This window comes from Erinaceus europaeus, chromosome 1, assembly GCF_950295315.1.
Source record: "Erinaceus europaeus chromosome 1, mEriEur2.1, whole genome shotgun sequence".
NCBI classification, from domain to species: Eukaryota; Metazoa; Chordata; class Mammalia; order Eulipotyphla; family Erinaceidae; genus Erinaceus; species Erinaceus europaeus.
In genome coordinates this window covers 172964242-173108420 of record NC_080162.1, presented here as the reverse complement: position 1 = coordinate 173108420, position 144179 = coordinate 172964242, and the positions used below count along the sequence as shown (strand labels likewise).

Genomic DNA, 144179 nt, shown 5'->3' with positions numbered 1-144179 from the left:
ATAGTTTTCACCTGTCTATACATATAAAACTATTCATCACACCCGTCACTAAAGTTCCAGTGTCTATACCCTAAGGAGACCCCTTTACCTGTCTACTCTATTTTCCCTTGCTGTCCCCTCCATTAACTACCAGACGTTTCATAGAATCTAAGAATTGGTTGGGCTTTGTTTTTTTCTTGATTATGATTCTGTTATTATGTTGGCAAGTTTGCTTGTCCTAGTTATTTGTATCTCATATATGAGTGAAAACATCTGGTAATTCACTCCTTATTTCACTTAGTATACTCATCTGCAGTGCTCTCTGTTTAATCCCACATAACATCACCTTTTTAATGACAGAGTAGTATTTCATTGAATAGCTCTTCCATTGTTTCTTTGATTGGTAGGCATTTAGGATTTAGGTTTATTTCTTTTTTTATTTTCTTTTATTGTACAGAAATGAACAAAAGAGTACATATATCCTTTTAAATTCATGTTTTCATATCCTTCAGATATATATGTAGGGGTGTTATTGCAGGATTGTAAGATATTTGCAGTTTTATATGCTTTAGAACTCTCCATCCCACTATTCAGAGGAGCTGCACTAGTGTCTATTCCCATCAATAGTGTATCAAAATTGCTTTTTCTCTACATCTTTATCAACACCTGTTATTTCCCGTCTTTTTGGTTCAGACCATTCTCAGTAGTGTAAAGTAATATATTATGTGGGGGCTGGTCCTCCTCTGTGTGTCAACCAGCGATCGCGGAGGAGGGGGAGATGGGCCATCCTGGGGGTCCTGGGGAGACAGCTGGCAAGGGTGAGTGTGCAGAGAGAAAGCACAACCTGGCCTCCGGGAGAGCTTTGGGAAGACATCTTGTTTATTGGGGGTACAAGCAAGCAGATATACTCAAGCGGTTAGGGAAGAGAAGAGGTCATTTACTAATCATTTAGCCATACACAATACAGGGTTAAGTCTTTGATTTGACCATCACAGGGAAGTGACCTTACTAATCATTAAACCACACACAATACAGGGCTAAGACCATCACTGGGAAGTTTCTGTAGAAGGTCTGGTCTAAGGTAAATCACCAGCACTTCAGGGCAGGGGGAAGAGGGGCAGTCAAGCAAAACCAGGATGTTTGTGGTGGGTTTTAGTTGGCCGTAACTTATGGCCTTAGTTCAAAAGGAACAAGGAAGTCTGTGCAAGAAAGTTCCTGGTCTGGAAAATTCCATCCATCTTAAGGTCATGGGGTCAAGTGGAGACCTGTCTACCTCCCCTCCTGTGAGGAGGGGGCTCAGGGTTGACCCTCTCAGACTCTCATGGAGATAATGGCCTGGATTTCCCAGACAGTGGGCCTTTCCCCATAAGATTATTATGATTTTTTTGTACATATGTCTGTGGACCATCTGTATTTCTTCTTTGGAGAAGTATCTGTTCAGAGCTTTTGTGCACTCTTAAAATTCGGCTACTTGTTTGGTTGTTCTTGTTGAGCTGTATAATTTCTTTATATTTGACATCAACTCCTTGTCAAATGTGTAATGGGCAAATATGTTCTCTCAATTGCTAGCTTACTCCTTATTTCCATGGCCTTTTCTTTTAAAAAGGTGTAAAACCTTTTTAATTTGACATAGTCTCATTTGTCTATTTTGGCTTCTGTTTCTTTTGCCAATGGGGCTGAATCTTTAAATTTATCTTTCAGTCTATGGAGATAGCACAGTGATTATGCAAAAGACTTCCGTGTCTGAAGTTCCTACACCCAAAATTCAATCCCCAGCACCACTACAAGTCAGAACTGAGCAGTGCTCTGTCTCTCTTCCTCTGTATATTTCTCTTTCTCATTAAAATAAAATATATTATCTTTAATGTGTAGGTCCCAGAATATATTGCTTATATTTTCTACAGTTGGTTCTCACTGCTGGTAAAGTAGATAAACCCTTGTTTCTGCCAGAATTCTCCTTGTCAGGGTTGCAGGATGATTTCCATGTAGGTGTATCCAAATTCTGCAGTGTATCTGTCTTGATCTCTAGAAGCAAACACTATTCCTTCCGGTTTGGCCACCTTGGCCTCTCCCCGCCCCCCAACCACTTTCCTCACTGGTTGCTCTTATCAGAGAGTTTTCTATTGGGGTTGGGAGGACATGATCATACTGGCGACCTGGATTCATTCTCCAGTTTGAAGAGAATTCTCCTATCTACCACAGAGCTGAATCCTTGTGAGCATTCAGCATAATGGCCCTCTGGGAAATTTCCTTAGGCTGAGGTTTGAGAAACAGCAGTCTCTGTCCCATCCCCACTGTCCACGGAGCTTGCTACCAACAGTGACAGCTATGAGTGCCATCATATTGGACCTGTTATGTCTCTCTCTTCACCACACGCCCTCTCTGCCTACTCCAGAAGGACATGTGTGTCTTTCAGGTAAACTTGGCTATGCACTGGTGGGATTTTTATGTGGTTTTTATTGTTCTGTATGTTGTTGCTTGGTGGTGGTAGTGGTGGAGGGGTGGGTGTGGGGGGTTCAGTTTGGGTGTGACTATGCCTCTAGAAGTCTGATTTTAAAAAAATGGCACGTGGAGCGGAGCCAAGATGGCAACTGAGAAGGGGCTACTGACCTGAGTACCGACAACAACTGCTGGAAACGCCACCAGGTTCCAGATGCCATCAGGATGCCGGCCAGGTTTCCCTGGACTGAAGACCCCACCAATGTGTCCTGGACCTCCACTTCCCCAGAGACTCACCCTACTAGGGAAAGAGAGAGGCAGACTGGGAGAATGGGTCGACCAGTCAATGCCCATGTTCAATGGGGAAGTAATTATAGAAGCCAGACCTTCCACCTTCTGCAACCCACAAAGACCCTGGGTCCATGCTCCCAGAGGGACAGAGAATGGGAAAGCTATTGGGCAGGGGATGGGATATGGAGATTGGGTGGAGGGAATTGTGTGGTGTTGTAACCCCCCCCCCCCATCCTATGATTTTGTTAATGTCTCCTTTCTTAAATTAAAAAAAAAATGGCACAAAGGTGAGAGAAAACAAGCTTAGTAATATTCAACAAAATCATGAGTCAGATGCCATAATGCCCATAGTTTTGTTTCTGTTTAGCTCCAAATCACTTACAAAGCTTGCCTTTTGCTTTTGTTTCTTTCTTTCCTTCTTTCTCTCTTTTTTTCTTTCCCCAGTTCTGGCTTATGGCATTGGGGGTTGAACCTGGGGCCTTGGAGTCCCAAGCATGAAACTCTTTTTACATAGTCATTATGCTGTCTCCCCAGCCCTCATATTTTTTCTCTATAGTAAGAAAAAAATACATTAAAACATTAAGGTCTTAGAATAAAATAATTGTAAAATTTCAGACCCTGAAGATAAAGAAGTAAATGCTTTACAAGAGCATCTCAGAGAAAGAAAGAAGCAAGTAACCTTCTATCTGACAATGAAATTATTTTCTTCTTATATCTCTTTTCTTGCTTCCATAGAACACCAAAACTCTTTCCCCTTCTCTCCTCTTTAGAGCAGACTCAACATGCTTACATTTGTCTTAACCTTGCTTTTCCCAAAGCATTTAACATACATCACTATGTAGTACAGTTACTTGGATCCTGTTTAATGAGCTCAGTCAAAAAACTCAGTTAACTGAGTCTTGGGTTTTGGTGGCTCATTTTAAGGAATTAACAGAACATAGAATGCTGGATGGTAAGCTAACAAAAATAACCTTTAGGTACTGTTTTGCAGCCAAGTGTCAAAAGGTCCAGCTAAACACCCCTGTGGCAACACCATCTCCCACCTAGTCTTTGCCAGAATCTCTTTGTTGCTAATCTTATCCAAATAATAGATCATTTAAATAGCAGCTATATCTAGCTATACAAGCTCAGTTTGCAGGTCTCCTATCTTTACCACTCAAGAAAATACAGAAATCTGCAGAGCACTGTAGTAGTTACCAAAGGTCAACTTTGGATCCCCTAGCACTAATTCATGTATCACATTTATATAGCTGTATTCTTCCCAAGCTCCTTAATATGCTCAACAAGCAATATCCTCTGCTAGCACAGTAGACAGTGTCTTTGGCATTGTGCTATATGTTCACCTGCAGCCAAATGGACTCCTATCTTCCACTGCATTGTACATGCGAGTCATGCCCTGACAGGCAGATGATTGTAGCAAATCTGGAAGAAAAGACGGGAAAACCCATAGGAGCTATTAGATAAGCATGTCACTGATCTCATAGGCTGGGGAGGCTGAGTTAGCAACTGGGAATAGGAGTCTGTCCGCTGGCATCTGAGATGCCTGTCAGAACTGAGTTTGCATTCCCACTAGCAATGTAGAAGAGTTTCCTTTTGCTGTACAGTACCCAGTATCTTGTATATAGCTGTGCTATTGGTTGCTTCTGATCTACTTGGTCTAGGCTTTTGAGATAGTCTGCATATCAATTACACAGCCTATATATTGAAAAGATTCAGTTTCTGTTTTGAAAAACTTTGAAACATACAATTAATTTTCCCCCTTTTGTATTAATTAACTAGTGATTTATATGACTACATTTTACTAGGAGTGTACATAAACACCATTCCCACCACCAAAAGACTGTGACCCATCCCTCCCACCCACTCCCACCCCCCACTGTCCCAGGAATATACAAGATGCTGGGTACTGTACAGCAAACCCTAACAAAAGGACTTTTCAAAGTTAACCCAATTACCAAATAATGTGATGATAATATTAACTATCCATCGTCTTTTTGAACCCTAAGACAGCAGGAACCTCATATCTCCACTATAGAGCCTCTACTTCCCCCAGTCCTGGAACCATTGGATAGGGCCCACTTTCCCGTATGCGTCTCCCAATCCATATCAAATAATACTGCATCTGCCGATCACAACCTAACCAACACAACGATTGCCACCTCAACATGCTTCACTTCAGACTGTGTCCAGAGACTTCACGTGTGGAATGACAACCCTTCATCTTCATTACTTGGGTGAGACCTTTCCTTTCATAGTATTCTCTAATTTCATCTCAGGTGGTTCACTTTCTAACAAAGTCCCATAACCTAGATATACACCAGTTTCTGTGAGAGAGAGCATATGTTCACACATATCTGTAAACTACTGCAAAATATACCTGAAAGCAGAAGTACACTAGAGTTTGCAGTGAGTACCCCCCTAACACTTCCTCTCCACTATTCCAAGCTTTGGGTCCATGATTGCTCAACAATTTGTTTGGCTTCGTATGTTAACTCTCTTTTCAGTCACCAGGTTCCAGATGTCATCAGGATGCTGGCCAGGCTTCCCTAGACTGAAGACCCCACCAATGTGTCCTGGAGCTCTGCTTCCCCAGAGACACACCCTACTAGGGAAAGAGAGAGGCAGACTGGGAGTATGGACCGACCAGTCAATGCCCATGTTCAGCGGGGAAGCAATTACAGAAGCCAGACCTTCTACCTTCTGCAACCCACAATGACCCTGGGTCCATGCTCCCAGAGGGATAGAGAATGGGAAAACTATCAGGGGAGGGGGTGGGATGTGGAGAGTGGGTTGTGGGAATTGTGTGGAATTGTACCCCTCCTACCCTATGGTTTTGTTAATTAATCCTTTCTTAAATAAATAAAAAAGTAAAAAAAAAATTAAAAAAAAAAGAGAAGAGTTTCCTTTTGAGGGCCAAGCTGTAGTACAGTGGGTTAAGTGCACATGGTGCAAAGCGCCAGCACCGGTGCAAGGATCTGGTTTCCAGACCCTGACCCCCACCTTCAGGGGCGATGATTCACAGGCGGTACAGCAGATCTGTGTCTTTCTCCCTCTCTGTCTTCCCTCCTCCCTCGATTTCTCTCTGCCCTATCCAACAACAACAGCAGCAGCAATAACAATAATAGCAACAACAAGGACAACAAAAAAATGGGAAAAAATGGCCTCTAGGAGTAGTGGATTCATAGTGCAGGCACCAAGCCCCTAGAAATAACCCTTTAGGCAAAAAAAAATAAATTCACATCACCTGGTTATACACACACACACACACACACATGAGTTGAAGTTCCTGAGTTTCCTCTTCTCTCTCTCAAATTTGAGAGAGACAGAGAGAAATTGAGACATAAGGAAAAATGGCAAATATTGCAAACACATGCTTAATTTTTAAAATAAGCATGTCAACTGAAGAAAAAAATCACAACAGATTATATATTTATTTCATTTTTATTTTATTTTATTATTGTGGATCTGAGGCCTCATGCACTCACCATCTAGCCTTTTTTCATAGACAGAGAGCACTAGAGTTGCCCTATTTCCAGACACCTCTCATGTGATGGGAGTGTAGGGATATGCAAGGGGGCAGAGTTATGACAAGTACATATGCTTACAGAAAATTCCAAGTCAAGCATATCTTTAAAAATGCTCCAAATACAATATCAGAAAGAAAACAAAATAAAATAATGCAAACTTTAGAGAAGATAACAATTTCAGGTACTGCAGAGACAAATCCCCCTGCTACCAATAAGAGACTGAGCTGAGGGGCCGAGGGGTAGCTCAGTGGGTTAAGTGCACATGGCGCGAAGCCCAAGCACCCAGTAAGGATCTCAATTCTAGCCTCTGGCTCCCCACCTGCAGGGGTTTCTCTTCACAAGCAGTGAAGCAGGTCTGCAGGTGTCTATCTTTCTCTCCCCCTCTCTGTCTTCTCCTCTTCTCCATTTCTCTCTGTCCTATCCAACAACAACGATGTCAGTAACAATAATAAAACAGCAACAATGAACAACAAAGGCAATAAAAAGAGTTAAAAAAAAAAAAAAAAAAGGTCCCCAGGAGCAGTGGATTAGCAGTGCAGGCACAGACTCCCAGAGATAACCCTGGAGGCAAAAAAAAAAAAAAAAAAAGACTGAACTGCATTTTGTATACACTGAGCAACTTGTTATTTTCAGAACAATCTCACTCCCCTATTTTCACCATCGCAAGATGCTAAAGCCTGTACTGACCACTTTACATGTATTTCTACTTTTTATTTCCACAAAATAACAATAATATTTTAATTTTTTGCCCCCTGACCAGAGAGAGAGCCACTCTGTTTACTGGGGATGCTAGGGCTGAGTTTGAGCTCTCTCACATGCAAGACCTGTGTGCCAGGCATTTCCTCACTCCCCACTTTTAATTATGAATATAGTGACTATTGCTATTTAACTCTAGACAAAACAGGGAGGCGGATGAGCTAACCAAAAGTCATCCTCAGAAACTGATTCTAGAGTGAGGGTCGTTCCTATATGTTATAGCTATCTTTTAATGACATATTAGTTTAAGTGAAGAGATTCACACTGAGGAAAAGATTTACCCGGAGCTATCTGAAATATTTAAGTGGCCTTAGCCACTTAGTGTGTTTGGCAGGAAAACATCTGTAAAGCTGACAGAGTTCACATTTTCTTCTGCCACTTGTTGTAATGATGGATTGGGTTTTGCAAGTTATTTTCAGCTTCTGAGACCTGCAAAAGGTGTATACTTTAAATTCTGCTACGATTTTACTGGCTATTCTAGTAGGATATAGCCTACTAGAAAAACTACAGCATCTTGATCCAGCCCCCAATCTACTAGTTATGTTGCTAAACTTTATCACCTCTTTGTACCACAGATTCCTCATCAAAAAGAAGTCAGTGAGCTCCACTAATTGATCCGTGAGGTCTTTTCCAACCCTGGAAGTTGTGCATAATTCAGTGAAAGTACTGACTTATGGAGGAGCATGTGTGAGGACTTGAAAAGATTTATCAATATAATTAACTGCTTACCACATCAATCTTCCCCGGGGCCCATGTATATTCACATATAGCACAGGAGCCATATGATCTCCTCATCCCTGTCTGTCTAACCTTACAGTCTATAGTTATAGCTGGGAACATTCTAGGTTACCCAAATTAGAGGATCAGTTCTCCTTGAGTGATCCAGCTTCTCTTTGGAGAGTAGAACAGTCCTTGTCATTGCTAGTTTATAGTGAGGGTAAGGTCCTAAACAGACCCACAAAAGGGCGAATGAGGACATTCCTGATGAAAGTGACCAGTACTCTGAACTACTTTTTATAAAATAAACATCTTAGTCAGTTTGAGAATGAGAACAAAGTCCATTTCGTAGCTGTCTTTGCTTTCCCTTCCTTTCTCTGCTTGTTATGGAACTAGAAGACAGTAAATGCACACTCCTTTTCTGTTTTGTTTGCTTTAGTCATATTATAGTTCCCTGAAGAATGGGCCTAGAGCAGTTGGATTTGGGTTTGAAAAACAAATAGAGAAGCAATAAAGAAGAAGGATGAGTACTTCTCCTTGCTTCTAATTTTCTTCAGTAATGAGTTTCCTGCTTAAATGTGCACGCAGTTTATCCTCTTGCCTTCTGGGAAAATATGTACTGCAGCAATTCTTTTAGGAGCCAAATCTCCCTCTAGAGCTGCTTATTCTGTTGGGAGGATAAATACACACAAGTACTAGCAGCCTAACCCCAACACAGAACATGTTTGGGAGAATATTGAAGATGGTGTGTTGATAGAAGAATTTGGCTGAGATTTTCATTTTCTCCTTTATGAGCTACTTAAAAGACAAAAAAAAAATACATATATATATATATATATATATATATATGACTATCTGGCAAAATAATCAGATATTGCCAGAGAAAAATGAAAGTATTGCATTATAGTATATTTTATAAACCACCTGAATTAAAATGTCTTCAGATACTTATGAAAAATACAAATAGGAGGGCAGGGGTGATGCAAAGAGTCTCTCAGGCATAAGGCTCCGAAGTCCCAAGTTCAGTCCTCCACATCATCATAAGCCAGAGCTAATCAGTCCTCTGGTTAAAATAAAAAATAAAATAAAATAAATAAAATCAAACAAAAAATACCAGATTCTATCATGGAATATGAAATAAAAGTGGTAGGTGATGAGACCTTTTTTTATTATTTTTTTTTACATATACATAAGACTGAGATCAGTGGTGGCACACCTGCTTGAGCAAACATGTTATCATGCACAAGGACTCAGCTTCAAGCCCTAGATTTCCACCTTCAGGAGGAAACCCTCACATGTGGTAGAGCAGTACTGCAGGTGTTTTTCTCTTCCCCTTCTCGCCCTCTTCCACCTGTTTTCCTCTCTCTCCAACAAATGAATAAATTAAATGTTAGTAAAAACAATAAATACACATAGGGCTGGGGATATTACTCAGGGTAGTATATATATTACATATTACATATATATTACATATATTACTCAGGGTAGTATATATATTACATATTACTCAGGGTAGTGTATATATCACATATTACACATGTGTGAGGACCTGAGTTTTATTCCAAGCACCAAAAACCAAAAAATCAAACCCACATATGCACATATATTCTAAGCCAGAAATCAATGAGCTGTGGTAAAGATGAATATATAAATGTAAAATAGTCAAGTTCTGTTGACACACTCAGTCTGTGTCTGTTTCTCAGCAACAGTGACTGAGTTGAGTCATCATGGCAGAGACTGTAAGGCCCCAGAGTTTAAAATGTTTGCCATGGGGTAGCAATCACAATGGTTATGCAAAGAGACTCATGCCTGAGGCTCCAATGTTTCCGGTTCAATCTCCAGCACCACTAAAAAGTCAGAGTTCTCAGTGCTCTGGTAAAGAGTAACAACAACATGAATAACAACAACAATAATAACTACAACAATAAAACAACAAAGGCAACGAAAGGGAATAAATATTTTTAAAATAAACAAATAAATAAAATGTTTACCATCTAGACCTTTCAGAGAAGTTTGCTAGCCTTGCTCTAAGTCAGTGCCTCTAAGGCTTGAGTCACTCAGGAGTCATCTGAGAAAGCAGATTCTGATTCAGTACAACTGGGTGACCTGGGACACTGTGTTCCTAAAATTCCCCAGTCAATGCTGATGCTACTTGCCTTGTAGATCACATCTAGCAGCAACGCTATAGAGCAGAGGTTTTCAGACTAAGAGAAGTACACATTCTTGGCTCCAATCAGAGACCTATTGGACTAGAAGTTTTGTCATCAGAATCCAGCACCCTCCTGGTGATTCCTGATACATGCCCAAAATTTGGATGATAATTTGATCGTCCAAATGATCTTTATACAGCCTAAAACTCTATAACCGATATCCTCAAAGAACTTGAGACTACATATTTGTGTAAACTCATCTATCTTTGTTTGTTGATCAAACAGGGAAAGGCAGTGTATGGAATTGTCACTTCATACTGCATTTGTTTTTTTCCTCATATATTGAGAATGACAGTCACTAACAAATAAAATTTAGAATTCATATTCATTAGTCTATTATAGTTTAATTAATGTTTTTCTTTGAGGAGGAGGAATCTTTTATTTTTATGCCTTCTCAAGTTAGTATTACCATGTCATTTACAAAATGATCAACAGAGGGAGCTAGTGTTATAATATTAATTCCTAAAAATTAAGGAAGACTTCCTTCCTGTTGGATGAATCAGAAGAATGATTTCTTTTTTTTTTAAAGATTTTATTTATTTATTAATGAGAAAGATAGGAGGAGAAAGAACCAGACATCACTCTGGCACATGTGCTGCTGGGAATTGAACTCAGGACCTCATGCTTGAGAGTCCAAAGCTTTATCACTGTGCCACCTCCCAGACCACAGAAGAATGATTTCTTGACTCATCCTTGAAACAGTGGATAGGATATAGTATTCTAACTGTCCATTTTTATCTACATTTTTCTATGATCACAACTATATGGTATATTTGCGTTGTACGATACCTATAAATAATTCTATTTAAGTCCTTTCAACATTCACAGACTGCCTGAGATACTCAATGTTGAAGACAGAGAGATTATTCAAACATAGATCTTGTTCTCATTAAATATAAACTTTCTCTTTATTATTTTTCTTTTGTTTTTTCTTTTGCCAGAGCCCTGTTCATCTCTTGGTTATGGTAGTTCTGGGAATTGAACTTGGGACTTCAGAATCTCAAGCCTGACAGTCTTTCATATCTCCCTGGCCCTAAATATAAACTTATGGAAATAGGGAGTTAAGCAGAAGCATGCACATAAATCTCATAATGTAAAAATGCAGTCCTTTATCAAGATTAGAGAGGGTTTGAGAAAGTTCATTACTTTGATGCATTCCCTAAAAGTGACTATTTCAACTTAAGACATGAATGGTCACAGGAGAAGCTGAACCCTGGAGCTCTGACTGAATGACATTCTTTACTATAGCTCTAGATGTATAGACTGTTCAATATAATTGTCCACTTTGTTAGCAGGAGAGACAATGTTTAAGGCACACAGAGGGTAAGCCTACTCTATTAGTCAGCTGCCTTTAGCACCAGGAAGACTTCAGTAGCTTACCTCATGTCAATTTTTCTGATTAAAAAAAACATACAGACCTATTACCTGGTGAACAAAATACTCAGTAAATGTTTGCTGATGTACAGACAGATGGACAGCTAAATTCTGGTTGGACTGACAGAATAAAAGACAGAGCCAAATAAAGGCTCTATATACAGGGATAAATACAAGGATGCCAGAAGATGGTTTACCTAATAGGGTGTGTAACTTGCCGTAAGTATAGCCCAGGTTCAAGTTCTAAAACTGTACTAGGACATTCTCCAGAACTGTGCTGTAGGATTCCCCTCCCGCCCCCTTTATGCCAGGTCTTCACATCAATTGGACAAAGAGTTAACCCAGTGTAAAAATATCATGAGCTAAGTTACTTTTCTTCTCTTTCCTTTTCTTTTCTTTCCCTTTCTTTTCTTTTCTTTTTTCCTTTTTTGTTTTTATTTAAGAAAGGATAAATTAACAAAACCATAGGGTAGGAGGGGTACAACTCCACACAAGTCCCACCACCCAATCTCCATATCCCACCCCCTCCCCTGATAGCTTTCCCATTCTCTATCCCTCTGGGAGCATGGGCCCAGGGTCTTTGTGGGTTGCAGAAGGTGGAAGGTCTGGCTTCTGTAATTGCTTCCGCACTGAACATGGGCGTTGACTGGTCGGTCCATACTCCCAGTCTGCCTCTTTCTTTCACTAGTAGGGTGGGGCTCTGGGGAAGCTGAGCTCCAGGACACATTGGTGGGGTCTTCAGTCCAGGGAAGCCTGGCCGGCATCCTGATGACATCTGGAACCTGGTGACTGAAAAGAAAGTTAACATACGAAGCCAAACAAATTGTTGAGCAGTCATGGACCCAAAGCTTGGAATAGCGGAGAGTAAGTGTTAGGGGGATACTCACTGCAAACTCTAGTGTACTTCTGCAGTAGTTTATGGATACGTGTGAACATATGCTCTCTCTCACAGAAACTGGTGTATATCTAGGTTTTGGGACTTTGTTAGAAAGTGAACCACCTGAGATGGAATTAGAGTATACTATGAAAGGAAAGGTCTCACCCGAGTAATGAAGTTGAAGGGTTGTCATTCCACACGTGAAGTCTCTGGACACAGTCTGAAGTGAAGCATGTTGAGGTGGCAATCGTTGCGTTGATTAGGTTGTGATCGGCAGATGCAATATTATTTGACATGGATTGTGAGAGGCATACAGGGAAGTGGGCCCTATCCAAGGGTTCCAGGACTGGGGGAAGTAAAGGCTCTATAGTGGAGATGTGAGGTTCCTGCTGTCTTAGGCTTCCAAAAGACAATGGATAGTTAATGTTACCACATTATTTGGTAATTGGGTTAACTTTGAAAAATCCTTTTGTTAGGGTTTGCTGTACAGTACCCAGTATCTTGTATATAGCTGTGCTATTGGTTGCTTCTGATCTACTTGGTCTAGGCTTTTGAGAGAGTCTGCATATCAATTACACAGCCTATATATTAAAAAGATTCAGTCTGTGTTTTAAAAAACTTCAAGACATACAATTAATTTTCCTCCGCTCATATTAATTAACTAGTGATTTATATGACTACATTTTTACTAGGAGTGCACATAAACACCATTCCCACCACCAAAAGACTGTGACCCATCCCTCCCACCCACTCCCACCCCCCACTGGCCCAGGAAGCTGCATGTCTACCCCTCACCACAGGGCTTTTACTTTGGTGCGCTACTTTGGTCAGGTCCTGCTTTTAGTATCCCTTTCAGATCTTCTTAGTTCACTTCTGTTGATGAGTGGGATCATCCCATACTCATCTTTATCTTTCTGACTTAGCTCACTTAACGTAATTCCTTCTAGCTCTGTCCAAGATGGGTCAGAGAAGGTGGGTTCATTGTTCTTGATAGCTGCATAGTATTCCATTGTGTATATATACCACAGCTTTCTCAGCCACTCATCTGTTGTTGGGCACCTGGGTTGCTTCCAGGTTTTAGCTATTATGAATTGTGCTGCTATGAACATATGAGTACACACCTCTTTTTGGTTGGGTGTTATGGAGTCCTTGGGGTATAACCCCAGGAGAGGAATTACTGGATCATAAGGAAGGTCCATGTCTAGCCTTCTGAGAGTTTTCCACACTGCTCTCCACAGAGGTTGTACCAATTTACATTCCCACCAGCAATGTAAAAGGGTTCCTCTGTCCCCACAACCTCTCCAGCATTTGTTGCTGCTGTCCTTTTTGATGTATGCCATTCTTACAGGAGTGAGGTGGTATCTTAGTGATGCATTGGATCGACCTTCTTGTGGTGCATCCCGTGAGTACCCATTCATTGGGGAAACTGACGATCCTTCCTAGCCGACTGAATCCACATGGATCCCAGTCACTTTCAAAGCCAGCAACAAGCAGCTCTTGACACTGTTGACTGGCTACGGAAGAAGGGCAAATGATAGAAGAAGAAGAAGTGTTGTCTTAATTTGCATTTCTCTGACAATCAGTGACCTAGAGCAGTTTTTCATATGTTTGTTAGCCTTTTGGATCTCCTCTGTAGTGAATGTTTTGTTCATATCCTCTGCCCATTTTTGGATGGGGTCATTTGCTTTTTTGGTGCTAAGTTTGCTGAGCTCTTTATATATTTTGGTGATTAGTTTCTTGTCTGATGTATGCTTTTCTTTTTTCACCTCCTCCTCCTCCTCCTTCTCTCTCTTCTTCACTTGCCACCAGGGTTATCACTGAAGCTAAGTGTTTGTAAGACAAATCCACTGCTCCCAGTGGTCATTTCTTTTTTGCCCTTCCTTCTTTCCTTTCTTCCTTCCTTCCTTCCTTCCTTCCTTCCTTCCTTCCTTTTTTTCTTCTCCTATTTCTCCTACTTCTTCCTTTTCTTCTTATTCTCCTCCTCCTCCTTCAAATTGAGAGAAATGGGGGGTAGGTAGGGAGAAAGAAAGAGAGATACTAGTGAGGACTTGAACTCAGGTTCTTGCATAAGGTCACATGTATGCGATATTAGGTGTGCCACTGAGCCCCAATGGTTAGCTTATTGACCACAATTCAGATTCTTAGATCTCTTTTTGTCACCTATTAATTTTAAGTCTATAGAGACTATCTAGGGAATAAAACTACCAAAAACATATGGATAAAGGATAATGAAAGTTAAAATAATCAATTTTATTTTTAATGTTTACTAAAGAATTAAACTCTTAAAAAGATTGATAAATTCTCTGTTACAGTAAGCAATTTTCTTTTTATTGGATTTTTACAAATATTCTAAAATCAAACTGCATCTTTATATTTCCAGTTTAACGGTTTTAAAAAAGATTTGTTAGCTAACAAGAAATAGAAAAAAAAAAAGAAAGAAATCTAAAGCATCATTCAGGCATATGTAGTGCTGGCGACCATATTTAGGACATCATGCTTACAAGTCCTGCACCACCTCCTAGGATGGCTTTTTTTTTTTAATATTTGAGAGAACCAGAGTAGTACTCTAGCATGTATCATATCAGGATAGACCCTGCTGCTTATAATTTGTTTCTTAGATGAAATAGCTATAGTAAAATAAAACCATAAATTGTGGTTTAACAGCTAGAGACATCACCGAGTGAAAGTAATTTTTTTTCATTGTTGTTATAGTTATTACTGTTGTTGTTATTGATGTCGTTGTTGCTATATAGGACAGAGAGGCGGGGAAGACAGAGAGGAGGAGAGAAAGATAGACACCTGCAGACCTGCTTCACAGCCTGTGAAGGGACTCCCTTGCAGGTGGGGAGCTGGGCGCTTGAACCAGGGGCTTGAACTGGGATCCTTACTCCAGTCCTTGTGCTTTGTGCCATGTGTGCTTAACCCGCTGCAGTACTACCTGACTCCCTAGTGAAAGTAATTTTCTTGAGCTTGATTATTCTGGACCTTACTCATTGCTTCAGTAAGGAACTTTTTTTTTTGGTCAAATCTAGTTGCTCATAGGCCAATAATGAGGGACATGGAAAATGCAATTAACAGATGAAAAATATCTCTTGTGATACGATATTGGACACGTGATGGAGTATGACATTTAAAATGTTATCAGAGGTGCACACTGCATTTCACTTTAATCAGATAAATTTCAGATTCTAAAAAAACTGCAGTTTCACAGATACTAAATTAAATTATGCCAGTACCAATACTTTTAGGTCAAAGAATTTGGGGGGGGGAAGTTTTAGGGATAGATAAAGTGGAGTTGGTAACCTAACTATTGTACCAAAATAAATGTCTGAGTTCTCTTTACTTCTAAATTTCTGGTTGTAATAGGGGATACTTTGGAATTCAAAGTGCTGGTTCCAGTTCTGGGCGCCAGTTGCTGAGCTAGCTTCGCGGGAGAGAGAGGAGAGAGAGAGAGAGAGAGACGACCAGAGACTCATGGCTGAGCTGGGATGCAGTTCAGTCTTTATTGATGAGGAATGCAGTGTGATCTAGCTATCTCTAATCACAATCCTGTCCTTATATATCTCCTGAGGTGGAAGTGTCAGGAAGAGGAAGTAAGTAAGATAGGGGGTGGGGAGAAGGAAAAAGCAGTGAACCAGTGTGGATTAAAGCAATGAAAACAATGATTATGTAAATAGACCACAGCGGCAAGCAATGCAACGGAAGGGGTCTTAGAAGCAGACCAACACAAAGCCCTTAAGACAAAAACATTCTTTCTAGCCTATCTTGGACTAATTGCAAGTGACAGTGAGCTGTATCAATTCTATAACTCTCTACCTACACATAGTTTCATGCCGATGCTATTTCTTTCAGGATGTAAATCTTTTTTAGGAAATATATATCAATCCAATTCCTATATTTAAAGAAAAAAGTCTATGTCTGTTTTGCTTATCTATCATATGTCTGTCCGTATGCCTATCTACCTATCATCTTTCAAATAGAATATATCCAGATAGAAAACATTGGTAGGTTTCTTCAGTGTCTTCATCCCCTTCCTAGTGGCTCCTCCTTCTCTCCTCTCCTAAATAAAACATTATTCTGGCAGCTAACATCATGAATAATTTTATCTAATTTAATCTTTTGTATTTTATAACTATTCACATTTTTAATCTGTGTGAAAATTTCCACTCAGCATTATGTGTATGAAATTCATGCAAGCCCCTATAATTCTTTAATTTTCATTGAATTAGTCCATTGTGAATATATATATAGCATTAAACGCCATTCTACCATCAATGATAATTGAGTTCTCTCCACTTGGAATCTACCACAAATAACACAATCATGAACATTTCTGCATGCCTCTTAGTATAAATGTTTAATATATGTGAACAGATTTCCAAAGTTGCAGTTCTAATTTTCTTTCTTTCTTTCTTTCTTTCTTTCTTTCTTTCTTTCTTTCTTTCTTTCTTTCAATTTGATAATGATTAACAAGATTATGGGATGAAAGGAAGTCTGTTTTAGGTATATTCCCAGGGGCCTAATAAGCCCAACAGCTAACATGCAGGTAGGCTAAACGTATTGTCTGGGAAGATGGAAGACACCATAAGTACTTAATAAAATATTTTCTGCTTAGACCTAGATACCTTCCTTACCTAATTTCTATTTAATTTCCCTCAATCACTCTAAGTATAACCTTGTCAGATAAAGTAAGGACTACAAAAACTGGATAAGGTCAAGAGACTGGCAATGTAGTTTTCAGAGAAAACTTAAGAGAAGTACTAGATTTCACCACTAGGTGGAAACAGAGTGATTTTTGAGTCTTTATTTCAGGGCTGTGAACAATAGTACTGCAGAAACTGAAAAGGACCAGTTTCTGAAATTTCATTGATGAGAAAAGAAGTGATAGATACTGCATAGATTTGTGTCTCTCTTGTAAAAGGTAAGCTACAGGAAAAACAGTTGTTACTCACTGACTACTTGATACTGCAATCATTTTTGTATCACTTTTAGTCTTAAAAAGAATAACTGGTTAGTATTTTCCATCATAAAGGAAGAGATCTCCTTTGTGTCTGCTACTAAAACTTATGATGAGCTCAGTCACTAGAGCTTAGGATAGTGTGGGATAAACCACTAACCTTTGTTCCGTGCATTATAATGTTTCTACTCTCAATCAACTGGTCATTCTCCCACCTTCCTCTAAATACTGTCATTCCATATAAAGTTGTATAATAATCTAGTCATATTCATTTTTTTCTTTCTGTACCTTATATTGGATTCAAGTTAATGTAGTTAAAACAGTACTTTTGTCAGCAAGCTAAAATACTACATCTTTCTCAGAAAGTGCACTTCATCACCATGCTTAGGAGTGGAAGAGAATCTGAGTTTAGGGTTTGAGGTACATTAAAATTAATCTACTCTTTAACATTTTATGTATGTATTTTTTTTTTCAGAGCGCTGATAAGCTCTAACTTAGAGATTCAATCTGGAACCTCAGAGTGTCAGGCATGAAAGTCTTTTATATAACCATTTTGCTGTGTCTCCACCCCAGAATTCATTTACTTTAGTCATTAGATATCTGTATACATATATGCACATATGGCATATTTATATAGATGAGAAGCAACTGAGAACACAAGATTAAATGTATTGCTCACGACAGCAGAACAAGCAACACATTTCTTTTTCTTTTTTTTTTACTAGTGGGTCTAGTTTCTCATTTATTTTTATTTATAAAATGGAAATATTGACAAGACCATAGGATAAGATGGGTACAATTCCACACAGTACCCACCACCAAATCTCTGTATCCCATCCCCTCCCTTAAAAGGTTTCCTATTCTTTAGCCCCCTGGGAGTATGGACCCATGATCCTTATGGGGTACACAAGTTGGAAGGTCTGGCTTCTGTAATTGCTTCTCCACTGGACATGGTCATTGGGGGGGTCGATCCATATTCCCAGCCTGTCTCTCTTTCCCAGTGGGGTGGGGCTCTGGGGAAGTGGGGTTCAAGGACACATGTAGCACACTCTTCTTTGTCTCATGGGAGACACTAGTAAATAGTTTGGCCTATAATTTTTGTTTTATTTGTTGGCGCAAGAAAGGTCATTTCTCTTCATCACATCCAAAAAGTGTGTTCAAAGAAAGAGAAACGCAAAGCAGAACTTGGACTGGGTTTGGGGATATTGCACCAAAGTAAAAGACTCTGGGGAGTCCGGGGGTAGGGTAGATTTTCAAGTCCACTGTATGGGGATGGGGGTAGGGACACAGACCTTTGTTGGTGTTAAACTATCCTCCTATTAATCTTATAAGTCACTATTTATTCAATATGTCAGGGGAAAATAGATTGAATATCTTGAGTTCTTTAAATGCTGAGATTACAGTTCTGAGTATAAATTCCTTTATTCTAAGCACTTAATGTTTCAAGTTTCTAAACTGACTGAATTATGACACCAGGCTTAAATTGTTAAAGCATTTCTAAAAACAGCATTTTTTTTCAAATACTAAATTACTTACAATCTTAGACAAGGTAGATCAGAATCAACTGGTCCAGTCAGTAACTAAGATATAGTGATTGGTAAATAGCATTAAATGACATAAATCATGGTGATGTCATTATGGTACAGTAAATCCTAACCATGAGATTTTCAAAGTAAATCAAGCCCCCCAAATAACTTGGTTACAATAATAATTATTATTGCCTTCTAAAAGATCAAGACTGCAAGGAACCTTTCCCATTCTTTTTAAAATCCTTATTTCTCCAGTCCTGAAATCTCTGGGACTTTGCTTGTATTTCTTGATGCTTCTTCTCTTGACTCCCTACCTTGTGATGCTGCTTCTGCTGACCTCAACTAAGTCAATGCAGTCAGTGCCACCATGCCATGTTTCACTTTGGACTGTATCCAGATATTCCAACCTTCCAACTTCAATACACTGGTAAGACCTTTCCTAACACATGGGACTACCTAGTTCCATTTCAAATGGCACACTCCCTAGCAGAGTTCCAGACTCTACATATAGACCAGGGCCTAAGGGATAGGGTACACGTATGGATATAAGTTAGGGGAAACTATACACCTCAAAATAAAAGTGTTCAATAGTCTGCTGTGATTAGACTTAGATTTAATAAACTTAGCAAGCAAATAGAAAGATCTAAAGACACCACAAATTATCTAGTCAAATATTTACTACTTAGGCCTAGACACCCTCCTCTCCTACCCGCCCCCCACCCGCTTCACTTCTCTGAATCACTTTATCTACTCAATTAAGTACACAAAAGAAAGTAAAAGATATCCCCTAATCTCTTCTGACAACAATACCATTAATGTCACCCCCTTGATAATCTGAAATACTGTATACAACTGACCAAGAGATATACTGGTAGAGGTATAAATATCAAATAAAGGGCAATTATTGTCCCCTATAACAACCTCTATTATAATCACCAAACAAGTAACATGCAGTGAAATTTAAGGTTAACTTAGACTCCATTTAAACCCTAGGTCTATTCCCTTCCTAATTTGAGACCAGATCCTATAAACCTAATACCAGTTTAGATACAATAAATGACTCTCAATGCTTTAACAACTGGGAGAAAGTCTAACCTCATCAGATAAAGAAAGGACTACAAAAGCTGGATAAGGGCAAGAGACTGGTTCACTTAATGATGGCCTTTTAGGTTCAATATCATGCTAGTTTATCCTACTCTAGTCTGGGAATTTGTGGATTCCCATATAGATGTGATGGGTCTAAACCTCTAATAGACCTCTCTCCACCATCATTGGTCACTTCCATAAGGAATGTCATCATAAGACCTCTTATGGGACTCTCCAGGACCTTCCTCTCACTGTAAAGATGTAATGATAGGGACTGCCCCACTCCAAAGGGAGCTGGCTCAGCCTACTCTGTCATTCAAGGAAGACTAGTCCTGAAAGGAGAGCATAGAATGTTCCTAGCTGTGACCATGGACTGTGAACTCAGACTGATAGAGACTCAGAGGCTACACAGGCACCTTGCTAAATATGAATATATGTGGGCCCTGGGTCAGATCGATGGGGTAAATAGTTAATGGTATTTATATACTTTCCTCATATTTGGGAGCTACACTCTGTACTAATCCATCTTTCTAGCCTTATTCTCAACTCTGACACCACCTTCCCAGGTAGTATTTTTAGTCCACCTGCATGTTAGCTATCAGGAAAAAATTACTAAAGTCATGGGGCCCGTGGAACATACCTAAAATAGACTTCCTATCTTCTCCCCACATGAAGACTCCTAATTTCATCTGCTCTTCTCCTACCTTTGGGCTCCTGTTTATTAAACAATTTGTCCTGCTTTGTACCTTACTACTTTTTCACCTATCAAGTTGCAGATGCTACTATGATGCCATCCTGACTTTCCTGGGAAGAAAACCTCACCAGTGTGTCCTGAAGTCTCATCTTTCCAGAACCCTAGCCCACTAGGGAAAGATAGAAACAGGCTGAGGCCTAAGCTGAATATAGGCCCCAGATCACATCAAATTGATGGGATTTACAGTCAACAATATTTATACACCTTTCCATTATTTGGGAGCTACTCTCTTCCCTGATGCAGCTTTCTGGTCCTTCAGCCAGTCATGACACCACCTCCCCAGACAATAATTAGGATCTACCTGCATACAGATTTTAGGCTCAGGAAAACAACAACAACAAACAAACAAACAAACAAAATCTAGTATAGCCACAGGCCCTTTGGAATATAACTAAAATATGCTACTAGCTATCTACAAAATGGAGACCTCCCCTCCCCCCAACTCTTCATCTGCACTATTCCAGCCTTTAGGTCCATGATTGGTCAACAATTTGTTTGGCTTTGTATGTTAACTCTCTTTTCAGCCATCAGGTTCCAGTTGCTAGCATGATGCCGACCAGACTTCCCTGGACAGATGACCCCACCAATTTGTCCTGGAGTTCTGCTTCCCCAGAGCCCTTCCCCACTAGGGAAAGAGAGAGGCAGGCTGGGAGTATGGATCAACCTGTCAACGCCCATGTTCAGTGGTTTAGTCACTGTTTCCTTTTTACAAATAAAAAATTAAATAAAAAGAAAGGAAGGAAGAAAGAAAGAGGTTGAGGGTATGAATTGACCTGCCAATATTCAGGTCCAGCATAGAGGCAATTACAAAAGCCAGACCTTCTACTTTCTGCCCCCACCCCCCTAAAGAATTTTGGTCCATATTCTCAGAGGGATAAAGAATAGAGAAGTTTTAAATGGAGGAGGTGAGATTTAGACATCTGGTGGTGGGAACTGTATGGCATTATACCCCTATCATCTTACAATCTTGTTAATCATTATTAAATCACGAATAGAAAATTTAAAAAATGTGTTCAAAAGTCAGGCTTTCACCTCTTATTTTCACTAACATAATTATCTCCAGAAATAAAATGCCAAGCTTTAGGTAACAGCTGGTGCTTATTTCTTAACTGGATATTTAGTATTGAAGTGCCATTCCTCTGTTGATAGATCATGGTTGATTTTGCTAATCTAAAACTTGGTATTCCAGAACTCAGTTCTGGCCATGATCATAGTCAGTACAAAAGACAAATGGGATAAAACGTAAATTGAAGCAGCATATTAAGAACTGAAGTCCAAATCCAGGAGCTGCCTTTCTGGAAGGCACGGGTAGCAGGCTACCCTGTGCACCTGGAAGCCAGCATTGGGATCATTGAGCAAAGGATATAATCAGCTGCTCTCATAACACTAACATTTTCTGAACACTAAAGCCTGGAGTATGGGACATGGTGCACTTTAGTGACACAACTACATGACTCAATATTCAAATTGTCTTACAAGGAAAACAGGATGAGGGTAAGATATGGGACCCAAAAGTTAGGGCAGGGACTTCAAATGAAAATAATATGGACTAGGGGAGTAAATGTCCTGAGCCATGCTGGGGATAAGGAAGCAATCTCAGATTTCAGTTAAGGGTTAAACAAGAACTAGTTTCTTAGTGTGGTTTACAGACAAGTACTGAGATTTTGAGACAGTCAGGTGTGGTCCTATTTCACAAGGTCTGGAGTGAGAGAGACGTGGGTGATCGGATTCTGGTTTAGTCACTATGAAATATACCTACCGAATTTTTTCCCTTGATAGCTTTCCTATTCTTTATCCCTCTGGGAGTATGGACCCAGGGTCATTACGGGATGCAGAAAGTGGAAGGTCTGGCTTCTGTAATTGCTTCCCCGCTGAACATGGGCATTGACTGGTCGATCCATACTCCCAGCCTGCCTCTCTCTTTCCCTAGTGGGGAAGGTCTCTGGGGAAGCAGAGCTCCAGGACACATTGGTGGGGTCATCTGTCCAGGGAAGTCTGGTCAGCATCATGCTAGCATCTGGAACCTGATGGCTGAAAATTTTTTCTTCCAATAAATAAATAAATAAATAAAATAAAGTGGAATAAAATACTCTAGCAAAAAAACTGAATGGAGATTAATGAATATAAAATGCCTGGGAAGCACATCATCTAACACAAGTATAAATAGACATTATCTCTCTCAAAGTAACTCTGCTTGTGTGGCAACTTCCAGACTCACTCCCAGTAAATACCACCAGCACTAAGCAAGAACCTATGAAAAAGTATGCTTTGAGAGACATTAATATTCCACTTGTGAATATAGTGTATGATTAAAGAAGAGATATCCTGGATTTTAAAGATTATGGGCTTGGGAGGATAGGGGAGTGGTGGGGGTGGGGGTCTTGAAGAGATCAATCAGCTGGGGATAAGAACTAGTAGAAATTATTTGAATTGGAACTTGTACTAGCAACAGCAAGTCACTGAAGATACAACTTTCTAAAGTCTTCGTTTGTACTATGTGCACTTAACCAGCTGTGCCACCTGCCCACCAGTAAAGTCTTATTTTCGTTAGAAACAGAATTTACTGGAATTCTCTCCCCACCCCAGTCGTCTTTTGGTAAAATTCACTTAGGTACCTACCCTGAGACCCTACCTGGGCCAGTGTATGACTTGTGGTGGAGATGGGGCTCAGGAAGTTTCTCTCAAGAAGGTGTGACATGTGATTTGCCCACTAAATGCAGAAATTAGGAAGGCAGCCTCCAATCAATTCCTGTCTCTCAAGTCTGGAGAGGATTTTCTTGAACCGAAAATTGGTGATGGTTCTTATAACCAAATATTGGGGGACTCAGAGAGGCGGGACTAGGCCTCCTGATGGTGACCCTTCCCTCCACTCCCCCCCCACCCTGGCTTCCCGGGTGTGTGCCAAGGAGTTGGAACGTGCAAGGTGTTGGCGTCCAGGGCGGCGTCGGGCGAGTCCCCGCTTGCACCAGGTGTCTGAGAAGCCCGGGCGTCCAGGCTGGTGGAGCCGGCTAGCACTTCCCGACCCCAAGAGTCAGGGCCCCGGGGCCCGCGGGGGGCGGGGCGGGGGCCTGGCGCGCGGCGCTTCTCATTGGCTGCCGGGCGTCGCTCCGTACAGGCCGCCAGTATAAAGCAGCGGCGGTCGCCCGCCAGCTTGTCGCTAAGTTCCCGCCGCCTCACTTATTTCTGCTCATTCCGGACGCCGCCTGAGCCCACCATGTCCGCCATTGACCCTTTCGTAGGAAGATGGCGCTTGTCGGAGAGCAAAGGCTTTGAAGAATACATGAAGGAACTAGGTGAGGCCCTCCGCGCCAGCTGCGCGGCGTGTGTCCGTCCCAAGGTCCCCAGCAGCTCGCGGGGCTCCTGGGCGGGTGGCGCCCTGCAGCCCGCCGCGTCCACACCCCTCAGCTCAGCCACGAGGCGCCGGCTGCCGCGCTGCACCGCCCCGCCCCGGGCACGCGGCCGTGACAGCGCGGCGTGGGCGCCCCTCTTTTCCCGGGAGTCTCGAGATGCTCCACCTCGCGGGGCACCCAGCTCTCCGCCACTGCTTTCCCGTTACCCACGTGGCCGCCACCCCTCACTCTTCCTGCTCAGAAGGCGCTCACCTTCCCGCTTCTCCCCCTCCCTCAAGCTTTGCTCCTCGCAGCCCCTCTCCGCCCCCACAGTCTGACACCCCCTCCAGCTTTATTTCTGTCTCCCCACCGCGTCTCTCCTCTCGCTGCCTGCCTGCCTGCCACCATCTTCTCCCCTCGCCCCGCATCTTGGCCGCACCCACTCCCCCTATCCCCATCCTGTGCCTACAACTGCGACACCTTTTGTTCCTAGATGGCGCACCACCCCTTTCTCCACAGGGACCAGGCGTGAATGCTGGGGGGGGGGGGGGGGGGGAAGACTCTGTGGAGAGTTAAAAACCGAGGCTACACATGCTTCAGCTTTCTTTAGGGTCAGGCCACCACCCGCCCCACCCCCGTGTGCTCAGCCCACTCTGGATGGGCCCTTTGGATTGGTACAGCTCTGGGTGGGGAGTCTGGGCATCATCTCCCCTGGGATCCAGGGCAGCGCTTGGAGGCGGTGCTTAGAGCTGCTCGCATCTGCTGGCATTGCTTGGCCGGGTGTCCTGTGCAAACAGCTCGCTCACTGAATGTGCCAGGGCGTGGCCCGCTGCCCTGACCTCTGCATCTTGAAGATGTGGGGCCAGAAAGGCAGTGAGTCCCCTTGACTGGACACCCTCTTTCAGAAATTGCCTGAGTTTTTTCCCGAGATAGCTTTCTCACTGTCGACACTAACTACAAGGACGCTATGGAAACCTAGAAATACCCCTTCATTAACCTTTATTCAAGATAATAATGGCTTAGGCTTGTCCTCTTGTTAATCTTGTGTTTGTAATATTATGATTAAAGGAGAGTAGACTTTCACTTATCTCTACTCTAAACTTAGATCAAAATGACCAGGAAAAAAAACCACAAATACAACATTTATGTATGTCTTCCCGAGTCATCACCAAAACAGAGGATGCATATTCTCAGCCTGTTGAAAACAGGATGGCTTGTTTCCAGGATTCTTAGTCATGAAGGTTGTCAAGGTTCAATTCATTAGAGAGCAATCAAGGTATATAAGGAGCAGCGCCTTGTATTTGTCCAAAGTGAGCATAAAAAGAATAATTATTAAACCAAGACATCAACTCTTATCTGGCTGAAGAGAAGGCTCCCAAGAAACATTTCAAGCCTGGCTGAGTGATCATTGTTCTGTTTAGATAGTAGACTCCTATCTATTAATGAAAACTACATTTGGTTCACATCTGAGACTCCTTCCAAATTTTAGCACTAGAAATGCACAGATTATACATTTTATGTTCTATCACTGGACTAGGATTTTCTATTTTTTGAGGGTAAGACTTCCCACTGATTACCATCATGCTATGCTATCATCACTTAAAAGATTATGCTATTTCACTATTTTAGTTTTGATTTTGTATGGTCTGTTAATAACATATTATATCAAGGTGCCACACTAGAGTCATATAATAACAGTAGATGACAGAATTGAGTAAATTTTACTATTTATTTAATGAGAGAGATTTAGAGAGGAGAAACCAGAGCGCTGCTCAGCTCTGCCTTATGGTAGCGCTGGGGTTTGAATCTGGCACCTCAGAGCCTCAAACAGGAAAGTTTTGCCCTAACTATTATGCTATCTCCCCAGCCCAAGAAAATAAATTGTAGAGGTCTGCATTTCATCCCTCATTTTCTTATGACTAGCATAGCTTGGTGACTAAGAACTAAGTTTTGGAGTCAGATTACTTGCGCTATTGGTTTCCAATTCTATTACCTTCTTTCAGAATGAGTATAAGGAAGTCATTTTAGTGCTTCTCTTTCTTGTCTATCAAATGGAGGCAGTGGTAGCTGCCTGTCACTAGACTGATGTAAGGCTTTTGTGAATTCACAGAAATCAAATGGTGAGGGGCTGGGGTGGTGGCACACCTGGTAGAATGCAGATTACAATGCACAAGGACCAGGATTCAAACCCTCAGCCCTATCTGCATGTGGGAAGCTACACAAGTGGTGAAGCAGTGCTGCAGTTGTCTCTTCCCACCCCCACCACCGAATAATAAAAAATAAAAAGAAATCATTGGTATAGTGCACCAAAGTAAAAATCCCTGGGGTGGGGTGGGGTGGGGTGTCAGGTCCTGGAACATGATGGCAGAGGAGGACCTAGTATGGTTTGTATTGTTATTTGGAAAACTGGGAAATGTGCATGTACAAACTATTGTATTTTGATGTTGTCTATAAACCATTAATGCCCCAATAAAGAAATTTAAGAACAGATCACTGTATGAGCACTGCATATAGGTTTTCAAAAGTTTGAATAACTGAATATATGCACAGCTTAATGAGTACAAAGGAATCACTATTTCTGTTGTGTAAGTTACAACTTATCTTGCTGTTTTACAGGAGTGGGAATGGCTATGCGAAAAATGGGTTCAATGGCCAAACCAGATTGTATCATCTCTTCTGATGGCAAAAACCTCACCATCAAAACTGAGAGCACTTTGAAAACAACTCAGTTTTCATGTAACCTGGGGGAGAAGTTTGAAGAAACTACAGCTGATGGCAGAAAAACTCAGGTTAGTCATAATTCACCCAATAAAACCACAGAAGTTTACTGGAATGACAGATTGTACTAATAACATTTGTATGCTTACAGACAAAAACTTAATGGGAAAAAGCCTTGAGTTACTTTATGAATTCAGTTTTGACAAATTAGTGATAAAGGACTCGTTTCATAACTTTCTTTTATAAGAATAGTTTAGGGAACACAGTCAGTGTCTCTTATGTGCATTTAGATTGAAAAGCATAAACTGAATGAGTAAAATTACTATGAGTTAGATGAAGTAGACTCTGGGAGAAGAGAAAAATGTTATAGAATTTGCATCAGGAAAAGTACTAACTTATGGCCAGGCTTCCTTGGACTGAAGACCCCACCAATGTGTCCTGGAGCTCAGCTTCCCCAGAGACACACCCTACTAGGGAAAGAGAGAGACAGGCTGGGAGTATGGACCGACCAGTCAACGCCCATGTTCAGCGGGGAAGCAATTACAGAAGCCAGACCTTCTACCTTCTGCAACCCTCAATGACCCTGGGTCCATGCTCCCAGAGGGATAGAGAATGGGAAAGCTATCAGGGGAGGGGGTGGGATATGGAGATTGGGTGGTGGGAATTGTGTGGAGTTGTACCCCTCCTAAATAAAATAAAATAAAATAAAAAATATATATAAAAATAAAAAAAAATTTTAAAAAGTACTAATTTATACTGAACTATTAAAACATATACTTTATTTTTGCAGACTGTATGTAACTTGACAAATGGTGAATTGATTCAACATCAAGAATGGGATGGCAAAGAAAGCACTATTACAAGAAAAATTGAAAATGGGAAATTAGTGGTGGTGAGTGACAAACTTAGATCTCACTGGACTTCTTTTTAAAAAATATTTATTCCCTTTTGTTGCCCCCCCCCCTTTTTTTTTGTAGTTATCATTGCTAGATAGGACAGAGAGAAATGAAGAGAGGAGGGGAAGACAGAGAGGGGGAGAGAAAGACACCTGTAGACCTGCTTCACCACTTGTGAAGAGACTCCCCTGTTGGTGGGGAGCCGGGAGCTCTTATACTGGGGATTCTTACACCGGTCCTTGTTCATCACACCACGTGCGCTTAACTCGCTGTGCTACCGCCTGTCTCCAATATAGAACCAAATTAAAGGCCATAATGCTACTTCTTAAGAAATGGAGATAGAAGTGGCATTATATAGCAAAGACTAGAGCTGGATCTTGGTCCATGCCCTGCTGTTGTTTTATAGTAAAGTCATTGGGGAGCCACTGAACAGTTCTCTTGAGCATGTATTTTTCAAGTTCTTTAAAATGAAGAATAATATTTGCCAACAGCAAATGGATAATTTAGGTATTGCAGATGAGTGAAGCCTAGAACTCTCATAGGCAATATAACAGGTTCCAGTTTCTCAAACTCCATCTGTGAAGTTAGATGACAAAATTTTACAGGATCCTTGCCTATATCTACCACCATTGATCTAGGATGCAAAAATAACTTAACTCTTTATCATTTTATCTTCTCCTAGGAATGCGTCATGAATAATGTCACCTGTACTCGTGTCTATGAAAAAGTAGAATAAAAGATTCCGTCATAAATTTGGACATAAATTAGCTGCAAAGATGAACATGCTCAGTTCAATGAGCAAATCTTCATGTTTTTTTTTTTCTCATTACTGTATTAGCTGATCTATATCACAACTATTTTACATTCAACTATTTCAAAGTGTTTTAATCAGCATCATCCTTTTGGTTAGTGAATAAATGTGTTTGTGCTATACTGGTGTTGTATGCATTCTTTTAACTTACAGGAAATCAGTGATGGAGTATTGATCATTATGAACTCAATAAATTCTGGTGTAGTACTATATTAAGATTCCACTTTGGTAATTTATGTGTACAACTTCCTGTGTTAAGTACATGACCAGTCATTCATGTACACTAGTCAAACATTCTTGGTTGTTTTGTTTTTGTTTTTTTTTGCCTCCAGGGTTATTGGGGCTAAGTGCTGCACTACAAATCTACTGCTCCTGGTGGCCTTTTTTTTTTTTTTTTCCATTTTGGATAAGGCAGAAATTGAGAGAAGAGGGGAGACAGAGAGGGAGAGAAAAGATGGACAACTTGCAGACCTGCTTCACCACTTGTGAGGCATTTCCCCAGCAGATGGGGAGCCCGGTGGACTCGAATGCAGATCCTTGCACTTAGTACTATATGCACTTAACCAGGTGTGCCACCGCCTGGCCCCCTACACTAGTCAAACTTTCCATCAGCTACATCTTACAAAGTTTCTGATTGACACTTCTTTGTTAGCTACATAGATAGCTCAAAGGTAGAACATAGCTATTAAGCATGGTGAGCTCCTGGGTCCATACCCTGGTACCATCTATGCCAGAACTGAGCAGTGCTCTAATCTATCTCTTATAACAATAGCTACATAAACATAATTTAGGGGCTGGGTGGTGGCACACCCAGTAGAGCTCATGTGGTTCAATCCCTTGGTCCCTGCATCCAGAAGGGAACTTTACCAGTAGTGAAGCAGTGCTGCAGGTGTCGCTCTTCCTCCCTATCTCCTTTTTCCCTCTTGATGTTTCTGTTTCTATCCAATAAATAAAATGTTTGTAAATCATTTTTAAGGACTTAATAAAATCTTAGAACAAGAGTTAAAGATTGACTAACCACACTTTTAATAGTTGGCTTATAACTATTCAGGAATTCTGCAATCAAATTTTAATTTATTAAAGGAACTAGGGCATTGTTCATAGACAGAAGGGCTGGGGGAGACATCAGAGCACTGAAGCCTCCCCCATTGCTATAGCACCTCCCATGTAGTGTTGTGACTCACCTGGTAACACACATGGTGCTCACGTGACTTGAACAATGCAGTGTTCTCGAAGTTGTGGTATATCTAAACATAGGGACAAAATCATCACCCTCTATAAGTAGAAGAAACACTCCTAGTTTTGGAGCAACATGATGTATTCATTAATAACTAATAAAAAACTAACACAGTTATAAAATGTTTGCTATATGTGCATACAAATAATTTCAGTAGTAGTGAATCTCTTCCATTTCTCAAATCCCAATACAAATAATCTGTAATTTGCATTTGGAAAAGTAACTTGTGGTCTAAATCCTTGGTATATTGTCCTCAGAGTAATAGGAAAGCTGACACCAGTATTCCCATTCTGCATGTAAAGCTCATTGTTTTTAATCTGATAATTTGACAAAACAGGAAGCAGTAGCACTGGCATTGGAAGTTGATATCTTGTTAAGGACACTTGATGAATCATTTTTTTAATCCATTTATTTTCTTTAATTTATATTTTTAACAAGGGAGAGATGCAGAGAAAGAGATAATACCCAGAGCACTGCTTAGCTTTGATTTATGGTAAAGCTGGGAATTGAAATGCGCATGGTGCAAAGTGCAGGACCAGCGTAAGGATCTCCGTCAGAGCCCCCTGCTCCCTACCTGCAGGGGGGGGGTACTTCACAGGCAGTGAAGCAGGTCTGCAGGTGTCTATCTTTCTCTCTTCCTCTCTGTCTTCCCTTCCTCTCTCCATTTCTCTGTCCTATCCCAACAATGACAGCAATAATAACAACAATAATAATAACGATAAACAACAGGCAACAAAAGGGAAAAAATAGCCTCTAGGAGCAGTGGATTTGTAGTGCAGGACAGAGCCCCAGCAATAACCCTGGAGGCAGGAAAAAAAAAAGACTATAGGGCTGGGAGATAGCATAATGGTTATGCTATCTTTTATGATAAAAAAGATAAAAATAAAAATATGACATTAAAAATTAAGTATAAGATACAGTATTTATAGTAATATAAAAAATATATATCTCATTCTCTATCTCCCCTCCTCTCAATTTTTCTCTAACCTATCCAATAAAATGGGAAAAAGGCCTCTAGGAGCATTGGATTCATAGTGCAGGCACTTAGTCCCAATGATAACCCTGGAGGCATATATATATATATAATAAAAATGAACATAAAAATAAGAGATAAAATAGCTTTTATCCCTGAGGCTCTGAGGTCCCAGGTTCAATCCTCAACACCACCTTAAGTTTAAAAAATTACTATAAGATATAAGAATCTTTAGAATTACCAAAAGCTAGCATCAGTGGAGTTCACTATAATAGTTTCTCTCTGTCCAAAATGTAATCATTAGTTAAAACTTTTGAACTACATGAAATATGAAGCTAGAAATGTGGCTAGACTGAATTCAGATGTGCTAGACTGAATTCAGATGTGCTCTAAGTAAAATATACATTAGATCTCAAGGATTTAATATACACAAAAATGTAAAATACCTCTGATTTTTTTAGTATTCATTGCATATTGAAACATTTTTTTTTTATTTTTAAATTTTTTATTTAAGAAAGGATTAGTGAACAAAAGCATAAGGTAGGAGGGGTACAACTCCACACAATTCCCACCACCCAATCCCCATAACCCACCCCCTCCCATGATAGCCTTCCCATTCTCTAGCCCTCTGGGAGCATGGACCCAGGGTCGTTGAGGGTTGCAGAAGGTAGAAGGTCTGGCTTCTGTAATTGCTTCCCCGCTGAACATGGGCGTTGACTGGTCGGTCCATACTCCCAGTCTGCCTCTCTCTTTCCCTAGTAAGGTGTGTCTCTGGGTGCATATTGAAACATTTTTGGATATATCTGGTTACCTTAATGTTATGTATTTTCAAAATTGACTTTCCTGTTTCATACTATTTTTTAATGTTGATAAGGAAAATTATTTAAAATTGCACGTGCTGTCATTTTTGTACCTACGTTTTGTATTAGAAAGGCTGCTCTAGAACTTACTTTAAAAAATATTTTATTTGTTTTCTTTATTGGAGAGAAATCAAGAGAGAAAGCGGAGATGTACAAAGAGAGACAGACACCTGCAGCAGTGCTTCACTGCTTCTGAAGCTTTCCCTCTGCTGGTGAGGGCTAGAGACTTGAACCCAAGTCCTTGCATATAGTAATGTAGACACTTAAATGGGTATGCCACCACCCGATTCCCCCCTAGAATTTCCTTTTCTCTTTTAGGTTTTATACTGTTTATTTTAGTCTTGATACTAAAAGCTCTTTGTCATCCACTTTAACTACTGGAGAGCTTTTATACCATTCTCCCTGATCAAGTACTTTAAAAGTTTTGTAATTCTCAGAACCACTCCACATGATGTATATTATTTTCACTTTTATTTATATGAGAAAACTGAGGTTCAGACTGCAGATGATTCCTTTCATGTTACACGGTGAGATCATGTCATAAGACCAGAGCAGTTTTATTTGTCTAAAACCTGTGCTTACTAGTCACATGTTCTAGCACTTACCATACTTGAGTTTATGGACTTGTCCTTCTTGTGTCTCCTAATTTCTCAGCACCTCCTACTTTCTTCTAAGACTTTCCTCTCAAATGTTTCCCTCTACCCCCTGCCAATTGTTGACTCAAGTATGATCTTGCTTCAGAGACTGGACTAATAATTGCCTCTGTTTAGAACAATCACTCCTCAGAGAGAGAGATGCACCAAGGCTTTTTCAAATTTTCATTTTCTTTCTCTCCCTTTCTTTCTTCCTTCCTTTCTTTCTTTCTTTCTTTCTTTCTTTCTTTCTTTCTTTCTTTCTTTCTTTCTTTCTTTCTTTCTTTCTTTGTCTTTCTTTCTATTTATGTATATTGGATAGAGACAGAAAGAAACTGAGATCAAAAGGGGAGATAGCAAGAGAGAGAGCAATAGTAGCAATACTACTTCACTGCTTGTGAAGCTTCCTCCCTACAGTTGGGGACCAGGGGTTTGAACCCGGGTCCTTGCATGTTGTAACACATATGTGCAACCAGGGGTGCCACCACCTGGCCTCCTTTCCACTTCCGTTTAAGATGTCTTCTCAAAAGTTACCCTAGCAGTGAGTTATACACAAACCACACTTTGTGTACTAACTTTCTTCCCCCATGCTTTTCTTTCCTTCTGTTATCCTTGCCTTTATCAATCCTAACTCATTACATATGTCCTTAATATCTTGTTTTCAATGTACTTTTAAAGCACTTTATTGGGAAGAAATGATGACATACAAGAACATTGCCACTTGTACAATTCGTTACCTTTGTATCACACCCATAACCAGCCCACATCTCATACCACTATGTGCTGGACTCCCAGTCCCCTTTCCATTTCTCTCCCATTTCTCTCCCTTAGGATCCCAGGATCTACTACAATAAATCATAACCAGTCTTAAGCTTCACCCCCTAAACCACATTTTTAATCTTTGTATAAATTATTCAAATTAACCAGTTTTTTTCTTACTCTAGATGTAGTATATTTCATGACTATAGGATATGAATATTTTATTTATTTATTTTGTTTGCTTGCTTGTTTATTTACCAGAAAACTGCTCAGCTCTGGTTTACAGTGGTATAGGATTGAACTTGGGACTCTGGTGTCTCACACATGAGAGTCTCTTTGCTTAACCATTATACTGTCTACCTCTGGATATGAGTATTTATCCATGGCCAGTCCCTATATTTTGGGTGATTTTTAAATTTGGGATTTTTAAGAGATTTTATGAAGACAAATCCCCAAGACCTTTATTCATCTGTGATCGTATCACTCTGCCTCAAATCATTTTATTTCCTGCTTAGTGATTCTTAAAAAATAACTTAAAGCCTTTAAAGAAAAGAATGAATATGTGAAAAAGTTGGTATTTAATCTTCTTTCTACACTATGCCATGACACATTTCTCTATGAAGAAATACAATATACAGTTTCTACTACCACAAAATTAATTTCACCATTACTTAGTATTCTGCCAACAGTCAGTCTAAATAGAACCTGCGATGTCAACACAAGATGCTGGTTAGGTACAATTTACTATAAATAAGGTGATTTAACTGATTTACACCTTTTAGATGATGTACTTAAACATTGTGAAAGTATAAATGTTCCCTTCAAACAGAATCTGAGTGCCTAGGGATGAGTGGTAATGGTAAATCATAACTGAGAAATCTCTGTAGACAGTATGAGGCTTTGTTGTATGTCAGTATAATGTTGCATTTATTGTTAAATTATTCAGTGGTTTCTTGAGTTTTAATCTCTTTAACAATTTTCTCAGAAGTCTGGTGAAACTGTATTATAACTATAAAAGGTTGAGAACCATGTTTAAAGTACCATAATTTTAATGTTATCATCTCAGCTTAAGTTATTACTCAATTCTTGCTCCTTGTTAAGCAACAGTTAAGCAACTTCTGTTGTATTTTAATCTCACTTTTAAGTTTATGAGAACAAGGAGCTTTTTGCTGGATTTTATGTCCTCACTGTTCTTTCTTTCTTTATTTTTTTCAGTGTCTCCCTCTTGGAAGTCACTGCCATTTGGTTGGTCATATATCATATTGGGTTAGTAGGAAGAATTGGTAAAGTGGGTGAACTGGTTTAAAAAGCTGAGTGACATGTATTTTGAAATACAGTGAAAGGCAGGGCGGTATGACTTGTTACTAATCTCACACAATTGGAAAGTAATTAAAATCTTGATATCTGGTCTGTCAAGCTCTGTCATCGGATCGTAGGTGAACATAGTTTTAGGATCTAGTCCATTTCCTCCTCCATTACTTTCTTCTCCCACACTGCACATTTTGAGAATGTCTGAAGAGAATACAAATGTTTTGAACGAGTACTTCTTAAGACGTTGTGTACACATAATGAATCAGACAGAGAAGGGTCAGAGTCCTTTTTTGTATTTGGAACTGAAAATATGTATGAGAAGATGGAACATGCATAAATACAGAGACCAGAAGGTAACTTAGAGGGCGACTGGAGTGAGGTGTTTTAGGCATGGATTAGCAACTAAGAAAGCCCTAAGTGGGGATAGATAAAACAGTACAAGTTTAATGAAAAAGAACAATGTGAGGAGGGTTGGAAAAAAAAAAGCGGGGGGGGGGGGTGTAGCACAATGGTTATGCAAAAAGCTTTCAGACTTGAGGTGCCAATGTTTTAGGTCCAGTCCTTAGCACCACCATAAGGCAGAGCACCTGACCACTGATCTGGGTCGGAGGCCCCTGGCTCCCCCACTTACAGGAGAATTACTTCATAAGCAGTGAAGCAGGTCTGCAGGTGTCTCTCTTTCTCTCTTCCTCTGTCCTCCCCCTCCTCAGTTGCTCTCTGTCACATCCAATAAAATGGAAAAAATGGTTTTCCCAGGAGCCGTGGATTCATAGTGCCGGCACCGAGCCCCAGGGATAAGTCTGAAAGCAAAAACAACAGCAGCAAAAAACAAATGAACAACAACAACAAAAATGGGGACTGGGTGATGATGCACTCAGTAGAGAATACATGTTACAATGTACGAGGATCCTGGTTCAAGTTCCCTGTCCCCATCTGCCAGGCTGGGGAGGATGGGGGCCGGGAGGGGGGGGAGCTTATAGTGGTGGAGTAACACTGCAAGTATCTCTCTCCTTATCTCTTCTTCCATCTTGATTTCTCTCTGTTCTTATAAAAAAAAAAAAAGGAAAGGAGAGAAGGAAATAGGAAAGAAAAGAGAGAGAGAAAGAAGAAGAAACAGGGTAAGAAACTAGAAAATCACAGATGCTATTAAAAAGTGCTGGGAGAGGGTGTGGCTGCGAGATAGCTCATGCAGTAATGCATATACTTTACTATGAGCAAGGTCCCTGGAGCAAGACCTAGGAAGCCCAGGAGAGCACAAAAGGAGCTTCTTGGCTGAGAAGTGCTATGCTAATTCACCTTCTCTGTCCTTGTCGTTCTCCCTTTCAGTCTCTCTATAAAAATGAAAGAGGAAAAGCAATACTCTTTTCACTTTCAGTAACAGAACTTGACATTGTAGTAATTCTCTAAAAATAACTGATAATACCAGACCAAAAAAAAAAAATTTTTTTTTTTTTAACTTCCTTCAAGTGACAGAGCTGCTAGTGAGGTTACTTGACCTACATCTGGGAATTCAGAGAAGCTAGTCTAACTCACAGGTCTGGTTTCATTCTAGCCATTCATTTGTGAACATAAAAGAAGTGGCCATGGAGATGAGTCATGTTTTTGGCAACACAGAAAACTATTGATTTTTGTCTGGTGTAGATGGGCTTACTTCATCTTCTATTGTTATGGAATGAGTTCTCAGCTGCTGAAAATTTACTTATAATGATGTTCTTCATGTTTACCCTAGCAGACAATGAGAAAGCACTTTATTTTATATGTAACCCTACAATAAAATAATAATAGCCATTAAAAAAAAAAGAGGACTCTGGAGAGGTTGGTGAAAGACTCTGCATAACAAAGTGAAAAGCTCTAAAATATATGTGTATGCTTATTCCATTTGCTTAAGAGTATATGCATACGTATAAAAGATGAAAGAACGTTAACAATGGCTATCTCTTGGAATTGGGACAATGTTTAGTTTCTTATTACTTGCTTATTTATCTATAATAAGAAAAATGCAACAAACATTTTAATGCAAATAACTATATAATATTTTTTTCTTGCCACAAAGATTTTTTTGCTGGGGCTTTATGCCTGGATTATACTACAGTTCTTTGTAAACTGTTTCTTCAATGTCAGATGGAAAGAGACAGAGAGAAATGTGAGACACCATATATATACCTTACTTCCTCATAAATTTCTTCTTCGAATAATATCCCCACATAGTGACCTGTTCCTCACGTGCATGGTAAAATATGTGCTCTACCAGGTGAAATATCTCCTGGGCCCCTCGTTAATGTTTACTATTTTACATAATAAGTAACTTTGTTAAAATGTTACAGAAAAGGTCGAAGCAAAATAGATAACCTAGGAAATCTCACATTACAGAAAATCGGTCTTAGTATTTGGCTATGATGCATTCACATACCTATAATTTACATATATATGAGTCCCACACATTTAATACAAAGGATCATATGTAACACCATAGGTGTATCTTCTTTATTGTGATTTATTTTATTGTACTTGACATAGTGTTTGCAAGCAAATCAAAGTTTGATGGCAACCCTTCAACCAATTGAAGTCATTTTTCCAATAGCAAGTGCTCATTTATTGCCTCTACATTGAATTTAAGTACACATGTTTTGAGACATAATATCGTTACGTGCTGAATAGATTACGGTGCATGGTAAACATAATTTATATGATGTGCTTTATTGTGATGGTCTAGAACCAAACCAGAAGTATGTATGAGTATGTATGAGTTGTTCTTGCATATTGTTACTTTACTGGTTTGCTTTGTAAAGTATATATCTATTCTTTTTTTAAGTTCACAGTACTGTGGCAGGGGTAGATAGCATAATGGTTATACAAACAGACTCTCATGCCTAAGGCTCCAAAGACCCAGGTTCAATCCTATGCACCACAATAAGTCAGAGCTGAGCAGTGCTCTGGTGAAAATAAATAAATAAAAAATATATAAATAAGTTAATGACAGTACTGAGAAAAGTTGACACTTGTGAGCTTCGTAAAGTGGAGTTGTGCAGTCATTACAGAGAAATGTTATTACCTACTTCTTCTGAATTGAGCCAGAGACCTTTGGACTTGGCTAAAAATTATTGTTTTAAGAAACTATTAAATAAGCCATTGTTTGAGAACTGATTATTAAGGACTTTTAGCCAGAGAACACTACCAACCAGTTTCCTTTTCATCTTTTCTAGAGAGTCAGAAATTATGTAAAGTCAAGGGTAGATTAAACATGTTAACAATAATCAATTTTTTAAAATTATGTGTCCTCCACTATTCCAAAAAACAAACAAATAAACAAAGAACCCTAACTTTGTCCCATCCAAAAACATATATCTAGGCTTTCATCCTGAATTGTAATTTTTAGTAAGCATACTCTGCCTTTTTAATTGCTTCCTGAATTTTTATAAAGTATTTTTTTTAAATGACTTTTTCTTTTTTTTAAATTAGTTTATTTTCTCTTTTGTTCCCCTTGTTGTTTTTTATTGTTGTAGTAGTTATTGTTGTTGTTGACATTGTTATTAGCTAGGACAAGGAGAAATGGAGAAAGGAGAGGAAGACAGAGAGGGGGAGAGAAAGGTAGACACCTGCAGACACAGGTAGTGAAGCAAGTCCCCTGCAGGTGGGGAGCTGGGGGCTCAAACCTGGATCCTTATGCTTGTCCTAGGGCTTGGCGCCAAGTGTGCTTAACTTGCTGTGCTACCTCCGGACTCCCCCCCACCCCCTCCCCCGTTGACAGTATTTTTAGCTTTGTTTCCATTCTATTATCTACTTGATCATTTCTATAAGAACATAGTTTACCTTTTTGAAGTTATTTTGATTAGCAACAGCGTTTGAACATTTTTATACATAAACATAATTAAAGCAATTACAATATTTCAAAATTGTTACACTTCAGCTAGATTTCCAAAGTACTTAGCTGATTTTCCTATTAACAAAGAACAAGCATTGCCTGTCTGCAGACAAAATTGACCCCCAAGTTTATAGATGAGTAGCATTTGAATAAGTAGGTTTCAACTTTACAAAATATTTTATCTCCAAGACATACTTGAGTGCGGAACACATTATTCTGTTTTATAACTAAATATCTAAAAGGAGGGAAATATTGGTTCCAAATTCAATCCTAGTGGAAAAGTTAGAGGGCAAATGTTTTTTTAAATGAAGAAACAAAGTACTCTTTCACTGACCTTTATGCAAGGCCATGTGTGAACACAACTTCAGGGAGTCTATTCTCTTTTCCATCTATGTGGATGCCCATGCTTAGAAACTGAGTGGGTATGAGATACCCAGACCCTGGTATTGGTTAGTTGTTTTTTTTTTTTTTTTCCATTCTTCTTTCTTACTTGGGTTTTGCTTGTTCATTTTGCACTTCTTTCTTTTTTTTTTTCTTCCTTTCTTTCTTCCTTCTTGTTTTTGTTTATTGATTCTCTAAAAGAAGTACAAAGGAGAACAAGGGCCCCAGCCCTTGGTTTCAGGTTCACAACAGGAGCATTTAGGCTAGTATTCACGCAGAAGTTTGAAAATGCTAGGTATGAGAAAACAAAGACTCCTTTCATGATTTTGACAGTGATTTGACAAAGGTTTTCAGTAGATCGTACAACCAAATATAGAAGCTGACTCAATAATAAGCTGACTCAATCAATTGCACTAGCCACCAAACTCAGCTTTTAGCTTCCTCTATTAACCACACACAGGGCAGGGACACAGAAGCCAAAAAAAAAAGAGTGTCAACATTTTTGCCTGCCACAGGCATACTTTGGGGGAATGGCCAGATTTGAAGATTGATCTGTATAATGCATCATTTTGTGAGACTCACACCACACCCAGAAACCTTGGACAGATTATCTTGGCAGGGATGAGATAATCTTAAAACTGCCTGAATTCATGTAGAAATGATTTAGCAAGCCAGTAAAACATTCTGATGACAGCTTAAGCTTTCTGTTTGGAGAGCTTTGTATATTTTTTGATTGAGAGATTATAGATTATAGATCTTTAGCAATCTCCCACACAACGCCCCCCACCAGTTTTTCTAATTAACAATAATTTACTTAAGGAAAAATTATTTTTAAAAGCTGTAGTATATGCTGGGCAGTATTTTAAATATCTAGACATATAATAAACCAAAAGGTACTCTTATATTGAGAAACAGGAAACTTCCTTTTAAAATGTTGCTGTGTAGGGCCAGGGAATTAGTTCAGCCTCTTAGAGCACTAGGATATGTGTCTAAGGTCCCAGAGACCCCAGGTTCAATCCCTGACAACAGTGTTAACCATTGCTGAGCAGTGCTCTGGGCCTCCTTCCTTCATTCTCTCTGTCTATTTCCAAATAAATCTTTTTAATTAGTGTTGCTATGTAGGTTTAAATATTAACTTTCTACTGTTACACTGTTATTAATATTAGTGAAATAACTAAAAAAACCCAGACTAATAAACTAGGCAAGCTTCTTCATATGTCAGATGCATTGGGAGGTGTTCGAATCTACCAGTGTCTTCACTGGAACTCCTTTAGTGTGCTACAGTTCATATCCACTCAGAAATTCCTGGTACATTCACTTTTGATACTTTGGGAAATTTATCTTCCCATGATGAAAAATTTACTATGTATAATTTAGAGGAAATATTGGTCATAAAACCAAGAGTAGATTTTCAATAATTCCTACTATAAATGTCGAGTTGCCATACCACTTCTAAAATAGTACCAGATATTGAGGTACACGGTACACGCATAATTTCATTTGTACCAAGATATGAGGTTGATACAAATGCCATTTCCCTTCTACCAATCAAGAAACAGAGCTTTTTAAAGAAATTTGCAATGGGCACTGGAGCTGCATTTGGAAAGCCAGGTATACCTGGGAGTTCACCTCAATTTTACTCCCATCTAGTTCCTCCAGGCTGTTCGGGATGAGAAATAATCAATGACTGGCAGGTGTGGGAGTGTGAACTCTCAGGTTCTTGCATCAGGTTAGAATAAGTCAGCGCTCACACCCTACTTTTGTTTCTTTCTTCCTCTCACCACCTCTGCTTCACCTAATCCCTCATTGTACAAGTCTCTCCTGATCAATTCCTTTAACAAATAGCTTGTGTGTGTGCGCACACACACACACACACACACACACACACACACACACACACACACTCCTGCCTCAGGGTCTGCTTCTGGAGAAAAAAAAAACTCAGTCTGAACAACCCTGCTGAACCACTGAGGAGTATATGACTCAAGGAAATTGTGTGAGAGAATAAAATCACTGTTGCTTAACCCATGATTTGGGGTGATCTGTTATGTAGCAGTAGGTGTCCAGAACACCCTGCTGTATCACAATAATTGTAACCAGCAGAAATTTCTCCAACTCTTCCTCAAAACGACTGATAGCTATAGGGATCCTTATCAGACAGACACATAGTTCATTTAGGAGGTTTGCCTTCAAGGTGTCTTATAGCCTAAGTAACACTGTCAGTTAAAGGAATCCACTTTAAGGTAAATGAATAAATGACATCGAATTCACTGATCCTACCATGAAGCCTCTCACTCAGATTCTAGTCTGACAGACATGGCACATGTTCCTTTAACTTAGTGTTTTCATGTCCTTTGGCTATGTCTAGGCTGTTTTATTCACAATTGCCAAGGAATGCAAATAGCTTAAATGCCCAATGGAAGATGACTGGATGAAGAAGTTATGGAACATATATTCAGTGGAATCCTACTCTGCAATTTAGATAGATGATATTGTGTCCTCTGGGACAAAATGGATGAAACTGGAGGAAATTATGCTTAATGAAGCAAAGAAGTGAAAGACAATTGCCAGAGGGTTTCACTCATTTGTGGGATACAGGAAATTGAGACATGACCTCCCCCCCCCCAAAAAAAAAAGTGGCACAATTGTTTCTAAGACTTTGTGAGAACTATGGTGGTTATTGTTGGGGGTGGGGGAGGATGACCAGAACTTAGTTGGGGGGTGTGGTAAGGACTATTTGTTGTAATCTTATAAACAATTATTGAATAGCTAATATAAAATGCCAATAAGCTTTAAAAAAGAAAGAAAAATAATAAAGGAAAATTAAAGCACATGGAACCATCTCTTGAAGACAAAACTATATATTGACACTGTCCTTCAGACTGTGCTTTGTACCAAAATGAGAGCCACTATGGCTACTGCGAGCCCATTAAGAGAATTATGTAGCTCAAGAACTATAAGCAGGAATAGTAGTGACCCTGCTCACTACTCTTCAGTGTTTTACTGGTTGTCCTTTGAATGCATTTTTATAGTTTCTTTTTGTTCCTCCAACTTGGCTATACTCCTAGCAGCCACAGCAGGGCTGTTGAGTAAATTGACCTTGTACCACAGAATCATTTTATTTGTATGTGCTACCAGGAGGGTGGGTATGGGGGGGGGGGAGAAAGGCCAGTATTATCCTCTCTATAGATTGGGGTGACTCTGAGGTTAAATTTAACCTCCAGAGTTCTACAGACAGACTGAGTCTAAGGTTTTACCCTGACTTGGCTTTTTCTTCCTTTTCCTTCAGAGAAACCAGACCTAACTTTCCAAAGTCATAAATTAAAGCTTTGTTGGGTTAGGCCCACGGTTGTCATATGGACTAGATATAAGTAAAGGTCACCTGGTTAAATTTGAACTTCCAATAAACATGAGAGACTTTTACTTATTTTAAAACATGTATTTGCTCTCTCTTCTTCCTTTTTTTTTTTTTAATCTCCTTCAGACTTATTGCTGGGGCTCAGTGCTTACATGATTCCGCCACTCCTAGTGGTTGTTTTTTTTTTCTTCCTCAAGATAGAGGGTGAGAAACAGAGAAAGAGTTATACACCGCAGCACCATTCCACTGCTAGTAAAGCTTCCCCTCAAGTAACAGCTTCCATATGGAGACCTGGGGCTCAAACCTTGAGTATGGTAGGAGTGCTCTACTGGGCAATCCAACTACCACCCCCGCCACACACACATTCACTTTTTCTTTTTTTTCACATTTACTTAATTTATGAGAGAGAAATCAGAGCACCGCAGGGGGTCAAACCTAGACCCTCACACTTGCAGGATACAACACCCACACTCAACCCAATAAGTCACCTCTCTGGCTGTAAGAGACAGACTTTTAATGCATGGTTTAGAACATACTTGTATTGTATTTAAATGTGTTTATTATTTACCTGCATTTCAGATTTAATTAGGTGCCCTTATTTCATCTGCCAAGCCCGTCAAAATGTGAGTGGCAAAATCCAGAGTATTGCTTGGGTTATAGAAAGCCAGTGTTGACAGCAGGAGGCTTTCCTTAGAAGAAAAGTGCTTTAAGATGGGGTCTCCCAAGTGGCATCTACAAACTCTGGGATGGTTTCACCTCAGTTGCAAGGGTTGGGGAGGGGTGGCATGAGTGGGTATCAAGATAAAATAGCTTACTTGGATATTATACTGCTTTGCCATGTGCACAACCTGGATATGATAGAGCTTCACTGCATTGAAGGAAGTTACAATGCTGTGATCTCTCTCTCTCTTTAAAGGGGAGAGGAGAGTGGGGATGGGTTAAGGCCCAGAGAAATATCTATGGTCTTTCTGCATTGGTCACATACTTATTGATGAGGATGCAGGTACACTAGTCTAGGGGTGAGAGTGTTTTGCAGAAAATTGAGAAATTTTGCAAAGCTATCAAAAACTATACTCATTGTAAACCCTCATAAGGGATAAATGCACTATTCCAGCCTTTAGGTCCATGATTGTTCAAAAATTTGTTTGGCTTTGTATGTTAACCCTGTTTTCAGCCACCAGGTTCCAGATGCCAGCATGATGCAGACCAGACTTCCCTGGACAGACAACCCCACCAATGGGTCCTGGAGCTCCTCTTCCCCAGAGCCCCACCCTACTAGGGAAAGAGAGAGGCAGACTGGGAGTATGGATCGACCAGTCAGCACCCATGTTCAGTGGGGAAGTAATTACAGAAGTCAGACCTTCCACCTTCTGCATCCCACAATGACCTTGGGTCCATAATCCCAGAGAGATAAAGAATAGGAAAGCTATCGGGGGGAGGGGATGGGATACAGAGATCTGGTGGTGGAATTGTGTGGAGTTGTAGCCTTCTTATCCTATGGTTTTGTTAATGTATCCTTTTTTAAATAAATAAAAATAAATAAATGAAAAAAAAGACACTCATTAAAAAAAAGAAAGAAAAAAAAAAAAAAGAAAACCAGCAGACAGCAGACAATTTCCTTCTACTTCTTTAAGAAGATCCAGAATTCTTGATGTAACCTGAACATCTCAAAAGAAGGAATTAGTGATTAGGCCTTGAGTTGTTGGGAAGAAAGCCACTGGGTACTGAGTACACCAGGAAATGGAAGAGGGAAGGGGGCTCATAGCAGGCAGTAAGATAACTTTTTTGGGGGGTGGTGGGATGGGGATAAAAACCACTTCCTTTTTAGATTAGAAGAAAGACAAAAAGGAGGTATGGTGTTTATTTTTGATAAAAGGGGAAGCTAATGGCTTTCCTTTAATCTCTTAGGTCGCCTTAGTCTGCCGTCTAGATAATTAACATATCAGGAGAGAACTGTCTTGTCTGCCAACTGGTGACAATTTCACTGGTTTAGAAAGGAACATAGAATCTGCCTGCCTGACTTCAATTTTATTCAACAAGGACATTAATCCAAGCTTGTGTAATTCCAATATCCACGCTGCCATAAAAATCAGAAAATTTGGGCCCAGCAGTGAAGTATCTGGTAGAACATACATATTACCAAGCTCAAAGATCCTGGTTCAATTCCCCAGGTCCACCTTTAGAATGCAAATTTCAGGAGTAGTGAAGCAGTACTGTGGGTGTCTCTCTTCTTCTCTCCCTCTCTACCTAACCCCCCCCCCCACTTTTCTCTGTCTCTTTTAAACATAAGTAAATACATATTGTTGTTTTTTAAGTAAATAAATCATTTTTAATCTGTAAATCAGCTCAAGGCATATATTATAAAATTCCGAAAGTTATTTAGTAAAAAATAAATTAGCCACTCTGGCCTCCTTTTCAGATGCAATGGTGGCAGTGTTTTTGTTCTTGCTTTAAGTTTATATTTCTTGCATTAGTTGTAAATGTAGGATAATTACTTTTTTTTTAAGTTCCTGTACCTTGTTTTATCAGTTTGACAAGGTACCTTGGAGATGGAGGATAGATCCTTATCAACACATATGGAAGTGCTTGGTCTGCTTGGCCTTTTTAGTAATTTGCTTTTACTTAACAGGCCATGGCCAGTGCACCGCTATATTCCATCGCTGGGGAGCCAGAGACGACCGGAACTGCCCCTGCAGCTACAGACAGACTATGACCCACATAGTCAACGACTGCCACCTCTCCAGATTCAAAGGAGGTCTCGAAACTTTACATCAGGCTCAACCTGACGCTGTTGACTGGCTACGGAGGAAGGGCAAATGCTAGAAGAAGAAGAAGGATCAGACCAGATAACCTTTTTTGGGGGGTCCCAGTTTTTTTTTTTCCTCCTCCAGGGTTATTGCTGGGCTCGGTGCCTGCATCATGAATCCACCGCTCCTGGAAGCCATTTTTTTCCCCCTTTTGTTGCCCTTGTTGTAGCTTCGTTGTGGTTATTATTATTGCCCTTGTTGATACAATTCGTTGTTGGATAGGACAGAGAGAAATGGAGAGAGGAGGGGAAGACAGAGAAGGGGAGAGAAAGATAGACACCTGCAGACCTGCTTCACCGCCTGTGAAACGACTACCCTGCAGGTGGGGAGCCGGGGGCTCGAACCAGGATCCTTACGCTGGTCCCTGCGCTTTGTGCCACATGTGCTTAACCCACTGCGCCACCGCCCGACCCCCGGGGGTCCCAGTTTTATATCCTGTAATTTATTGCTTGCACATGTGGGAACACTATCTTTCATCTTCCTGACTTCATCTCTGTAAGGTTTTTGCACATTAATTCTCACGCTTGAAATTATGGCTGTGAGCCAACTCTCACTGGGTGAGTGAGAATTCTCCCTGCTCTCAGTAGTTTTACAGTGTAACAGATTGGCATCAAAACAAAAAATTACTTATTGTTTGTTATTGTATTTTGCATACTGTGCTGAAGAATGAACAGAGGTCCTGGTGCTATACCTCTCTGAGCTGCCTCTCTAGTCCCAATTTTATCACATGTTTTTGAAAGTTGTGTGTGTGGGGGGTGGGGGAGTGGGGGGAAGTCAGGAAGAGAAGGAGAGAAGGAGAGATTACAGAGCATTGCTAGGCCATCCATGGGTTTGCCATGATGATGTTCCTAGTGCTCCTTTGTGGTGGCCAGATCAAATTCAGGTTTTTATGCAAAGTAAACAAACATTTAATCCTCTGAGTCATCTCCCAGGCCCACAGAAATGCTATTTAACAAGCATAACATTCATTCAGAGTAGGATTCACATACTACAGCATGGCACATAGGCATTTTCTTTAAAACCCACAATTCTCTCCCAGTTCCATGTATTTAATGATCCCCCAAGACAACCCCCTCACAACATATAAACTAATGAAGTAAGAATTTAGTTAAAGATCTTCTCTCATTCCATAAGGAATCTCTCTGCGTCTTGGAGTAAAGCGAAATAAGCCAAAAAAAGAAAGATGAATATTGAATGATCTCATTCAACAGCAAAACCAAAGAAACAATAAAAGAAAAGGAAAATACAAAGATAAAAAATAAAACTTGGAATGAGCTTGGTGCATTTCACCAAAGTAAAGGACTTGGTGGAATAAGGGTAGGGAGGGAGTTAGGAGGGTAATGGAGGTGGGTAGGGGCTTTTCCATCCTAGTGCATGATGATGGAAAGTGGCGGAAGGGTGGTAGTGCACCTGGTTGACTGGACGATACAGTGCGCAAGGACTCAGGTTCAAACCCCCTGGCCTCCACCTGCAGGGGGAAGGCTTTGTGAGTGGTGAAGCAGGGCTCTAAATGTCTCTCTGTCTCCCTCTCTATCACTCCCTGCCCTCTTGATTTCTGGCTGTCTCTATCCAATAAACAAGTAAAGATAATAATAATAAAAAAGGGTGGGTGGCTGGTAGCACACCTGGTTGAGGGCAAATATTACAATGTACAAAGACCCAGGTTCAAGCCCCTCGTCCTCACCTGCAAGGAGAAAGCTTTGTGAGTGGTGAAGCTGTGTTGCAGGTGTCTCTCTCTCTCCCTCTCTATCTCCTCCCCCTTTCCTCTCGATTTCTGGCTGTTTCTATTAAATAAATAAAGGTAATTGTAAAACACTACCTTCTCTATTAGAAATGGTAGATCGCACAATGGCTATGCTAATTGTTCTCATGCCTGAGGTTTCCTCTCCGGCCCACACCTAGGGTGTGACAAGGAGAGGGGATGGAGCAAAAACATATCATGAAACAGTGGGGATTGAACCAAGGCCCTGGAGGGAGTGCTGCCGCAAAGAGACAGCAGAGTTCTGTTTGGTGATTAGTTTGTCTTAGTTTGTGAATCGTTGTTCCTGAATAAAGAAATACAGCTTCCCTGCCCAGCCGTTGTCTCCGCATCTCTGTTACCCGCCTGTGAAGCTAGCCCGGCCAGCCAGAGCCTTCCGAAATTTTAACAACAGGTAATAATAAAAAGAAAGGAAGGAAGGAAGGAAGGAAGGAAGGAAGGAAGGAAGGAAGGAAGGAAGGAAGGAAGAAAATGACCTAGGTTGTGGGAGACAGTGTGTTGCAGACACCTATTATGGGGAGATAAGTTTTACCCATGTGCCAACAACTATACTGTAAACATTTAACCTCCAATAAAATGATAGAAGAAAAGTAATTTAGTTTAGAAGAGAAGAAAAAGTTTCTTCAATTTCTGCATACCCACTTTTCTCCCTCACAATTTTCAATCACAGTTTTCAATGCCTTTTATCATTTTTATTACTTAAAAAAAGAAGTAGCTTTGACATGTTAGACAAGCATGGATTCTTTATTCTTTGACCTAACTGTGCAGTCAACTTTTTAATTTGCCTTATTTTTAGCACCCATGGTAGTGAACTTTTCACTGGTACAGTGTAACATGTATTGTGTGTATGGTACGTATCCTCTCATACTGTAGTTGATACATTAAATAAAGATATTAGGAACTGAAACTGTGCTCCTCAAATGTGAGAATTCTCTCAGTCTTTACTCTAGCACTTCCTGTGAAGTACTCTTACATATACAGAAGCCACACCACCCACTTGTAAATAATACTTAACCACCAAGTGATTAAATGTTTTAAATAAACAGGGAGGAAATAGAGTGGGGTGTAATAAGAGCTAATCTTGTCTAAAAAAAAAAAAAGAAAAGAAAGAAAAAAGAAAAAAAAATACTGATTTATTTCCTCCAAGATTATCTGGTAAAATTAGTATGCCTTCGATCCCCCAGCTCCCCACCTGCAGGGGAGTCACTTCATAGGCGGTGAAGCAGGCCTGCAGGGGTCTATCTTTCTCTCCCCCTCTCTGTCTTCCCCTCCTCGCTCCATTTCTCATTGTTCTATCCTACAATGATGACAGCAATAACAACAACAACAATAAAACAACAAGGGCAACAAAATGGAATAAATAAATAAATAAAATAAAAAAAAATTAGTATGCCTTCCTTCCTGTTTCGTAAGCTTTCTAGGTTAGCTATGTGGGGAGTTTTTAAAAAAAATTTAAAAAAAAACACTGAAAATTGTCCTTATTCCCAAATCTCTTTACCTGCCTATTTTGATAAATATACTACCAACGTTTCTTCCTCACAGGTTGAAATACAGAGAGAAGGTAAAACTTAACTACATATCAGATATTTACCATCTTTGCTAAAATGTATGGAATTATTTAAAAACAATTTCTAGTTCTGTGACCCTTTAATTAATTAACTAATTAATTAATTAATTATATTGTCACAGGGGCTTGGTGCCAGAACTGCAAATCCATTGTTCCTGACAGGCACTTTTCCAGGGGAGATAGAGAGGGAGAGAAAGACACCCACAGACCTGCTTCACAACTTGTGACTCTTCCTCCTTGCAGATGAGGAGTGGGAACTTGAACCAGTCCTTGTGCATGTGCCCAGTAATGTGTGTGCTCAGCCACAAGGCCACTTAATTCTTAAACTTGTAAGCATATTCCCTTCCCATCTTTGAAACACTAAATTACTAATTCCTAACTTTCTAGTCAATGTTTTAAAATGTAATAAAATATTTCCTGTATATATCATACCAAACTAATAGCTGCCACTACCTAAATCAAGTTCACTATTTAGCTTTTTTGTTTCTAAACAATAGTTCTTTATTTCCCAAAATGTTCATCTGTTACATCTTTTTTCTTTTTTTTTTTTTTTAGCAGGGAGAAAACAGATTTTATCTCTGTTTTCCTTTTCTTGGTTCAACTCTCAAAAGATATTGGACTGGGAACTTGAGCTTTATTATCAGAGAAATTAAAATAGGTCCTGCAGAAAAAGCAATAACAGAAGCCACACATTCTACCTTCTACATCCCATAAAGAATTTTGGTCCAGACTTCCAGAAAGCAATAAAGAATAGGAAGCTTCTAATGGAGGGGAAGGGACATAGAACTCTGGTGATGGGAACTGTGTGGAATTGTGTCCCTGTTATCTTACAATTTTGTTAATTATTATTAAGTCACTTTTTTAAAAAAAAGAATGTGCAATGTTCAATATATGTAGGAAAGTGAATTGTAGAGCTGCTAAGCCTGAGATAATGTTTCTAGGATGAATCTCATTGGGAAAATGCCAAACAGTTGAAAGAGAAGATGAGAAAACTAAAAGAATGATCACTCCCTGTAAATATTGGCACTCATTCCCCTAGAAAATTATCATTTCAAATTCATCCTATCTCTATTCATTATCTTATTTTCATGGCTTTCTGATTTTCAGTTTTTTTCCTTTTTGCAAGGGAGAAGGTTTATTTAAAAGGAATTTCAGATTTATATCTATTTTCTTTGGAGATTATGAAAACTAGACTTATCATGAATAGCTGAGAATTTACTTTCACTGGAAAAGTCTTTTTTTAATACTCTATCTTTATTTTTATTTACTTATTTTGGATAGAAATTGAGAGAGTAGGGGAGACAGAGAAAAACCTGCAACACTGCTCCACTGCTTGTGAATCTTTTGCCTTGAAGGGGCTTGAACCTAGTTCCTTGTATATTTTTATGTGTGCATTCAACCAGTTTCACTACCACCTGGCTCCTTGTTAAGTTTATTTTAATGATATATATTACTAGGTAGAGAGAGAGAAAGAGAGAGACCAGAGCAGTGCTCAGCTCTGGCTTATGGTGGTGCTGGAGATTGAACCTGGGTTAGAAAAATATTTCTAAACATAATGTCAACTAAAAATCTATTGTCATGAAGTAATATGGAGTTGCCAGTTCATCTATTCTAAAAACCAGTGTAGGTTCATGTACATTTAAATTCAATAGCAGCAAATGACAATGCTCTGTGATGACAGCTTGATAGGAAGAATACAAATGGGTAAAATTCTTTCTTCTCTTTTGTGGGTGGCTTATTTCCTATTTTTTTAGATTTCAAACACCATTCCACCTTTCTTTTTTTTTATTCTTTTGATTTATTTATTCCTGAAGTAAGTGTCTAGTCTTTTCCAAGTGGGGCATTTCAGTGAAAATATTTTGCTAAAATATCATAAATAGTTCTTCCCTCATCTACAGTCTCTTCTCCAGGCCATTCCTACTTCCCCTTCCTTAAATACCCCATTTTCTAGTTTTTGACCACTAGGTGTCATAAGTATTCACACAAATGTCTTAAAGGTATAAAAATAAGGTTTATCTTAAAATGAACCCCTGAATATCATGACTTTCCTGATAAAAGGTTTCATCACTTGGGCTTACATAATAGTTTATAATTATTTGTGATTGAACTCAGAACTGAAAGCTTAGAAACTATAATAATTGCAATCAAGGAAAAACAAAATGGAAATTATTGTTGTATAGAAATGATTTGTCAAAGTGATTAATCTGTCATGCTTTGAACTCTGCATTACTTGTTCTTTCCAGAACACTTACCCCACTTGACTTGTAGAGGTGAATTAAAGTATACTACAGAAAATTAACAACAGGTAACTTTTCCCTTTAGAGGTGGGCTATATAATCTTACAATGAAATATCTTTCTGATATCTTCTGTATTACTTTAGGATCCATTATCATTCTACTTATTTGTATTTCTAACAACTTGAAAATTATATCAAATGTTGATTTTGGTACCTAGCATCCAGTGAGGTCTAAATATTCTGAGGATGAGCAATTCTAACCTTTCACTTTAAGTATGGGATATCTTGCTTATTCCAAATTGTTAACTTGAGATTGTGGGCATACATCATCTGTTGTCTTCTTGGTACTTATTACTGCTCTTTGGATGATTCATGTATATGGTCTGGAATTTTGAAGAGAATACAAACCAAAGTATTCCTCAGACTATTTTCAATATTATAGGGAACAATCTTAGCTAAATAAACCATACTGATGTAGACTTATGGTTAAAAAAAAAAACAAAACCCAAAATATGTGGCTTTGAAGGTGGCATAGTTGTGGAGAACAGGACTTGTAAATGTAAGGTTCAGACTATGTATATGCCAGATTGATGCCGCTCCCCCCCCCCCCCCAATTAACAGATGTTTTTGCCTCCAGGGTTATTACTGGGGCTTGGTGCTGGCACTACAAATCCACTGCTCCTGGAGGCCATCTCCCCTCCCCTGGTTTTACTGGATAGGAAACAGAGAAATTGAGAGAGGAGAGGAAGATAAGAGGGGGAGAGAAAGATAAACACCTGCAGAACTGCTTCACTGCTTGTGATGTGACACACACCCCCACCTCCCCCCCCCCCACACGCATACACAGGTGGCGAGCCAGAGGCTCAAACCCAGATTCTTGCTTGGGTCCTTGCACTTTGTACTATGTGCTCTTAACCTGGTGCACCACCTCCTGGCACCCCAAAGGAAAAAAAATTAGGTAAAAGCAATTATATGTTAGTCATTGACAAAATGACAAAATTTAAATATTAGGGCATTTATTATAGAATTTGTAAATTTCATTTAATTTGGATAGAATTAAAGTTAACTGTTTTATTTAACTTTTCCTTGTATTGTAAGTCAGTCAGATCTATATGTACTTTTCTGTGATATTTTTATTTTTAAGCAAGATGATCATATTTAAAGAAAATATCTATTGGCATTTAAGTAAAAATCAATATTATTATTCTCTCACTGAAATTAAATCTAAGCTTAGTAGTAAGGATATAAAAACAGTGGAAAAAAAACTAGTATAGCCACAGGCCCTTTGGAATTTAACTAAAATATGCCTACTAGTTATCTACAAAATGGAGGACCCCCCGCAACTCTTCATCTGCACTATTCCAGCCTTAGTTCCATGACTGGTCAACAATTTGTTTGGCTTTGTATGTTAACTCTCTTGTCAACCACCAGGTTCCAGATGCCAGCATGATGCTGGCCAGACTTCCCTGGACAGACAACCCCACCAATGTGTCCCCAGACCCCTTCCCCACTAGGGAAAGAGAGAGACAGGCTGGGAGCATGGATTGACAAGTCAACACCCATGTTCAGTGGGGAAGCAATTACAGAAGCCAGACCTTCAACTTTCTGCATCCCACGATGACTTTGCGTCCATACTCCCAGATGGATAAAGAATAGGAAAGCTATCAGGGGAGGGGATGGGATACGGAGTTCTGGTGGTGGGAACTGTGTGAAGCTGTACCCCTCTTATTCCATGGTTTTGTCAATATTTCCTTTTTATAAATAAAAAATTTAAAAATATATTCCTGTGGAAAGTCGGGTGGTAGCGCAGCAGGTTAAGTGCACGTGGCCCAAAGGGCAAGGACCTGTGTGGGGATCCCTGCTCCCCACCTGCCAGGGAGTCTCTTCATAGGCGGTGAAGCAGGTCTGCAGGTGTCTGTCTTCCTCTCCCCCTCTCTGCCTTCCCCTCCTCTCTCCATTTCTCTCTGTCCTGTCCAACAACGATGACATCAATAACTACAATAACTACAATAATTAAACAAGTGCAACAAATAAATAAATATAAAAATATTTTTAAAAAGAAACTACTTCAACTGGCAATTTGGAATAGATTTTAAGATTTAAAAAAAAAGTTTTGAGTCAAGTAAGTTGTAAAATAAGATTATATGCTTAAAGTCCTTGTTTAGAAATTAATAATAATAATATATTAATAATATTGCTTAGCTCATTACAGATGCAGAAAGTATTCTTGATGGAATGAAATACATTTATCCTGGGAGTCGGGCTGTAGCGCAGCGGGTTAAGCGCAGGTGGCGCAAAGCACAAGAACCGGCATAAGGATCCCGGTTCGAACCCCGGCTCCCCACCTGCAGGGGAGTTGCTTCACAGGCGGTGAAGCAGGTCTGCAGGTGTCTATCTTTCTCTCCCCCTCTCTGTCTTCCCCTCCTCTCTCCATTTCTCTCTGTCCTTTCCAACAACGACAACAACAACAATAACTACAACAATAAAACAACAAGGGCAACAAAAGGGAATAAATAAATTAATTAAAAAAAATTTATCCTGTAGTTACTACAAATAGAATAAATTAAGTTAACTTTACTTTCCATAGATACTTGTGTTGCCTTAGAGGGCCATATGTAGATATAGTTTATTCAGTCTTTTTTTTAAAATTTATTTTAGTGAGAAAGAGTGGATACAGAGAGAAAGATACCAGGAGAGAGGAAGAGACCAGAGCACTGCTCAGTTCTGGCTTATGGTGGTGCAGGGGATTGAACCTGGGACCTCAGAGCCTCAGGCTTGAAAGGCTTTTGCATAACCATTATGTTATCTCCCCAGCCCCATTTTTTAAAAATAAGTAGCTGTGGTACCACTTTTTTGTTCTATATACCCTAATGGGTTTTGGAATTATAAGAATAGAGCAGCTAGGGTCTCATGAAGTCTGGAGTCTGCTTTCCTAAACTCAAACTATGTTCTGAAGATGAGCAGCACTGTTACTACCAAAGATATTGTCAGTAGGGCAGAATCTCAGACTCCTCCTCAGACTTGATAAATCAGAATCTGCATTTTCAACAGGTTCCTCCACATGACTGATAGGCACATTGGCAATTGAAAGTGCTGTCATTTTGAATCATAAGTGGAATCTAAGACATTTTCTTTTATTTGGTACTTAAAGTTGTACTGGAAATATTTTTACAATATAAGGACTGTAAATTTGAGGTATAGAACTGAAAATGTAGATATTAGAAGCTATAATGAATTTGACTTTACACACCTTGAAAAGACAGGTAAGATATAAGATACCCCATAATATTAAAGAAAAAAATCTCTATAGAAGAAAATACTTTATGCCAGATGCAAACCTGCTGCCCAGTGTACCAGAAAGCCAAACGTTATTATATCATCTTTTTCAATAAGGGAAAGGATGTTTATTGCCATTCAGAGTACAATGAAGATAATGCTTACATTATCTCCATAGCATTTTTTTTTCAAAAAATATTTAGACTGGTAGAAGAAGATGCTTGAAACTTGAAAAGTTTATTTATAAAATGGAAATATTGACAAGACTGTAGGATAAGAGGGGTACAGTTCCACAAAATCCCCACCACCAGGGCTCGATAACCCATCCCCTCTCTTGAAAGTTTTCCTACTCTTTTTTAAATGTATGTACGTATTTATTTTCTCATTTATAAAAAGGAAACATTGACAAAACCATAGGATAAGAGGGGTACAACTCCACATAGTTCCCATCACCAGATCTCCGTATCCCATCCCCTCCCCTGATAGGTTTCCTGTTCTTTAACCCTCTGGGAGTATGGACCCAAGGTCATTGTGGGATGCAGAAGGTGGAAGGTCTGGCTTCTGTAATTGCTTCCCTGCTGAACATGAGTGTTGACAGGTCCATCTATACTCCCAGCCTGCCTCTCTCTTTCCCAAGTTGTGTGGGGCTCTGGGGAAGCAGAGCTCCAGGACACATTGGTAGGATTGTTTGTCCAGGGAAGTCTGGTCAGCATCATGCTAGCATCTGGAGCCTGGTGGCTGAAAAGAGAGTTAACATACAAAGCCAAACAAATTGTTGACCAATAATGAGCCTAAAGGCTGGAATAGTGCAGATGAAGAGTTGGGGGGGGGGTCCTTCATTTTGTAGATAACTAGTAGGCATATTTTAATTAAATTCCAAAGGGCCTGTGGCTAAACTAGTGTTTTTTTTTTAATGTTTTCAATTATTTATTTATTTATTCCCTTTTGTTGCCCTTGTTGTTTCATTGTTGTAGTTATTATTATTGTTGTTGTTGGATAAGACAGAGAGAAATGGAGAGAGGAGGGGAAGACAGAGAGGAGGAGAGATAGACACCTGCAGTCCTGCCTCACCGCCTGTGAAGCGACTCCCCTGCAGGTGGGGAGCCGGGGTTCGAACTGGGATCTTTATGCTGGTCCTTGTGCTTTGCGCCACCTGCGCTTAACCCGCTGCGCTACAGCCCGACTCCCACTAGTGTTTTTTTTTTTTCCCTGAGCCTGACATCTGATATGCAGGTACATCCATGTTATTGTCTAGGGAGATGATGTCATGGCTGGAAAAGGACCAGAAAGCTGGATCAGGGAAGAGAGTAGCTCCCTAATATGTGAAAGGAGTATAAATATTGTTGACTCTAAGCCCCATTGATTTGATTTGGTCTGGGGCCTATATTAAACTTAGGGGCCTATGTGACCTCTGCATCCCTGTAGATCTGAGCTCACATTCTGTGGTCATGAGTAGAAATATTCCAAGCTGCCCCAGTATTGACCCATCTTCCTCAGGTGTAGCATAGAGTATGTTGTCCACCCTCCCTTCGGAGGATGAAACATTCTCTACTGTTGTTGATGCAAGTTGAGAGCAAGGTCCTATGAGGGCCCACAGAGGGGTTTGTTTTGTTGTTCCTGACAGAGATGACTGGTAACAATGGAGAGAGGGATTTGAGGTCTAGGCCCATCATGTCTTTTGGGAATCTCAGGACTCCCCCAATAGGGCCAACTTTCCTACTCTTTGTAGCTGGAAGCATGGACCCAGGGTCATTATGGGGTACAAAAGGTGGAAGGTCTGGCTTCTGTAATTGCTTTCCTGCTGGACATGGGTGTTGGCAAAGATATTGCTTAAATATTACATAAATAAATAAAATTTTGAAAATACTGAACAGACTATAATTGTCAACATTTAATTTTTTAATTGCAAAAATAAAACAGAATAACTGTGTGTGAGAGAGAGACAGAGGAGAAGAAGGAAGAGGAGGAGGAGGGTGCAAATATACAACTGAGAACTGTTTAAGTATGTGTGTGTGTGTGTGTGTGTGTGTGTGTGTGAGTGTGTGTGTGTCTGTGTGTGTGTGTGTGTGTGTATGTGAGTGTGTGAGTGTCTGTGTGTGTGTGTCTGTGTGTGTGTGTCTCTCTCTCCAGGGGCAATCCCCAACACCAACATAAGCCAGTGCTCTGGGAGAGAGAGGGAAAGAGAGAGAGAGAGAGGGAAAGAGAGAGAGGGAGAAAAGAGAGAGAGAGAGAGGAGATGGAAGAGGGAGAGGAAGGAGGAGGCAGAGGTGGAGTTGGCAGACACAAATTTCATTTCAATGAACACTGCATTGCATTTGTTTATAGCAAATTATTATATGCTAAAATAAAAAAAATGTACCCAGAGCAAGGAAGGGTAAAGCTTTCATTTTTTTGTATTGGCACATCACATCTGGAGTAATTCTCCTTCAAGTCTCATGTTTTAAAGGCCTAAAGGATAAACAAAATAGCATAGGAACCTAGATCTCAGCCTGACCCCCATCCATGGGAGAAAGCTTTGCTACTTTATCTTTATTCTCTGTCTCTGGTCTTTTTATCTATCTAAAAAAAAAAGGTGACTCAAAGTAGAAAATTCCAAGCAGTCACCAAAACAAATACAAAATAGCATAGATTTGATGGCCATATCGTATTTGATGGAAGAGACTGTAAAGTATCCACCTGTAGAGGTGAAGAGGGTAAGGGGTAATGGCAACCTTCAAATACTCAAAATTGTTGTTCCTGGAAGATGATGAACTACTCCTTTTTTTTTAAATTTTTTTTTTTAGGAAGCTCAGTTATAATGCTGTCAGCTGATACATCCCTTCTTACTAGATTACTTCCATAGGTGGACAACAGGGTAGTATCAAAGCTGGGATTCATTTTTCAGTGACTGGGCAATATCTGGAAAAGTCTATTTTTTTTAAATTTTGAAAGAATTTTATTAACTCTGTCAATAGTAATGAACTACTGTAATGTAGCAGAGAAAATCATACTGGGTATGCCATGGTACTGTACTCTAAGTCCTCACATTATTGATGGGTTCTTGGAAACTGGGTTTATAACCAAAATGATACAAAATAAAACAATGGCCTTGAATAAAGTCAATTCTTTCTACACAAGACAGGGTTTAATTAATTAATTCATTTATTTACCAGAGCAATGCTCAGCTCTGACTTATGATAGTGCAGAGGATTGAACCTGAGACCTGAAACATCAGGCATGAGACTGATTGCGTAACTATTATTCTATCTCCCCTGCCTGCCAGAATTTATATTTTTTCTCATCAATATTTCTTCAGGATGATGCTAAAAGAGCAGTTTGAGGAATTGGTGTAGATATGACTTGGTGGCAAAGGGAGATAATAAAGCAAATAGGGAAGTAGGCCAAAACACTTAAACTTTGGTCAAGAAGATAGCATAATGGTATGTGAAAAGACTTTTATGCCTGAGGCTTTGAAGTTCCAGGTTCAATTCCCTGTTACCATAAACCAGAACTGAGCAGTGCTCCTGAAAAAAAACAAAACAAAACAAACAAAAAAACCACCTAAACTTAAATCTTGATTCTTCTACTCCTCCTCTCTATGGAATCAGTTTAAACCAGTTTCTTCATGAATATGAGTAAAATCCAAATAATTATGCTGAACATACAGGGTTGTTCTGACAGTAGAAAGTAAAGTGACTAGCTTAGTCTCACAGGACAGAGACTTAGAACCAGTCACTAACTATGATTGACACCTGGTATGTATTGACTCATGTTCAGCTTGTGGTTAGAAAAAAAAATAGTTACCTAAGTTCCTCCAGTATTTAAAAAGAGATTTCTTATTTAATCTATATATATACAATTTTAATGATAACTTATTAACTACTTATGTAGAAAATCAGAATTTCATTCTGCTTGAAGAAACTTATATTGTAGGAATGGAACATTTCAAAACTATAATTTCTTGGTCCAGCCAAAATTACAGGTCTGGATATAATTTAAGTTTGTCTATCAAATGTACTCATATAAGACTTGAATGAGTCAAAATTAAGAGGGTACTGTAACACAGAGGAGTGGCCTGCAGGTGTTACAGAAAAATAAAAACAAAACTTCCTACCAATCCATAAAAGCTCCCTACAAAGGTAGAAGAGAAAGTAAGTTGATTATTAAATACACACCAGCCAGACGGTGAGTGAATTATAGACCATCTGTTAAGAGATCACAAAGACAGAAAGAAATCTCACCCTTTTATATAGCAAAGCAGACAACCCATTCCACACGTGTTTTCAAGATAAGCCCTAATTAATCTTCAAGTAAGAGGATTGTACATCACTGATTATGACACATAGTTGGTCATAATTCGCTTGGCAATTGGGGCAGTGTTTGTTCATTTCCTTTATCAGAATGAATGATAAAACTCTCATTTTTTAATGGAAGGAGATAGATTTGCATGTTGGAGTCAGGTGCTAGAGGGAGGTCTTCTATCTCCCCTGATGAATTAGGAGGTGGGATGCTATTTTCCCTGCTGATTTGGAAAAGCTTGTTCTAGATCATAGGAACTTAAGAAACAAGAAACAAAGCAAAACTTGGACTGGGCTTGGTGTACTGGTTCAAAGCAAAAGACTCTGGGGAGGAGAGTAGAAAGAGGGCTTGGGGGAGGGTGCTTCGGGGTCCTGGTGCAATGATTGCAGAGAAGGACCTAAGTTGAGGGTCATAGTGTTTTTAAACACCTATCATGGTGAGATGATATGTTGTACTCATGGGTCAACAGCTGTACTGTAAACCATTTGCCCCCAATAAAATGATGAAAAGAAGAAAGGAAGAATGGAAGGTAGAGGAGGGGAATGGAGGAAAGGAGAGGCAGGAAGGGGAGGGAGAAAAAGAGAGAGAGAGAGAGAAAAAATGTAGTCCCTTACTGCCTAATCCCAACAAATAAACAGATGAAAAGAGTTACATACACTTTAAAGAATATCAGGGAAAAAAAGTGCCTCTTTTTTAATAGGGGGAATTAGTTATTCCCTTCTCCCTTCACTTTTAATTTGCATTCATCCATTTACAACACATCATGCATACAATATCATGAAGTCATTTTAGGCTGTAGTTTCACCATTCCCTTCTTCTTCTAGCGTTTGCCCTTCTTCTGTAGCCAGTCAACAGCATCAGGTTGAGCCTGATGTAAAGTTTCGAGACCTCCTTTGAATCTGGAGAGGTGGCAGTCGTTGACTATGTGGGTCATAGTCTGTCTGTAGCAGCAGGGGCAGTTCGGGTCATCTCTGGCTCCCCAGCGATGGAACATAGCGGCGCACCTGCCATGGCCTGTTCCATAGCGATTGAGGAGGGCCCAATCATAACGTGCTAGGTCAAAGCCGGGTTGACGCTTGCAGGGGTCTGTGATGAGGTGTTTGTTCTTTACCTCAGCTGACTGCCAGCTCTGTTTCCAAGAGACTGGAACAGAGAAGTTCAGTGTAGGCGTAGGGGACCAGATTGGGTGACGAGACGTCAAGTGTTGGACAGGGTGGGCGAAGATATCTGCGTATATTGGCAGGTCCGGTCGAGCGTAGACGTGGGAAATGAACCTAGATGATGCCGCATCCCGACGAATATCTGGCGGGGCAATGTTGCTAAGAACTGGCAGCCATGGAACCGGGGTGGAACGGATGGTTCCAGAAATTATCCTCATGGAGGAATATAATTTGGAATCGACCAAGTGGACATGGGGGCTACGGAACCATACTGGGGCACAGTATTCTGCAGTGGAATAGCATAATGCCAGAGATGATGATCGTAGTGTGGAAGCGCTTGCGCCCCATGAGGAGCTGGCCAGTCTTGCAATGATGTTATTCCTCGCGCCCACCTTTGCTGCAGTTTTTATGAGATGTTCGTGAAATGACAGAGTGTGATCGAGAGTAACGCCAAGATAGACTGGCTGGGCTTCATGCCGGATTCTCGTATGGCCAAGCTGCACATTAAGCTCACGCGAGGCTGAGGCATGGTGTAGATGGAAAACAGATGATACCGTTTTAGCAGTGCTAGGAATTAGTCGCCATTTTTTATAGTAATCAGATATCAGAGACATGTCTTTCGTGAGTGTTTCCTCGAGGATGTCAAACTTGGATGCCTGAGTTGCACAGCAGATGTCATCAGCATAGATGAACTTCCTTGAAGAAGTTTCTGGGAGGTCATTGATGTAAATATTAAATAGCGTAGGAGCCAGAACAGAGCCCTGGGGGAGGCCACTTGAGACAAGTCTCCATCTGCTAGACTTGTCACCCAGATGTACCCGGAATCTTCTGTTTTGGAGAAGAAACGATATAGTGTTGGCCACCCATGGAGGTGGCCATTCCCTGATCCCCTTCAACAATTGTAGAAAATATATTTTGTCCATTCATGATCAAGATGCTGGCGCCGTTTGGTGGTGGGTACCATATGGAGCTATACTCTGTAATCTTATAGTCTTGTAAACCATGATTAAATCAGTATTACTAATAATAATCAAAGGATCTAAAACTAATTAAGCATTTAACAGACCTTCATCTCCTTACATAAAGTTTACTTAACATTATTTATATAGAGCGTTAGAGAGACAACTCACCAGGTAAGACCTTGTCCGGCAAGAAGGAGGTATGATGGTGCTTGAAGTAGCTTTTATACTGTTTTGTTTTGTTTTGTTTTCCCCCTCCTTCATTGTGTCTGTTTTCCTGTCTCTTTATCTGAATTTAATACAAAGAGTAGCTTGAAGTTTTGAAGTTGGGGCCCTGACTTGTTTAAAAAAAATATTAATACAGAGGGATGTCTGGAAGTTTACTCTTTAGGTTATTTATTAGTGAACTAAATACGCTAACAGGAATGCATGAATATCTAGTAAGTTTTGGTTATTTTATAGATAATATGAGTGTGTTCTTAATCACATGAGAAATTTGAAAAGCAAATTTCCTTGGTAGAAATATCTTCTTTTCCTTCTTCATATAAAAAAATGAAATAGGAGGGCCAGATGGTGGTACACCGGGTTAAGTGCACATAGTATAAGCTTAAGGACTAACACAAGAATCCAAATTAGAGCCCCCCGCTCCCCAGCTGCAGGGGGGGTCACTTCACAAATGGTGAAGCAGGTCTGCAGGTGTCTATCTTTCTCTTCCCCTCTCTGTCTTCCCCTCCTCTCTCCATTTCTCTCTGTCCTATCCAACATAAATAAACAAATAAAATAACCACAAGAACAGTGGATTCATAGTGCAGACACCAAGCCCCTGAGATAACACTAGAGACAATAAATAAATAAATAAAAGGTAAATTTTGAGAGCAGTCCCAAGCATAATGAAACTTAAACCCAATGTGACCAATTTGGGATATTTCCATTCCCACATTTTAATAAGCAGTGGTATCTAATTCTTTTCACCCTAATAGACATGTCAACACATGTCAGTCATCATTCTCTTTCCCTGAATCTGTGGTCTGTCTGGTTACTTGTGTTTACAAGTAGATTGTGACAGCTATGCCTCTGCAAATTATGAGCCTGGTTTTAAAGTGTCCTGACAAACTCTGCTTTTGCTCTCTTGTAAGTCAAGAAGTCTGACTATCTTGCTGGGGAGAGCAGTCCCTTGCAGAGGCCCCACAGTTACTGTTGTATGCTTTACATTGGTTTGGTCTAGCTCTCCCCCTGCCAGGAAAATTGGTTTAGTCCTGCTAGTTTCGCGGGCCCGCTTGTCCCTGCCCCAAGGAACCCCGACAGAGTTGGAGAGTTTGAGAGTAATTGGCACCACCGCATGAGAAGGAGGCAGGAGAGTTTTGTTTGGTGATTAGTTTGGTTTAGTTTATGAATCGTTGATCTTGAATAAAGAAATACAGCTTCCCGGCCCAGCTGTGTGTCTCTGGTCGTCTCTGTTACCCGCCCGTGAAGCTAGCCAGGCCTGCTGAAGCCAGCCCGTCGAAAACAACAGTTACAATACTGTGAGGGGCAGTAGAAGTAGATCAGTAAACTACCTGTCATTCCAACCACCCTTACAGGTTCCAGAAATCTCAAGGTATCTACATCTGCTGACCACTTCTTAGAAAGCTCTTGCCTCTCTCTTCTTAACTAACCAAGGCTCAATTCAAGTATCGTTAATTGTAGATTTCTTTGTGAGGCATGGATATGTTATAACTGTTTCTTAATACTATAGGAATCCTAACCTGGAAATGGAGTGAAGAATGAGAGGTTTCACATATAATTAACATATTTTTACACAGTATTTTTATAATGGTTTATTTATTATAATAGGACAGAAAGATAGTAAGAGGGGAAGGATAGGTAGAGAGGAAGAGAGAGATGCTGCTTCACTGCTCATGAACTTTGCCCCTTGCAGGCGGGGACAGGGTATGAACCCAGGGCCTTGGACATGATAATGTGTGTGCTTACCCAAGTGTAACACTGTCTAGCCTTTATGTAGTATTTTTGTCTTCTCAGTCTATTGGTCAGTCTTTGTTTCTCACAGACTGCTTAACAATTCCACTCTGTCTCTAAACATGTCTACTTTCCACTGTCCTTAGATTACAGTGTTCCTGAATTCCTTTAGACTACCTACTGTCTTATTTTGTAGAGTTGTCACAAGTTTAGCTTCTAACAGTGTTCTTCTCATGTGCTATAATCTCGTTTCCATAACCATGCAGTCTTCAGGAGGAGGATATGAATGGCAAAAAAAGAGCTTTAGCCCTTCACCTCAGGGGGATGTGTGTTCACCAAATATTTATAGAGCACTAACCACATGCCAGTCACCACATCCTCAATCACAGGGTAAACAATTGTGTACATATTTCTGGAGTAACTTCCACACAGTCAGTGGGAGCAAAGAGAACTTTGTACTCCAAATACTGGAAATCTATGCTCTGATTCCCTCCCTTCCCTCCTCCTCTTGTTGCAAGGCCTTAGCTGATCTGGTCAGCAGAAGTGAATTCTAGAGCACTTAAACTGATGAAAGGAGTACAATTTAACACTACAAGGTGAAGATACTAGAATCCACCAGAACTGGCAAAGATGTGGAGCACTGTTGGAGATCCACAATGTCTTAGGGAAAACAATTTTTTTAAATATTTATTTTATTTATTTATTCCCTTTTGTTGCCCTTGTTGTTCTATTGTTGTAGTTATTATTATTGTTGTCATTGTTGGATAGGACAGAGAGAAATGGAGAGAGGAGGGGAAGACAGAGAGGAGGAGAGAAAGATAGACACCTGCAGACCTGCTTCACCGCCTGTAAAGCGACTCCCCTGCAAGTGGGGAGCCGGGGTTCGAACCGGGATCCTTATGCCGGTCCTTGTGCTTTGCACCACCTGCACTTAACCCACTGCGCTACAGCCCGACTCCCAGGGAAAACAGTTTTTTTAAATTTATTTATAAACAAAATGGAAACCCTGACAAGACCATAGGATATGAGGGGTACAATTCCCACCACCCTCCATATCCCATCCCCTCCCCTGAGGGAAAACAAATTTGTATTCACAAAATTTCAACATATTCTTGTTCTATGATGTAGCAGTTACACCCCTAGCAAAATATCCAACAGAAATATACATATGGATCGAATAATGTTCAAGAACACTTAAACAATATACTTTATGATACTCTCATATGAAACCATTTCAAACTTTTGTAAAGGGTTGGATAAATTGCGGGCCCAGTGGTGTGGCATCAGGTTAAGTGCACATAGTATGAAGTGATAGGACCCGCGCAAGGATCCCAGCTCAAGCCCTAGGCTTCCCACCTGCTGGCGGGTCGCTTCACAAGCCATGAAGCAGGTCCACAGGGGTCTATCTTTCTCTCTCCTTTTCTATCTCCCCCTTTTCTCTCAATTTCTCTCTGTCATATAAAAAAAAGTGCCCCGGAATCGGTGGATTCACAGTAGTAGTGCCAGCACTGAGCTTCAGTGATAACCCTGGAGGAAAACAAAGTTGGATAAATTAACTAATTATGGTAGATTCATAAATGAAGTAACAACAGTGAAGGAAACTGAACAACCTGGATGAATCTCATAAATATAATGCTGACCTATAAACATCTTGTAGAAGGTCAGTTTTAGATAGCTTATAATTCCACTCATAAAAATTCAAAACTAAGAAAAATTATCCTGTGGTATCAAAATTCAGGGCAATTCTGACTCTTGAAATATGGTTTGGAGGGACTTGAGGATGTTCTTTGAGTCTTTAGACCTAATTTCAATTTAAGATAACTAGTGTTTGTGTGGATATGTTCCCTTTATGGCAATTTAATAAATAATACCTTTATAATATATATATATTTTGGAATATACATATATTCAGAAAAGATGCTTATTGAGGGGTCAGGTGGTCACACACCTGGTTGAGTGCACATGTTACAATGCACAAGGACCCAGGCTCAAGTCCCCGGTCCCGACCTGCAGAGGGGAAGCTGTGGTGATGCAGTATGCCAGTGACCATGAATGGAAGCCCTGGCACAGTGCAAACATCAGTCTTGGCAACAGAGTATGCAGTGATCTGCACAGGCGCATGGTGACTGTGGGTGGATCCAGTCTGTGCTGGTGTACTAAGCATCTTGGGTGGACTGAATAGACTTAAAAGTACAGCCATCCAGAAGTCGCTCTCTTTTTGGCTGCTCCTGCTTCTCCTGGTCAGAAGCATCTTGGTGAAGGCGTGCCAGGTATCTGCCATGGCTACTTCTCCTGGGAACTGAACACGTGTGACTTTGCTATCTGGTAAACTTTTAGACCCCTCTACAGCCATGAGCAACATTTACCAGAGCTGATAATTATTTATCTTATGGGGCTAAACTTTTGATAACTATACTTAGACTTTATGGACCTAGCGTACTCTTAACCCCTGATGATAAGTGCTTATTTTGCCTTTTACCTGTTTCATCCTAATAAGCCTTGTATTGTTTAGACTAGTTCCCAGATCCCCGCAGTGAATCCTTTTACACACCACAGCAGCCCCCACAAAACCCCCTTTTAAGTTAAATAACAACAGGAAGCGAAGCAAGTGGTGAAGCAGGGCAGCAGGTGTCTCTCTGTCTCTCTTCCTCTCTATCTCCCTCTACCCCCTCAGTTTCTGACTGTTTCTATCCAACAAAGATAATAAAAATTTGAAAAAGGAAGAAAAAAATAGTCTTTTTTTAAAAAGAAAGAAAATAAAAGATTCTTATTGAAAAAACATAGGTAACCACTAAGGTGTAAATTAAAGGCCTTACAGATGGGGGTAGTAATTTTGGGGTAAGATTATGCAATATGATACAGGTGGGCTCCTAAATTTAGCTGTCACATATAGATAAAAATTCTTCATAAGGAAATCTAAAATAAGAAATCTGCATTTCTAAGAGAAGCAAACCAAAAGGAGTGCTATTTGTATAATGCTAAATATGGTTTTAAATGAACTAATCCTTTCAATGAAATGTAATATGGGGGGCTGTAATTGTCATGCTGAAGGGTCTGACTTCCCAGGTTCAATCCCCAGCAGTACCATAAACCAGAGCTGAGCAGTGCTCTGGTAAAATTAAAAAATAAAATGTGATTTTTCAGTATTTTTCTTCAATATTCAAAAAGGGACCCATTATGTAATTTTTTTTAGAAGTGGAAAAATATTTTTTAGTTGAGAATTAGCATTGAATGAAATCCAGAGAACCAGAAGGCTTATTGTTTTCAGAATCACAGTGTGAAATAAGGCTTCCAGCAAGCTTCCTCATTCACAGGAGAGTTAGGTGTTTCATGTTTACTCGATAATATCTTCCTCAATATGAATCCAGGGAGTTGGGTGGTGGTGCACCTGGTAGAGTGCATATTAGCATGCTCAAGGACTTAGGCTAAAGCCCCTGGGCCTCATGTACAGAGGAAAAGCTCCATGGACAGTGGAACGTTGCTGCAAGTGTATTTCCTCCCCACCCCCATCTCTTACTTTACGTTTCAATTTCTATTTTTTTCTTTATTGGGGGATTAATGTTTTATATTCAACAATACATAAATTAGTTGTTACATGCATAACATTTCTCAGTTTTCTGCATAACTATACACCCTCCACTAGGTCCTCTGTCATCTTTTTCCAGGACCTGTCTTTTACTTTGGTGCAATACACCAACTCCAGTGTAATTTTTTAAGTAAATGAAACAATCGATTTCACACCTTATGCCTATTTTTTTCACATATTTTTCCCATGAGACTCTGAATATCTTTGTCAATTTTAGTGTCACTTGCATATTTTTCTTAAGAGAGAGAGACAGAGAAGGAGAGAAGAAGAAAAAGAGAGAGACACCACAGCATTGAAGCATAAAGCTTACTTTAACACAGTGGGGGCCAGACTTGAACTGTTTCAAGCACAGAGCAAAACAGTGCTTTATACAAGCAGACTATTTCACCAATCCCATTTGCATCATTTATTAAGGACATAGAGAAGCTTTCTCAGATTGAGCAAGTCTTAGAGGTAATGAAGGTGGATACTGATTCACAAAATGCATTAGCAAACAAACTTTGAGAGACAAAGAGATTACCCTAACTGTGACACTGTCCTAGTTTGGTAGTCTTTGTTTAGTAGCCTTTGAATCTGTCAGGTTTCTAGGCTACAAGTCACAGAAACCAACTCTGGTCATCTTAAGTAGAACAAACAAACAAAACCAAATGACCAAAAACAAAGGGGAGGGATAAAGGAAAAGTGGTAGAAAAGAACGGGAACAGAAAGAGAGAAAGATAGCAAGGAAAAATGAAATAAGACACTAAAGTATGTTGAGAACATATGAAGAGCTCCAGTATTAACAAGAAGTTGGAGAATCCCTCTTGGAAAATGGACAGTTTCAGGCATCTCTAGAGACTTTACAACAGGAACTGTGATGTTGTAAGCATCTGGTTTTTGTGTTACAACTGGGGTGATTGAAATCCCAAATGATTATTTGCTTGCTGGAGATTCACAGTCCTGGGAAGGAAGCCTGACAGTATGGGTTTTGTACTTCTTGCCTGACTATTCTTAGGTGCCAGGAAGGGCTGGGACCTTTCATTCCTGGGAGGAGGCAAGTTTCCAGAGAAGATATTAAAGTTAAAGATTTTCCTTAATGGAATGGCAGGGTGTTGTTAAAATTCGCTGGCTCTTGCCGGGCGGGTCTAGCTTCACGGGCGGTTAACAGAGACCGGAGACAATGGCTGGGCAGGGAAGCTGTATTTCTTTATTCAAGAACAACGATTCATAAACTAAACCAAACTAATCACCAAACAGAACTCTGCTGTCTCTTTGCGGTGGCACAAGCACTCTCTCTTACTCTGGAACTCAGGAACCCTCTCCAACTCTGTCACTCTGGCACTCTGCAACTCTTCAACTGTGGAACTCTCGCGGGGTTCCTTCGGGGCGGGGCCAAGCAGGCCCGCGAAACTAACTGGACTGATCTAATTCTCTTGGTGGGGGAGGGCTAGAACAAACCAATGTAAAGCATATGACAGCAGAGTGTTCACTGGAGTGAACTGTTGAAGTATTAGTGCCAAAAAATTACAAACAGTTCCTATAAAACTTAACATCTTAGTAACAGAAGGACCAATTAGATAATTCATGTTAGTAGCTGGAATCAAGATCATGGTAAAAGAAAGGAGAGTATATGCAGAAGACTAGGATATAATAAACTTGACTGAGTAGCCAACAAAAATTTGTTGTCTCTGGAGTATAGAAATCCAAGACCAAATTGTTGGTGTGATTATTCCTTCTGAGGGATCAGAAGGAGAAGCTGCTGTTTGTTTCTCTTCCTGCTTCTGAGGGGTTCCTGGCATCCTCTGACATTCCTCGGCTTGTACATGCGTTACGACCTGGATCTTTCCCTTCATGTTCACGTGATGATCTTTTTGTGTGTCTGTCTCTGTGTCCAAATTTCCCCCTTTTATAGGGACACAAATTATATTGGAGTGAAGCCCAAGCTAATGGCCTAATGTTAGTTTAATTGTAACAATCCTGTTTCCAAATATGGTCATACCATGAGGTATTGGGGTTAGGTATAAATATCTTTTAGGGTGCCATAGTATAATTCCTAACTGCGGTGAGGTTTATTATCAATCAGGAATAATGTTTTGCAGTGCATGATAACTTTCAGGGGGAAGCAAAGAGCATGTGTACCACTGCTTCATATGTAAGGACAGCTTAATGTGTGAGCAGAGCAGCTGTTAATAGACTCACATAACCATTATGTTCTGAACTCTGACTTTTTTATTATTATTTAATGATGATCGACAATAGGATAAGAGGAGTAAAATTCTCACCACCAGAGTTCTGTATCCCATCTCCTCCATTGGAAGCTTTATTCTTTATCACTCTGGGAGTGCAGAAGGTGGAAGGTCTGGCTTCTGTAATTGCTTCTTTGTTGGCCATGGATGTTGGCAGGTTGATCCATAACCCCAGCCTGTTTCTATCTTTCCCTAGTGGGGCAGGGCTCTGGAGAGGTGGAGTTCCAGGACACACTGGTGATGTCATCTGCCCAGGGAAGTAAGTCAGGCTGGCCTCATGGTGGCATCTACAATTTGGTAGCTGAAAAAGCTTTAAGATATAAAGCAGAACAAATTGTTTAATAATCAGTAACCTAAAGGTAAGAATATAGCAGATGAGACTTATGAACTCTGACTTTTAATATTGCTGAACTTCTTTATTTCGTGTTTACTACACAGAATGAAGTCCTCTCATTGAAAGACGTTGACTTTGTCATACTCTACTAACACATTTATTATGTTCAGAAGTTTTCTTTCTTCCATTTTTAATCTCAGTTTTTTTTTGAAAAACTTTTTTTGAGGATGTTGCTAATGTTAGTGATTTTGTGTTGTTGGGGGCCAGGCAGTGGTGCACCTGGTTAAGCGCACACACTATAGTGCACAAAGACCTGGGTTCCAGCCACCGGTCCCCACCTGCAGGGGGAAAGAAGCAGAGTTTCAGGTGTCTCTCTTTCTCGCTTCCTTTTTGTCTCCCCCCTCTCAATTTCTCCGTATCCAATAATTAATTAATTTAAAAGAATTAAATAATAATCATAATAATTTTGAAATACCACAGAAATAACACCATTGGTATTGCAATAGACTTCCATGCCTGAGGCACTGGGGGACCCAGGTTCAATCAGTGTTATACCCCAAAGTCTGAGCTGAGTAGTAACCATATGATATCAGTGGTGAAGGATGTTAGAGTCCTGGAAATTAACTATAATTACTAACATTTATTTATGTATTGATTATTTGTAGCTGGGCCCTCATATATGTGTGATTTCACCACTCCACTCCCGGCTACTTTTCCATATCTATATATCTATATCTATATCTATATCTATATCTATATCTATATCTATATCTATATCTATATCTATATCTATATCTATATCTATATCTATATCTATATCTATATCTATATCTATATCTATATCTATATCATCTATATAGAAAGGGAATAAAATTTTGGCTGTGTGGATGGCAAGGCAAATGCCTTACTCTGTGAGCTGTCTCTAGGGCCCATAACTAAGATTTACTAAACAAATGATTATGTGCTAGAAACACACTAATGTTTTGACATAGATTATCTCACTTAATTCTTGAGTTAGTCTCAATTCCCACATGAGGAAGTTGAGATGGCAGAAAGTGCTGGAAAGTGAAGGACAGTAACGAGTCACAGGGTGGGGGTGGGGTGGATTTGGACTCAGGTGGATTCTGAATTCCAGGTTTTACTTCTACAGAATATTGTTACCAAAACAGTTTCAGTAAACTAAGATATCCCCCCCAAAAGATGGTTTCAATTTCTTGAAATACTTTCTCCTTTATAATTCATAAGTAGAAATCATGTAGCAGTAATAGTATCAACTGTACTGTATATCTTCTGATATACAGCCTGTGAGGGCAAGACCTAGAGAAGAAGGGAGGATAAGAGGTCTTAGGGGGCATGTGAAGTTTTTCAGTACATACAGGACAGGAAGACAATATTCCTTTCTCCTCTTTTCCAAAACTCCTGAGATAGAAGGAATGTTCCCCTCTGAAAGGGAATCAGATCATCAGGTTCAGCGCCTGGATAATCAGCTGAGAACTGATCAAAGACTCAGAATAATTAGGACTGGAAAGGGAAGCTGAAATACTGTGCTGGAGGAACACACATTGAGTATAATCGCTATATTAAATAAAGGGTTGTTTTTCCTTTGGGCCCAGCTAGGTACTCCTCTGGGTTTTTTCATGCAAGCTATTCAGTGCTGAAGAGATGAGTTAGTCTCTACCTTTCATGTGCATTGCATTAGATTCTTACTGAGTTAAAGGAGGTAGTGTGTGTGTGTCGGGTGTGTGTGTGTGGGGGGCCGAGACATGACTGCTCCAAATGAATTTTTGTCTTATGTGATCATGGATGCAAATAAGCTGTATCTTTTTTCCCCCCCGAGTTTGGATGGACAAGGGTGAGGTACAGCATAGGCTAAAGGACTTTTTGGCAGGCTCTAGCGTTGGAGTGCACTACAGACCTGCTCCAGGAAATACGCAGGATGAGAAATTCAAGGCTGCGCAAATTCTTCTTGCTATCGGTAACACTGCCTTTGAACATTTTCTATCTCAAAACACATTGGCTTCTAAGAGGTATGGCTAGTAATCTTTGCAACACACCAACTTCTTTCCTTCTTGTTCTAATGGGTACTTTGCTCTTTAGCCTCCATCACTGCAAATACTAGTGGTCTTATGTATCCTTAATTATTCATTTATTTTTTAATTTACTTTGGAGCGAGAGAGAAAAAGAGAGATTGTGAGGGAAGGGAGAAAGAAGAAGAAAGAGAGATATCTGTAGCACTGCTTCACTGTGGGGAGCCACATGTGCCCTCAAGGTTGCTATTGGCATGACCACAGAGTCTCTGTTCACAGAAGGCCTTGCTTAAAAGATAAGTTCTTGCTTCTCTACTCCTTAGAGTCTTCTTTCACAGACTCCCAGCTCCATTTCTCCATGAATCACCCAGGACCTTCCAGATAAAGGCTGATTACCATGACAACACACCACTTCAATCAACAGTCCCCAACTGCTAACTCCCCCCCCCCCTTACCCAGGCCTTAAAAACAGCACCTTTGGTGCTAATAAACAGACTTGATCAGAATCTTGACTTGTCTCATTTCTCTCGCGTGTCTTGTCCTCTGTCCTCTCCCTCTTGTCCTTGTCCTCACTCCCTCTCCTAGGTTAACCCACGTTGAAGGTCCCGTGGGACTGGACACTTCACCATCTGTGAAACTTTTCTATCCTCTATCCTCTGTAGGTGGGAACTAGGGCTTGAACCCTGGTCTTTTATATGGTAACATCAGTGCTCTGGTGCATCCCCACCAGGCCCCTGTCTTTTTAATTAAAAAAAAAAAAGAATTTGAAGGGGGCCATGCAGTGGCACACCCAGTTAAATACACACATTATTATGCACAAGGACCCAGGTTCAAGAACCTGGCTCCCGCCTACAGAAGCTACTGGAGTAGTGAAGCAGTGTTTCAGGTGTCTTCCTTCCTTCCTTCCTTCCTTCCTTCCTTCCTTCCTTCCTTCCTTCCTCCCTCCCCCCTCCCTCCCTCCTTCCCTCCTTTTCTTTCTTTCTTTCTTTCTTTCTTTCTTTCTTTCTTTCTTTCTTTCTTTCTTTCTCCCTCTCTGTATCTTCCTTTCTCAACTCCTCAGTCCTATGAAAGTGAATAAAAAAACAAATAAAATATATTTTCTAAGAGGGACTTGAGTGTTAACCAACAAGTCATTAATCATCTTTTAAACACATCCTTTTCTTTCAGAAATGTGCCTCAATTTTCACAGGCCCTGCCCTGTTACATAGTCAGAGTGGCGTGACCATGACCTACTTGGATGGTAAAAGAAGAATTTTGGACATCGGTAAGTCACAGGATTGTCCCAGGAGAGCAAAAAGTTGTTCCATGGGCCAATAGCAAGACTGAGATGTGATGTGGCCTGATCCAAATGAGCCACTGGGTGCTGCCTTCCCAGTCAGGCCTGAGGCAGAACCTTGCCCTCAGGTGACCTTTTGAAGCAGATGGCATAATGCCTCCTTCTTAACTCTGGGCTCTGATCCTCCACATGCAGAGATAAAACAGAGAGAGAGCAACATGCTTTAGAGGAAGTGAGTAGCCTTTCAGATTTCTTACATTTAAATTCAAAGTATGCAAATGTGATAGCATGAGCTTCTTTTAATCCTGTGCAGTGCGTGTTAAAAATATTCCTGAGAGTCCTTCCCCACAAGGGAAAGAGAGAGACAGTCTGGGGGTATGGATAGACCTGTCAATGCCCATGTTCAGCAGGGAAGCAATTACAGAAGCCAGACCTTCCACCTTCTGCATCCCACAATGATCTTGGGTCCATACTCCCAGAGGGTTAAAGAATAGGAAAGCTATCAGGGAAGGGGATGGTATACGGAGGTCTGGTGGTAGGAATTGTGCAAAGCTGTACCCCTCTTATCCTATGGTTTTGTCAATATTTCCTTTTTATAAATAAAAAATTTAAAAAATATATTCCTGCGGGAAGTCGGGCGGTAGTGTAGCAGGTTCAGTGCACTTGGCGCAAAGCGCAAGGACCTGTGTGAGGATCCCTGCTCCCCACCTGCCACCTGCTGGGGAGTCGCTTCACAGCTGGTGAAGCAGGTCTGCAAGTGTCTACCTTTCTTTCCCCCCTCTCTCTCTTCCCCTCCTCTCTCCATTTCTCTCTGTACTATCTAACAATGATGGCATCAGTAACAACAACAATAATAGCTACAACAAGAAAAACAAGGGCAACAGAAGTGAAAATGAATAAATAAACAAAAAAATTTAAAAAAAGTTTCTGCCCTCTTTGAGTACCAGGGTTTAACTTTTAAAAATTTATTTTTATTAGTGATTTAATAATGGCTTACAAGATGATCCGATGACAGGAGTGTAGTTTCACATTGTCCCTTCCACCAGAGCTCTTAGTCATCCTCCCAGGCTTTCCAGGCTCTCTCTTCCCAGAATAGCCACCATAGTTTTTATAAAATCCTTTAAAAAATGTATTAATTTATTTTTCCAGTTTTATTTTGGTGGGGTGGTTAATGGATTAGAGTATAGCTGTTGCCAAATAAGTACAACACAACCCCTCATCTCCTCATGATAGATGTCTGTGTGACATTCTCCCCCAACCCAGGTCCTTTTCCATCTTGAACCGGCTGTAGTATATCACATCAGAGCAAAGAAAGGGATGGGACAGAGGCTTGCTGAGGTTCTGGTGCTTAATAATTACACACACACAGAGGCATGTGTGTGTGTGTGTGTGTGTGTGTGTGTTCAGTTAAATGAACAGGAAGTATGCCACATAACTTATTTTTTAAAAATGTTTATTTATTTATTTATTGGCTAGAGACAGAAAGAAATTGAGAGGGGAGGGAGACATAAAGGAAAGAGATAAAATGAGACACCAGTAGCCCTGCTTTACCACTCACTTCCCAACCTGGGCTTAAACCCATGTTCTTGTGCATGGTAACATGTGTACTCAGCCAGGTGTGCTACTACTGCCCAAGCCTGCCAAGTAACTTATATAGGGGATTTGTGAGGACCGGATCTCTCATAACTCCATTGATTGGGAAATCCATTTGGGATGGGTTCAGAAACTTGAGACTATAGATTTTTCCTCTATTTCTGCCCCCCCCCACACCCCAATACATGTCTAAATGGGGGAATTTTGTTGTAATGACAATGGAAGTCATACAGTGTGGTCTAACAGCGTTTCTTATGACTCATCAGCTTTATACTTCTTTCTTTCTCTTCCTTTCATACATTTTATATTTATTTATTATTTATTATTTATTTATTACCAGAGCACTACTCAGTTCTGGTTGTTGTTGGTGCCAGAGATTGATTCAAGAACCCCTGGAATGCAAGTCCAGTGCACTCCTGCTGTGCCTCTCCCTGTCCTTTGTCAACTTTATACATTTCAGGTGGAAATGCTTCTACTATCTGGGAGTGTAACACTACAGTGCAAATGTATTCATGACAGCTAGATGTAAGCACCTTGTGCTTATTCCACAAGAAGTGCTAAATACTTATAAAGCCTCACCAATATTCAAGTACTGTTGAATTTTTCAACAGGTTGGGAAAGTCATCTTTACATTAGGATTTTATTATTTGTTCCTCAAAAAAAAAAAAGGAAAAAGACGTATCAAGTTACTATGATCTTGTAACTCTGAACTTACGCTACTGAGGTGATTCTATTATGAATACTAAGGGTAATAATGTTAACTGCCATGTTACTCTATTTTAAGAAAACATTAGGGAATGATGTTCAAATTACTAGATGTAAATCAGTCTGCATCTGTTCTGGAAACCAGTTAAAAAGAAATAATCTTAAAAGAAAAGTACTCTAGAAATGATGTTGCCATTACCCTTAAAAGTGAGATTGCTTTGAACAGTAAAAAAAAAAAAATCCCTTTGGGGTCAGCTCATCTGATTAAGCACACACACACTATACTGTGCAAGGACCTGGGTTCAAGCCCCTAGTCCCTACCAGCAGGAGGAAAGCTTCCCAAATGGTTAGGTAGAGCTGCAGGTGTCTTTCTGCTTTTCTCCCTTTCTATCTGCCCCACCCATCTCAATTTCTCTCTGTCTGTATCTAGTAATAAATACGTAAAATAAAATAACAATATCTTCTGTTGAAAAACTGCATCATTTCACAGAGGGTTATCCAGCAAAACTACATAAAGAACTTTTGGGATAGAGAAAAATTTAACTGTCAAATATAAGTGGGGAAATGTTGGTAATGTATTGAGTTCTCTCCACTGCACCTTTCTTCCTTCCTTTCTTTCTTTCTTTTTTTCTTTCTTTCTTTCTTTCTTTCTTTCCCTCTCTCTTTCTCCTTCTGACCAAAACTCTTTTAAGTGATTACACATGGAATCACAACAGAGAGAGAGAAGAGTAGAAAGACTTTTCTACATTCTCAATATTCTGAAATATATGCCTTCTGATACAGTTACTCTCTAAGCTAATGTTCCTAATAACTACAAGTTTCTAGACTTACTCCATAGAGGTGCTAAATATAGGGAAATAACTTTTTATTTTTTTCTTTATTGGGGGATTAATGTTTTACATTTGGGAAATCACTCTTATGATGAGTATAAACCCTCGGAGAAAAATATAACCACAGCTTTTTGTACACATTGCTCAACAATATGGAAATTGATGTTGTATTGGGAAATGTTGCACATAAACAATAAGGACCAATGAGATTTCCCAAGGAGTCCTGAATTTCCAATCTGCAGATCATGATTAAGTGCCTAGTTAAAAGGCTGAAGCAGCTGAGGGAAACACACTTCAAAGAACTATTCTTCAGGAATTTTTAGAGGACTACTAAGTTCATCAAGGTTTTGTCAAAAGATCTGATCTTACACTGCTGGTTTCAAAAATGCAGTTGCCTCAGAAGAGAGTTGACTGGCTGAATACTTGGCATCTGTGCTTTTAGAAACTGCCAAACTCAACAATTCTATGAATTTGTTACAAGCTATATTTGTTTCTGCATTTTAGATTCTTATAGTAAGGGCAAGTTAGGGAAATTTTGCAAGCTCTTACAGACAGTAAGTGACTCAAACAGTGCCAGACCATCTAATTCCAGACTCTAAAGTTTAGTTATTTCCACTGTGTCTCTGCTTGGTGAATACTAAGGATATTCCATAACAGTTGGGGAAATAGGTCAGTGCACTTGGACAGTGCACTCACTGCTTTGCTATGCGTACAGTGTAGGTTCAAGTCTGGCCCCCATCTCTTTGAAGGAAGCTTCAGTGCTGTGGCCTGCCCCTCTCTCTATCTCTCCATTCTCTCTCCATCTTTGTTTCTAGGGAGAAAGAAGAGTGAGGAGATAGCTCAGCTTGTTAGAGCACCAACTTTGTGCCTGAGGCTTCAGCAGGTACAAGTTCAAGTCTTAGCACTACACTATGACAGATTTGAACAATGTTCTGGTCCCCTCTCCCTCCTTATTGTTTCATTAACTAACTATCAACTAACTAACTAACTAACTAACTACTAAAAATTTAAGAACATTTAGAATTCAATAAAAGGGAAGTGAAATTTTAGTAAAGGTTTCTAGGCAGATGCATGATTTAAAGAGCTAGGAAATCTCATTGCTGGACTCAGGGAAAGAGCTTTGTAATTCTACACTCTTTAAACCAGCACAATTTTTGTTTGTTTTTTGTTTATTTATTTATTTATTTTACTAGATCACTGCTCAGTGCAGCTCAGCTCTGGCTTATTGTGGTGCAGGGTATTGCACCTGGGACTTTGGAACCTTGAGCATGAGAGTCTGTTTGCATAACCATTATGCTGTCTATCCTTGGGAGATGATGCATCTTTCAGACAGAAAGTGTCTTTTTCTCTTTATCTCTTCTGTATCTCCCTGATCCCCCCATTTCTCTCTATTCTATCAAATAAGAGAAGAAAAAAATAAAATTATTTAAATATAGTTGCCGCCGACCACCCAACTGGGGGCTCAGCAGGCCGATCCAGGGAGAATGAGACTTATAGGTGGGAGGTGGATTCGGCGCGACAGACAACACTGAGACACATGAGTTTCAATGCTGCTGCAATCTTTTACTGATATAGAGATTCTTTTTATAATAGCATAACAAAGAAGCATAAATCAAAAGCTGGCCAAGTCAGTTGACCACAAAGTACGCAGGGTACATTTTTTATAAGTAACACAGACAGGAGGAACATACAACTACCATCAAAACGAAAGCACAGCCATACTGTTCTTTCATGGGTTATTAACCACATCCCTTTGGTTTCAGACAAAAGTCAATTTATCAGTAAGAACTAAATGCTTTCACTGCTCTCATTTATCCAAAGGGCTATTCTTTCTCCTTCCAAGCACTGGACCTTAATACCCAGAATAGGGGAGGCACTAGTGGGAACACGGCGTCTTGCTCTGATCCTTATGCCAAGCTCCCTTTCCTGTAATCTACCTAAGACAATATGCAGGTGCATTTCAGGGTTGCTATGTAACATGTTTCCTGGGAAAGCTAAAGGACCATTGTCTGTATGATTGAATGTAATATTTCTGAGAATAGTGCTCAGTCCTTGCTCAACCTGGATAGCCAAGTCATTGGGGCTTGAAGTGCTGGGATTTACTGTTGTAAGGGGCTTTTCATCCAGTGGGGTCCCATCTGGAATGTCCAGACTAGACTTGGGGGGTTGCACTGTAAGCGTCTCCGGAGTCTCCTGGACATTCCCTGGGTGGCCTGCATAAAGCATGATAAACAACAACAGTAAGCTTTCAGAAGCGAAACCAAGTCCACCTAGCCATCCAAGGCCTTTCCGCCAACCGGGAGACCCAGGGATCCGTCCACACAAATATCCAGGCTTCTGTCCACCACCTATCTTGGGTACGGTCTTCCGTACAGGAGCTTGTAAGGCCCCTGTCCGGTTCCCTAACCAGGTCACCCGCACTGTTTTGTCACACCGCGGTCGTGGCCTGCCTATCTGGCCAGACAGGTGTGGCATATAGTTATGATGATTATGTTTATCTCTCTGAATACTGATGATGTTTTTCATTTTAAGTGAAAATTTTTCAGTCTATGTTAATTTTTGTTTCAATAATTTAAGCACCATTTTTAGTTTTGCTTGTTTGTTTGTTTGTTTTTGGCACTCAAATTTAAACTTTTTAGCAGGATTTCTGACTAGCTTTACTATCTTTCATTAGCATTTACATTAACCATGATTACATATCAAGTTACTTTGAAGTACAAATCATCCAGTCCATTAAAATGTTTCTCAACTTCACCTTTTTTCTGTTGATTTAGGCAAGTATATATATTTTTAATTTTAGGATGAAGCTTTCTAAAAAGTACTCCCTCCACGCTCCACCCCCATACTCTTTCTCAACAGAACACTGCTCAGCTCTGACTTCATAGTGGTTTGGAGGATTGAACCTGAGACCTCAGAGTATCAGGCATAAGAGTCTTTTTGCATAGCCATTATGTGATCTCCCCTACCAACCACTCCTTCCTTATCTTTCTATTGCTATAATACTAGAAACCAAACTGTTAGCATCTTATCTTTGATAGGACTCCAGGACATTATTAATTTACTTTGAAAACTCTTTAAATTAAAAAGGAAGAGAGATGGAGAGAGAAAGAGGAAGAGAGAGAGAGAGAGAGAGAGAGAGAGAGAGAGAGGGAGAGAGAATGGAAGATAAAAGAAAAATAAAGGAAACAGAAATGGCTTAGTAACTTTTAGGAAACATAGGGGCTGCATATTGACACATCCAGTTGATCACACATTACCTTGCTCAAACTAGAATTTAACTTAATTCTAATTGTAAATGAATTTTAACTAAAATTGAATTTTTGTGTACTAAAATTTAAATTAAATTTAAAATCTCTTGCTAAAATGTAAATTGAAATCTGACATGCCATTTGAATAATTGGTAAAATAATATTAAATGTGTTTAATTTTTGAAAAAAAATCATTACAAATCATCTAAAATTGTGGGTGCAAAAATTGTTCATATTGGTATTTTTAATAAATCTATGATTTGTCAATATTTATGACTATGATTATGACTATTATTATTATTATTAGTAGTAGTAGTAGTAGTATAGCTAGAGACAGAGAAAGGCAGGAGGGCAGAGAGAATGGAAAAGACCATAGCTGTGAGGTTTTTATTAATGCATTGGCCATTGGTCTTGAGCCTGTGTCGTATGCACGGTGAAGCAGTATACTACTTGAGTGAGGTATTTCATTGGCTTGACTTGCTACCATTTTAGTATTGATTAGAATTATTGTCAGGTAGCCAAGTAAACTTAATTTAACCAATATGCAAAATAATAATTTATTTTTCCCCCTTTATTGGGGAGATTAATGGTTTACAGTCAACAGTAAAATGCAGTAGTTAGAACGTGTGTAACATTTCTCATTTTTCCATGTAACACTCTAACCTCCACCTAGATCCTCCTCCACCATCATGTTCTAGGACCTGAACACTCCCCCTCAGCCTGGAGTCCTTTACTTTGGTATAATACACTAATTCCAGTCCAAGTTCTGCTTTGTGTTTTCCATTATTTTTCAACTTTTGTTGTGGCTAGGATCATCCCAGAATATGATTTCTTATGTGTAATCTAAAATCAGATATTTTTGTTTGTATACATACATTGTATATAACATGTAAGAAACACAGTTTATAATCTTGGGTCATTTTGAAAATTGATTATTTCAAGAACTGATTTGTAGTACATTGGTCTCTCTAGAACTGACTGAAGACCCCTAATTAAAAAAAATACAAACCAGAACATCAGTAATAGTGATAACAATTATAAATATTAAACCATTATTGTGCTAGATATTTTGCAGTGGTCTTTTTCATTTAATCCTCAATAAACTTTGGAATTAGATATTGTTATTTTACAGAGAAAGCATCTTAATTAGTTTCAAAACAGTTTACTAATGTAAGTTGACCAAGGTAGGTAAAATCAAGACTCCTTGTTTCAAAGACTGATCGCTTCGCAAGTTCCTGAGATATAGAAAATATCTATCTCTGAAAAGAATAAGATAAGAAGTTGCTCTCACTTTACTGCCTAAATAAAAAATCAGTGTCTCCACTGACTGTATCATCTGGCAGAAAAACAAGTGTACTGGGAAGGTTTCCAGTCAATTAAAATCTTCCCAGTTAATTACTCAAGGAGTAGGAGTGCAGTAAAGGTGACACAGGTGATGGGTCAAGTCCAGGCATCCAGCTGGCAAGAGGACTGAACATTGGCATCTATCAGCAGAGGCTGCAGCTTCATATTCAGCATAATCAACTGCCTGCTGATCCTTGTCTTCTCAGGTCAGTTTTCCATTCACTGAATCTATTTTTTGACACAAGGAATAAATATGCTCCATGGCATCTAAATGCAACCTGGAACTAGATGCTCTCTGCAGTGTCAGTCCACTCTAAATGACTTGAAGGAAATGGGTTATTTTTGTTTGTTTGTTTTTAACAGAGTACTGCTCAGCTCTGGTTTATGGTTGTCCAGAGTACTGAACTCAGGGCATTAGAGTCTCAGGTATAAAAGATTTGCATAACGGGGCTGGGTGGTAGCACACCCAGTTAAGTGCATATGTTTTAATGTGTAAGGACAAGGTTCAAGCTCCCAGTCCCCACCTGCAGGGGGAAAGCTTTTCAAGTGGTGAAGCAGTGCTGCAAGAGAGAAAGAGAAAGAGAGGTGTCTCTCTTTCTTTCCCTATCTTCCCCTACCCTTTCAAATCCTGGCTATCTCTAGCCAATAAATAAAGATAATAAAAATTAAAAATAATCTGTGATTAAGCTTTGCATAACCATTATGCTGTTACCCCACCCCTCTTCACTTGAAATGAGACATGTGTTAGAATTTCAAAGCACAGAAAACTGAAGGACATGTATTCAGGCTTAGTTCAAGAGATAGAGATACAGGAGTCATCAGAACTAGAGAGACACACAAGGAATGGTTTTGACTGTTATCTAGTAAGCTTTTGTTTGGGTAGACTGGAATGAAACATTTATGAGTTGACCTTATGAGTTTTTATTAATACTAGTTAGCAAAATTTTCCTCCTTTTCATGTTGCTTTCTGTATGATAGATGGCTATCCAAGAGTGATTACATTTAGTATTTATTTATTTATTACTGAACCAGGGCCTTGGCTATGAATAATTTCACTGCTGTGGGATATATATATATATACAGAGAGAGAGAGAGAGAGAGAGAGAGAAAGAAGCTAAAACATCTGGGTTTTCCCTGGTGCTATAGCATCTTCCATGTGGTGCTGAAGCTTAAACCTGGGCTGTGTTCATAGTAAGGTATGTGATCTCCCTGGTGAGCTCTCTTTGCGCCCTTCTGAATATTTATACTCACAAAAAATATGAATGTTGTTACTTATGGGTTGTTTTGACAAATATAGTGATTGTTAGATGTTCTGTTCTTCTCTTTCACATATACTGCTCCCCATTTTCCAGTGCAGCCTTAGGAAAAGAGTTTGAAGGAGATAGGGAACTGGGAAGTTTTTTTTTCTACTCAGAAAAATATGATACTCCCTTCCTGCATTTTATTGCATATGACAGAGAGAAATTGAGAGGGGAGGGGATGAAAGAGAGGGAGATGGAAAGAGAGACACCTGCAAACCTGCTTCCCCACTTGTGAAGCATCCCCCCTGTAGATGGAGAGCTAGGGGTCTGAATCCTGATCCTTGCCCAGATCCTCGTGCTTAGTACTATGTGCACTTAACTGCGTATACCACCACCTGTCCTCCAACATGTTTTTCTATCTGCTTTGAATGACATAAGATTATAGATTATAGATAAAATCAGATGTATTTTTCTCTTTTAGTCTCCATCTCATACTCTCCTTAGATTTAATGGCTTTGTTTTTATTTACAATTTAATTGCTTTTATTATACTTACAAAAGCATAGAATCATCACCATTAATAACGAAAAATTGTTATACTCCACCCCCCCATAACTGTTCCCCATAGAAGTCACTACCCATTCTTTCTTCTTTCTAAGCCCTTTGGAACCACTATCTTGGATATTTTATAAAATAAGATCATGGCACATGACCTTTTTTGTTCTGCTTCTTTCACTCAGCATAAGGTCATCTGTGTTAATATAGAATGCAATCCATATCAGCAAAACATCTCCTTGTATGACTGAATTGTATTCCATCACAAGTATATATTATATTTGTGTGTATTCATCACTTGATGAAAGTTTCTGATTTCCCACCTTTTGGCTACTATAAGTAGTACCATGGTAATAATTCATATACAGACTTGTGTGGACATATTTTCACTTATATTTGGTAATTTTTGGAGTAGAATTGCTGGGTCAAATAGCACTCTATCTTTGACTTCCTAAGGTGCTCCCAAGTTTCTTACCCAGAGATACTATTTTACATTCCCACTAACAATACTACATAGTGAATCTATGCTAAGCAAAACAAGGAGGATACTGAAACAAGAAATGGGTAATATTGTCAATGAGTAAGATTGAAAAAACAATATAGTTATTGACCACAAGTAGGAAAAGAGAAAAAAGAACACAGGTCAAGTCATTGCATGTCAGTGAGTAAAGTCTAATTTTTCTACACTAAACACTGAGAGAGAAAACTGCCTTCTCTGAGAAGTGAAATTATTATATTTACTGTCAAATCTAAAACATTAACCCCTCAATAAAGGGAAAAATTAAAAAAGAAAACTGCCTTCCATATTCAAGAGCAAGAAACTAAAAGGATAAAGGATATCCTGAAATATTTAAGGACACTTCCTTTATCTATTTGTCAACGTGAGAGTTAATGAGGAATTTCAGCAGAAGAGAAGTTTTCACTGTTTGTGGTCTATTTCTGTTTTTGTCACATCCTTTGGGGAACTGAAATAAATGATAGAAATCTCTGGTACTTTTAGGAAAAGGAAAACAAATCTAAACAGAGTTGTACAAATCCAAAGTGGAAATTTCCATCACCTTTTAAATAGTTACTTATTCAGGGACTACAGCAGAACATCTACTGCTAAAATTCAGTCAGTGGGACACTAAATCAGAGTGATTTAGTTAATCAAATATGTTAATCAAATTTTGACCTTACATTCAAGAGAAGTAATGACTCACAGGTTTTTTTTTCTTCATATACAGAATCTGAGGTAAGTACAGAGATCTTTTGATCAGAATTATTTATAAGTATTTTGGCAATTCTGGCGGTATTCGTTTTAATTATTGTGATGTTCTAAATAGTTTCATCAGAAGTTAGTATAAACTAATGCAATAAATGAGATCTATGATCATCTAAAACAGGACTATGCCCTGAGTTGACAACAGGTATGGATTATGAATGACATGTAAACTTTTAGCTCTATGCTCTACAAATAAACATGCTATGGCTCTTTCTAGTTACTTTCAAAGTCCATTTTTTATTAATTTATTTTTTATTTAAGAAAGGATAAATTAACAAAACCATAGGATAGGAGGGGTACAACTCCACACAATTCTCACCACCCAATCTCCATATCCCATCCCCTCCCCTGATTGCTTTTCCATTCTCTATCCCTCTGGGAGCATGGACCCAGGGTCATTGTGTTGCAGAAGGTGGAAGGTCTGGCTTCTGTAATTGCTTCCCCGCTGAACATGGACATTGACTGGTCGATCCATACTCCCAGTCTGCCTCTCTCTTTCCCTAGTAGGGTGGGTCTCTGGAGAAGCAGAGCTCCAGGACACATTGGTGGGGTCTTCAGTCCAGGGAAGCCTGGCCGGCATCCTGATGGCATGTGGAACCTGGTGGCTGAAAAGAGAGTTAACATACAAAGCCAAACAAATTGTTGAGCAATCATGGACCCAAAGCTTGGAATAGTGGAGAGGAAGTGTTGGGGGGGGGGTACTCACTGCAAACTCTGGTATACTTCTGCTTTCAGGTATATATTTTGCACTACTTTATGGATACATGTGAACATATGCTCTCTTTCACAGAACCTGGTCTGTATCTAGGTTTTGGGACTTTGTTAGAAGGTGAACCACCTGGGATGGAAATAGAGAATATTATGAAAGGAAAGGTCTCATCTGAGTAATGCAGCTGAAGGGTTGTCATTCCACATCTGAAGTCTCTGGACACAGTCTGAGCTGAAGTATGTTGAGGTGGGAATTGTTGCGTTGATTAGGTTGCGATTGGCAGATGCATTATTATTTGATATGGATTAGGAGAGGCATGCGGGAAAGTGGGCCCTATCCTAAGGTTCCAGGACTGGGGGAAATAAAGGCTCTATAGTGGAGATGTGAGGTTCCTGCTGTCTTAGGGTTCAAAAAGACAATGGATAGTTAATGTTATCATCACATTATTTGGTAACTGGGTTAACTTTGAAAAGTCCTTTTGTTAGGGTTTGCTGTATAGTACCCAGTATCATGTATATAACTGTGCCACTGGTTGCTTCTGATCTACTTGGTCTAGGCTTTTGAGAGAGTCCGCATATCAAATACACAGCCTACATATTAAAAAGACTCAGTCTGTGTTTTAAAAACCTCGAGACATACACTTAATTTTCCCCCTCTCATATTAATTAACTAGTGATTTATATGACTACACTTTACTAGGAGTGTACATACACACCATTCCCACCACCAAAAGACTGTGTCCCATCCCACCCACCCATCCCCAACCCCAAACCCTACCAGCCCAGGAAGCTGCATGTCCACCCTCCCCCTCACCACATGGTTTTTACTTTGGTGCCCTACTTTCAATTTAGTCAGATGCTGCTTTTAGTTTCCCTTTCAGATCTTCTTTCTCAACTTCTGTTGATGAGTGGGATCATCCCATACTCATCTTTATCTTTCTGACTTAGCTCACTTAACATAATTCCTTCTAGCTCTGTCCAAGATGGGTCAGAGAAGGTGGGTTCATTGTTCTTGATAGTTGTATAGTATTCCATTGTGTATATATACCACAGCTTTCTCAGCCACTCATCTGTTGTTGGGCACCTGGGTTGCTTCCAGGTTTTAGCTATTATGAGTTGTGCTGCTATGAACATAGGAGTACACACCTCTTTTTGGTTGGGTGTTATGGAGTCCTTGGGGTATAACCCCAGGAGAGGACTTACTGGATCATATGGAAGGTCCATGTCTAGCCATGTGAGAGTTTTCCAGACTGCTCTCCACAGAGGCTGGACCAATTTACATTCCCACCAGCAATGAAAAAGGGTTCCTCTGTCCCCACAACCTCTCCAGCATTTGTTGTTGCTATCCTTTTTGATGTATGCCATTCTTTCAGGAGTGAGGTGGTATCTCAATGTTGTCTTAATTTGCATTTCTCTGACAATCAGTGACCTAGAGCAGTTTTTCAGATGTTTGTTAGCCTTTTGGATCTCCTCTGAGGTAAATTTTTTGTTCATATCCTCTGTCCATTTTTGAATGGGGTCATTTGCTTTTTTGGTGCTAAGTTTGCTGAGCTCTTTGTATATTTTGGTGATTAGTTTCTTGTCTGATGTATGGCATGTGAAGATCTTCTCCCATTCTGTGAGGGGTCTCTTTGTTTGTGTGATAGTTTCTTTGGCTGTGCAGAAGCTTTTCAATTTGATGTAGTCCCATTGGTTTGTTTTTGCTTTAGTCTTCCTTGCAATTGGGTTTATTTCATCAAAGATGTCATTGAGGTGTTGGTAGGAAAGTGTTTTACCAATGTTTTCCTCTAAGTATTTGATAGTTTCTGGTCTAACATCCAGGTCTTTGATCCATTTGGAGTTTATTTTTGTTTCTGGAGATAAAGTGGTTCAATTTCATTCTTCTGCATGTTTCAATCCAGTTTTCCCAGCACCATTTATTGAAGAGAGCCTCCTTTTACCATTTAATCCTTTGGGCCCCCTTATCAAAGATTAGATGCCCATAGGTGTTGGGATTTATTTCTAGGCTTTCAATTCTGTTCCACTGGTCTGTGTACCTATTTTTGTTCCAGTACCATGCTGTTTTGATGATGATGGCTTTATAATATAGTTTGAGATCTGGAAGTGTGATGCCTCCATTTCTGTTTCTTTTCCTCAAGATGGTTTTGGCAATTCTAGGTGTTTTAAGGTTCCAGATGAATGATTGTAGTGTTTGTTCTATTCTCTTAAAGAAGCTTGGTGGAACTTTGATGGGTATTGCATTAAATTTGTATATGGCTCTGGGGAGAATATTCATTTTGATGATATTTATTCTTCCAGTTCATGAGCAGGGGATGTCTTTCCATTTCTTGGTATTAGTTTCTATTTCCTTGCATAGTGACTCATACTTTTCAGTATACAAGTCTTTCACTTCTTTGGTCAACTTTATTCCTAGGTATTTGATTGATTTTGCTGAAATAGTAAATGGGAGTGATTTCTGGATGTCTTCTTCTTCAGATTTAGTGTCTGCATAAAGAAATGCCACTGATTTTTGTACATTGATTTTTTAGTCTGACAGCTTGCTATATTGCCTAATAAGTTCCAGTGGTTTTCTGCTGGATTCTTTAGGTTTTTCTATGTATACTATCATATCATCTGCAAATAGTGGGAGCTTGACTTCTTCCCTTCCAATATATATTCCTTTGATTTCTTTCTCTTGCCTGATTGCTATGGCAAGAACTTCCAATACTATGTTGAAAAGTAATGGTGACAGTGGACAGTCCTGTCTAGTTCCCGATCTGAGGGGGAATGCTTTCAGCTTCTGTTCACTGAGTATGATGTTGGCTGTCAGTTTGCTATATATAGATTCCACTATCTTGAGGAATTTCCCATCTATTCCCATTTTTTGTAGATTTTTGAGCATGAATGGGTGTTGGATTCTGTCAAAAGCTTTCTCTTCATCTATTGAGATAATCATGTAGCTTTTGGCTTTGCTTTTATTGATGTGGTGAATGATATTGATTGACTTACGGATGTTGAACCAGCCTTGCATTCCTGGGATGAATCCCACTTGGTCGTGTTGAACAATTTTTTGATGTGCTGCTGTATCCGGTTGGCCAAGTTCTTGTTCAATATTTTGGCATCTATGTTTATCAGAAATATTGGTCTGTAGTTTTCCTTTTTTGTTGTGTCCCTATCTGCTTTTGGTATCAGGGTAATGTTGGCTTAATGGAAGGTGGAAGGGAGTATTCCTGTTTCTTCAAACTTATGGAAAAGCTTAAGAAGTATGGGTACTAACTGTTTCCTTAAAGTTTTGTAGAATTCATTTGTGAGGATATCTGGTCCAGGACATTTGTTGTTGGGGAGATTCTTAATAAGTTTCGATTTCTTTCTCTGTGATTGGTGCATTTAGGTTTTGTAGTTCTTCTTGATTCAGTTTTCGAAGGGCATATGTTTCTAGGAATTGTTCCATTTCTTCCAGATTCTCTAGCTTAGTGGCATGATTTCATAGAAGTTTCACATGATTTTATGGATTTGTGTGGTGTCAGTTGTGTTATCTCCTCCATCGTTTACAATTCTATTAATTTGAGTCTTGTCTCTTTTTTGTTTAGTGAGTCTGGCTAGGGGTTTGTCAATTTTGTTTAATCTTTCAAAGAACCAACATTTGGCTTCATTGATCTTTTGTATGGTTCTTTTATTTTCGATGTTGTTTATTTCTGCTCTAATTTTAGTGATTTCTGTCCTTCTGGTTGCTTTAGGGTTCCTTAGTTCCTCTTCCTCTAAGTCCTTGTGGTGTACAGTAAGGTCATTTATTTGACCTTTTTCTTGTTGTTTAATATGTGGTTTTGTGGCTATAAGTTTCCCTCTCAATACTGCTTTAGCTGTGCCCCAAATAATTTGATAGATTGTGTCTTCATTTTCATTTGTTTTCAGGAATATTTGAATTTCTTGCTTGAGTGATTCTCTGACCCAGTGGTTCTTCAGCAGTATGTTGTTTAGTTTCCAAATTCTGTGACTTTTTATAATTTTCTGTTTGTTGTTAAATGTTAGTTTATACTCCACTGTGATCTGAGAAGATACTTGGGATGATTTCAATGTTTTTGAATTTATTGATGCTGTCTTTGTGGCCTAACATGTGGTCTATCCTTGAGTATATGTTATGTGGATTTGAAAAGAATGTGTATTCCAGTTTTTTGGGGTGAAGGACTCTGATAATGTCCAAGGGGTCTAGTCTGTTAATCTCTTCATTTAATTCTCTTGTATCTTTGTTGATTCTCTGCTTTGTTGTTCTGTCTAAGTGTCAGAGTGGGGTGTTAAAGTCTCCCACTATTATTGTATTACTATTGATGTATTTTGAAGTTCTTTCAGTAGGTGCTTGATATATTTAGATGGTCCCTCATTGGGTGCATATATGTTAATAATTGTTAAGTCTTCTTGGCTGATTGATCCTCTAATCATTATGTAATGTCCTTGCCTATCTTTTATTACTTTATTTAGTTTAAAATATATTGTGTCTGAGATGAGAATGGCTGTTCCTGACTTTTTTTGTGGTCCATTAGCCTGTATGATAGTTTCCATCCTTTCACTTTAAGTCTGTGTTTATCTTGTTGTGACAAATGGGATTCTTGCAAGCAGCATATGGTTGGGTTATGTTTTCTGATCCATCCCCCCACTCTGTGCCTTTTGATGGGTGAGTTTAAGCCATTAAAATTTATAGATAATATGGATTTAATGTATTGGAGTGCCACTGTTGAACAAATTTTTATTTGCTCTGATATATTGGAAGTATTATAGTGATGTTCTTGTTTATAAGAGGTCTTTTAGAACCTCTTTCAGGGCTGGTTTGGTGATGCTTGCCTCCTTTAACTGTTGTTTGTCTAAGAAGGTTTTGATCCATCCATCTAGTTTGAATGAAAGCCTAGCAGGATATATTAGCCTTGGTTGAAACCCTTTTTCATTCAGGGCTCTATAGATATCTTGCCATTCTCTTCTGGCTTTTAGAGTTTGAGTGGAGAAGTCTGCTAATAGCCTTATGGGTTTTCCCCTGTATGTGACTTTTTGTTTTTCTCTTGCAGCCTTTAGGATCCTTTCTTTATTCTTACTTCTTCTTATTGTGACTATGATGTGTCTTGGTGTCTTCAGGTCTGGGTTGATTCTGTTTGGAACTCTCTGGGCCTCTTGAATCTTAATATCCTTTCTGTTATTCAGGTCTGGGATGTTTTCTTCTATTATTTCCTCTAGAATGTTTGCTTCCCCTTCCTCTCTTTCTTCCTCTGGCAGGCCAATTATATGAATGTTACTTCTTTTGAGATCATCCCATATGTCTCTGTTGTTGTTTTCAGTGTCTCTCAATCTTTTTTTGAGCTCTTTCACCTCTTTCTTTGTTTTCTCTAACTCATCCTCTGTCTGACTAATTCTGTTTTCTGCTTCTGTTAGTCTGATTTCCCTTCCCTCAGCTTCTTTCCTCAGTTCAGCTTTTTTAGCTTTCAGTTCTCTAATTGCCTCAAGATAATCAGTATTTTCCTTGGGGGTCTCAACTGTTGTTTCCCTAATACTGCCATTCCTTTCCTCTAATGTTGTTTTCATTTCTGTGATTAATAAGTTTATTATTGCTTACATATGTTTCTTATCTTTGGTTACTTCTGGCTGATTTGTAGTTTCTTCTGGGCTCTTGTCTTCATTCATTGGAGTAGCAGTTTTATTTGTTCTTGATCTACCTATTTTTTTATTTATGTGTTTCTTATATTTATGTTCTGTTGTTACTCAGTTGTTGTGTTTTAAGTACAAGTAACACTGTACTAAATACCTTTATGACAATTGCACTCACCAACCTCAGGAATTACAATAGCAACAGAAGCATGGATTGAAGCAGTTTAATCACTACCAGTTAACCAAACAATGTCTCCAGTCCATGAAAAATTAGCAACCATGTCCAAGTGAAAAAGAAAGAGAAAACAAAAAAGGGATAGCAAGAATAGACAATTATTCCAATCTACTATCCACTGTATATCCTAGGGGTAGCAAGAGGAGAAAGGGAAGTAGAGCAGAGATACACACATAGAGAGTCCTCTCTGAGTCAGATTTCTTCTCCAAAATAATTCACAAATGAATATCTGTGAATTTAGAAAGCCAAAGAAGAAGGAAGGAAGAGAGGAAGACAAGATAAAAAAAGAAACAAGAGAGAGAAAAGAAAAAAGATAAGAAAAAGAGCTGTATAAAAGAGCAGTGAAAGGAAAGTTTTTTAATCGATTAATTTATTTTTTATTTTATTTTATTTTTTTTATTTAGCTAGGAGGAGAGAAAAGGATAGAGTGGGTAGAGGAGGTAGTAGTAGTGAAACAAGATCCTGTTGCAATGGATAAGATGCCCAGTGCCCTAGCAATGGAAGATACCCTAAGAGTTGATTCTGATCAAACTAAAGTAGGCGGGAAAAGAGATACATCTTTATATAATATTAATAATAAAATAGAGCAGGGTAAAAGACCTGTTCCAGATTTCCTCAAGCTTCCTGAGCAGAGGCAGCTGAGTGTTAAGAAAGCAAAACAAAACAAAACAAAACATAAAAAAACACCTTAGGAATAACAAGAATAGACAAGAATAGCAAGAATAGACAGTTATGCAGATCTACTATCCACTGTATATTCTAGGGGTAGTTAGAGGAGAAAGGGAAGTAGAGCAGAGATACACACAGCGAGAGTCCATTCTGAGTCAGATTTCTTCCCCAACATAATTCCCAAACGTGTATCAGTGAATTCAGAAAGCCAAAGGAGGAAGGAAGAAATGATGACAATAATGAGAAAAAGAAGAAAAAAAGAGAGAGAGAAAGAAAACAAAAAAGCTAAGAAAAATAACAGTAATAAAACAGCAGAGAAAGGAAAGAGTTATTTATTTATTTATTATTATTTAATTAGCTAGGCAGGGGGAGGAGTGGATAGGGGAGGTAGGAAGAGTGAAGCAAGTTACTTTAGCAGTGGATAAGACACCCAGTCCCCTAGCAATGGAAAATACACTAAGAGTTAATTCTGGTCAACCTGAAGGAGAGGGGGAAAGGGATATGCATTTATCTGGTATTGATAATAAAATAGAACAGAGTGAAAAATCTGTCCTGTCTTCAGCTTGGATGGCTCCAGATTGCCTCAGGCCCCCTGAGCAGAGGCAGATGATTGTTGAGAAAATAAAGCAAAAAAAAAAAAAAAAAAACCCTCTGGTGGTCTTTCTCTGTCTGAGTAAGGCTCTGCTTGGTGGAATATTTGTAGCTGGAATTGGCCACTTAGAATGAAAAAAGGACAAGGATTTCAGAAAGGAATAGAATTGGAATTGGAATGACACCCCCTGGTGGGACAGGGATCTTGGTAAAGAAAGAAGCTCAGCAGGGTAGCCTGCTAGGAGCAGATCTCTGGCCCCCCAGGGATTGTTATGGGGGTGCGGGGGTCAGGGGTGTGCTTTGGGAATAATAATTAAAAAAAATTTTCCCTTTCTTTTTACTCTATTTTCTAACCCAGATTGAGTTATAGTCACCTCCTTGGTGTCACCACTAGGACCCCTTATTGACTGTCCTGCTAAAGGCAAAAAAATCCTACCATTTTCAGTAGATGTTGTTGGAGCTCAAGCCACTAGCAGCTTCTCAGTCTGCCATCTTCCGGAATCCTCATCCATTTTTTTTTCTATCTGTCACACATATTTTGAAATTCCAAGTATATTTTGATATGCCACCCATAAGTATTGAGAGGATTTCACTGAATTTGACAAAAGACTTGGAATGTTCATGGTTTAAATAAGATAGAATTTTCTTTCTTTCTACATGCAGAGCCACACAGTTCAGGGCTGATATGGTAGCACCAATCAATGGTATGCTGACTAGCCCAGCTTCTCAGGTGAGGCCACTTCATGTATATGTGCCCTTATCTTCATAGTTTACACATCACACCTGGAATGTAGCTTATAGAAAGGAAGATGAAGAGTGGTAACAGGTGTGCCAAGCCCAGTAAGAAAAAGTATAAGGAAAGCTACCAGAGAATATTTCCACTTACTCTTCATTGGATAGAAAGAATATAATCATGATCATATGACCACACCAAATGACCAGGGAGATCAGGAAAAGAACTTTTCCAGAAAAAAAAAGTTAATTATTACAAAACAAAGGGAGAACAAATACAAATGTTAGGGAACAGATGACAGTATTTGTTATGTCACTTTTTGGAAGTAAAATTGGGACTATAAACTGGAACTCTTCCTTTTATTTTTCCTACATTTAAATTTTTTTTGAGCTTGAGTGCTAGCTCTTTCTTCTGTAACTGGATTAATGTTGATTAAGAAGTAACTAATAGATAGAAGTGGTAGAATTGTATAGTGTGAAGCCCCAGAAATATCCTAGCAACAAAACAAAACAAAGCAAAACAAGAAACAACAACATCAACCATAGAATTCACAAAACCTAAGAGACAGCTTGGCTATTATTTTCAACTTTGTTTTATTTGTTCACCTGAAACCATAGGTATTGTGTCTTTCATTTTTTTTTAACTTTACTCAGCATAAACATCTTCAGTTCCATCTATTTTGTTTCAAATGAGCCAATATCATTTTTTTAAATGTAGTGTTCCATTTAAATGTAGTTTTCCATTGAGAGATGTTACAGTATCCCTTATCTTCTGTATCCAATCATCTGTTCATCTGTTGATGAACATTTAGGTTAATTGCACACTTCAGTTATGGTGAGTAGTACAGTTATGAACACAGGGCGCATATATCTTTTTTGAAGTGTTTTCATCTTCTTTGGATATATGTCTAATAGTGATATTGTTGGGTAACAACAGACTATCACTTTTTATTATTTTTAAGGATAGTTCATACTGTTTCCCACTGGGGCTTTATGCATGGAACTTCTTCCTAGTGTTACAGTGCTCCCAAGTGGTACAGGGTTAAAAGCAGGACTTCTAGGATAAAATACCCACCTGAGAGCAGCGTATCTATCTATCTATATCTTCTTAGCAAATTTCAAGTATATAATACAATATTGTTACCAGTGGTGATCACCTTGAACATTATATCTTTAGTATTTTTCCTTTCACATAATTGACACTTTGACCAACGTCTCCAACACCTAAAAACCATCATGAATTTCATGAATTTGGCTATTTTAGATTTTATCTGTAAGTAAGATGCTACATCATTTGACTTTCTTTGCTGACTTAATATAATTCTACCACATTTCTAGATAAGTCCTGGTATATCCTCCATTTTACAACAAAGCTTATTCAGCCTTCAAGGCTCTAATCAGGTCTGACCTGCTTTACATGATCTTCATAATTTTTTACTCTATAATTTCCGTGATCATCCTTTTCATCTTGTCAAAACCCTTATTACAGTTATCATTATTGCTGCTAAAAAATTCATTTCATTTACCTGTTTCCACCACTAACTATAGGTATAGGATCTAAGAAGGGAAGGGTCAAGGAATTCTACTGTAGACTTAGCCCAGCCATTAATAACTGTGCAGCCCTGAGAAAGGCTGAAAACCTCCCAGGACGGACTTCTTTTTTTCTTTTTCACCTGTTGCAACATCTTAGGAGACAACTTAACCAGATGCTATAAAAGTCAGAAAGGAAACAGTAAATCCTGCAGTATATGATCTTAAAATAAGGAGAATATTCTTCCTTCACTATGTAAATGAAACTACAATTCCAAATAAATGCTTTATTACTGTCTTCTAAGAAATACAGGCCTAGTAGAAAAATGAAAATTGTCATTGTTGAAGTTTTTGCTAATTAAACACTAGGAATTATAAATCTGAGAGGTTACTATAAATTTTCAGCTTCCCTGGAATGTCTAATAAGTGTACTCAGAATTGTATTCAAATATCTTTGAACTTGACTAGTGCCAAAATTTACTGGTAGTATATCAAGTTAAATTAAGTACTTTAAGTTTTCTTACAGTTTTGTTTATAACATGAGCTATATTTTATGTACTCTGATTATGATCTTATTCAAAGAGAATATTCAGCACATAATCACTAAGATGTCCGTCAAGGAAGGAATTTCATTTAAATCCAACTAAAGTAGACTAAGTATTCATAAGAGGATATAATTGTTATTTGAATGAATCTGTCATGCGAGCATAGTGGCAAAATTAAATAAAGCCTAAGAGCTTAATAGTTTAATGGAAACTTTTCTTTCAAAAAGTAGAAAAAGAAACAACTCAACCTTTTAGGTAACAAAAAAAAAAGCTTATAAAATTCTTAGATCACAGGTATTAAAATATGCTCACAGAAAAAGAGGAAATACATAAAATCATGAGATGATTTTTCTTTTGACCTTTTGGTTTGACACTATGCAAGCATCTTCGGAAACTTGCATGAAGGGGATTTTTTTTTTTTAATTTAATTTACCACAGCTCAGTCAAAAGGCTGAAAGTACAGGCAGATGAATTTTCTTAAATCTTTATTTATTGGATAGAGAGAGCCAGAAATCGAGAGGGAAGGAGTGATGAAGAGGAAGAGAGATAGAGAGACACCTGCAACACTGCCTCACCATTCACAAAGCTTTCCCCCTGCAGATGGGGACCCAGGACTCAAACCTGGGTCCTTGCACATGGTAACATGTGCACTCAATCAGGCGCATCACCACCCAGCCCCAGCAGATGAATTTTCAAAGAATAAGCAGAAAAAGACTACCAAAAATTGCTTTTGTTCTTTCAATAGTTTTTCCAGGGAAATGTTACAAATTCTCTAGAAACTACATAATTTCAGTGTTCTTTAGTTTCAGACCATAATAAAAAAGGGAAAGTCCCTATTGTTACCAAAGAAATGACAAAGGTTACAAACAAGTTAACAAGTATAAACTCATTGCATTAATGAATCACAGAGCAAAAGTTTGAAAGAAAATTTTAATAAGTAAAACCGAGTAGTACCTTAAAAGAATAATAATTTATTATTAAGTGATCTTATTCTAGAATTTCAAGTTGATATTAGGAATTGTAAACATCATTTGGTAAGTTCAAGTAAAAAAAGTATATGACTATCATTAATTATGCTGAAAAAAGAGAGAAGACTAAACTGGGCCACTGTTGTGCATTTTGTAAAATTAAATATTTATGGTGACAACACAATTTAAAATTGAACTACAATGCGTTAACTGATGCATTTGAGAAAAGAAAAAGAAATTAAAGTTCAGATGTTAAATGATAAGTTAAGATAACCTTAACGAAAATAGTTACACTTAAACACTGCAGTAAAATTAAACTGAAAAATTTCCTCAAAGAGTAAAGAAATTTAATAATACAAGAGAGTACAAAATTAAATATGGAAAAAAATCTTTTTATGTAGTAAAATGTGCTGTTATGTCTATAACAAAAATAAATTCTATTTATATAAGTAGTAAAAAACAATAAGAAACGAAAAATAATAAGAAAACTAATAATGGGGACACAGACCACTGGTGACCATTGGATAAAAATAAATAAATAAAAATTTTAAAAATAAAGAAAAAATAAACAATATGTAAGTAACCTTCCTGAATGGGAGAAATATTTGTAAAATTTATAACTACTAAGGATTACAATTAAATATATATTAAAAACTCATACAACTCAATAATAAAATACATTAGCCTAACTAAGAAATGGGGAAACTTTTTAAATAGACCTCCCCCCCAGGAAAACATTAATAGTCAAGAAGATACTTGGCATATCTCATTATTAGGAAAGTGAAAATGAAAACCGTAATCAGATATCACTTCATACCTGTTAGAAATGGATATTACCAACAAGATAAGAAATAGAAAGTGCTGTGGAGACTATGGAAAGAAGTTGAGTTGTTGATAAATATGTAAATTGATGCAGCCACTATAAAAAACAGTGTAGAAGAGAAAAAATTAAGAATAGCACTAGCATGTGATTCAGCAATTCCACTTCTGGGTTTCTGACTGAAGAAAATGAAAAAGACTTAACTTGAAAAAAGTGTCTGTATCCAAAGTTCTCTTAAATTTTCTTCGAATAGTTAAGGCACTGAAATAGCCTAAATGTCCACTGGCAGACTGACAAATAAATGGCTTCATTTAAATTGACTATTAATGCATTTTAATATTAATGAATAACTGAAAATATATGTTCTATATACTATATAGACTGGATATTACTCAGTCACAAAAAGAGAAAATCTTGCCATTTGCAAAAATATGGACAGACCCTGGAGTTATACTAACCTAAAAAGTCCGATAGATGAGGACAAATACTATTTGGTATCTTTTACATGTGGAAACTTTCATTTTATTTACTTATTTATTGGATAAAGACAGAGAGAAATCGAGAGAGAAGGGAGAGATAGAAATGTAAGAGAAACAGAGACATTTGCAGCACTGCTTCACCACTCATGAAACTTTCTTGCGAGAGGTGGGATCTGGGGGCTTAAACTTGGGTCCTTGCACTTTGTAGCATGTGCACTCCACCAGATGTGCCACCACCCAGCCCTTACAGATGTAAACTTAAGGGAGAGAACTAATATACAGAGGAACAAGGTGAAGGTAGGCAAACTAGTGAAGGGGTCAAAAGGCACAATTTTCCAATTGTAAAATAAGGAAGTCCAGGAGTTCTCCTTAAATGTTAATGTTAACTGGTTTTTGTTTTTGATGGAGAGATGAGATCCTGTAAAGGTGATTCAGAAGTTCATTTTGAAAAATGCCTTATCACATGCATATCAAGAAAAGTTACTATGGAGGAATGAATGTTATAACAAATAAATCAGAAAATAAAAACATGAGTACATTTCTACAGCGGTAGAAGATCTATATGTGGATAAACTCGTATCTATAAATTATAAAACAAAAGAGTAAAATTCAATTACTTTTTTTTTTTTATACCAGAGCACTGCTCAGCTCTGGCTTATGATGGTGCAGGGGATTGAACCTGGGACTTTGGAGCCTCAGACATGAGAATCTCTTTGCATAACCATTATGCTATCTACCCCTACCCAATTCAATCACAAATGTTTTCATGGGTAAAGTAGTATAAACACATTAAAAGGACAAATAACCAATTGAGAACATTTACTGATGACTCATGCCACAAAAAGGAAAAACTTCCCTCCCTTTTATATACTTTCATGCCCTACTACATAGTTTAGTACAAGCAGTATCAACAACCTTCAGATTTTTACAATATTCTCTATACTCATAGTAAAGAAATAATTTAAGCATTACCATACAGTGGTATTAAACCTAGCTCCAGCCGTTGGCACTCCTCCTGTATGGAGGTGTTCTTTTCTGTTAAAACTGGGGTAGGTTAACTCTTAAATGAGCAGGATATAGCAGAGGTGATTTTATTAATTTCTGGGTGATGTCCTCAAGAAACTGGCACTTTCTTTCTTTAACTATTTATTTTTAATTTCTTAAATATATTTTTTAGTTATTTTTAATAAAGAGAGAGACATTGAGAGAGAGGGGTAGATAGAGAAGGAGGGAAGAAGAGAGACACTTATAGCACTGCTTCACCGCTCTTGAAGCTTCCTCACTGCAGGTGGGGACAAGGGACTTGAACCGAGTTCCTTGAATACTATAATGTGTGCATTCAACCAGGTATGCCGCAACCTGGCCCCAAAACTGTCAGTTTCTGCTTCCTGTCTCTTCCTCTTAAGTTTCAGCTACCATACTGTGAGAAAGTTTTTCAGTAGAGATGTCCAGGTTAACAGGAACCATGAATCAATGCCAACTTTTTTGACTTGTCAGTAGACCATCTTGGAAAAGGACCTTTTTATTTGAAGTGAGCTGCCCCAACTAGCATGGCATAAAACAGAAAAGGGTTTTCATATGTTTAATTGAGAGTGAAGATTTGTGAGAAAATTAAAAGATTGGTTCATTTTAAATATTTGAGACTGGTTTAAGGTGATCTTTTGAAATGTATTAATAAATATAGGAATCTTAATTATTTTTTAATTGTAAAAACACAAAAATCTGGAAACTTGACAACTCACTCCTTCAAAATTTTGTGCAAATAATAACTCATTGTTAGCAGAAAGAATCAATCATGGGTAAGGGAGACTGTGGAAGCAACTACTTTCCTATATTGTTCTTTATACTTTTTAAAACTACATGAGTATAATATCTCTTCAACAAAACTATATTGAAAGAGAAAAATAGTTGTTATAAAGATAGTTTATTATCTAGACAAATTGTATATATTATGTACATTTATACAGTTATAAAACAATTTCACAAACATAATTTCAATGTATTAATCTTAGTAATTATGTAAAGGATTTGTAGGTTAGACAACAATTACAGTCTCCAAGTACAAATGCAAAAAAAAAGTTATTCATGTCATTAGCATGACTAGAATTTAAATTAAGCTCTAGTAATGCCAAGTCCAATTCTCTTGCAAGAAGGAGCTTGGCTCACTGGAAAAAAAAATAAAAATTAGGAGATATTGATCCTAGTTCCATTTTTCCCATAATCCCTTGAAAATTACTTATTGATACACTTAATTTCTTATTCATTTGATCTAATCATGCACAACTATTGAACTTAACAAAACTCAGCAACTACAACTGAGACATCCACAGAAGCACCTCGGCTTCAGACACCAAGTTGCAGGTGCTATCATGGTTTCATCCTGACATCCCTGGAAAGACAACTTCACCAATAGGTGTTGGAGTTTCACCTCTCCAGAACCTACCTCACCAGGAAAAGACAGAAACAGGATAGGGTTATGGATCAACCTGCCAACACCTATGTCCAGCAGAGAAGCAATTATAGAAGCTAGAACTCCCACCTTCTGCACCCCCAAATAATTTTGGTCCATACTCCTAGCGGAGGAGAAATGATAAATCGAAGATGATCTGAGGGCTTTGAATGCCAACTCCACTAGGACCCAAAAAGAGAAGAGGAAAGGGTCCAGGTGGTGGTGCTATTGGATGAGTGCACATGTTACATTGCACAAGGACCCAGGTTCAAACCCAAAGTCCTCGCTTGCAGAGGGAAAGTTTCATGACTAGTGAAGCAGTATTGCAGGTGTCTCTCTGTCTCTCTCCCTATCTATTATCCCCTTCACTCTTGATTTCTGCCTGTCTCTACCCAATAAATAAATAATGATAATAAAAAAATAAAAATAAAAGGGATAGAAGAGGGGGAAAAAGGACATTCAAAGTAGTAATAAATGTAGGCATGACTTAGAAAGGACAAGAAGACAGGACTATTGGGAAAATGTATATATATATATATATATATATATATATATATATATATGTGTGTGTGTGTGTGTGTGTGTGTGTGTGTGTGTGTGTGTGTGTATGTATATGTGCATATATGTCGATAGATAGTTATAGAAATAATAGTCAACGTGTATCTGAAACCTTAGGAGAGCTACTGTAGATTCCAAGGGAAGAAGTGGGATCAAAGAACTCTGATGGTGGGAATGGTGAGAAATTATACTCCTGTTATCTTATAATTTTGTAAATCAATATGAAGTCACTAATACAATTTAAAAAAAAAGAAAAAGAAACTTTGAACTCACCCTTTGGGATCTTTATTTAAGAGTTCTATATTCTTAGGGCGCCGGGTGGTAACGGGTTAAACACACATGGCACTAGTCGCAGGGACAGGCCTAAGGATCCTGGTTCAAGCCCCCAGCTCCCCACCTGCAGGGGGGGTTGCTTCACATGTGGTGAAGCAGGTCTGCAAGTGTCTATCTTTCTCTCCCTCTCTCTGTCTTTACCTCCTCTCTTGATTTCTCTGCCCTATCCAACATTAACAATAAGGACAATAAAAGGGAAAAAAAGCATCCAGGAACAGTGGATTCATAGTGCAGGCACTGAGCCCCAGTGATAACCTAGAGGGAAAAAAAAGAGTTCTGTATTCTTTTTAAAAAGGTCTATTTATTAGTGAAAAAAAGAAAGAATCAATATATTGCTCTGGCACATATGGTGTCTAGAATTGAACTCAGGGCCTCATGTTTGCAAATTTCTCATGTTCTTTTACTGTGCCACTACCCAAGCCATATTATTATTAAGAAGGAGGAGGAGGGGGAGAGGAAGAAAAGATTGTTTTACTCAAGTTTTTTATAAAAGCAATTTACATAGGTCAAATTCTTGAAATATCTTGCCCTAGTGCATACTGGAATATTTGGGATGCCCAGGGGACATCTCCATAATAGCAAAGTTCTGTAGAGTGGTTTCTGTCTCTTGAGAGGAGACTTGAAGTGATGACATTAGGTGACTCTGTGGAAAGATAGACTTGCAGTAGAGATATCTGTGACCCTCATGCTCAAGAACAGCCACAGTAAGTCCACTATTAGTTGGAATTAAGGTGTAGTTCATGAGGTCCATATATCACAATACCATTTAAGGGATAGTAGTTGCAGTGTGACCAGTCATTCTAGTCTATTTGCACCTAACTCATTTTCAACACTCAGTCTTACATACTGGGAAACCACTCACTCTCACAAACAGTGGGACAGTCTTCCTGGTATTTATGTTAAGATATCTTTCATATATAACCAAAATATGCCTACTAACTATCTACAAAGTAGAGGACCCCCGAACACTTCATCTGCACTATTCCAGCCTTCAGGTCCATGATTGTTCAATAATTTGTTAGGCTCTTTATATTAGCTCTCTTTTCAGCCACCAGGTTTCCAGATGCTAGCAGGATGCCAACCAGACTTCCCTGATCAGACAACCCCACCAATGTGCCTTGGAGCTCCGCTTCCCCAGACCCCTTTCCTACTAGGGAAAGAGAGAAACAGGCTGGGAATGTGGATCGAACTGTCAATGCCCATGTTCAGTGGGGAAGCAATTACAGAAGCCAGACCTTCAACCTTCTGCATCCCGCAATGATCTTGGGCCCATACTCCCAGAGGGTTAAAGAATAGGAAAGCTATCAGGGGAGGGGATGGGATATGGAGGTCTGATGGTGGGAATTGTGCAAAGTTGTACCGCTCTTATCCTATGGTTTTGTCAATGTTTCCTTTTTGTAAATAAAAATTTAAAAAGATATCTTTCATATGCTGAATATCTGCAATAAAATCTCAACTTTAGTATTTATTAGTTATTTTATTTTGTTGAAATCATTTAATCTTATTTTTCTCAAGTGTCTTATATTAAGATTACAATAATTACATTGTGAAAGTAAATGACTTGATAATTATAAAGAATTAAAAGTGTTACTAATATGATGCAAATGTCCAATAAATGTTAACTAGTAACAGATATAATGTTAATGTAAGCACAACCAAGTATTTATACGGTTAATTCTATAACTTCTCAGAAACTGCTTATAGTAAAAGCAATTCTTACTCATTTGAACTGTAGACACAATTTTAATCAGTAGGAAGCTATTAAAATAACACAGCCATCAAAATTATATTCAAATAGGATTTTACAATGTGAGGTTGTTATATTCATATTGGTGAAACTGATATGATATTTGTAGTATTGTGAACATAACTTTAGATGTCATTGAGTTTGAATTGTCCTAGTATTTATTTATTACTTATTTTTATTTAAAGAATCATATTTATTTATTATTGGATAGAGACAGAAAGAAATTGAGAGGTGAGGGGGAATAGAGATAGGGAAAGAGACAGAGAGGGACACCTGCAATCCTGCTTCATCACGACATTTATTTATTTCAAGTTTATTTATTCATTTTTGTTTTTTTTCACTGCTTTGGGTCAACTATTTTTTAGAGAGAATGAGACAAACAAAACAGAGACAGAGAAGTGACACCACAATACTGAAGATTTCCCAGTGCAGTGATAACTGGGCTTGAACCTTGCTTGCACATGTCAAAGCAAGCATCCTACCAGGTGAGCTATTTTGCTGTCATGATTGATTGATAGAAAAGTCCTAGTCTTGTGGTCTGGGAGGTAGTGCAGTGGATAAAGCATCGGACTCTCAAGCATGAGGTACTGAGTTTAGTCCCCAGCAGCACATGTACCGGAGTGATGCCTGGTTAGTTCTCTCTCTCCTCCTATCTTTCTCATTAATAAATAAATAAATAAAATCTTAAAAAAAAAAAGTCCTAGTCTTCCTGAGACTGAAGTTCAAGTAGACAGATACTTCTTCTTTGATTTTTTTTTTCTTTTTCTTAGTCAGTGCCCCTGTGGGCTGCTTTTTCACTCAATTAGAATAATATAGAGAGGGAGAGATACCACAGCACACCTCCCAAGAAGCTGCATGCTTGGCCAAGCATACTCCCTATCTTTCCAACCAGATATTCCTTCTTGTTGATTTTTTTTTTTACTGTCAACATTGGCACACTCTTCCTCTTTTTTGCTAACCTACCAGCATGCAAGCATGGCTCCTCCTCTGCTAGTAAAGAGGTCAAATACTACTTCTTCCAGTTTTGGAACTAAGGCAGTTATCAAATTACTTATGCATCAGCTTTATCTGTAAAACATTTAAAATGCACTGACTACATGGATTTGAGAACGTACATTTCTTACAAGTTCCTCACTGACACTGACCCAGGAAAGGACTGATTTATTTATTTATTTATTTTGAACTCAAAAAGACAGAAAGTAAGTGATAAAGAAAAGGAGATAGAGAGGGGAGAGAAAGAGAGACACCTGCATCACTACTTCAGTATTTGTGAAGCTTCTCCCTTGCAGGTGGAGTACTGGGGCTTGAACCCCAGCCTTTATGCATGGTAATATGTTCACTCATCTGGGTGTACCATGGCCCAGCCACATCCTTTTTTTTTTTTTTTAATAACAGTGTATGGCACGTTGACATGGTTTTTATAAGGGGAAACTCTGGGATTCTACACATAATCTAAATATTATTTATATACTTCTAAATATTATTATTATATTATTATTATATTATTAAATATACTATCTAAATATTATTTATATACTTATATGCTACATTTGTGGTATAGGAAATGTTTTGTTTTTTACTTTCTTTATTGGGGGATTAATGTGTTACATTCAACAGTAAATACGATAGTTTGTACATGCATAAGGGGAAACTCTGGGATTCTACACATAATCTAAATATTATTTATATACTTCTAAATATTATTATTATATTATTATATTATATTATTAAATATACTATCTAAATATTATTTATATACTTATATGCTACATTTGTGGTATAGGAAATGTTTTGTTTTTTACTTTCTTTATTGGGGGATTAATGTGTTACATTCAACAGTAAATACGATAGTTTGTACATGCATAACAATTCTCAGTTTTCCACATAACAAAATAATCCCCACCAGGTCCTCTGTCATCCTTTTTGGACCTGTACTCTCCCCTCACCCACCCCCAGAGTCTTTTACTTGGGTGCAATACACCAAGGAATTGTTTCCTAAAGTGAGTTCACACCTCTATCTGTGGTGTTTATATGTGCCCTTCAGCATAGTTTCTTGTAACAGAATAGTCAGGCAGATGGACAAGAAAAGTGATTAGCTAGAAAATAGTCAGCCAAGGGGGAGGAGAGGCTGCTGTGTGTGACAGCACAAAATAGAACAGCTGAGATTAAGTTACTGAAATCCCCATGAAGTGACTGGCCTGACCACATGACCCCACCACAAAAGGAGTTCTCACTGTGTGACTCACTGAGACACAGGGACACAGCTTGAGCATCTGCCTTTCAGTTCCCTACTCAACGAATGTGAGTGACCAAGTGCAGAGATTTAGTTTAACAAATAAATAGAAAAATAAATACTTTGCATGCAAAACAGAGCATTCTTGAGGAAAGCACAATCTGATGGACATATTTAACATACAAAGTAGTATTCTTGTTGTATGAATATTGCTACAGGAATTGAAAGCCTCCTTTCTAAACACTGATCTTCATTTTGTGTTGTTTTTCTCACAGCATTGGTAGGTAATAGAAAATGTTCATAATTTTTTTTTGGTTGTAGGACATTTTTAAACTGTTTTTATTTGTGATTATACTGGGTTACAAGATTGTAGGACTAAAGGGTACAGTTCCACACCACATCCACCACCAAAGTTCTGTTGTCCTCACCCTCCACCTCCCAAAGATAACCACTGTAGTTTTCACAAGTCTTAGAAACAGTTTGGTTGCTTCTGTTTTTGTTTGTTTGTTTTGTTTCAAGTGCATGTGTATCAGTTTTATATATTCCGCATATGAGTGAAACCATCCGACAATTGTCTTTCATCTCTTTTTGGTTTCTAAAATTTTAGCAATTTTTGTTTGGTATTTTTCTTTTATGCTCTTTAATGAAGTAGTCACTGACGTTTTGGATGTTTGATTTGGTTTCTTAAATTGTTTTCAGAATATTTTTTTTTAAATCTGCCACTGGCATTTTTTTTTTCCAGATCTGTGTTCTCCATCAGAGTTATCATTTGACTTGGTCTAGATGTGAGCATTGAAATGCCATTTCTATAGTAGAGTCTGCAGGTTGTGCTGTGGCTGAGTTGCTGGATTTTCTTGAATATACTGTATATATGCTGGATATGAATATATGATGGATTTTCTTGAATATCAAAATTCACCAAAATTTTCTTGAATATCAAAATAGTCCAAAATTCATCTTATGCTTTCTTTTGACATCAATTCGTATGTATCCTGGTTGGAATGGCAAATAACCCTGTCCATCTGACACTTTAAATACTCTGAGCAAGTAGAATGGTGTTGCAGAACACCTATGTTATCTTGTCCAGAGGCATCTTTTCTGCCCAAATGCCATCCTCTTATCATTTCCCCTGCACTTAGCTCACATCCATTCTCCTGGACTTTAGTTACCAGTGTTACCTTCTGCCCTTGTTACCAGTGTTACCTTCTGCCCTTGTTATCAGTGTAGTTTAGTAAGCTTGCTTTTTTTTTAATCCTCTGTAAATACTTCTGCTAGTGTTTCACCCACTCACCCACCAAATTTACAAGCCTTCTTGGAAACCTTTAGCGGTAACTTACTTACTCGCTGCCAAGAGGTTAATTTATCAAAAAAGGGATATTCCCAATGAGGGTTTCATATAATAGTTTTTCCTTAAATGTTTCTTGGAGGAAGATAGATGTCAAATAGTCTTCCTAATTTTGAATTGAAGAAACAGATGAACCAATTCCAAAGATATTCAGGAATTGATAGTCAATGGCAAACTATTTTTTACTACCACATTTGCCTCCAGAACAGAGAATAATTTTGATCTTTTATTTTGCTGCCACTTTGAAACATAACAAAATAAAATCTCTCAGGAGTTGGGCAGTAGTGAAGTGGGTTAAATGCAGGTGGCATAAAGCAGAAGGACTGGCAAAAAGATCCCACCTGCAGGGGAGTCGCTTCACAAGTGGAAAAGCAAGTCTACAGGTGTCTATCTTTCTCTCCCCCTCTCTCCCTTCCCCTCCTCTCTCCATTTCTCTCTGTCCTATCCAACAACGATGACATCAGTAACAACATCAATAAAAACAACAAGGGCAACAAAAAGGCATAAATAAATAAATATAAAACAATTAAAAAATAGTATCTCTCACATGAGTCACACATCCCAAAGTGCATACTAATGGCATACTCAACTGATAGTTCTCTATGAAATGGCCCATCTTTTTCGCACCATTCTTGAACACTTACTGGAGAGGACTTGTGAGTGAGAGGTGGTGTCATACTTAGGGGAAGATTACAAATGTGGCTGCTATATAGACTTGGGTTTCAGCTTATGCTCTGAACTGTGTGCATTTAAAGCTCTGAGACTAAATTATTCACCTTTTTTTAGACCCAACTTTCACATCTATAAACTTGTAAACTATTCCCCTATAAACTCTGCACTCTCCTAATCTTGTAATCTTCTATGCTTTTTGAAGCTTCTCAGTGTCCATCAATTTTTCACAAGGAATTAGGTAAGAATATGAGAGGTAGTTATAAAGTGTGGTCTTGACCAAGTTACTTAAATTTTGAGTCAATTTCCTCATTTTTGAAAGCAGCAAAGCTACAGAGTTTAGAAAAGTTTACCCTTGTAAACTCTATAATCTTGTAAATGATATTAGACCTCTGTAATCTTATAATCATGTGAACTATTATTAAATCACCAATAAAAGTTGTATTATTAATGGACATAATAAAACACAGATAGAAAATAATTTATGGGACCAGAGTCAGACACTTGTAAAGTTCTTAGCATTTTTGACATAAATTAAATATTCAATGAATGTTCATTTAGGGGAAGTTTTATTTTAATTAATTTGGAAATTTTCTTTCGAGTTGTAACTTTATTTTAGTGATACATTATTTTTACTTAAATATTTATTTGTTAATGAAAATATGAGAAACAGAGAGAGAGAACCAGTGTCACTCTGGCATATGTGCTGCTAGGAATCAAGCTTGGGACCTCAAGATTGAGGGTATAATACTGTGTCCAGTGTGTCACCTCCTGGGCCACTAGTGACCAATTCTTAATGATTATGAATCAGCAGTGTGTAAAGCCACTATTTTCTAGACAGTACAGATTTAATAGAGTTAATTGATTGGGGGAATAATCTAAGTTATCTCCTGCTGTCTTGCCTCCTCTGGACTCAAAAGAATCTGAGGGGGAAAAAAAGATGCAGAAAACAGTATGTGGTTTGACCCCTCTGCTAATGTACTTTGTTAAAAATAGAAATGTGGTTTGGATTGGGAGACGCATATGGGAAAGTGGGCCCTATCCAAGGGTTCCAGGACTGGGGGAAGTAGGGGCTCTATAGTGGAGATGTGAGGTTCCTGCTGTCTTAGGGTTCAAAAAGACAATCGATAGTTAATGTTATCATCACATTATTTGGTAATTGGGTTAACTTTGAAAAGTCCTTTTGTTAGGGTTTGCTGTACAGTACCCAGTATCTTGTATATAGCTGTGCTATTGGATGCTTCTAATCTACTTGGTCTAGGCTTTTGAGAGAGTCCGCATGTCAAATACACAGCCTATATATTAAAAAGATTCAGTTTGTGTTTTGAGAAACTTTGAGACATACAACTCATTTTCCCCCTCTCATATTAATTAACTACTGATTTATATGTCTACATTTTGCTAGGAGTGTACATAAACACCATTCCCACCACCAAAAGACTGTGACCCATCCCTCCCGCCCACTCCCACCCCCCACTGGCCCAGGAAACTGCAAGTCTACCCCTTACCACAGGGTTTTTACTTTGGTGCCCTACTTACAATTTGATCAGGTCCTGCTTTTAGTTTCCCTTTCAGATCTTCTTACTCAACTTCTGTTGATGAGTGAGATCATCCCATACTCATCTTTATCTTTCTGACTTAGTTCACTTAACATAATTCCTTCTAGCTCTGTCCAAGATGGGTCAGAGAAGGTGGGTTCATTGTTCTTGATAGCTGCATAGTATTCCATTGTGTATATATACCACAGCTTTCTCAGCCACTCATCTGTTGTTGGGCACCTGGGTTGCTTCCAGGTTTTAGCTATTATGAGTTGTGCTGCTATGAACATAGGAGTACACACCTCTTTTTGGTTGGGTGTTATGGAGTCCTTGGGGTATAAGCCCAGGAGAGGAATTATTGGATCATATGGAAGGTCCATGTCTAGCCTTCTGAGAGTTTTCCAGACTGCTCTCCACAGAGGCTGGACCAATTTACATTCCGACCAGCAATGTAAAAGGGTTCCTCTGTCCCCACATCCTCTCCAGCATTTGTTGCTGCTGTCCTTTTTGATGTATGCCATTCTTACAGGAGTGAGGTGGTATCTTAGTGTTGTCTTAATTTGCATTTCTCTGACAATCAGTGACCTAGAGCAGTTTTTCATATGTTTGCTAGCCTTTTGGATCTCCTCTGAGGTGAATGTTTTGTTCATATCCTCTGCCCATTTTTGGATGGGGTCATTTGCTTTTTTGGGTGCTAAGTTTGCTGAGCTCTTTATATATTTTGGTGATTAGTTTCTTGTCTGATGTATGGCATGTGAAGATCTTCTCCCATTCTGTGAGGGGTCTCTCTGTTTGTTTAATAGTTTCTTTGGATGTGCAGAAGCTTTTCAATTTGATGTAATCCCATTGGTTTGTTTCTGCTTTAGTCTTCCTTGCAATTGGGTTTGATTCATCAAAGATGTCCTTGAGGTGCAGGTGGGAAAGTGTTTTACCAATGTTTTCCTCTAAGTATTTGATTGCTTCTGGTCTGACATCTAGGTCTTTGATGCATTTGGAGTTGATTTTTGTTTCTGGTGAGATAAAGTGGTTCAATTTCATTCTTCTGCATGTTACAACCCAGTTTTCCCAGCACCATTTATTGAAGAGAGCCTCCTTCTTCCATTTAATGCTTTGGGCCCCCTTATCAAAGATTAGATGCCCATAGGTGTTGGGATTTACTTCTGGGCTTTCAATTCTGTTCCACAAGTCTGTGTGCCTATTTTTGTTCCAGTACCATGCTGTTTTGATGATGATGGCTTTATAATATTGCATCCGCCGATCACAACCTAACCAACGCAATGATTGCCACCTCAACATGCTTCACCTCAGACTGTGTCCAGAGACTTCACATGTGGAATGACAACCCTTCAGCTTCATTACTCGGGTGAGACCTTTCCTTTTATAGTACACTTTAATTTCATCTCAGGTAGTTCACTTTCTAACAAAGTCCCATAACCTAGATATACACCAGTTTCTGTGAGAGAGAGCTTATGTTCACACGTATCCATAAACTACTGCAAAATATATACCTGAAAGCAGAAGTACACTAGAGTTTGCAGTGAGTACCTGCCTAACACTTCCTCTCCACTATTCCAAGCTTGGGATCCGTGACTGCTCAACAAATTGTTTGGCTTCGTATGTTAACTCTCTTTTCAATCACCAGGTTCCAGATGCCACCAGGATGCTGGCCAGGCTTCCCTGGATTGAAGACCCCACCAATGTGTCCTGGAGCTCAGCTTCCCCAGAGACACACCTTACTAGGGAAAGAGAGAGGCAGACTGGGAGTATGGACCGACCAGTCAACGCCCATGTTCAGCGGGGAAGCAATTACAGAAGCCAGACCTTCTACCTTCTGCAACCCTCAATGACCCTGGGTCCATGCTCCCAGAGGCCTAGAGAATGGGAAAGCTATTCAGGGGAGGGGGTGGGTTATGGAGATTGGGTGGTGGGAATTGTGTGGAGTTGTACCCCTCCTACCTTATGTTTTTGTTCATTAATCCTTTCTTAAATAAAAAATAAAATAAAATAAAATATAAATAAATAGAAATGTGGACTAGATGTAGAGCCAGTTACACAGTAGATGGTTCTTTTTCAGTCGAGGTTTTGAAATAACATTCTCTTTATGCTGCTGTAATAAGTTATACATGAGTATCTAAGACATTACTGCATTTGTCTAGTTATGGAAACACCTTTGAATATAGCACTGTGGTAAGCAATTCTCAAAACTGCTAACAAGTCTAACCTTTGGTTTTATCTCATTAGATTCAAGTCTCTACTCCTTCTCTTACTGGGTGCATGTCTTTAAGTTTCTCAGCTTCTCTGAATCTCTTCTCATAGTTTTCAATGAAAATAGCAATAGTACCTACCTCATAGATAGTTAAAGGATTAATTGAAACAAGAGATACAGAATCTTTAATACGTTACCTGGTACATTCTACGAAGTCAGGTAATAGTGATACTCTGTGAAAAAAAAATTCTCTTGCCTCTTATTTGATCTAATTTTTGAAATATTCTTATGGTTAGATTTATGTTTACCCTCCATTTGCCCTCTGTACCACACTCACTCTGTTCTCTCAAGGAAGACACAGCTGTGGGATGAACTGCTATTGGAATGATGACAGAGAAGCTAGTGTTCGGATTTCTTGGAAAAGTCTTAACTGGGACAGTGGTTAGGAAATGTTACCAATGTGATTTGCCCAGCCAGGAGGGATTGGAGCAAATAGAAGAAACCAAGGGGACTAGGAAAGGAGGGCAAAGAGTTTCTGGCTGGTTCTCAATTCAGAGTTCTCATTAACAGTCATGAGGAGCAGGAGGGATGGTTGTGTTCAGAGAGCCTTCCAATTTATGCAAGAGAACGATTCTCTGAGAAAGTGTTACATGCGTCTTTTTGTCACCCTTGGGAATGTCAGCAAGTTGTTTGGTAGGACTCGAAGCCCGATTATAGTTTGGCATGTATAAACCACCATCTGCTCACAAAATTTATCTCAGGCTTCATGACAGTATGAATTTAGTAATAACATGGGGAGATTTTTTAGGTGAGATAAATGCTAAGAGTAAATTACCTTTTTTAAATTAAATAGCAAATATGGAAGATTAGAAGTGCTAAGCAGTTTGCAGTGTATATTGCTTCTAAGGAAAAATGCTATGGAAATTCTAATTATCAGTGACAGTAAAAATGAAGAACCTTTAAGAGTTTCCTCATTTCTCCCATTTTCTGAATTAATTAATGTGGTCCTCATTTTCAGTAGAATTAGTGGTTTCCTTTTGTTAGCCTATCTAACAAAGCAATTGCAACCCTAACCAGTGCCTGAAAGAATCTAGCCAGCTGCTAGAACAATCAGCAATGTTGCAGGATATTGGACACTAAGTCTGTAATTTCTAGCACCATCAGGGACATGCCTAAAGACATAGCAGCAGAATATGGTCTAAACTGCTTACTACTCATCACCTGTCTTTTTCTCCATCATTTAGTCTCTCTTAATATATAACTTATTTTCCATCATTTATATCCTTCCAATGGCCTCAGGGAAAAAAGACAATTTCATGAACACACATGTCTTAATATGCGCATATATATACCATACTCATTTTCCTTCTTTGACAATTTTTGAAAGGTAAGTTTAATCATCAGATCACTTTAATGTCAATTTTCCCTGTTGAATTCTAAATTTTATTAGGTAATTGCGCACAATTAGTAGTTCAAGAAACTAGTAATTTCAGATGTAAGAAGTTATTTTCTTAGTTCATAAAAGTAATATAAATCAAAGGAAATGCCACGAAGTTTCTTTATATTGATTGTTATTATTCTCCTTAAGCTAGAAGACCTGTGAAGATGGGAATTATGATTACATTTTCACCATTGTACTGTCAACATTTTAAATAGTGCCACCATATAACAAGCACCCTATTATATTGCAAAGGGAGTGATATCAAGAAACACCTGCTCTATGTTAGGCACTGAGTTAAGTACTAAGTATTATAAAGAATTATATATTATTATAATATATAAGAAATATTATTATATTATTATTATTGAAGATGTTTGTGATCTATAAAGAGAAATGGAAATACAGTTGAGGAGCAATGATTATTTTTCATGAGTTTGATACCAGAAGGCATGGGGAGTAAGATGAAGAGGATTTGATATTTTTTTTTGATTATATATATTTAGGTCTTCTCTAATTTTCCTCAGTACTGCTTGATATTTTCATTGTATTGATCTTGTACATATTTTGTGAAATGTGTAGCTAAATATTTTTGATGGAGTTATACATGGCATTTTATTTAACTGTTAGTTGCTGGTAGAGAGAAATACTGTTGATTTTTGTTTTGCAGATAACTATGTTGGTGAGATTAGAAATTGTACCCATGTGTCAATAACTGTACTGTAAGCCACTAATCCTCTAAGGAAAGAAAAGAAAATTTTTTAGGTATGACTGTTACACAATTATATATGAAAGTATGTATATATTCATAGGTATATATGAAATTTTACTTGTATGAGAAGTTGATTTTTAAGGTGAACCTGCATCAGTAAATAGGGGATTCCTAGAAAAATGAGAGAATATACTAGGCAAGGCAATTAGAATTGCAAAAGGCATGAAGAGTTGATAGTGCCTTTAGGGGAACTTTAGTAAAAAAGTGTGACCACAGTTTCAGTTGCTGGTGAAGATGTGAGGCAAACAAGGTTTGGGAGTGGTGTGAAAACCCTTATCAGGAGAGATAAGAAATTATGTCTATGTGACAACAACTGTCATGAAAATCAGGACTTCCCTAACAAAATAATTTTGGAAAGTACTCAAATTAAAAAAAAAGGGAGAATGGTGAGGAAGAAGGACAAAGAGTTGGAAATGCATTCAGTAGAAAGAGTTACTCAGGATTATTACCATAAAACAACAATTCAGAGCTAAAGTGAGTGAATGGGTGAAAAGGGAACTTGGAGCAAGGGCACTCTGATATATGTTGCAAATCTGCTTGAAGGAGAGAGGAAAGACTGAACAAGAAAACAGTTGAGAGGATAACATGGAGAGAGTAGTTGTAGGCAACAGCAGGAGGGAGACCAAGAACTTAAATAATAATGAAAGGATAATAGGAAGATTACTCTTTGGAGTGATGAGTGTAGTCCAGTATATTTATTAAGACTATAAATAGGAGGGTAGCAACAGTTTTGGAGGAAAATGAGTTTATTGTAGAAGATGTTTATTAATCATGCCAGTGCTCATGATGAATGGTAAACTTTTGGAATATGCATTCAGATCACAGACTAAATGCCAGTGCAAGAGACAAAGCCAAGACTAATTTTGTTTTGAGATGACATTTGAAGTCTTTGATAAGATCACTCAGACACAGCATGTGAGATTAATAAGACCTTAAAGCTAAAAACTGAACTTGGGAAATGACTCTTAAATCAATACATTAAGTGAATGAAGAAGGAAGTTTGAATAAAGGAGTAAAAAAAACTAAACAGTAATAGAATCCAGTAAATGGAAATTTCATAAAGGTGATAAATGAGGTTCAATTTTTTAGTATTTAAAATATTTACTCTTTGGCATTTAAAATTTAGCCAGTGACTTTGGAATCTATAGTTAATTAGTGATTATAAAATTCATATTATAGGGAGTCAAAAAGCAACTAATAGGTGAGGAATGAAGGCATTGAACACTGACTATTATTTTCTTTTCTTTTCTTTGCCTCCAGGGTTATCACTGGGACTTGGAGCCAGCACTATGAATTCACTGCTCCTGGAGGCTATTTTTTCCATTTTGTTGTCCTTGTTTGCAATACTGTCTACTCCATCTGGATCTACAGTAACAGAAAGTTAATTGTTGATCATAATGTAGTTGTGAAAAATTTTAAATACATTTCTTCTAAATCTGAAAATCAAGCTTGACTTTGGAATACTACAGTTTGAATGAAAACTTTGATTGGTCTGCTAGTATTGGAAAAATAAATGCACTCACATGGTTTGTAGGTAATGTTAAAACACAGGATATTTTCTCTCATAACATTCTTCCTACTAAAAATAAACAAGGTTGATGGTATTTATATGCGATTAATATGTCTGGCTATAGAATCCTTATGAAGTCAAGCTACATATAGTGTTGGAACTAGCCAGATGAGGTTATTGATCATAGTTATCTGATGGACACGACCTTCACATTGGATAGGCAATGGATTTCAGAACAATTGTTAATTCCTCATGCAGTAGAATATATGCCATAATGTTTCCCTGAGTAGAACTCCTGTAGAAGTCATTGCTCTCAGTAATTAAAATACCTGACAAATGTCAACAACATCAGGGCAGTAACTTCTACAAACAAAACAATTGAGCCTAAGAAACTACAAACTTCTCCATGTCTAAGTCAAAGGGAGAGTTTTTAAATTTAAAAGAACTAAGCCCTTGGCCATTTGCACAAAGTAGGTATTACCTGATGAAGAAGATCCCAAAGTTGAAGGGAGAGGAAAAAGTGGTTTGCTAAGTAAAATGTTTATAATATTTTAGTTTTAAAAAAAGTAGTGGGGGTCACACAGTGGCTCACCAAGTTAAGTACACATAGTACAAAGCATAAGGACCTGCAAAAAGATCCTGGTTCAAGTCCCTGACTCTCTACCTACAGGGTAGTTGTTTCATAAGGGGTGAAACAGGTCTGCAGACGTCTGTCTTTCTCTCTCCTTCCCTAATTTCCCTTCCCCTCTCAATTTCTTTCTGTCCTATCCAATAAAAATGGGAAAAAAATAAATCTTACTTTAAAAAAAAAGTGGCTAGTGTAACAAAAATACACAAAACTTTCCATCCCAAAAGAAATGAATACATGTTCTCCTCAAGTATACATGAAGCATTCATAAGAACTGACCATATGTTGAGTCACAAAGATAGCCTTACAAAAGCATGAATAGTAAAATACATCTTTAGGACCATGATGGTGCCTAAACAAAAGCATGAATAGTAAAATACATCTTTAGGACCATGATGGTATGATACAAACACATAGATAACATCATATTCAATGGAGAAAAATGGAAAGCTTCCCCCTAAAATCAGGAGCTAGGTAAGAATGTCCACTCTCACCACTTCTACTCAACATAGTGATAGAAGTCCGTGTTATTGTAACCAGGCAAGACAGAGGTAGCAAAGGAATTCAAACTGGAAAGGATGAAGTTAAATTATCATTATTTTCAGATGATAAGCCGCTATATAAGCCTCTGTGGAGAGCCGTCTGGAAAACTCTCAGAAGGCTAGACATGGACCTTCCATATGACCCAATAATTCCTCTCCTGGGGTTATACCCCAAGGACTCCATAACACCCAACCAAAAAGAGGTGTGTACTCATATGTTCATAGCAGCACAATTCATAATAGCTAAAACCTGGAAGCAACCCAGGTGCCCAACAACAGATGAGTGGCTGAGAAAGCTGTGGTATATATACACAATGGAATACTATGCAGCTATCAAAAACAAGGAACCCACCTTCTCTGACCCATCTTGGACAGAGCTAGAAGGAATTATGTTAAGTGAGCTAAGTCAGAAAGATAAAGATGAGTATGGGATGATCCCACTCATCAACAGAAGTTGAGTAAGAAGATCTGAAAGGGAAACTAAAAGCAGGACCTGATCAAATTGTAAGTAGGGCACCAAAGTAAAAATCCAGTGGTGAGGGGGAGACATGTAGCTTCCTGGGCCAGTGGGGGGTGGGAGTGGGCAGGAGGGATGGGTCACAGTCTTTTGGTGGTGGGAATGGTGTTTATGTACACTCCTAGCAAAATGTAGATATATAAATCAGTAGTTAATATGAGAGGGGGAAAATCAGTTGTATGTCTCAAAGTTTCTCAAAACACAAACTGAATCTTTTTAATATATAGGCTGTGTATTTGATATGCGGACTCTCTCAAAAGCCTAGACCAAGTAGATTAGAAGCATCCAATAGCACAGCTATATACAAGATACTGGATACTGTACAGCAAACCATAACAAAGGGAATTTTCAAAGTTAACCCAATTACTAAATAATGTGATGACAACATTAACTATCGATTGTCTTTTTGAACACTAAGACAGCAGGAACCTCACATCTCCACTATAGAGCCCCTACTTCCCCCAGTCCTGAAACCCTTGGATAGGGCCCACTTTCCCGTATGCATCTCCCAATCCAAACCAAATAATATTGCATCCACCGATCACAACCTAACCAACGCAACGATTGCCACCTCAACATGCTTCACCTCAGACTGTGTCCAGAGACTTCACGTGTGGAATGACAACCCTTCAGCTTCAATACTCGGGTGAGACCTTTCCTTTTATAGTACACTCTAATTTCATCTCAGGTAGTTCACTTTCTAACAAAGTCCCATAACCTAGATATACACCAGTTTCTGTGAGAGAGAGCTTATGTTCACACGTATCCATAAACTACTACAAAATATATACCTGAAAGCAGTAGTACACTAGAGTTTGCAGTGAATACCTCCCTAACACTTCCTCTCCACTATTCCAAGCTTGGGATCCATGATTGCTCAACAATTTGTTTGGCTTCGTATGTTAACTCTCTTTTCAATCACCAGGTTCCAGATGCCACCAGGATGCTGGCCAGGCTTCCCTGGATTGAAGACCCCACCAATGTGTCCTGGAGCTCAGCCACCCCAGAGACCCACCCTACTAGGGAAAGAGAGAGGCAGACTGAGAGTATGGACCGACCAGTCAATGCCCAAGTTCAGCGGGGAAGCAATTACAGAAGCCAGACCTTCTACCTTCTGCAACCCTCAATGACCCTGGGTCCATGCTCCCAGAGGGCTACAGAATGGGAAAGCTATCATGGGAGGGGGTGGGATATGGAGATTGGGTGGTGGGAATTGTGTGGAGTTGTACCCCTCCTACTTTATGTTTTTGTTCATTAATCCTTTCTTAAATAAAAAATTTAAAAAAAATAAATAATAAAATAAAAAAAAGAGAAACAGAGGATGACACAAAGAAATGGAAGAACATCCCTTGCTCATGGATTAAAAGAATAAATATCACTAAAATGGCAATCCTGCCAAAAACAATCTAGAGATTCAATGTAATCCTTATTGAAATCTCAACAATATCTTTCAAGGAAATTGAACAACTTGTCTAAAGGTTGTGTAGAACTATAAAACAACTACAACAACAACAACATAAGTAGTCCTGAGTAAAAAGAATAAAAATGGAAGAATCAAAATTCCTGACTTCAGTTTATATTACTAAGCAGTAGTAGTTAAGACAGTATGGTATTGAAACAAAAATGTACATATGGACCAATGGAACAAGATGTCGAGCCCAGATCTAAATCTACACATGTACAGACACATTATGTACAATAAAAGGGCCAAACCAGTCCAATGGGGAAAAGAAAGTCTCTTTAAGAAATTGTGTTGTATGAATTGGACAACCATATGCAGAAAAATGAAACTAGACCACCACCTAACACCATGCACCAAATTTAACTCAAAATAAATTAAAGATATGTCTATCAGACCTAAAACTAAAATGTATAGAAGCATAAATTGGTGAAACATTCCAGGACATTAACATTAAAGACTTATTTGTAGACTTCACCCCATGGGCAAAAGAAACAAAGATTTAACAAATGGGACTATATCAAATTGAAAATCTCCTATATATCAAAAGAAAATTCCATAAGTAAATAAAAAACAGGAAACCCAGAAAATGAGAAAAGACATTTGAACACTACACTTCAGACAAACGGTTGATATCAAACATCTATAAATAACTCATACAGCTCAACAAAAAGAAAAAATAACAGTACAATCAAAAAAAGGGCAGAAGATATGAATAGATAGTTCTCTAAAGAAGGGATACACATGGCCCGCAGACATATGAGAAAATGCTCCATTTCATTCATCAGCAAAGAAATTCAAATTAAAAGCATATTGAAATCCTACCTCCCACCTGTGAAAATGGGCTCCATCAATAAAACAAGAGCAGATAATTGTTGGAAGGGATGTGGAGAGAGAAGAACTCTACTACACTGCTGGTGGGAGTGCAAACTGGTGCAGCCATTATGGAGAACAGTCTGGAGAATCCTTAAACAAATACAAATGAAAACACTTTATGATCTAGAAATTCAACTCTAGGTTTTCCATTATATTATCCATGTACTGAACAATTTGTCAGGCCTGACCTGACCTTTACATAATTGCAAAGAAAAGAACAAGAGAAACTTGCAAAACTGGATTCTCAAAGAAGACATTTATAGACCAGCTTATATTTACATATGTCTGGGCTTATTTATTTTTAGTTATTTTAAAATCCTGAGCACCTTCTCTTCCAGTGGAAACACATTCATGTCTTTTTCTGACACAGGAGAGGCAGTAGTGGAGGGGTAAATGTGGTATATGTTGTTTTGTCCTATATTCTTCACCCCTTTGAAAACGATACCTCTTCAATTGGGGTTGGAACTTAGACCTCTCTAGGAATTAAATTTTTTCCTATTTCATATTCTAATTCTGATCTAATTTCTATCAATTTGACTTCAGTTATGTAACTGCTGCTTAATACAGCTAGTTTATCAAACACAGTGTTGCAAAGTCTAAGAAACAAAAAAGCTTTTTGATTTGGGCAGTTGTCATGTGAATCCATTGAATTTGCTGTGATATTTATTTTTAGACTGAAAAGAACCAGATTAGTACATGATAGTGGATCAGCACATTTGTAAATGCTAAGTGCTGAGTTGTGGGCAACATGTGATTGGATACAGAATTTGTAATTGTTTTTGCTGTAGTGTGTTGACTGCAAAGACTGGGAGGTGTAATGAGATTCTAATTTCATCAGCAGGGGCCTGGGAGAACAGTAAAACAGTCAGAGATGTGGGCCCAGCCAGACCCACATTTACTGGAAAACTGTGTAGGCAGGCATTGTAGCAAATGTGCAGATTCAGAGCAGAAGGTGGGAGGATGGAGAAGCCAGGTGCCCTGGTGAGTTCATCTGTGCTTGTGCTGACAGGTGTTCTCTGAGTCAAGATATGAATATGAGGGGAGGAGGCATGGTGGAGGTGACTTGAAGAGAAAATTGCAGCTGGGGGAGAAAGAGGAGCTAACTATTAGTTAGAAGGCAGAAGTTGAGGCAACTGATTTTGTGCAGTAATTGAAAAAGTTGACAATCAAGGAAACAAGATGATGAAACAAAGTACTAGTCTCTCATAGTCTAGAGGAGTTCCACACAGAGAGGTAGGTCAACCAGCTATGTCAAGTGACATTTTTGTCTGCATTTTGTAAAAGCAAAGACACATGCATACACTCAAGACTTTTTTTTTTTCCTCCAGGGTTATTGCTGGGCTCGGTGCCTGCACCATGAATCCACCGCTCCTGGAGGCCATTTTTCCTCCTTTTTGTTGCCCTAGGTTGTTGCAGCCTCATTGCGGTTATTATTGCCATTGTTGACGTTGCTTTGTTGTTGGATAGGCCAGAGAGAAATGGAGAGAGGAAGGGAAGACAGAGAGAGAGGGGAGAGAAAGATAGACACCTGCAGACCTGCTTCACCGCCCGTGAAGCGACTCCCCTGCAGGTGGGGAGCCAGGGGCTCGAACCGGGATCCTGAAGCCGGTCCCTGCGCTTTGCACCACGTGCGCTTAACCCACTGCGCCACCGCCCGACTCCCACACTCAAGACTTCTTAAAGTATAGTATACATATAATAAAGTGCATGCATCAAAGTAGACAGTGTGAGAAATATTTCTAAACTGACTCATTCATATAGACGCTAGATTGAGAAGCATCGTTTCTACCCTCCTTCTGCACCTTCTCCTTTTAGTTCATGACTATAGTGCTTCCTTTTTCCTTCCTTTTTTAATTTAATTTTTTTATTTATAAAAGGAAACATTGACTAAACCATAGGATAAGAGGGGTACAACTCCACACAATTCCCACCACCAGAACTCCGTATCCCATCACCTCCCCTGATAGCTTTCCTATTCTTTAACTCTCTGGGTGTATGGACCCAAGGTTATTGTGGGATGCAGAAGGTGGAAGGTCTGGCTTCTGTAATTGCTTTCCCGCCGAACATGGGCATTGACAGATTGATCCATACTCCCAGCTTGCCTCTCTCTTTCCCTAGTGGGGCAGGCCTCTGGGGAAGCCTTAAGGCTCATGAAGACACTTTGCCCTCTGGGAACAGATTCTGTGAAGATAGTGGAGTAGGAAGCATTAGAAATCCAATTCCCTACTCAGACTTTAAAGATATAAGACACAAAGAATAACAAAATGCCACAAGTTACATTATATGTAAAAGAAATGTTTTCCTATTAAAATGCAGAAACAGGCAGAACAGATAGTAACAAACAAACCAAGATTCAATGGTATACTTACCATCTATAAGAAAGTTGCTTTAGATTCAAAGACATACATAGGTACAAAGCAAAAGATGGAAAAAGATCTTCCAAGCAAATTGCAACCCAAGGAGAACTGGAGAGACAGCATAATGATTATACAAAGACTTTCATGCTCCAAGGTTCCAGTCCAATCCTCCATACCACAAGTCAGAGCTGAACAATGTTCTGGAAAAAAAAAAGAAAGAAAGAAAAGAAAAAGAAAAGGAAAATAATTTAGCCTTAAAAAGAAAGGAAATTTTAACATATGCTACAATATGGAAGTAACTTGACAATACTACACTTTTTAAAAAAATTTCTTTATTGGGGAATTAATGTTTTACATTCAACAGTAAATACAATGGTTTGTACATGCATAACATTTCTCAGTTTTCCATATAACAATACAATCCCTGTCGCTGTCGGTCCGCAACAATGACACGGACACCAGAGTCTCCTTCCTCAATTCCCTTTATTTCCTTCTTATGGCCACCTTAAGTACCTTCCACTGTTACATAGTCAGCCAATGGGCATTAAGCAAGCATGCAGTATTCATAGATCATGCAGCCTTCTACCAATCATAAAACAGTTCATGTGGACAGCATGCAGTCTGTTCAGTTGGATCGTCCAACTTCTGCAAAGTTGTTTACCACTTTACTGGTTTAGCCACCACGTGGCCGGCGCCATCTTAGGGGCGTGATGTGCAGTGTCATTATGGCTCCCGACAAATCCCCACTAGGTCCTCTGTTTTTGGACCTGTTTTCTACCCCAACACACACACCCACCCACCCTAGAGTCTTTTACTTTGGTGCAATAGGCCAATTCCAGTTCAGGTTCTACTTGTGTTTTCTCTTCTAATCTTGTTTTTCAACTTCTCCCTGAAAGTGAGATCATCCCATATTTATCCTTCTGTTTATGACTTACATCACTTAAACATGATTTTTTTCAAGCTCCATCTAAGATAGACTGAAAACGGTGAAGTCACCATTTTTAATAGCTGAGTAGTATTCCATTGTGTATATACACCACACCTTGCTCAGCCATTCATCTGTTGTTGGACACCTGGGTTGCTTCCAGGTCTTGGCTATTACAAATTTTGATGCTAAGAAAATATGTGTACACAGATCTTTTTGGATGGGTGTGTTGAGTTCCTTAGCATATATCCCAAGGAGAGGAATTGCAGGATCATAGGGTAGGTCCATTTCTAGCCTTCTGAGAGTTCTCCAGACTGTTCTCCACAGAGGTTGGACCAATTTACATTCCCACCAGCAATGCAGGAGGGTTCCTTTTACCCCACAACCAGCTCCAGCATTTGCTGCTGCTACCTTTCCTGAGGTATGACATTCTCACAGGAGTGAAGTGGTATCTCATGGTTGTCTTTATTTGCATTTCTCAAACAATCAAAGACTTGGAGCACTTTTCATGTGTTTCTCAGCCTTTTGGATCTCTTCTGTGGTGAATATTCTGTCCATGTCCTCTGCCCATTTTTTAAATTTTATTTATTTTAAAAAGGAGACATTAACAAAACTGTAGGATAGGAGGGGTACAACTCTACACAATTCCCACCACCAGGTCTCCACATGCCATCCCCTCTCCTGATAGCTTTCCCATTCTTTATCCCTCTGGGAGTGTGGACCCAAGGTCATTGTGGATTGTGGATGGTGGAAGGTCTGGCTTTTGTAATTACTTCCCCTCTGAACATGGTCGTTGACTGGTCCATCCAAACTCCCAGTCTGCCTCTCTCTCTTTCCCTAGCAGGGTGGGTCTTTGGAGAAGCAAGCTCCAGGACACATTGGTAGGGTCATCTGTCCAGGGAAGTCTGGTCGCTCTGCCCATTTTTAGATGGGGTTATATGTTTTCTTGTGGTTGAGTTTGCCAAGGTCTTTATATATTTTGGTTATTAGCCTCTTGTCTGATGTATGGCATGTAAAGATCTCTGATTCTGTAAGGGGTCTCTTGGTTTGGGTAGTGGTTTCTTTTGCTGTGCAGAAGCTTTTTAATTTGATGTAGTCCCATAGGTTAGTGCTTGCCTTAGTCTTCTTTGTAATTGGATTTGTTTCATTGAAGATGTCTTTAAAATTCATGCGATAAAGAGTTCTGCCAATATTTTCCTCTAAGTATCTGATAGTTTCTGGTCTAACATTCAAGTCCTTGATACACTTGGAATTTACTTTCATGTTTGGTGAAATACAGTGGTTCAGTTTCATTCTTCTGCATGTTTCAACCCATTTTTTTCCAACACCGTTTGTTGAAGAGAATCTGCTTTCCCCATTTAGTAGTCTGGGCACCTTTGTCAAAGAGTAGATGTCCATAGGTGTGGGGGCTTACTTCCAGCCTCTCAATTCTATTCCACTGGTCAGTGTGTCTATTCATGTTCCAGTACCAAGCAGTTTTGATGACAATGGCACTATAATACAAATTGAGATCTGGGAGTGTAATGCCTCCAGTTCTGTTCTTTCTTCTCAAGATTGTTTTGGCAAATCTATGTCTTTTCTTGCTCCAGATAAATATTTGTAGCATTTGTTCTAGTCTCCTAAAAAATGTGGTTGGGATCTTAATGGATATAGCATTAAATTTGTATATGGCTCTGGGTAATATATTCATTTTGATGATGTTAATTCTTCCAACCCATGAACATGGAATATCTTCCCACTTCTTTGTGTCTTTATCAATTTCTTTGAGTAGTGACTCATAATTGTCAGTATACATCTTTCACTTCTTTGGCTAGGTTTATTCCTAGATGTTTTATTGTTTTTGTTGCTATAGTAAAAGGAATTGATCTCTAGATTTCATCTTCTTCTAACTTAGTGTTTGCATAGAGGAATGAACACCTTACCGTATTATCTGATGGTTTCTGAAAGCTTCTTGCTGGATTCCTTAGGTTTTTTGTATGTATACTATCACATCATCTGCAAATAGGGAGAGTTTGATTTCTTCTCTTCCAGTCCGTATGCCTTCAATTCCTTGCTCCTTCCTGATTGCTTTATCAAGAACTTCCAATGCTATGTGAAATAGTAATGGTGATAGTGGGCAGCCCTATCTAGTACCTTATCTGAGGGGAAATGCTTCCAGTTTTTCATCATTGATTATGATGTTGGCTGTAGGTTTGCTATATATAGACTCCTATATCTTCAGGAAGTTTCCATCTATTCCCATTTTTGTAGTGTTTTGATCAAAAAGGGATGTTGTATTTTGTCAAAGGCTTTCTCTGCATCTATTGATGTAGTTTTTGGCCTTGCTTTTATTGATGTGGATCACTTTGATTGATTTGCACATATTAAACCAACCTTGCATGCCTGGGATAAACCCAACTTGGTCATGATGAACAATCTTTTTAATATACTGCTGTATCCGGTTGGCTAGAATTTTGTTCAATATTTTTGCATCTATGTTCATCAGAGATATTGGTCTGTAGTTTTCTTTTTTGGTTGTGTCCCTGTCCGCTTTTGGTATCAGAGTGATGTTGGCTTCATAGAAGCTGGCAGGGAGTATTCCAGTGTCTTCGGTCTTCTGGCAAACTTTTAAAAGAAGTGGTATAAACTCTTCCTTGAAGGTTTTGTAGAATTCATTTGTAAAACCATCTGTTCCAGGACTTTTATTCTTGGGAAGGTTTTTGATAACTGTTTCAATTTCATTAGCTGTTATGGGCCTGTTCATATTATCTACTTCCTCTTTATTTAATTTTGGAAATTAGTAGGTATCTTTGAAATCGTCCATTTCTTCCAGGTTCTCTAGCTTGGTGGCATATTGTTGTTCATAGAAGCCACTCATGATATGTTGAATTTCTGTGTTGTCTGTTGTGATACCTCCTCTTTCATCTAGTATCCAATTTATTTGGGTCTTCTCCCTTTTTTGTTTTGTGAGTCTGGCTAAAGGTTTGTCGATTTTGTTCACTCTTTTGAAGAACCAACATTTACTTTCGTTGATCTTTTGTATGATTTTCTTATTTTCAGTGTTACTTATTTCTGCCCTAACTTTAGTGATTTCTGTCCTTCTGGTTGCTTTAGGGTTCCTTTGTTCTTCTTCTTCTAGGTCCTTAAGATGTGCCATCAGGCTTTACTTGTCCTTTTTCTTGTTTCCTAATGTATGCTTGTATGTCCTTGAACTTCCCTCTCAATACACACAGCCTTAGCTATGTTCCAATTATTTTGATAGCTTGTGTTTTCATTTTCATTGAACTTTCAAAATATTTTGATTTCTTCCTTGATTTCCTCTTTGACCCAGTAGTTGTTAAGTAGTGCACTGTTGAGCTTCCACATTTTGGGACTATTACTAATCTTTTGTTGATTTTCAAGTGTTATTTTAATTCCACTGTGGTCTGAGAAGATGCCTGAGATGATTTCAATGCTCTTGAATTTGCTGATGCTGTCTTTGTGGCCTAATATATGGTCTATCCTTGAGAATGACCCATGTGAACTTGAGTAGAATTTGTATTCCAGTTTCTTAGGATGAATGACTCTGAAAATGTCCAATAGTTCTAGTTTATCTATCTCTTCATTTAGCTCCCTCATATCTTTATTGATTTTCTGACTGGATGATTTGTCAAGTTAAGAGAGTGGGGTGTTTAAGTCCCAAACTATTAGTGTGTTGCTGTTAATATATTGCTGTAACTTTTTCAGTAGATGTTTGATGTATTTAGATGGCTTCTTATTGGGTATATAGATGTTAATAATTGTTAAGTCCTCTTGATTGACTGATTTTCTGAGCATGAAGTAATATCCATCCCTACCATTTTAAATTGTATTTATTTTAAAGTCTATCATGTCAGATATGAGAATAGCTGTTCCTGCCCTTTTATGTGGTCCATTGGCTTGTATGACAGTTTTCCATCCTTTCACTTTGTGTCTGTGTTTGTCTTGTTGAGTTAGGTGGGTTTCCTGTAGACAGCATATTGTTGGGTTGTGTTTTCTGATCCATCTTCCTACTCTGTGCCTTTCAATAGGTGAATTCAGGCCGTTGACATTTATTGATATCAAAGATTGAAGATATTTTAACACCATTCTTGTAGATTTTTAGAGTGTTCTGATATATGGCATACTTATGGTGGTCTGACTGCTTATAGGAGACCTTTCAGAACTTCTTTCAGGGGAGGTCTGGTGATAGTTGATTCTTTCAACTATTGCTTGTCTAAGAAGGTTTTGATGCCTCCATCTAGTCTGAATGACAGTCTAGCAGGATACAGTAGTCTTGGTTGAAAGCCTTTCTCATTGAGCACTCCATAGATATCTTGCCATTCTCTTCTAGCCTATAGTGTTTGTGTGGAGAAGTCTGCTGCTAATCTTACGGGTTTTCCTCTGTAATTGACTCTGGTTTTTTGGTTTTTTTTTTGCAACCTTCAGGACCGTTTCTTTATCCTTACTCCTTTCCATTCTAAATATTATTTGTCTTGGTGTCTTTAAGTCTGGGTTAATTCTGTTTGGGACCCTCTGGGCTTCTTGAACCTTTATGTCTTTTATGTTGTCTAGACTAGAGAATTTCTCAGCTATTATTTCCTGAAGAATGCTTTCTTCCCCTCTTTCTCTTTCTTCCTCTGGTAAGCCAATAATGCATATACTATTTCTTTTAAAGTCACGTTATAGTTTTCTGTTGTTGTCTTTAGTATCTCTTTTTGAGATCTCTTACTTATTTTTTAGTTGTCGCTAATTTGTACTCAATCTTGCTAATTCTGTCTTCAGCCTCATTTATTCTATTCTCTCTCCCCTGCACTGTTTTCTGTAGTTCATCTATTTTGTTACCCTGTTCTGATACTGTTTTAGTTTGTTCAACTAGTTGTGTTCTTAGCTCAGCTATTTCACCTTTCAGCTCTCTAATGACGTTGAAATAATTAGTGTTTCCTTTCAGAGTCTCATTAGTTGTTGATGATTCTTTCAAACTCTTTACTTACTCCTGTGACTATTTCCTTAACAAGCATTTGGCTGTTGACCCCCACTATTTTGTGGTTCACCCTTTGGGGGGTTTTTAGCTGGACTTTTGTCCTGGTTCATTTCTTCAATATTTCTTTTTGATGGTTGAACCATTTTATAATGAATTTTATGAGGTCTCTCTCTTAGTACTTTTTAAATTTCTGGTGACTCTTGACTGGATTGACTTTCTTGGGATATTGTACAGATGTGGTTGAGTTAGGCAGGACCCACAAACCACCATATTTCCATGTGAGTATTATTATTTACATATCAATCTTCTGCCTTGTTTTAAAAATGACTCCTCCGCCACCATATTACCCCCTCAGGATACTGCCCACTCTGCCAGCTAAAACGCTAGCAACCATTGCTATGGAAGCTTTCTACCTTCCCAGAGTGCCTTATTTTCTCCACCCCCTTTCCTAGCCAATTCCATCCTGACTTGCCACTTCCAGAATTCTCCTATAAAACTCATTTCTGTTTCCGCTCTCTCTCTTTTCTCTTCTGTGTCCTGACCTGGAGAAGGGCTGGCATGCATAGTGGGAGGTAGCCATTTTGCTAGCTCCATGTGGGCTAAATCCACTGTGCTCACATTTGACTCTGGGGCATCTGCATGAATAGATTTGCATTCCAGCCCCGCCACGAGTTCCTGGTCTCTTCTCTCTCCAGCCACTCTAGCATGGCAGACTTGTGTCTAAGTAAGGTATTTAAAGAGTTCACAGTTATGGAAATTAACAGTTGTTTCAATATTATTTCAATCCCTAAGTTGGAGCACAGAGCCTGTTAAAAGCCTTTTTTTTTTTTTTTTGCTTCTCTGTAGGCTTTGGGAGCCTGAGACCTTTTAAACTATAGGTAGGCTTCATAGCTTAATCACTCACTGCTGAGCAAGAGATAAAGCAGGGTGGGGGAGATATAGTACAGTGGTTATGCAAAGAAACTCTCACACCCCAAGAATCCAAAGCTCCAGGCTCAATTCAGCTTCTCTGCCAAACTGGGCATCACTGCTGGGCCCTGTGAGTTTCTAAACAAGTCCCATCTATAGTGTGTAGGTTATGAGGCAATTATTCACCATGTTCTCATCAGGAGAACAATGTGGAGAGGTTCCCATTATACAACCCCACTGCTAGGCCACCGAGGTGTAGCTCTCTCCTGAGTTTCCTGGTCAGTTCTCTGTTCCCAGATGTCAGCACAGGGCCTCTTCCCTGCTGCTCCAGCTTCTAAGGGCAGTTGCAATGGAGATTCGCAGTTGCATTTAGTGAGTCTTAGGGGAGTCTGCTCCTCCATTCAGGAGTCTTTTTGTCAGTAAAGCAGACTGGAAGTGGTACCTCACCTGGTAAACTGCTGTTACCAGCCACTCAATCTCCCCTTAGGATCCTTCCTGTCCACAAGCCACACATATTTTCACTCACCAGTGGTTTGGTGGGTTCCTGAAGTCGTTCTAGTCCTTCCTTGTTGCGGTCCCAGGTGGTCTCCTTTGGTAATCCTAGTTGACCTGGGAGAGGAGAGGAGAGAAAAACAGCTGCTGCTCCATAGCCCCGCCTCCAGAAGTCTCCCTCATATATTATCAGTATTACACTTTGTGTACTACACTATCAAAAAATTACAAATAACTGTATTACTGTACTTAATGAGTTATTTAGAGTAGTCAAAACTATATTTGCCAAATAATAGTTACTCAGGCCTCTTTACACTAGTTTTTGGAAAACATAAAATACAACTATGTTTTCCAGAAACTGGAGTAAAGAGGCCTGAGGAACTATTATTTGGCAAATATAGAATTTCAAATTTGTATACCGGGCTGGGTAGACAACATCATGGTTTTGTAAAAGACATTTCTGCCTGAGGCTCTGAGGTCTCAGGTTCAATTCCCAACACCATCATCAGTCAAAGCTGAATAGGGCTCTGGCCCTTCTCTCTTTGTGGTCTGGGGGGTGGTGCAGTGGATAAAGCATTGGACTCTCAAGCATGAGGTCCTGAGTTCAATGCCCAGCAGTACATGTAGCAGAGTGATGTCTGGTTCTTTCTCTCTCTCCTCTTCTCTTTCTAATAAATAAAATCTTAAAAAAAATTATATACCATGAATATACTCAATGTCACTAAATGGTTTTCTTGAACATAATTGCTCTGACTTATTTTATATTATGTGTATTTTACCATAGTAAAAAGGCAAAAAAGAACTATTTTACCATTTTTAAAAACAGTAGATATAATTAATTTTTCTGCAAATAAGTAGTATTGAAATCAATATGGTTTTAGTGGTAAAGACAGTAGCCTGTTGATTAGATTGTGTACTGACCTCAAGACAAATTTGTACCATTGTTTGAACAAGTAAATTCTCAATACCAGATTTTTTTTTCTCTTTCTCATAAATTTTTAGAGCCTAGGGGGAAAAGTTATATTTATGGTAAACTATAGCTCTGTTTATGCAACATTTTCTCTCTTTAAATGTGACCTGAATTAATAGTTGAAAAGTGTTTTTTTTTTTTTTTTAGTCTAGTCATGGAAGTTTTACTGTGTACTTTATATGCACATAATTGAATTAAGAACCAAAGACAGCCTTTGGGAATTGATATCTATCTAGTGTATGTTTCTAATCAGAGTGCTTCAATTTCAGTGACAAAAGCCCAATTCAAGCAGGCTTCAGGAAAATAGAGAATTGATTATTCAGCTCCCTATGGACATGTCCCCTACTCTTAACACTTCTGTTCTCACTGACCTGACTGCTGATTTCAACTAGTTGTGAGTCTGCCTGTGGGCTCTTTCTGAACTTACAACAAAGAGGCGAGGCATATTCAAGCTCATAATGAAAAGCATTCATCAATCAGTTAGTAGGAGTTGGTGGATAAAAACTCCAGGTTCCTAAAATCTTAGATGAGATAACTGAGGCATGTGTAATATTTCAAGTCCCAGAGACCCATAATGGGGGTAAGTGGCAGTGGCAGTGACCTAAAATGACAACTTTTTGGATAATGCACATTTTTATTACCTCCCACACACACACACTTCACTACTCTGTTACCCAACTAGTATTTTTTGGGATCAATCCCTAAATCAATTACTTGTATTATAATCCTTGTCTCTGTCTTCTTCACTACTTATGTGTGAACTCCCAGTAAAATAATAGGCTTTTTAAAATGAAAATTCCTAACTTCAAACATCACTGCATCAAGAGATTTACTTCAGGAGTACATTTCTCTTATTTGACTCTTCATTTCTGTCATTTTATTCACTTTTATGTGTTTATTTACTTATTAATTAGGTAGATAGAGAGAGAAATTGAGAGGGGTGGGGAGATAGAATGGGAAAGAGACAGAGAGACACTTGCAGCCCGGCTTCACCTCTCATGAAGCTTTCCCCTGCAGGTGAGGACCAGGGGCTTGAATCTGGGTCCTTGCACACTATAATGCATATACTTAACCAGATGCACCACCGCCTGGACCCTGACTCTTCATTTCTTAGTCCTAGCCTCATTTTCATTCACTGACAATAATTAATGGGCACATTAGTTTTCTGAAGCCCAGCTATAGACCATGGTCTCTCAGCAACAACACTATGAAAATATCATCTGTTAAAGGAAAAGGTAGTTTGAGGATAATGTTATAGCTATGCAATAGTTTGTTTAGATTTAAAGAAAGAAATTAAGGGTACTCAAAGAAATTGATTATATGCATGGTTCCTTTAAGTGCTGTTCAGTGGCATTTAATTCAAGCAGATCTTTTTTTCTTACTGGGGGAGGGTTGATGCTTTATAGTGTAGTTATAGATACATGAGGACAATTACTCATCTTCCCAGCATCAAGCAACAGGTCCTCAAGGTTTTCTCCACCCTCTGCTTTGTTGTCCTTACCAGAGTCCTTTGCTTTGGTGCAATCCATCACACTCAGTCGAAGTTTTACTTTTCTGCCCTTATTTCTTAAGCATAATTATTTCACTTAACGTATAGTTCATAAATATTTTTAAATGAATAAATAATGAATCCTCAGTAGAATATAAATCTGACAAACCAAGGAGAGACCCACTTCACTTTGTATTCTTCTTCCTTGTCTCTATTTATTAATTCCTGCTGATAAGTGAGATTGTTTGGTAGTTATCCTTCTCTCCACATCATTTTCATTTTTTCATCCTTCTCTCCAAGTCATTGTCTGTTAATTAAAAGGAAATAGAATGGTGAATTTTGCTGAAGGACAGCAACCAATCCTCAAGAGTGTTTTCTCTCTTTTTCTTTGTGGGGAAGTCATGTAATCTCACAATTTTATGTGTTTCTTGAGCATGTGATTATGTTTTGGGTGGCTCTAGGCCATTTTACTCTATGCCTTATAAAGAGGAAATGAAATCCAAACATGGAAATTTCTCAAGAATTCTGGATGCCCTTCTAACAGTGGAAACATACTTGTGGTTTATTTTTCCTTGATATTTGTTACATTTGTTAGACAAAGTCATCACTTTAAGAAGACACTGACAAAAAAGAAAGAGAGACTGACAATTCAAAAGAATGAAAATAAGAGCTTAATATGAACAAAAGAAATCTGAATACAGAACAAAATGAATTAAATGAAGCCATGGAGGAAATTTTATAGTGATGTCTTGATCCACAATGAAAAATTTGTGTGCTTAAATTGGCATACCATCCTATCAAGCACAAACAGAAAAACAAACAAGAAGAAAAAGATGGGGATCGGCATTTATTCTACACAATTGATTGACTGACCAAAAATAAATAAGACTGTGAAAAATAAGAGTTCAAGAATAATTACAGAAATAAAAAGCCAACCCAGGTACAGGGAATAGACACTTGCACTAAACACATCTGACAAAGACTTTATATTGAAAATATTTAAAGAAACCAGGGGCCAGGCGGTAGTGCACACCTTTAAGTGCACCTAGTACGATGCAAAAGGACTGCTCAGGGTTCAAAGCGGGGACGCTTTACAAGCAGTGAGCCAGGTCTGAAGGTGTCTTTCTCTCTTCTTGTCTTCCCCTCCCATTTCAATTTTTCTGTTTTATTGAATAAAAAATTTAAAGAACATTTTTTTAAAACATGGTATTTGGGAGAAGTAGCTTTGTAATGATGGCATGAAGCCCCAGTGATAGCTCTGGAAGCAAAAATACATATAATAATAAATTATTTAAAGAAACTATATAGCTCAGCTATTAAAAATAAACAAATCAATAAAAACAGTGGGCAATAGACTGAATAGAGAGTTCTCCAAAGATAGCCCACAGACATATGAAAAGATGTTTCACATCACTCATTATGATAGAATTTTTAAAAAAAGATTTTAAACTTTATTTATTTATTTTATTTAATAAAATAAATAAGAGAGAGAGAGAGAGTGTGTGTGTGTGTGTGTGAGAGAGAGAGAGAGAGAAGAGAGAGAGCTCAACAAGGCATACTGCTTCACTGATCATGAAGATTATTTCCCCCCTGCAGGGGGCAAATGGAGACTTGAATGTGGGTCCTTGTGCATGGTGACACAGGTACTTAACCAGGTGCACCATTGCCCAGCCCTCAGAAAGAAATTCAAACTAAAATCGCAGTAACATAGCAACTTATAATTGTGAGAATGACCTACATAAAAAAGATTGGAAATGGGAGTTGGGTGGTAGCGCAGGCGGCATAAGGATCCTGGTTCGAGCCGCTGGCTCTCCATCTGCAGGGAGGAGCTTCACAGGAGGTGAAGCAGGTCTGCAGGTGTCTGTCTTTCCCCATCTCTGTCTTGCCCTTCTCTCTCCATTTCTCTCTGTCCTACCTAACAACAACGACATCAATAACAACAACAATAATAACCACAACAACAATAAAAAATAACAAGGGCAACAAGAGGGAAAATATATATATATATAAACTCAGAAAGATTGGAAATAACTTCTGGTGAGGATCTAGAGGGAGAAAGCTGTCTGGTATTATATTGGTGGGAATATAAACTATTGCAGTACAGATGGGAAAACATATGGAAAGTTCTTAATGATGCAGCAATATAACTCCAGTCATACATATTATGAATACACTAATTTGAAAGGATATACTTATGGCCAAAATATGGAACCAACATAAATGCACACTTGTAGATGACTGGATAAAGAAGGTTAGGACATGTAGTCAGGGGAATATAGTTCTGCTGAGTGAAATAAGGGAAGACATTGGAGGATGATTTCACTAATATGTGGAATACAGTCAGCTAAAGCTAATAAACTTGCAAAAAATGTAAGCAAATAGTCTCTCAGACCTTATGAAAACTATGGTGACTACCAGAAAGGGGGTGGGGAGGGGTGTGGAGAGGCAGAAAAACTTTGGTGGTGGGTGTCATAAGTTGCACATGTATCAACATGGGTGTGGAACTGTATCCTTGAAACCTTGTAATTTTGTAAAACAATGTTGTTACTAGTAATAAAAATTACTTTAAAAATACCATGTTCTTAGACACTCAACATGAGTATCTTCCTCAAACTGTTCATATTCTAAAAGAGTTCTAACAAAATTCCAGTAGACATGTTTTCTTGTGAAAATATGGCCAGTAGAAAACACTTAAATGGAAAACAAATGCATCATAAATATTCCCTCTTAAAAAAAAGAAAACTTAGGGGCATTCCTCTTTAGAAATCACTATAAAGTTTATATAGAGCAGCATAGTAATAGTACACAGACAAATAAAGAAATAGAACTGGAGAGAGAGTTCAGAAGTCAAATTAGACCTGTATCAAAAACAGATTAATGAAGTAGACCATTAAAGATAAAGATATGGTTAAGTTTGTTTTTTTTTTTCAAATAAACATAATATTACTTTAGTTTCAAGTGTGGAGCAAAATGATTACTTGTATATATTGGGACATAAGCACCATAATCTAATTAGCATCCATCACTATACTTAAATAAGTTTTTTTTTTCCTTTTGATGAAAAATTTTAGGATGTCCAGAGATGTCAGATATGTCCTGAAAAGAATTCTTCAACGTGTCCACCAGGAAACATAGACAAGAACATTCACAACAGTGTTGTCTGTAAACTAAAAATCTGTAAACAAACCAAATGTCTGCCTCCCACAGCTTGGACCAATAACTCAGGTTATATTTCTGTAATGGAAAGTATAGACCAATAAGACCGGATTAGCTGCATGTGCATGCGTGCCATGGAGAGATCTCAAAAAATACTGTGAGCAAAAGAAACACACCGAAGAAGTAAATTACAGTGTGATACATTGGTGATTTAAAAATGTATGTATAAATATGATAAAACCAGTCAGGCAAAACTGCTCATTTGGATAATGAGCTGCTTTGCCATTCATACAACTCAGGTTTGAGTCTGGTCCCATTACACTGAAGGAAGCTTCAGTCTCTCTCTCTCTCTCTCTCTCTCTCTCTCTCTCTCCCCCTCCCTACTTCCCTCTCTGAAAATATAACAGTAGACTCGTGAAGCCCTGGAAATAACATAAAACACAAATAATAATAGCCATTTTTAACAGACAAGGAGATAATTACTTTAAAAATGCAGGATAATGGTGGCCTGGATTGAGAGGGAGATAGCGTCAAGGTAATTTCCTTCCTTCCTTCCTTTCTTTCTCCTTTCTTTCTTTCTTTCTTTCTTTCTTTCTTTCTTTCTTTCTTTCTTTCTTTCTTTCTCTCTTTCATCCAGGGTTATCACTGGAGCTTGGTGTCTGCATTATGAATCCAGTGCTCCTTGTGGCCATCTTTTCCCATTGTTGTTGCTGCTGTTGTTGGATAGAACAGAGAAAAATTGAGAGAGGAGGGGAAGATAGAGAGAGGGAGAGAAAGACACCTGCAGACCTGCTTCACAGCTTGCAGAGAGACCAAAGCCCCTTCATGTGGGGAGTTGGGGGCTTGAACTGGGATCTTTGCGCCCATCCATGTGCTTAGTACTATGTGCACTTAATCCAGTATGCTACTTCTCGGCTCCCTGGTAATTTCTAATCTGTATGGTAAATGCATTTTTTTAAAATGGAGGAAGGATGCATGGTGACCCACCCAGTGAAGCTCTCATGTTTAAGTGTCCTTTTATAGGGGAATCTCTAAGAGCTGTGGAACAATACTCAAAGTCCTTTTCCTGTCTCTCTCTCTCTTTCTCTCTCTCTTTCTCTCTCTGTTTCTGAGTCTCACCCTCTACCAAAACCAGCAGCAACAACAAAAACCTACCAGTAATGATGGAGCTGGAATTGTGCAGACACTAGGGCCAGCAAAATGGCTCATTGGGAAGGTGCCCGCTTTGTTCTGTGCACAACTGAGGTTGAAGTCATACTCTGCACTCCAATAAGACTGGGAGAAACTTCAGTACTATAATGTATTTCCTTTTCTTCCTCAGGTTTTCTATCTCTGTCTCTCTCCTATCTGAAAAAGTTTGTTTAGAATGGTAAAGTCCTAGCAATGACAAAAAAATTCTCTCTATATATGTGTGTGTGTGTGTGTATACTTGCATATATTTTAGGCTATACTTGCATATCTACATGAGTTTATGTGAAATTTTTGTAAAACATATTTAAGGGAAATAAACAATAAGAAGCATGAAGAATTTTATTTAAATGTATCATGGAATAGATTAGAATAATTAAATCAATCATTGCTAAAAAAAAAAGTAAGGTTAACAGTGGCCACATTAATAAAGTGTCATGGTAAAGGGAGCCAGATGGCCATATTCATGATCCAGGCACTGAAAGCCAAGTGTTTCTCTCTACTCACAGGACAACAGACTCAACAGTCAGGGGACACATGACACTCAGGCAGTGCAAATGATGTGGTGGGGACTGGGTATGTGATCTTCACGAGAAGAATAATTTATCCGTCTGAATGCGCTGATGATTGAAATATCACTCTTTCTTACAACATACTATAAAACACTGTTAAAGTCCTGACTCCACAGAAACATTTTCACTGGTTGTATTTTCAGTCAACTAAATTAAAGAAAGTCACCGTAAGCATTCCCATACAGTTCCTCCAAGTTACAAAGCTAGTTATTATATTTTCTAGAGATATTTCTATAAGTCAAATTCTGAAGGTTTTGTTTGATTAGTTATTAACTAAAAAAAAAAAAACAACTGACTTCCTCGGTGTCCCCAAAGTCAGTCAACTCCTGCTGGTTTCCAGATTGTATTATTCATGCTACCTCTTTCTTTTTTTTTTAATTATTATTATTTATTTTCCCTTTTGTTGCCCTTGTTATTTTTTTTATTGTTCTTCATGTCATAGTTGTTGGATAGGACAGAGAGAAACGGAGAGAGGAGGGGAAGACACCCACATCATTTGGCACCTGTATGTCTACACACTCTTTGTGAGACTAAGACTTTTTTTTTTCTAAATTTTTAAAATTTTATTTATTTAATAGAGACAGCCAGAAATCAAGAGGGGAGGGCAGGTAGAGTGTGAGGGAGACACAGACATCTACAGCCCTACTTCACCACTTGTGAAACTTCCCACCTGCAAGTGGGGACTAGGGGCTTGAACCTGGGACCTTGAGCACTGTGATGTGCGCACTTAATCTGGTGCGCCACCACCCTGGGACTAAGACTTCTAGTGAGACTGGAACCAGCCTGCTGATTCAGTCCTAGGCTGTTATGTAGTGATTTCTTAATTTCATTCAGAAGCTGGACACACATGACATGTAAACTCACTGCCAGCTCTTTAGAGCTATTTTTCTCTGATCACTTAGCCTTAGCTACTTAGTTTTCTGGGAACTCTTTTAGGATACAATAACCTGAGTAAACAAGGAATGGAACCCTGCCAACATTCTAGTTCTGAGAAGATCCTTCCCTCTTCCTTAGGGCAAAAATGCAAGCAAAAGCGTGGGATATGGAGGACTAAGAAAGAAGCAAGTTGTTCATCCAGCTCTCTATAATGTTGAAAAAAATATTTCAGATATTGGCAGAGACAGCCATTCCTTTTTGCATATCAGTTCCACAGTTATTTTTCACTTGAGAACTCAGGCTATTTCTTCAAGGATGATCAGCTGACTTAATTTTTGAAATCCTAGGCTCCACAAACTAGCAAACTTCACACCATTCTGTGTAAACATGGACTTTATTTCTCTCCAAGGGAAATCTGCTGGGGGTGTTTGAATTGGTCAAGTGTTAAGCTTTATACCGAAAAGTAGCAAGTTGCTACAAATTCTTTCATCTGATACTGAAAATTTAAATAGCAATTTTGGTTTCTGGAGTTACTCACAATTTATGTTAATGACATTTAAGAAGCAATCAAGGAGCTTTTATCATTAGTAACAATCTTGTTGCTAAAAATTCACTTAAAGTGCTGGCAATACAGCTTAATGGCTATGCAAAAGACACTCATGCCTAAAGCTTCTGGGTTCCAGGTTCAGTCTCTAGCACCACCATAAGCCAGAGTTGAGCAGTGCTCTGGAGTGTTTCTCTTTGTATTGCTCAGTAAAATAAGATACATTTGAAAAAAGAAATTAACTTTAAAAGAACATGTATTAGGGTACTTTGTTGTTAGAAATTCCATTAAAAAAAACTATGAATTGATGAAAAACATGAAAATAAATTTATTTTATTAGTAGGCCCTATTATAAATTCATGGACATCCATACAAAAGCAAGTGTTGAATTTGATGAAAAACTATGAAGGAGATTAATAAGAAAGAATTAGGCCGAGAGTCGGGCGCTAGCACAGCAGGTTAAGTGCACCAGGCACAAAGTGCAAGGACCAGCGTGAGGATCCCAGTTTGAGACCCCAGCTCCCCACATGCAGGGGAGTCGCTTCATAAGCAGTGAAGCAGGTCTGCAGGTATCTGTCTTTCTCTCCCCCTCTCTGTCTCCCCTCCTCTCTCCATTTCTCTCTGTCTTATCCAACAACGACGACATCAATAACAACAACAATGAAAAACACAAGGGCAACAAAAGGGAAAATAAATAAAATTAAAAAAAAAAAAAAGAATTAGGTTTTCCCAAACTTCCAGCAACAAATCTTAGCATCTACATTTCAGTGTTTTGAAGTAGTTAAAGAAAGGTCAGGCTAAACATGAGCAAAGGTATGGAAAGGTATGTGAAGACATGTGTAAATTAGATATGTCACTGCAAGAACCAACTGCTAGTAACTTGCTTCTATGCTAGCTATGCTGTGTCAAATAACTTAAGCCAAATTTAAGTTATTTGAGCCAAATAACTTAAAGACCCATGCCTATAGATATAAGTACCCTATAGAACAAGGGCTGGGCACTGATGTTCTTTTTTGGAGAGGTCCAATACCAAGCCCACTAGTGTAAATAAAGTTTCTCCTTTTCCAAATATTTCTCTGATCTCGTTAGTTGCTTCAGCCTTACTTATTTAAAAATAATTTTTGAAATCATTGTAGCAATAAAATTGATCTTAACTAATTTATTTAATAAAGAACATGATTATCAGTGTATCTTTTATTTATTTATTTATTTATTTATTTTGCTTTACTTTAATGAGAGATATGGAGGGAGAAATACAGAGGGGAAAAAGAGACCAGAGTAAGACTCAGTTCTGGCTTATAGTGGTGCAAAGGAATGAACCTGGGGCTTTGGATCCTCAGGCATGGAAGTCTTGATGCATAACCATTATACTATCTCCCCTGCCCTATCAATTTTTCTTAAGTAAACAAGTCAAATGCCATATAAGGTAGAATATGGAATATCTTAAACAAAATGTCTGCTTTAAGTTTACTTTTCATTTAGCTTTTTTTAAGAATTAGTATTTGGGGAAAATGTAAAGTAAGAGGCATTTAAAAATTACTGAGTAAAACTTACTTTGTCTTGTTCAAATAAAGTAATACAGAGACTTCACAGGATTATTTGATCCATTAGACACTGAAGTAAAAAAGTAACAGTGAAAAAGAGTATAAAGAAATAAATGTGAAAATGGTCATGAAAAATACAATTCTTATCAACTGATTATCATTTTCAAATTTTACTTAATACATGAAATAATTAAGAAGTTTGTGAACTCCATTATATAATTACATTTCCATTTCCTTCCCGAACTTCTCTTTTTGCTTGATAAATGACAGTATGTGCTGTTGGGTTTTTGTTTTTTTTTTCATTTGACTATTTTTGAACAATTACAAAAAGAAAAACATAGGGGTGTGTTTTAAGTCTGCAGCTGCAAAGGTATTGTTCTTGTCCACTTCATGTGATGATGGATAGTGAGAGTTCGATGTGATGAAGATGATGACTTCTGGCAGGCAAATTTAGAGAAAACTCTGGAGTCTGCGTGACACAGGATATGTTTTTCTGAACCAAAGGGAAGTGAATCAAGGTTTTGTTACATCATCTTTTGAAAAACTGCCTGACATGAATATAGAAATTAAAGTGAATACAAGAGCAAAAGAAATAATGTATATGGAAAAAGTTACAGGCTTCTTGATCAAGAGACACCAAGTAGTGCTGGGTTAGTCACCAGGCAAAAATAGAGACAATGAATTGTGACACTGCTATAAAAAACAAAATAGAAATACTTCCTGATGTTATTGTAAGATGAAATAGATGAAGGGATTAAAAATACTTAAGAAGGCATAGGACCTCAAGGCTTATTTTACATTTGACAGGCAACAAGGAAACATTTTCTAAAATGGTATGGATAAAAAGTACTTATTTTTTTTCTATGCTTTCTGGATGTATTCTTGGCACTGGAATAGAAAATGGAACAATCCTATTAACAATTACCATCCCTTTCCTTTTTAAATTGATTTAATCCAGACAGATTTGGTGGAAATAAGAATTCATCTAACAAGTAGAGCTGCTAAATAGATTTTAAGTGCCAGAAACCCCATCTCCTCCCAAATACATTTCCCACCAAATGTCAGTCTCCGTTATTATTTATTCCAACCTCACTGCCCCACCCATGTATGTGTGAATAATGAAGTACATAGTTACATATTATCTATACAGCCATTTGACCCCCTCTTATCAGTTTATCATAAAAAAAGGATTTTGGGGGAGAAAACAAAATATTAGCAAATCCTATGGCAGAGAATTGGTCTTGGATGAAAATCAGAATATACACCTGTGAAAGAAGCAGTAGTTTCAAAGGGGGAGTGGGAGGGATATTCAAATGTTACAACAGCTTTTTTTGCTATTTCCAGCTCCTCCATTACTTGTATATGAGTGTGAAATTTAAAGTTCAATACTATTTTCACCTTAGAGGAAGAGTTGTTTCTCAATTTTTTTTATCCTTGGGTATAAAATCCAAGTACTATCAAAGTGGAATGGTGTAAACATTATATAACATTACTTTATCTCTCCAAAACAAGCATTCTTAAGCTTGGAGCTTTGTTCAGATAAAAAGTGACCAAGAGCCAAATCTTTAGTTCTAAATTAGTTACCCCAGGTCATGGAAGAAATTCAGAAATGACAGTTTTTTTCCTACATGTTATCATGTCTGGGTCTAAGCCTACTGTTTGTTCAGATGATTTAGTTACTGACAAGTGATCTAAAAGGAAATAGAGCAGAAGCATTTACTTGCCTTCTCACTAGGCCTTAATTATGTAGCTAAAATGGAGCCAAGACAAAATATTCCCTTTGCTGAAAATAATCTATTTGAGCAAGCTGCTCAAGAAAGATTCATGAATCCATGGATAATTTTTTTGAGTCAAAGAATATATGTATGTCTTTTCTGTGGGGAAAAGTTCATGCTTTTTAAGTTATATCTCTCTTTCTGGGACTGGGCTTAGCACAGGTGCAATTTCATCACTCCTAAGTCAACTTTTTTTTTTAAATTCATATAGAAACAGAATAAGAGAGAGGGAGATAGGATGATGCCAGAACTCCCTCCTTGGTGCCTTAGAATTCCTATTGATCAATTTCTCAAGTGGACTCATGACTCATGAAGAGTAAGGGCTGTCATTAAGATGTAAAGTGTTAGAAAGTGGGTGGAATTGGAGATTATATTTAGTGAAGCAAATAGGAAGTGAAGGACAACTACAGAATGTTTCACTCATATGTGGGATATAGACAAGCATACAAATATGAAACAAAAAAAATGTCAACCTATTTCCAAGAGAGAACTAGAGTAGTTATCTATGGGGGTGGGGATGGGGACATAGATCTTTGATGACGAGAGTGGTAAAAATAAATACATAAACGAAGATGTAAAGTATTCAGTGAGTGACTAAAGGAAAAAGGACTATAAAAGAGGAATTTATAATAAAAAGCATAAGATCAACTATTCAACACTGGATAAAACATACACTAGAATGTACAGTCATAATATTGGATTTATGGTTAAAGACACAGTTCAATCAGAGCACAGTATGTGCATGCCAGTGGCCCCAGAGGCCCCAAGTTCAGTCTCCTGAAACAACATATACCAGATATGCACTCTGCTCTGGACAATCATTATCTTTCATAAAAATAAATAATTTAAAAAGTAGATTTATTAATATTTCAAATAAACATAACCATTAACTTCTGCATAATATATATATGCTTACTTAATTGATATACTTCACACATTGTGGAGTTTTGAGGTTAATTGGAAGCTGTTCTGATACATTACCAAGGTTAGTTCTCTAGCAGAAGTTGAAGTAATTCTTAAAGATGATGAGTCTGAAGAATGTGATTTAAAGAAAGATCTTTCATTCCTTCTAACTCTATCCAAGATGGGTCAGAGAAGGTGGGTTCATTGTTCTTAATGGCTGCATAGTATTCCATTGTGTAAATGTACCACAGCTTTCTCCACCATTCATCTGCTGTTTGCTTCCAGGTTTTAGCTGTGATGAATTGTGCTGCTATGCACATAGGTGTGCACAGATCTTTTTGGTTGGGTGCTATGGAGTCCTTAGGATATATCTGTGGGAGAAAAATTGATTGGTCATATGAGAGTTCTATTTCTAGCCTTGTGAGTGTTCTTTCCAGAGAGCTCTCCACAGAGACTGGATCAATTTATGTTCCCACCAGCAGTGTAAAAGTGTTCCTTTGCCCCCACAATCTTTCCAGCAGTTGTTGCTCTTGCCAGTTTTGATATATGACATTATCACAGAGGTCAGGTGGTATCTCAATGTTGTCTTTATTTGTATTTCTCTGAAAATCAGTGGCCTGGAGCAGTTTTTCATATGTTTGTTAGCCTTATGGATCTCTTTTTCAGTGAATATTCTGTTCATATACTCTGTCCATTTTTGTCATTTGCTTTTTTGTTACTAAGTTTGGTGAGTTCTTTATATATTTTGGTTATTAACCTCTCATCTGATGTATGGCATGTAAGGAATTCTCTCATTCTGTGAGGGGTCTCTTTGTTTGGCGATGGTTTCTTTTGCTGTGCAGAAGCTTTTCAGTTTGATGGAGTCCCATTGATTTGCTTTTGTTTTAGTCTTCCTTGCAATTGGTCTGTATCATCAAACATGTCCTTGGGGTCTAGGTGGGAAAATATTCCACCAATGTTTTCCTCTAAGTATTTGATAGTTTCTGGTCTAACATCCAGGTCAATGATCCATTTGGAATTGGCTTTTGTTTCAGGTGAGATAAAGTGCTTCATTTTCATTCTTCTTCGTGTTTCAACCCAGTTTTCCCAGCAGCATTTATTAAAGAGACCCTCCTCCTTCCATTATGTTAAGTGAGATAAATCAGAAAGACAAAAGAGGAGTAGGGGATGATCCCATTCATAAACAGAAGTTAAGAAAGAAGAGCAGAAAGCGAAACTCAAAATAGAATCTGACTGATTTGGAGTATGGCACCAAAGGAAAAATGTTTGGGTGAAGGGTGAGAGTGAATGTTCAGCTTCACTGGTAGGGGGTGGGGGGATAGAACTTTAGTGGTAGGAATGGTGTTAATGTGCACACCTACTAACTTATAGTCTTACAAATCACTATTTAATAAATATAAGAGAGGAAAAATGAATCAATGTCTCCAGTTTTTGATGCATAGACCATAGCTCTGAGTATATGTTCCTTCAATCTAAGCACTTAAGGCTTCAAATTGGTAATCAGATTAAATCAGTGGGCTCAAATTGTTAATACATGTCTAATAATGACATGTTCTTTGAAATATTAAATCTCCTAAAAGCTTAGACCAGGGAGAAGAGAAGTAACCGGCAGTGTTACTTTATAAGATAGCTGTATGTAAATAACATGAAATAAATTATGGTGAGGTACTGTATGATACAGCAAATACTAACAATGGAATTTTCAAAGGTAACCCAGTAGCCAAATAATTTGGTTATAGCAATAGCTATCTCTTCCTTCTTAAACCCATGACAGCAGGAAACTCCCCTCTCTATAAACCTCATATTTCTCCCAGGCCTGGAAACTCTAGGGTGGGGCTCACTTTCCTGCATGCTTCTCTCAATTCATACCAACTGATACTGCATTGCTGATCCCAACCCAATCAATGCAACCAGTACCACCTCAGCATGTTTCACTTCAGACTGTGTCCATATATGTCAGGCGTGGAATGTCAACCCTTCAGGTTCATTACTCGGGTGAGACCTTTCCTAGCTCATAGGACTCCTTAATTCTATTTCAGGTGGTGCATTTCTTAACAAACCTCAAAACCTAGATATAAACAAGGGCCCATGAGATAATATTAGGGGAAAACATATACCTTAAAGCAAAAGTGCACAATCATTTGCAGAAGTCAATAAATGCAGCATGCAAGTAGAAAGACCTAAAAAGACACCTTAAAGTAGACCTAATTAAATAGTTTCTACTTAGACCTAGATATCCTACTCACCTATTTCCTATTAGACATTCCTCAACCACTTCAGAGCTAACTTTGTCAGACTAAGTTAGAACTATAAAAGCAGAATAAGGCCAAGAAACTGTCATATTTTAATGATGACTCTTTAGTCACTCCAGGCCACCCCATCACCTGGGCCTTAGTTAGGGAGTCCTGGGATTCCCACACAGACATGATGGGCCTAGACCTATAAAAAAATCCCTCTCTTCACTGTCACTGGTCATCTCCATCAGGAACAACACAATGGACCCCTTTGTGGGCCCCTATAGGACCTTGCCCTTAATGTGGATCATCAATGGTATGGACTGTTCCATTCTCCAAAGGGACTTTGGACAACATACTCTACCTACTACCAGAGGAAGATAGGTCATGAAATTAGTGAGCCTGGAATGTTCCTAGCCGTGACCACAGAACATGAGCTCACACCTACAGGGATGCAGAGGTTACATAGGCTCCTGTGCTGAATATGGGTCCCAGATCAAATTGATGGAGTTTACAGTTAACAATATTTATATACTTTCTGCACATTTGGGAGCTACTCTCTCCCCTGATCCAGCTTTCTAGGCCTTTCTCCAACTATAGCACCATTGCCACGGACAATAACCTGGGTCCAACTGCATGTTAGATGTCAGATGCGGGCAAAAACTAGTAATGTCATGGGCCCTCTGGAATATAATTAAAATAGACCTACTAGCTTTTTCCAAAAGGGAGATCCCAAATCTTCATCTGCATATTTCTGCCTTTAGCTTCATGATTAGTCAACACTTTGTTCAACTTTATATGTTAATTCTTTTTCAGCCACCAGGTTCCAGATGCTACCATGATGCCAACTAGACTTCCTTGGGCAGACGACCCCACCAATGTGTCCTAGAGCCCCACCTCCCCAGGTCCCCGCTCCATTAGGGAAAGAGAGAGACAGGTTGGGAATATGGATCGACCTGCCAATGCCCATGTTCAGTGGGGAAGCAATTACAGAAGCCAGACCTTCCACCTTCTGTACCTCACAATGACCCTGGGTCCATACTCCCAGAGGGATGAAGAATAGGAAAGCTATCAAGGGAGGGGATAGGGTGGGATAGGGTGTTCTGGTGGTGGGAAATGTGTTGAATTGTACCCCTCTTATCCTATGCTCTTGTCAATATTTCTGTTTTATAAATAAAAATTAAAAAAGAAAGATTTTTCATTTTCCTGCTAGGGTTTTGCTGAGAATTTTTACAATTCCACTATTCATAATGGAAATTTTTTTCTTACTAATGCCAGATAAAATATGAGAGACAGAAAGCGAAAGACAGAGATGAAGAGACATCACAACAATGCTCCACAGCTCATGAATCTTGCAGTTCTCATGCTGCTTCCATGTGATGCTGGGGCCTCAAACCCAGGTCCTCAGGGTCCTTGGGTATTACTTTATTTGGGAAGGCCATATGAAAAATATGACAATGTGGTCATGGAGAAAAGTACTTTTCCAAAGTGCCCTCAGTGCATTTCTACAGTTTTGTGATTTGAATTCAGTTCTGGGTTAAGTGAGTGTTGAATCCATCCAGTGCTATAGGCAAGAAAATACTAAGATTTAGGGGAAAAGTTCTCTGCTGAAAAACACACAGCATTAAAAACATTAAAAAAAAAAACTGATGTGTCTCTCTTGGGTTATTTACTATATTATCATTTATCAATGACAAGAGCAAATTTCAAAGACTAATATATTATTTAAAAAGTCAATAATAATTATGCCCAGTTTCTTTCTTTTTAATTTTTATTTTATTTATAAAAAGGAAACACTGACAAAACTGTAGGATAAGAGGGGTACAATTCCCACCACCAGAACTCCCTATCCCATCCCCTCCCCTGATAGCTTTCCTATTCTTTAACCCTCTGGGAGTATGGACCCAAGGTCATTGTGGGATGCAGAAGGTGGAAGGTCTGGCTTTTTTAATTGCTTCCCTGCTGAACACGGACATTGACAAGTTGATCCATACTCCCAGCTTACCTTTATCTTTCCCTAGTAGGGAAGGGCTCTGGGGAATCAGAGCTCCAGGACACATTGGTGAGGTTGTCTGTCCAGAAAAGTCTGGTTGGCATCATGCTAGCATCTGGAACCTGGTGACTGAAAAGAGAGTTAACATCCAAAGCCAAACAAATTGTTGACCAATCATGAACCTAAAGGCTGGAATAGTGCAGATGAAGAGTTGGAGGGGGGGTCTCCATTTTGTAGATAGCTAATAGGCATATTTTAGTTATATTCCAAAGGGCCTGTAGCTATACTAGCTTTTCTTTCTTTTTTTTCCCCTGAATATGTCATTTCTAAAATGGAAATGAGGAATAAATCCAATGAGAATGACAGAGCTGGGCAGGGGAGGGGGGGGGTTAGATAGCATAATGGTTATGCAAAGGGACTCTCATGCCTGAGATTCCAAAGTCCAAGGTTCAGTCCCCCATACCACAATAAGCCAGAGCTGTGCAGTGCTCTGGTATTTGCCTCTGTGTCTTTCTTTCTCTGCATCTGTCTCAAAAATAAAGTAAATAAAATACAAAAAAAAAAAAAAAAAGAAAAAAAAAGAAAATGACAGAGCTGATGTCAGAAGGGGAGGGATGAAAAAATGGACATTTCCTCCTAAACATGGGAATTTCAAAGCCAACCAAATACCCAGATAACTTGGTTATAAGCATCACTATTTATTACCTTCCTAAACTCTAAGACAGCAGGGACCTTCTGCATTCTCTGTTTTTTTTTTTTAATTATTTGTTTTTATATTACAGAATTACACGTCAACAGGGATTTGAACCCACACCATTGCCAGAACCAGAGTTCTGATTCTTCACTCTCCCCACTACAATCCACCACAGTTCCCCTAAGGTTGTAGACATGGGCCAACTGTCATCTCTACAACTATCTGTCCACATTTATACATAGTTTCTCCTGCCCCACCCCTTTTGTTTTCCGATTCGATCCTCTCTTCCCCTGCAAGCCACTCATGATGTTACAACTACCTCCATATGTCCCTCTCCTTTTCCTTCTGTATCTCTGGGTGCTGATGGAGCTGGAGTTCAGAGCCCTTTATTTTCATCTTATCACTTCTCCCCCACTGGGAGTATGGATCAAGGTTATTTTGGGGGAGTAGAAGGTAGGAGTTCTGGCTTCTGTAATTACTTCTTCACTTAGTATGGGCATTGACAGGTCTATCCATACCCCCAGCCTTCCCCATTGTCTGTAAAACCCATATTTGTCCCAGTCCTGGAACCTTTGGGGGCATGGCTCATTTTCCTTCATGCTTCTCTTGATCCACACCATTTGATACTGCATCTGCTGAAATCAACCAAATCAATGCAACCAGTGCCACTTGGGCATGTTTCACTTTGGATGGTGTCCAGAGATGCCAAGCATAGGATGTCAACCCTTCATCTCCATTACTCTGGTGAGAACTATCCTAACTCATAGGACTCTATAGTTCCTTTTGGAGTGGCACACATCCTAACAAAGTTATAGAACCTAGAGATAGACCAGAGTCCATGGGATATGACACATGTACACATGTATCCATAAGTTAGGGGAAATATATATACCTTAAAGTAAAAGTGTATAGTAGTTTGCAGTGACTCAATAAGTGCAGCAAGCAAGTAGAAAGACCTAAAAAAGACACTATAAAGTACTTAATTGAATAGTTCTACTTAGACCTAAATATCCTCCTCACCTACTTCCTATTTCACTTCTCTCAA

The 144179-nt window shown here is 38.7% G+C and overlaps 1 protein-coding gene and 2 long non-coding RNA genes across 3 annotated transcripts; 2 read left to right on the top strand and 1 right to left on the bottom strand.

Moving 5' to 3' along the window:
• Positions 1-23632: 23632 nt before the first annotated feature.
• Positions 23633-28372, top strand: FABP5 (fatty acid binding protein 5). Its single transcript, XM_007520147.3, has 4 exons — positions 23633-23789; positions 26442-26614; positions 27334-27435; positions 28122-28372. Exons 1-4 carry the CDS (start codon positions 23711-23713, stop codon positions 28173-28175), a joined length of 408 nt encoding a protein of 135 aa, XP_007520209.1. The 5' UTR covers positions 23633-23710; the 3' UTR covers positions 28176-28372.
• Positions 28373-67505: 39133 nt separating this feature from the next.
• Positions 67506-118331, bottom strand: LOC132542046 (uncharacterized). Its single transcript, XR_009553186.1, has 3 exons — positions 117923-118331; positions 115503-115643; positions 67506-67743 (listed from the first exon to the last, which is right to left on the bottom strand). It is a non-coding gene; the product is annotated as an uncharacterized LOC132542046 (long non-coding RNA).
• Positions 118332-129871: 11540 nt separating this feature from the next.
• On the top strand, positions 129872-130999 carry LOC132542045 (uncharacterized). The gene is made up of 2 exons (XR_009553185.1): positions 129872-129906; positions 130727-130999. It is a non-coding gene; the product is annotated as an uncharacterized LOC132542045 (long non-coding RNA).
• Positions 131000-144179: the final 13180 nt, after the last annotated feature.

What these genes read in the sequence shown, in the direction of transcription:
- FABP5 (XM_007520147.3), top strand. Translation starts at nt 23,711, where the DNA reads ATGTCCGCCATTGACCCTTTCGTAGGAAGATGGCGCTTGTCGGAGAGC. An exon ending in AGAATACATGAAGGAACTAG is followed by an intron (nt 23,790 to 26,441) that starts GTGAGGCCCTCC and finishes GCTGTTTTACAG; the next exon opens with GAGTGGGAATGGCTATGCGA. An exon ending in AAAATGGGAAATTAGTGGTG is followed by an intron (nt 27,436 to 28,121) that starts GTGAGTGACAAA and finishes ATCTTCTCCTAG; the next exon opens with GAATGCGTCATGAATAATGT.